This window comes from Aythya marila (genome assembly GCF_965140915.1).
Source record: "Aythya marila genome assembly, chromosome: 5".
Taxonomy (NCBI): Eukaryota; Metazoa; Chordata; class Aves; order Anseriformes; family Anatidae; genus Aythya; species Aythya marila.
Window position 1 is genome coordinate 11,634,337 of NC_139046.1, and position 142,855 is coordinate 11,777,191.

The following is a 142,855-nucleotide window of genomic DNA, read 5'->3' on the forward strand; positions in this document are numbered from 1 at the left end:
AATTTTATTAAGGAAATAAAATGAAATGAAAAGGAAAAGGAAATGTTGTTAAAAAGGTTAAAATTTTGCTTCTGATTGTTAAAGTAGTATTAAATGAAGGTGGAAATGTGTTTTGTAGTTAACTCCCAGAGGGCTCAGTGTCAGAAGAAATGTCACTCTGAATTTTCCTTTTTAGGAAGGCGGCCTCTGCCAGATGTGAGCTCAGAAATGGTAATTGTTCTTCACGTAGGTTTATCATGGCAGTCTCTGGGGCTGTGTTTTGGCAAGAGGCAAAGAGCAGGCCCATAAGAAAAAAAAGTAGTCCTCATGGGAATGGTAAAAATATGTTGGTATTGTTTAATTCTTTCATAACATACTAAATTAATTTATTTGTTTTTGAGCCTTTTAAAGTATAATGCCATCAGAGAATGTGTTTTTCATATAGTTCTCTTACAAATGTATTAAAGTTGTAAGGAGAGTTGTCTGAATAAACATCTACTAGTCATCTACATTGGGTGACTGGGACACAGAAGGCTTGATTTTTTTTGCTTTACATTCTGTGTAATAATCAGCATCTGCACAAGGTGATCTTATCTGAACATTTTGTAGCATTGTTGCACAGATGTAGACAACTGTAGAACATGGAGAACTGAGGGATATCAGACTCACATTCTTTATAAATTCAGATTTATAAACCCATGCTTTTCCCAGATTACTCACCATCTTTCCCTATTACTCTAAGTAGCTTCTTTTCTTTACAATATATCATGGCAGGTATTCTGAAGAGAGAAAAAGAGCAGAACCCAGTGAAAGCTTCTAAAAATGTCCTCCAAATATCCAAATATCTTCTTATCTGTAACACATTTCTGTCACTCTACATACATATCTATACATAGACAAAGACAGGATATCAATTATTTTTATGGATACTGCAAAGATCAGAGTTAATCTATAGGTCAGAAACACTTCATTTATTTGGAAATATAAAAAGAGGATGATGCTTGTACACAGCTTGGCAGGTTTCCCTTAGAATCAGTGAAACTCTGCCAATGTCTGCCATGCTTCTGAGCTGAAAAATCCCCCTTACTGAGTCCACTGACTATTCTTTTCAGGAAACTACCTTTTTGATTTCCTCTAGACATTATATTGAAATGGCCCACTCCTTACGTGCTGCTAAATTTCACTTCTGATTTTTATTCTGATTTTTATTCGCAACTTCTATTATATGGGTTATCTTTAGCACTAGTTTTAGATCATAATTTATATACATATATATATAAATATAAAGGGCTGTGGAAGCACACTGACAAAATCTCTGACAAGAGACCCATCTAAAATCTAGGAAGGAGATAGTGGGGATTTAGTATTTAGTTGATGAGCAGTGTATACTGTAAAAAGAATAAAAGTAAGATTCAGGTCAGGCTACTCTTCAGTGAACCCTAGAAAGCTGTCTGTCTTAAGGATGAGATGGAAGTTTCACTCCATGTTTTCTTATTCTTTGCTGCAGAACAAAATTCCAAGACTTTATAATAGGAATGTTATCTGTAGATGAACTTTCTGTTTTTATAAATAATATATGCTTCCATGCCCAGGTTTAGTGGTTTTGCACCACCCAGTCAAATGATCATGTGGGCTTGAAAAACTCTCTGTAGAGTTGAGAGAAAACTGATTCAGGAGGCTGAAATGCAAAGGCAGTTCTACAAGAAACGTGGAGGTGAAATACTGAGAGCAAAAGGGATGGCCAAAGGATACTGAGACTAAAAACAAACAAAACCAACAAAAGACAGAGGCAGACAACTAGAAGGCTGATGGACTGTGAGTTTTTTTTTTTTTTTTTTTTTTTTTTTTTTTTGAGAGGGAGCAAAACAGGAGCTTTTATACAGATGGTTACAGAAAAATGTAATGTGTGATGATGAGAGAGAGAGAGATGGGAATGAGAGAGAGAGAGATGGGAAGAGTATGATTCTTATTTTTCTCTTCTGGAATATCTATTTATAGCTTTTTAAGGCTGTGATAATGAACTTAAGTTTTGGATAAACTGTGGCAAGTCAGCCCCTCTGAATGTTAGTAAATCCTCATTTCTGTGGGGGAAACTTCATAAGAACATTTTCATACACAATCATAAAATGCATAGACAAGCTATCAAGCAGGAGCTTGACCATACTGGAGATCATAACACATACTGCTTCAGGAACACAAATCTTAAACTCACTGTCTGTAGTTTCCTGTGGTCAGGAAAACAATGGCTTAAAGGGGAATTTGTTTTTGCACATTGTAGAACAGAGAGTATTAAGTTAGAGAGTAAAACAGATTGATTATGTTCAAGAAACTTTAAAAATACTGTAAAATACAGAAGAAAGACACCCTTTCCTCAGGACGCGCAAGGCCTTTGCATCTTTTTCTGGTTTATAACACACTTCTAAAACTTAAGCTCCTTTAATTTAAAGCTCCTTTTATTTATTTTCACTCAGTTTTTATTACAGCAATATTTTTTTCCTGTGCATAAGAAGTAAACAAGCCTTATAACAACTAATTATTTGTAAAATGCTTTTCTGAGATTCCCACCTTGAGTTAGCTAAGAAAAACATGAACAGTCCTCACAATGCAGAAGGAGATTATCAGATTTTGATGTAGTGAATATCAGTTGAATTAGCCTGAATGCCTTCTGTGGTGGAAAGTGTTAGAATTTATTTTAAACTGTAAAGGGTCAAATACTTAGGAAAGAAACCCCAACAAACTGTAAAATGCTTTATTAGTGTTGTCAAAAAATAGTCATTAAAAACCAGCAACAATTCAGATTTTCCCTTGTGGTATTTTGCTTGTGAGAACAGTGCAGACTGTCATGCAAGCCTGAATCACAGATAATCCACACAATGTGGTATGGAATCACATTGTGCTGGTACTGGCCTTTGGGAAGGATGGATGTCTTGGAGGGTCTTAGTACAAAGAGACTGTTGGCAATGAGTCTGGGTAGGTCTCAGGACTGAGGTAGGTATATCTCTAAAGCCTTATTTTCTAGATGTCCCCAGTCTTACCTGCTTTGGATCCACTGAGATGATCAGAAAATAGGAAGGAGTGGTCCCTGCAACTTTGAGGATAGTAGGCATATGAAACTAGGTTTTCTGGCAGTGTGCAGCAAGAAAAATGGCAGAGGGGAACATCTTACTCTCACCTCTGTCCCCCTGCCAATACCCACCACAAAACCAAAGAAATACTGTAAGCAGGCCAGGGACAAACTCACTGTTTATTTCAAGCTACTAGTAAGAAGCTGTTATTTATTTAAAACTTCAAACGAAGTTACAAAATCATAAGCATAAAAATCAGCAAAGGATGTGATCTTCTCCCCCACCATAACATAAACCACAATATGACAAATTAGTAGGGGCCTGCAGCAGTCAGAAAAAACAACAACAACAAAAAACAAAACAAAAGCCAACAAAACAAAACAAAACAAAACAAACAACAACAACAGCAAAAAACAACAAACTTTTGCTCTTTCTTCATAAAGGATTTTAAGAATAAAACTCGTAGATACTGAAACTACCCAGGGTAGTAGATGAAGGAGCTCACGGTATTGCTGTCAGAACCTGGCTTCCCCTTGACTGCCTTTGTAGTAAGACTTTTCAAGTTGGATCCAGAGAAGACTTGCACATGCAAAAATGGCTTTGGTTTGTCTAAGTATCAGCCAATACTGGACAGAATGCTTCTAACAGGACATTGACAATTTACCCATTTCCATTCTACATAATATAGAAGGATCTCTGCACGTGAGACCACAGTCAATACTTATGTCTGGATTCATGTTGGCATGGGTTCCAACGAAGAGTCTATCACTTGGCATATCTAAGAGGTCAGCCTTCAATGTGGCAGCCTGAGAAATATCCTCAGGGTCATCTCCCTTATTTCACAATCCGTATCACCAAAAGGTGTCAGAATTATTCTAAGAAGGCGCTTGTGTTTGACTTGTCTGCTCTTTGTGGGCTCCATGAGATGGACTCGAGGCCTTGCTTTTTCCAGGCGCAGCTCCACTGGAGAGCTATGCATGCTCAATCCTTCACTTCTAGGCAGAGCGTGTCCTACCTACTGGCTTTAACTCCTTCATACTGGGCACAGATGCTATCTCAGCCTGTAGACTATAAAAGAAACTGGTGGAGAAGTTAAGGTACCACAGGTCTTGGGTGTCAGGTTGGGAAGATAGCTAAAAGTTTCTTCTCACTTTAGTAGTCATGTTGCACAGAGCCTATAGACTTTGGTGATGCAGAAGGGAAAAGGCCATTTGGTTTGAACAGGCAGTTTCTCTGCTTGCCCTTTGCTATTAGTTTCGCTTGTTTAGTGTGTGGGTATCATATATGACAATGGGAAGGAGAAGTACTTTAGAAAAACAAACAAACAACTCCTCCCTTTCTCAAAAAAAAAAAAAAAAAGTAAAAAAAAAAAGAAAAAAAAAAGAAGAAGAAACAAAGAAAAAGCAATAAGAAACTGTGGTTGTAAAACCACAAAAATTGGCAATGAGGCTTCAAGGCAAGTGTAAGCCTTGAAATTTCTTTTAGCTCTTAAAAAAAATCCAAACCAAGAAAACCCCAAAGCACAACAACTCTCTTTCCATGGATTCCAGCTTAATGATTCTCCCTCACACACTTTTTTAAAGGAAGATTTGAAATAATTTTTATTAAGCTTTGGCATGAGCCTTTTTTGCTGCTTTATGTTCCCTAAAGAACATTGAATGATACTTTTCCTGTTTTATTTTTGTCTAGAAATTTGAGAAATGCCAAATTTGCTCTGTTATGGCTTTCCTAGTGACTTTCTGGATATCTCAGAGGATAGGTATTGATTTCTCTCTCAGCAGAACAGCAGGAGTGAAAATGTTGATTCTTGAACAAAGAAAATATTAATCAAAGCCTTCGTTAATTGCTGAAAATAAGGAGTAATTTAAAGAAAAAAGAAAAAAAGAAACAAAGGCTTTAGCATAGTCTCACTTTGCAGTTGCTTTTTTCCAGTTGTTTAGTTTTCACTTTCTTGACTTTTGTAATATTGTGTGGTCAATCGTAAGAGAGTCATTGACAGCAGACTTTCTAATACAAAAGGAACAAAGTAAGGGGAAAAGAAAAGCAGACAGGGTGGGCTAATATTTAGAAAGGAGCCAGTCTTTGTGATTCCAGTTCTACATATAACATGCCCTGTAGCCCTTTTGTACCTCACCTCAGTTTCTCGGTAGGTAAATTATGGGTGAGAATAATTGCACTTTTTTTTTTTTTTTAAGTACACTGAGATGCAAAGATGTAAGATGCTCACAAATCATTCTTTCTATGTGTCAGAGAAGTGGTATTTGATCCTGTTTTTATCTGAAAGTAACCCTGTCAAATTAGCCTTCATTGTCACCTGAAGTAAACAAATGATATCAATGATGAAAAGCAAATTTGGCAATTTAAAATGCTGTCCATTAGGTAATCTGTTTTTAGTGATAACAAATAATAATAATAATAAAAAACATGGATAACAGTATCTTGTCCCTGTAAAGCATCTCATGGGTTACCAAAGGGGCAAAGGGGTGGCAAAAAAAGTATTTTCAGTTGCACAGCTGCACCTTTACTTACCAAGGAAGAGGATATAGCTAATCAGTTTTGGAAATCTTGTCCAATAATCAGTCACAGATGATAATGGGCAAGTGAGATCTTGAACTTTTTTCTCTCCTCTGTCCCCAGCTGAAGCTGGAGGTTCCTACAGTTTACAGGCATTGATTTATGAACACAGAAAGATTAAACCAAGCTGTTGAAATGGTAGACCCCTCCAGCTGTCCCCTGTGCTCTCCTTTTCTCATGGAAGTAGCAGTCCATCTGGAAGGAATGGCTGAAATGTGTAGGTAACTTTTGATGGTCATTTGCCAAAGGTCATTGGCAAAGCAAGCAGTCAAAAAATTCTGGTTAGCTGAACGTGCCAGGCTATTGATGATGTTAACAGAGGAGCTGATTCATGGACAATTTGATCATCCCCACCACTATGGGTAGTGGCTAAGAAGGGACCAGTAATAACAGGGGGCTTCTGCCATCTCACTTAAACACACTACGATACGGTGATCAACAGTGACTCACTGTTTTGTCAGTACATTCCCCAGGAGCCTGAGGGTTCACTTTTTTACATGCACCTTAATCTGGGCAAGGCAAAGCAACTCAATATATAAATCACATACTGACCTGAAAGGGATCTAGGAATAGAGATCCCTATGTTTATGCCTCCACATTCTAATATAGAAATATATATATATATATTCAGGATAACATGTATGTACATGAAAACATTATCTTGTAAATGTAAATAGCAAATACATGTTTTGTATAGTCTTGCTGAGACGCTTTTTTGCATTCCAAGTTGAAGCACAGCAAGCTCACTAGTCCAGATTCCTTCCCCTCACCTCCCTCAATGTGCCACTTTGGTATGCTTAACTTTTGAGATGGTTGGGATTAATATAGTTGGGTTTTGTTGACTGGTTCCTTAGGATGAGAAGGATGCTTTGCTAATTTCAAGTCATAAAACCAAGTGTTAAAGTAGCATAATTTAAAATAAAGTAGTGGGTATTTAAGTAATGCCAGAAAACATATAAGAAGATACTTATAGTGGTGGATGATGTATCAGTGTGGTAAAGGATAAAGTTAGCAGGTATGTGAACTTCAGGAGGGACATGTTCACATGCTGAGAGAATCAAACATTTCACAAAATGATGGAGTTGCATCTGCTGATTTATTTCTAAAAGCCACCACAGAGGGTTCCATCCAGCTTGCTCACTGGGGTACTTGAGTAGGAAAAGTGAGGAAAGTTCAATCCCCTCTGTCTAATGGGATGAACTGTTGCATTGTCCACTGGCTGAGTTATACTGAGTTTCTAATCTATGAAGTAATCTGGGTTTGCATGGCAAGGCATTCTTCATTTTACTCCACGAAACGCACATGCTTCTGTGCCGACAGCAGTCACATATTCTCTTTGTCAGAGGAAGAGAGCACAAATAAAGAATAGGGATTCCTTGGACACTCAGATTACACAAAGAGACCAGTGTTTCTTCTCTCTGTTCCCAGGATGTATGGTGCATTTTACATGAAATTGCTGCTTGATACAGTACAGAAGAAGGACCTGTAAAAGGGAAAAAAAAAGATGCCTCCTTATATCCTAGTAAGTCACCTATTGATCTTCTGTGCTTCAGTTTTTGGTGTGTGTTTTGGGACCAGATCTTCTTGATTGTGCTTGAGGCATTGAGCAAACTTCTAAGTAGGACACCTTCTTTGGAGGACTTCGAGGTCTGTTGAGCTGAGTGAAGAACTAAGATCCTTTACTGTCTGGGCAACCACTAGGTGATTATATGAAGACAAGAATCTATCTGTTTTTACAACCTGTTTTTAAGAGAAAAGCATGAGCTATGCTACTTTTTTTTTTTTTTTTTTTTTTTTTTTTTTTTTTTTTTTTTTTTGGGCAGACAGGTATATAACATGAGTAAAGGCTTCTGGACTCCAGATATCCTGTAAATCAAACTGTCTCACTGGATGAGCAAGGTTTAAGGCATTTACCTTTGGCTAGTTCTAGGTAGTTACCCCCTGAATATATTGCTATCATGTGCTTGTGTGGTGTGTTAGATGCTTTGGATTGCACTCTGAGGAACTAACTTACCCTGTGCATTGAATGGCACTCAATATTTTATTTTATTTTATTTTATTTTATTTTATTTTATTTTATTGAAATTTCCTGTAGGAACTGAATGATCGAAGGACAGGTGTTATATTGGCTATCATTGAAGAATCTAAATCTCTTACTGGATCTCATCCAATTTAGCAGTATGCAAATTATCATATTTTAATTATGGAGCAAGCTTAGTTTTTATAGTTTTTATGCATGTTTTAAAAAAGAAAAAGATCTTAAAAATTGATACATTAGTGAGAGGTTCATTGTGTATCAGATTCCTGAAGGATTACACTGCAGGAGAAGCAAGAGAACCCCATTAAACTGTCAAAATGTTCATATCATGAAATATCACCACACAAAAATATAAAAGCAAAAAAACTCAAAGAAAAATCAACAAAGCATAACTGTTACTGGCATTCTTCCTAGGATAGTTTTTTCTTGTCTTCCTCATAAAAACAATTATGAAAGAAGGACAAGTAGCTTACCAGATTCACTGGCATGCTCTGGGAAATCTTTATGGTAAGCATTTGAGTTTCAAGAGCATACAAGTGAATCCTCATCACACTCACATGCATGCTCTACGAGCTGCTGTGTAGCGAACTGTTTTCTCTTGCCTTGCACCTCATATTTCATTTCCTACCACTAGAAAAAGCATGTAAAAATCAGAATATTAGCAATTTATTTACCAATGTAAATGACTGCACAGAAGGGACTAGGGAGTTTTGCAGTTCTGATACCCCTAGTGGAAATAATTATCTCCAGTTTAAACACTATAAATCACAGCTTAAAGAAGTTCATTTTAAAGTCGACTTGCCTGTTTAACAGCAAGTCTGCTTTCTCTCAGGAGTCAGTATCTGAGTGGTAGATTATCCTGCTACTGCTTTCCTTCATTGGTCCTGTACTACTTCTTCCCCAGCTTCCCTCCTGCTGAAATAATTGTGGTGCTAATAACAATGTGTGAGGAAATGACCATATGTGTTGGTTTTCTTAGATAATTATACCAGTTTTTCTAATTTTCCAGACATTTTTTTCATTTCTTTATTAACTCACCGGTGCCAGGAATTGGATTTTTCCAGTACATAAATCCTAATTAGTGAGCCAGAGGATTGAGCACTCCGTCTTATTCCTGATGTATCATTTCCCCTCTCTTCATCTAAATTGAAAAGCAGATCCTTGTGTTTCTAAGTGTAAAAAAAGAAATACAAGAGCGTTTTGGGAGACAAATGCAAAACTTGTAAAGGAAGGAAAAATGTGAAGAAGATGCAGTTGGGCTTAGGGCCACTGGTCATTCTGAGGCTGCATGACACAGAGGCCTACAGGATGGCTGTGCTACTTTAGGCTGAGCTGCCTCCTCCTGGCACCAGGAGGGACTGAACCCCATCCTGCCATCCCCATGTTACCATCTGCTTGCCATGGGCACAGAGGGAATTTATTAAACGGTGTTCCTGTGGAGCATCTTTAGATTAATTCCATAGAGCCAAGGCAGTATTTAGTGCACTGGTGATGTGCGCTGCCCTTACGAGCTTTCCCTCAGTTTCTGCTTATCAAGGCCAGAAACAGAAGGCAGAATGAGGAGGAGCTGGAGGAAGAGGCAGAGGCTTGTCAGCAGTGAAAGTACCCTCAGATTTCATGTTTAAGGACTCTGTCAGCCTCAGTATGTTCTTAGGGGTGCTCTGAGCATGTGGGAAGAGTTGGTGGAGGGTGGCAAAGCAGGAAGAGTGCCACATGTGCGACAATGAGTCCATTAACCATGGCTGGGAAGGGAACTTGCAAAAAAAGGTGTTTTTCTGTATATATATGATTATAGGGAACTGAAGAGATTTGTGAGGTTTTGAGATTCTGCTGGGTGGCAGAAGGAAGGTAAAAAAAGTTTGAGGGTTCCTGTTGGCACTGGTATGTTGCATTCTGAGGCCAAAGAAGTCAATCAAAAGATGAGATGACAAAGTGGAGGCATGTCCTGCCACCTTGTACTGGAAAGTTTGCATCCTGCAAGGGAAAAAAAGAAAGTGTAGGTAGAAGATGGTGTTCTTTTTCAGCTTTTACCCATGTGCTATATAGGATAGGGGCATGGGAAGCAAGCCTGATATGTGCAGCCTCACTACTTACTGTAGGTGCCAGGTGGTAAGAAGGGAAATAAATAGCAAGACTTTCTGTCAGCTAGGAAGGGGTAACACAGTTCAAATCTTACCCCATCTCCACAAAGGTCTGTCCAAAATAAATCTTTTGAGGTTCAGAAGAGGATGATTAATTCCTTTTTCATTTTTTGTGCTAATGCATTAATTGGTTCCAGGCAAACTGGGAACAGCAGAGCCAAGATATTGCAAGGAAGGCTGCAGTCCAGGTAATGTGAGGGTTATAAGAAGGCTGAGAAGCACCAGAAAGTTCATAAAACCTGGAGTTTATCATTCCCCAAAATGTTTTGCAGGTCCAGAAATTCTAAGCAGTGCCATGTTTTGGGGTGCTCAAAGGGAAGGAAAGGAAAGACGGGAAATGTCATAATACTTTGAAGTTACTCCAGCACTTCTGTACTGCCTCAAAGGGAAGATCAGGAATTTATCTCCTAACCCTGGGTACCGTATTTCTGGTTCCTATGACCACCCTCCCAAGTGGGCAATATCAGTCCTTAGCACTACATATTAGCATTCCTTGTCCTGAAACATAAAGCGTTACCTTTTTTTCTTATGACCTAGCTGAGTCCTAGCATTCTTGGCTGTGTGCATGTGGGTGGCCCTCTTCATTAGCCAAAGCCTGAGCCTGTTGTCTCTTTACTACCTGCTTGTGTTGTGGCTGGTTCAAAACCTGTCACTGAATAATTCATGCTTACGAGGTGCTCTCCCCTTGGAGTGATCTGATTTGATGTGTCCTCCCAGTACTCATAGTGGGAGAAAAACAGCATAACAACAATCTTTAAGGGGGTGCATCGCCAAATCCTGCCCTGCCAGTCAGCAACAGCACAGTATCACCAAACCACAAGAGCTTTTATATGAGGCTTTTATTTAAAGGAAGTAAAAAATGCTGGCTTTAGACATATTAATTTCTCCTTTTTATTAGCTTTTAGGGAATGAACAACAGCTCAGTGAGATGTGTTTGTAACAAATACAGGTTATGAAATAAGTGTATTTCATTATTTGTTCATTTTGCAATGAAAGCCTCTCCAAATCTGCCTCCTAAATGGTTTAACTCAACATTAGACTTGATGCTGCCAAATACCAACTGCTTCAATAGACTATGAGTTTCAAATTCCTCTTTTACATGGGGAATGTGATATAGAACAATGACCTCAATTTTCTGCTGTGTCCTCAGATTCACCTCTTTTTTGTCTGTCTCTTTTTCTCTTTCAGTATCTTATAATTTTTTAAGTCCTGAGTGTCTTTTAAGGGCACTACTGTTTAATAGTCAGTATGCCTCTAGTGGGTCTTCTGGTGACCTTTTACAACCGAGTATTTAATAGAATGCAATTAGAAGCTCCGATCCTTAGACCTTGACCTGTCTAGACCTTGTGACCAGACAGCCCTTAACACTCATTAGGAGTTATCAGGACCACACTTTACAAAGCTATGTGAGGAAACTGTTTAGATTTAGCCTCAAGCCACCTGCTTTGTAATCTGTTGCTGTGCACTCAGTTGATCCTGCTGTCCTTATAGTAACTGGAAAGCTACCAATGATTTCATTTTAAAGCAAATATTCTAATTCAGGAAGTATAGAATGGAAAGCTGGTTGCTATATTTGTCAGCATGTGACCTTCAGAAAGCCTGTAATTAGGAAAGATTATGGAAAAACTGGTCACATCATTGTAAAATGGAAGAAAAATATCTAAAGAAGATTAGTGAACTCAGAAAAAAAAAAATGTTTTGATACAGTGTGTTCACCTGGGACTCAGGAACTGTTTTTTATTTTACAGCTCAGGAACTGTTTTTTATTTTACAGATGATATATTTGTCTTCTTCTTATCTCTAAAAGTCTCTTATATCTTTAAAGCCAATTAGTACTTTTTACTGTTAGTTAAAAAAATAATAAAATCTCTATACACATTTCTGAAGAATGGCCTATTGGGCATGCCACTAAGAAACACAGGGAGCAGTTTTCATTCTTCTTTGTTAATTTTTGAGTCTATATGTGCATATATTATCAAATATTGTTAAATTTCATTTTGCCTAGTCCATAGATCTGTTCCTCCTCTTTCTTATTTTTTCCCACTTTATTTTGATCCTAAGGAGATAAACTAGTTTTTGTCTGAGTTTTAACAGCATTTGGAATCCATCCTGAATGTTTTTTTGTTTTTTTTTTTTTTTTTTTTTTTTTTAAACAGAAACGCAGCTAATCACAGCATAATAAAGGAAAGGAAAAATGAAATTCTTAAGATTTCTTTGATAAATTTTCAGTGGCTTAGGAAAAGGACCAAACACATTTGATCTTGATCCTTTCTGGAAAGTATTCTATGGCACCAAATGTATCCATATATAGAAGACAGATTTTTTTTTTTTTTTTAAGAAAGTGTCTGAATGATCTTGTTAATGCTAATACATTTCAGTTATTTGTCTTTTGAAGAGTAGTCTGTTTTGAGATGTTAACTGCAAATAGAGGAAATGAAGTGTTGATGTCGTAAGGAATAATTTACTATGTCTGGAGAGTTCTAAAGCAAAACAGCTGGATCAATTTGTTTACAAAATCCCTGTAGATAAAAAGCACTATCTCTCCAAGGAATCAGTTTGTGCCCTTTCTGAAGAATCATTATTAAAAAAAATATAAGGGAAAGTGGGCTATCGTCATACACAGAAAGCTTCTGGGAATTTGTTTCTTAATGAATCCAAAGAAAGTTTGAAATCCTGTTTTGTGGGAGATCAGATAGTTACTGAAGATGCAGTATGGTTTTGTGATCTTAATTTATCCTGGCCTGCCCTGTTTATCTGCTTCCCTGATACCCCACAATTTAAAAAATAATAGATTTTAGAGGCTGAGATAAAACAGGATATAGGAGACATGCCAGAGCTGGATGTGGAATGGAGATAAAACCTTTGGGGTACTGCAATCCGTATTTTCTATGGACACAAACTTCTTATGGTAATAGAAAAAATTTGTAACGTAAAAAATAAGCTTTTGATTTTGGAAGTCCAGCTCTTGATGATACTGGATTCAGTGGGAAGTGGCCCCTAAGTTAGAGAAAAGCATATTTAAGTTGAACTTATAGTGGTAACATTCTTTAGCAAAAGAGAAAAAAAAAGAACAAAACAAAAACCAACATTTTGTATTCAGGTGCCACAATCTATAAGAGCACAGAACTCCGTTTGCTGATATTGCACCTGCTCTTGAAAGAAATTTTGCATTCCTCCATTAAGAAATCGAGCTACAGCCACTAATATAATCACAGTGATATTTGCCATGACTTTATCACTAGGTTAAATTACAATGGTAATTTCATTTAGAATGCTAGTAGAGTCTCTTAATGGGACTGCAAGTGTTCTGAGACTAAAGGGCTCTTTGAAAAGTCTTCTGCCATAGTTACTACAGGCAATAGTTTAATTGTGTTAGCCAAGGAGTTTTGTTATGGCCATAGTTCCTGAGGTCTGTGTCTGAATGTTTCATATTTTCAAGAGCTGCTTCATGCACTTCCGTAATTCATAGCATTTTTTCATATGGCATTTGCAGGACTTTATCTTGAAAAGCGATCATGAACCATGATAGATGAAGAGTTAATGGATATTTGCCTCCAAGACACATTTTAAGACACTGTATGTGACCTTCATTTTTTCCCATTTCATTTATGTTTCTATGCATACTTTTAATTATAATACTGATGCAAAATACTAACACTGAAATTTACTTTTGTGGTTAGTGATTTGATATGCTCAGATATCTCTGTTACTTTCTTGAAAAGGCCAAAAACACAGGCTGTTACTGCTCTTATAGCTACCCCTCTTGAACTCCAAAGGGAATATCTCAGTATTATATTTTTTTACTTTGTTGAGAGAAGTGAAACCTCCATCTCTCTTGTGGAACATTATCCTTAGAGTGCCTTAAACAACCATGTAGAAGAAGAATGGCTCTGGTTCCGAACATGGGCCTGATTCCATCCTAAATTTGGTCATGAATCTGAAGGTTGTGGTTTAGGCAAACCTCAGATCCATATAAATTCAATTGCAACTCAGCATCAACATCCACAAAACCTAGCTGAGTCCTATTGTTGTTGACAATATACTGAGCTCATAAAGAATCTGGTTGCAACACGAACAAACAGGGTCATTATATAAATTAAAAGAAGATGAAAGTAGAGCCCACATCTTTCAGCTTGAATACTAAAAGTCTGCCAAGAAGAACAAAATTTACCTCCTGTAAGGGTGATGAGTTGCAATTTCTTTTTGACTTCTTTTGTTTTACATAGTAAAGAAAATGAGAGAATGTCCTGATTAAATCATATGGATTCCTTCTTGTTCTAATATGCAGATTTATTTAAAATTAACACAAATCTTAATATTTTTAGTTCATTTTATGACCATTACACCAGTCCTGTGCAACGATACTTTTCTGAACATCCTGAAATTCTGAAAGAAGGAAAAAGAATATTTGTCTTCCCGAAGAAAATACTACAAAATCATTAGACTTGCCTGGATTAGATGTTCTGTTGTTTCTAGAACATGAAATCTTTATTTAATGTGTTCTTTTGCAGAGAAATTTTTCATGCAGATGCTGAATGATTTCCCAGTAGTGTGGAGGACATTGCAAAGATGTGGAGTTTTGTGAAGTGGTTCTGTTTCTTCGTGTGGACAAGAGAGGTGTGTGCATAATAACTGGTTAATGATGTGTATTTACACATTTATTAATAATAATTATGCAATAGTTTTTATGGTCTGCAGCAGTAGGGTCTCGGAAGTCACCACATATTTTATTATAAAGTGGTTTAGTCATACAATTCAATGTTTTAGGTTTACTTTGCAGATGTATTTTCTTTTGTAGTTCATTTAAAAACAGAAAAGCAATCTAATACTTTCTTTATTTTGTAGATTAGTGGAATCATCTCACGGTCTTCTGGTAATTGCTAGAGAAATTAATGGAGTTTTTGGAAAAGGTTCTATGATAAGTAAGTAAGAATTTAGAGTGACATCCAAAAAAGCACTTAGATGCCTAAAGAAAAACTTAGGCAGAATTTAGGTACCTAAATCCAAGGAAGTGATCTGATCCCCCTGTGTGTAGACACAGAGACACTGCACTGTTGAGGCTTCTTAGGCTGCTGAGAAGCCAGTATTCTGTTAATGCATGTGGTCAGCAGTGCTGTTGCTTTTCTGGAGCTAAACACTGAACTGCCTTTTCCCTTTCTAAGAAAATGTGGTAGACATATACTAATTGTCCTGCTATCTACACACCTTTTTGGAGTTTAAATCTAGTTGCTACACATCAAGTAGGTCAACTATGTGCTGTTAGTATGGAATTCACAAAATACGGTCTTCAGTTTCATTCAAAATGGAAGTCTCTCACTTGGTGCTCTAAATTCTGCTATTTGAACTGGTCCAGTCTTGGTTCAGGAATTCTACCTGCTGCAGAGCAAGCTTGCCAAATAACTTCAAATGAGATGCTGATGCATCTCATAACTTCAAATGATGATGAGTGTAACAGGATTGCCAACTTCATTGATTGGAGGTATGTATTGTATCTCTGTAACAAGAATAACCACCACATGTTCTATCCATATGGAGTGAAATAATTTAACCAATTAAAAGCAGTTGTAAGAGATTTTTTTTTTATCATGCTGACTTTCCCTGAGTTTGTCTTGATCCTGCAGGTTATACTCAGGTATTTTTATTGGAAGTGGTTGAATTACTCTTCTTTAATTCTAACCTAAATCGGGTCAGACTGGAACTGGATCCCACCAGATATACCGATTTTGCAGTTGGTAAAAAATTACAAATCCATCACCTCTTCCATTTCCATCTTTCATTATTCTCATTTAATTTACAAGTCTCTTCAAAGAAGTCTCTTTTTATGTCTTCTTTCTGCTGTAGACATGAGATGGTTGAAGAAGAACCTGGTGCACATCATGATCAAATATTTGATGACATATTTTGCTCCACCAGCCAGATGAAGGAACAGACTCCCTGATTAAGGTTTGGAAATCTCCTATCAATGCTCTTACATTAAGGACTGTATTTACCTTGCAGTGTTCAATTGGTTTTAAAACAAACAAACAAACAACAACAACAAAAATCAAAACAAACAAGAACAAAACTAAAAACAAAACAAAACAAAACAAAACACCAAACCACTAAAAAAAGATACATGGTGAATTCCTTCTCTTCAGCCACTTTTCTGGTCTTTTAAAATGGGGTGAAATGATCCATTCTTGAGGGTGCAGTTGTGTGCAATAATATCCGTGTCCAGATTCTTGAATATGTTGTGTTCCCATCTTCTGCTTTTCAAAAGAGAGGGACTCAATGGAACACATAGTGCTTGGCATGCATAATTTTGCAGGGGCGGCTCAAGTAGTTCTGTAGGAGATCATAGAGCTAGAATAAATTGGGAGATATAGGCTGCTGTCAGACTTTAATTTTTAGAACCAGAACTTTATAAATGTGTCTTGTGACAAGATGCCTGCTCAGTCTGCTCTGCAGTATTATGGGCAGCTTCAGCTTATTGTATTTTCACTGCTGTGAATGCTGGTATTTTATAGAAATTGAGCCTATTTTCAGTGGTTTAGGGGAGAAGCTGGCATGAGTATATCTGGGAAATAAATCCTTCATAAAAATATCTGCTTTGGTGCCTGACTTTCTCTCACAGACAGTAGATATACTTGCAGAAAAGTGGGCAGATACCACAAAGCTTAAAAGGTAGCATGCTGGAGTTTCAACCCTATATGCATTTTTTATGTACATAAGAATTTTTTTTTTTCTTTTGCAAGCATTATTTATGCAATCTGAACTTAATGAGGTATTAGTTATTACAAAACCAAAAAAGGCAGTTGTGAAGGAGGCAGGATGCTACTGAGATTTAACCACTAGTACTAGGAATGTAACAGCAGTGCTTACATGTAATAAAATAATGGAACTGTTCTTCAATGAGTGCATAACATCATCAGGCGTGCTGCTGCTGCTCCTAGTATATTGTATCTACCAGATCTAAAAACGGCTGTGACAGTAAACAGCATGAATGTAATCCATCGCAGCTCCTGAAAGAATCCATTGCAGCCCAGACACATCCTTGATAATCAGATTGGTTATGACAACTGTCTGTAGCTATGTAGAAGTGAGAAGAGCTGCTGTACTGCAAAAAAGTGTGTTGTGGCTAGTCCCTCAGCTCAGAGGGCAGGGTGTGGAAATGAATGTTCAGAAGTCTTCTGTTCTTCACACTATGTGTTGGTGCTTGCTTTAAACAGAAAGTTTCACTACAGTTTGAATTTATATAGTCTTCGGTCACACAGACTAGTTTTCCTTTGACAGATTCAATGAGTAACAGTGTATTTAACAGGTGGTTGCCATGATGTACTCAGGCCTCTGTGAGGCTCTTGACCAAGTTCCACATGACATTATGATTTAAAAAACAATATCACCATGAAAAATCAGTGTAGTACATATTGTATGAATTAAAAACTGGTTAGCTCGTAAGTCATAGGTGGAATTCTACCCTGAGGACAGTGTTTTTAGTCCAGTCTGGCTTTCAATTTATTTATTTATTTATTTATTTTAATCGAGGCTCTAGAATGAAATATGTTACAGCTGGTAGAATCTGGAGATGAAATAAAAATGGCAGAGAAGGAAATATGATTTATAATTGCAGTTGTCTTAGATTTCCCTCCAGATTCTGATTTTAAAATGCTGGCTGATCCATTGTGCATGTCTGAGGAGTGTGGATCTGGTCACATCGTGCTGCCATTTGTCTGAAGAAATGTGGTGATGAAAATGGTTTACATATATGCACAACCTGAAGGCTTGATAAATGCAGCCCTCTGAAAAATACAGATTAATATAGGTAAATTAAGGGTCATATGTCTAAACATAAAAGTATAACTATGCTGAGAAAGTGGAACTCTGTATTAAATATCATTGAATAACATTTATAATAAGTAATATAAAACTAATAGAACTTGAGCATCCGCTACAGAGGTGTTACTGAAAGGGCTGATGATGATACTTGGATAGATGTAAAGATGTTTATCAAATAGAATAAGAAGATCATGTTACCTTTGGTGTTGCAGCAGGAAGACCATTACTGGAGTACTGTGTCCAGTCTTATAATCATTATTTTCACAATAAAGTTGGAAAAGGTTGAACTAGCATACGTAAAATGCTCTTGGAGTTTCTAAAATATAGGTCTCTGACAGAATTTTTTTTTTTTTGGTAACATATAAACAGCTGTTAAAGGTGTTATTTCCTCTGTCCATTAGAGAAATTCAGCCTAGAGTGCTAATGTCAATAGTGATTAATAATGCAGGAGCAATTTACCTAGATTTGTGGTGCATTTTCTACCTTTAAATCAAGAGTGAGTTTCTTCCTAAAAGAAGTCTGTAGCACAGATGATATTAGTGTCCAAGTAGTGTCCAGGTATTACAAAATGAACTGGTATTATTGAAGTATAGAAGATCTGATACCTCTAGCTCACAATAATTTTGATCTCAGAGACTTGTGATGCTAGAGAATGTACGCAACTGAATGCAGCTACAGCTTTATATCAAATTGCAGAGGCTTGTGCTTTTGTTGTAAGCTCTATTTCAGCATTAATGAAGAAGAAATAAGGACAGACAGAGAATTTTGAGGAACAATACCACTGACTTCTGTTTATTGCCTTAATGTTTTTACCTTCCCATTGGCAAGACTCAGTTAATGACGTACAAATAAAATCAAATTAAAGATTTCTGAGTGGAAATGGACCTAATAGTAATTGAAGGTGGTTACCTTCAAAATCCTTTTTTGACACTCATAAGATTGGAAGGTGATAGGACTAGGTGATTTATAAAGAAGCTGACCCAAATCAGATATTTCTGATTTCATTTCTCCTATGTACACTTAACCGACTATCAGGTAACCGACTATCTACTGGACTACAGTCCAGTAGAGCTGAGTCCAGTGGAGCTGAGCAACCGTTGTAGGTGGCAGCCTGGTCAGATGTAAAAGAGGACTTCAGCGTACATCCTGACAGTATTTGAGCAATCAGTCTCAGGGATTGTTTAATAGGAAATTATTTCAGAGTGGCTCCTCCTGAGAGATTGTCCCTGATTAATTTCCTGCTCAGATTCTCAGATAAAACTCTGAAAGACAAATGATACCAGAAGCTGCTGTCTCATCAGGGGTTAATTGGGAAGATTAATATTTAAATTAACCCTATATTAACCCAAATTCGTTTCACTTGTATAGGTGAGCTTTTCATGCCTTCCAAGTCTCTTGAATTTCTTTTTCTAGTGTTTTCTTGTGTTCCCTTTGACAAAAAAGGAAAAAAAAAAAGAAAAAAAAAAAAAAAGAAAAAGAAAAACAAAGGCTTTAGTAAACAGTTGTAAGTAGCTGAAGTCTGTCTTTCTTCTCTTGCCCTCATCCAAGGCAATTGAAAATAGTCACTAGAGAGGGCAATTTATGTTTTTAATGCACATTGTATGGTGCCCACAGTTTTGATTATATTACATTGAATGTTAATGTTAAACTAGCTGGCAATAGGAGTTAGTGGCAGCAGATCATGTACAGTCAGGCAGCAAGCATATGGCATTTACATGCGTATGCTGGTCCTGCACTGACATGGAAATTGCTCTGACCCACGTGACCTATGTTAGCTGGGGAAATTCTATACAGAAGCCAATTGCCACACTTTCCAGATGCCAAAGGCAAACCTGCTCTAATCCTATAATCCCATTTCATAATATAGACTTCCATGTAGTTTGGAGCACAAAATGAGAATGTATCTTGCTCAGTTAAAATATTTAGCTTGGTCTTCATTCTGGTGGCTTCACTGCATTCCAGCTGCAGGAGACAGGAATTTGAACATGGATTACTTAAGCCAAATTTTGCAGTCTTTAATAGAGCAAAATATTCAGAGAGCAATATAGTTCACTATCTTCTGTTCTTGCCAGTGAAATTGAAGTGCAGTGATAGGCAGAGGTCTTCCTTTGTGTCATTTTAATCTGGGGAATATTGTAAAGCTCTCACTGTGTGGCTTCATTTTCATAAATTCCCTTCCCAGATATCCAAAGTGTGTATTTTTCCATGGGAATTAGGTGACAGATCCTCCATATGCAAGAGAAGGTTTAAGATTTGTCTCATTGATCTTGTTATGGAACAATATTTCAAAGAAACACTTGAGGACAGCAGAACATACTCATAGATTTCTCCCACCTGCCCTCCCACTCTTTAACAAATACCTAAATCTGTCACACACAGTAAGTTTTACTCCTCATCTGCAAATCTTTGTGGGCAGTAAATCATGGGTGGCTTTTACCAAACCCTGAATATTGGGGCTGAGTTTCTGAGCTCATTTGATGCTCCTTAAAAAAATACAAAGAAAAAAAAAACACAGTCATTTAATCATTGGAATTAATCACTGTTCAGGAAAGAAAAGAAACTAACAGTCTAAAAAAAATATAAAAATATATAAAAATAAGCAGAGGAGACATTGAGATGACACTTATAACAAGCTATTGTTTTGAGAAGAAAATTTCTGAAAATTTTAGTGAGGCTAAAATCTGGTTTACAGTTATTTTGGGCACATTTAAATCTCCCCTCTATTTAAATCCCCCCCCTCTATTATGTATTCTTTTGACAACTTAAGCAACAAGGTGTCTATATTTTGGAGTCATTGTTTTATTGATACAACAATAATATCTTCTTACATGACACCAACTTGTCCCTCACCACAAAGGATCTCAAAGCATTTTATAAACCATATTGTGATTATAAAAATTTCTTTGCTTCCTACAAATACCCACTTCTGAGGCTAATGCAGCCACTTATGGTGGTGAATTTTAGGGGTCTGTTCTGAGGCTCAAGGTGAGTTTCCCGTTAACTTAAGGAGACCGATCTTTTGGCAGAAAGAATTTCTTATGAACTTAGAATTTCTTATGTAACTGAATTTGACATTGAACTTGAGCGTACAGGAGAGGCAGGGGCTCATATCCAGCCTCTTTCTGTCAGATGCCATATAGAATCTCATCAATAATATGTCTTCTGAACTGTGGGTGAAGTTAGCTATGCTAAGTAGTTAATGCAGAAACTTGAAAAAATTGGGTATTGTGCTTTTGCTCACATAAGCTCTCTTAAAAACTCATACATGTACTCTTTACTTTGGCTGAAGGTGTAGGCTTTAAAATGTGAATGAGCTGTTAAGTGTGTACAGCAAATCAAAATGTCAAGAAGAGAGGGTGGTCTTTAGGATTCAGGTAACATCATGCCAACACAATACTGCACTGGGCTTATAAGCCCACCTGAAATGTTTGGATGTTAATCCTGTTGTTTTGTGTTTAACCTTTGCACAGCACTTCAAGTGTGGAGATGCTATTATATGCCCACTGCCCTTTATGGCAATGTGCATAAACAGTGTAGTGAGCTTTTTCCTACTGTTAGAGGATACCTAGTTCTAAGAGGATTTAAGAAGTGGAGCCACTTTGATTTGGACTCTCTGGCAGATAAAGTTCAGCAGTTTTCTTAGCTGACTCTCTAGCACTGAGTAAAATCTTATCTTGATATCCTATCCCCTAGGTATCCATTTTGCCATTGATTTCAATGGACTAGCATTTGACACCTGGTTTATCCATGTTGGAAAGCTTTGGATCCTGTTGTTTTTACAGAATTTACTGAAAACTTGATTTACAGAAAACTTGAGTTCCTCTATGTGATGGGCAGGAAGACTCTGTACTGGAATAGTTTTGCTCTGGTGGAATGAGCTCCATGACTGCTTGCAAGGCATTGGATTCTGTGAATGGGAGGGCTGCAACTTCTCAGGAAGCAATTTGTTTGTATTCAGAAAGAGTGCACATTCTAAGCATGGTTTCTGGTTCAATTTGTATTGATTATGTAACAGCAGGTTGTACCATCTGTTCAGCAGTGGTATATCATCCTGCTTTCTTCTATCATATACTTCTCTTACTGAACTTATGCTTGGGTTTCAGTTTTTGGTAATGGGGGTTGCAAGAGAAAAATGTGCCATGGTCTTCTCCTGGTCTGGTCTTGCTTATATTTTCCTTAAATGTCTTCTTTCTATGTGATGGGTGGACAGCAGCATTTTTAACAGATGTTTTTGACAGGGTATTGCATAATTATTTTTCAAGTGGCTTCTAAAAGCAGATGTTTCCATGTCTTTGTTCTTTCCCCTCTTGACACTTTAACACAAACAGCAGATTCCACTGCTGCTGTCCTTCAGATATAGTGAAGTAAATACCATAGCAGTGATGTTGAATTTTTTTTCAGCCCATTTGGCAATAAAATATATGTACCGGCACAGTCCTCCTCCCTTTCTCCCTTGTCCTTGTTACGAGCACTGCTTACACATACTATCTCAGTCTTTCTCTTATAGAAACATTGTTTCTCTTTATGACCTTAGCCTGTCCTTGAGTATTTGATTTTTACTTTTTTTTTTTTTTTTTTTTTTTTTCCCAGCATTTTGTGTCTAGTAGCTTTCTGAATAACTGTGAATCTTTTACTTCCTGGCACTTCAATGTATGATATTTTCATGCCAAGGTAGATTTAACTGTTACCTGTGGCATCTCATGACTGTTCAGTATGACCTTTTTTTTTTTTTTTTTTTTTTTTTTGTCAAATAGCCACATTTTCTTTTCCTCTCTCACAAATAGAGATTCAGCAATAGGACTTTTCCATTGTTTACAGAAATAGCCTTGCTTTCTTGCAAACCATTTTGTTAGAGGACTTCCTAATCTGACTACTTGTTCCTCAAAGACCAAGGGAATGCAACTAAGAATGAAATAAAGGGCAGGCCCAGACAAGTTTCATCCAGCTATAATTTATCATTACAAAAGATGAATTTCAGCTGTTAGTCTAAAATGATGATAAATGCTTGGATCAAGAAAACAGAAGCTTTCTAGTAAATCTGTTCTGTGTCTTAATTTAACCCTCATGGATTTTACCTCCAGTATGCAGAACCTCATCTGATGATATAACACTACAGCCACATTACAGGTTTTGTCATGTTCTGATTCTGGGTTATTTACTAACTGGTTTGGGTCTAGTAACAAGGGTTCAGATTTTCTGGATTTGTAGGGAAAGCTAAGTATCTTTGAAAAATATAAGATATTTTACATTTCATGACAGCTTTACCTGGTGCACAGTGTCATGGAATGGTTGAGGTTAAAGAGAACCTATGGAAGTCAATCTCCTGCTCACAGCACACTCAACTATAGCAGGTTGTTTAGGGCTATATCCAGCTGGGTTTTGAATATCTCCAAAAGTGAAGACTCCTAACTCTCTAGACAACCTCTTCCAGTGTTTGACCACCGTCACTGTGAGAGGGTTTTTTCTTGTATTTAATTGTATTGTTATGTATTTCAATTTGTGCCTAATAATTCATATATTTTTTCCCATAAGAACTCTTTGGGAGACAGTGTCAAAAACCCCTTTGAAGTCAAGATAAATAATATTCTTTGTTGGTTCACTGAACCAATCACAGAATCACAGGTTGGTTTAGGTTGCAAGGGACCTTTGGAGGTCATTTGGTCCACCTACCTTGTCAAGCAAGGCCGCCTAGAGCAGTTTGGTTTTGAATATCTCCCAGGAGGACCACCCACACAACAAAGAAGCGTTTTCTGGTGTTCAGAGGGATTCTTTTGTGTTTCAGTTTGTGCCTATTGCCTCTTTTCCTGTCCCTGGGCATCACTGAAAAGAGCCTAGGAGGTGCTAGTTCTCCAAATCCTCTTTTCTGCCCTTCTTGAAGACAGTTGTAGCATTTGCTTTCTCATACTCAGGAACCTCCTCTGACCGCCATAACCTTGAAAAGATAATTGAGAATACTCTCACAATGACATTGGCCAGCACTCATGGGTGCATCCTATTTAGTCTTGTGGATTTGTGGGTATTCAGTTTGTTTAAATATTCCCTGACCTGATTCTCTTCCACCAAGGAAAGTCCTCCTTACTTGCTCCAGACTTCCCCACTCGTGTCTGGAGCCTGGGATTCCTGAAGGCAAAAATCACAGAATCATAGAATCATAGAATATCCCAAGTTGGAAGGGACCCATAAGGATCATTGAGTCCAAAAGTCTTTCATAGTAAAGACTGAGGTGAAGAAGGCACTGAATACATTGGCCTTTTGTTTGTACTTTTTCCCCTGTCCTGTTCAGCAACTGGTCCAAATTTTCCTGTCTTCCTTTTGTTGCTGATATACTTATAGAAGCCATTCTTTTTGTAGTTCACATCCCTTGCCCAATTCAACTGCAGGTGGGCTTTATCTTTCCTAAACCCATCTCAGACTGTGTGCTTGTATTCTTCCTGGTTGCACCTTTCACATCTTGTATACATTTTTTTGTGTTTGGACTTTGTCAGGAGCATCTTGATCCATTCAGACATCCTGCTACCTTTGCTTGAGTTCCTGCACATGGAGATGAACTGTTCTTGAGGTGAAATTTGAAAATTGCTTGTGCCCTGCTGTATTTTCCCTCCACAAATACTGTATTGGGTAAGGATAATTTCCAAAGATGAGAAAGACCAAGTCCTCTGAAGAAGACATTATTTACTTCTTTGTATGAGGTGATCATCAGCAGTTAGTGATATTGCCCATGTTGGTTGTTCCAGTTACATTACTTGTTAGCTCATAACTGTATCATTTCTAGTTGCTCACAAGCATCTCTGAAAGGAAGCAGTAAAAACTTAATCATCTGAGAAATTTAAAAATTTACTGGAAAGATGATTAGATCATGTGCCACAGGAAACAAGAATACACTGGAAAGTGAAAGGACCGGATTAAACTTTTTTTTTTTCTTCTTCTTCCCACTTTCTTTTGTCTTTTCTGTTGCAACAGCAATGTTCATCATTGTTACTGCTTCTGCTTGTGGCACCAGATGCCAGGATGACAGCTTAGGTGAACAAGGGGACTTAACTAATACCAACAATCTCTAAACTTTCTTATCTTTTGCTTTTACAATGAAATGTTTGAAACTTTATTTGCTTCATTTATTATTATTATTTTTTTTCCCTTTTACTCCTTCCTGTGTTCTGTCTTGGTGATTATCTTGGTGTTTTAATTTTCTGGCAAGTCTAACAGTTACTTTTCCCCCAATAAAAACAATTTTATATTGGCTTTCTCAAGACAGAAAAGAAGAATGGATTTGCATTTGACTTTTTATGTTTTCCTTTTCCCTGAACTTTCTCTCCTGTATCTGTTTTTCCTGCTGTGTAATAAGTCTTGATGACCACAAAAGGGTCATGACAGAATTTCATTATTATTATTATTATTTTTGTTCTCCAGATATCTATTGAATTATCTAGTAATCTATGTACTTTTTAAGTTGTCTTATTTTATCTCATCTTCCTCATCTGCTTTTTGAGGCTTTAATTTCTTTTTAAAGTGCTGCTAGGCATCCTTATGCCAAAAAAAGATGTGTTTACTTCAGCAACTAAAGATATAAATGCAGCCTTGCAAAGACAGCCCAGTGGTCAGTCTCATATAACCATGGGAAACTTTCTTACAGAATACAGCAAGTGAAAGGAGAAAGTTTGCTAATTTTAGTATATTTGTTAGCTATGTGAAACAGTTTAACCATAATCCTAAACTCCAAAAAAGAAAGAAAAAAGAAAAGGAAAGAAGAAAAAAAAGTAAAAAGTTAGTGGCTGCTGTACCATAGTTATTTCATTCTTTTCCAAAGTGTAATCCAACTTTTTCTTGAATTAATGTACGCAAGTCACTTTAACTGCTGGCTGCATAACTTTTGGCAGCTTGTTTGATATTCCAACCAATCTTTGTATAAAGAACTGTCTGAATTGTTTATAGGTTTGTCGTCCTGCCCAGAGTTTAGTCCACCATCCCTTATTTTGAAAACAACTGCAGTAAGGGGATGTTATTAGGTAGTTTGGGCCTTGCATTGAAAGGCTATGGTTAGTGGGCTGAAGATTCATAGAATTTAGAATCATTAGACATGTGTTTATCAACAGTCAAAAAAGAATAAAGCAAATGAGGCAGTTCCATCTAAATATTCCTGTTCAGTATTTTTTCTGTGACTATGACAGTAATTTATGTTTTCCCAACAAAATTTATTTTTGTTTCTTAAAATTCTTGGAATTGTAAAGCCACAAAAAATTAAGAAGTGATATGGGAAATTATTCTCCTCACATTGAACTTAGTGTAATAAAGGAACTAACTGAGTTCATTTCTACCATTCCTTTCTCAAGTTTATGTGTTTTGTTAACACGGTAGATAGGAATCTTCGACCCTTACAATTGCACAGTTATGGAATTTAGTATTAATCTGATAAGGCAGTGTAAAAAGTATGTAAACAACATTTTTATGTCTTCAAGAATGTACCTAGATGAACTTAGGCTTTACATTATCTTATCTTTATGGGGAAGGGCAGTAGATTGAAGGAATTGCCATTTTTGAATCTGATCTGGCTCTGGCTGAAATTAATGATACATCACTTTTCTTGGAAAGAGAAGAGAAGAGAAGAGAAGAGAAGAGAAGAGAAGAGAAGAGAAGAGAAGAGAAGAGAAGAGAAGAGAAGAGAAGAGAAGAGAAGAGAAGAGAAGAGAAGAGAAGAGAAGAGAAGAGAAGAGAAGAGAAGAGAAGAGAAGAGAAGAGAAGAGAAGAGAAGAGAAGAGAGCTATCTTTGAAGAACTTATTCCCTATTTGAAAGCAATGATGCTTATAACATCGTTTTGTGCCTGGGAAAACTAGCTCTGCAGAACAATAGATTTAATTAGTTTTGGTGCAGTTTCATGATACCACTACACTGTTTCTAGAACTCAGCAGCTATTTATGCACAGTGCTATAGTATTTGGAAAGAGATGATGTGAACTCATCCCTTTTTAGTCATCAGAGAATCCAAATGGGAAATTTATTCCTTGTAGCCCTATGACCAAATATGCATGTGAAGAGACTCATGATCCTAGGTAAAAACACGTTATTGCCAAAACCAACCATTCAGTCCCCCAGTCATTAAAAAGAAAGGAAGAACTTTTATTGAAAGGAAAATTAACATTGCAAAATAAAACACTGCAAGAGCCTGGGAAGTTGCAAAATAAACTTCTGTACTTTCCTATGCAGTTTCATTAAGGTACAGATTTTGACTGTGTGGTATTTAATGTAATTGTTTCAGACTGTCTGGAACTTATCTACCATATTTAGAGATTTTTAAAAGAGAAACAGTCTCAGAATAATTAGTAATTGAGAACTCAGGTAGGTTATGGGGAAAAGGTAGTGTCTACTATTGGAAATGAGGAAAAGAGTAGCTAGAAAGAAGAGACTGATCAATTTAAATACATTCCCCTCCTCCCAACAATTAAGGAACAAATGATAAACAATCTCATTTTGAACACGTAGAAAATAATGAGTTGAATAACCCCCAACTTATGAATAACAGTCAGGAAAAATATATTAATGGTCAAGTTGTGTCAAGCCAACGTATAACAGAACAGCAGACTCTGGTTACAGAAGAATTAGTAAGTCTATCCTGATTTTAGATCTTTGATATTGTTTTATATGACATTCTAATAAGAAATCAAAGCAAATGTTCTCAATGAAACTACCAGAGTGGGTGCAAAATGGTTTACTGATTGTATCTAAGTGGTACTTTTCAGTTGTTCTTTGATATATTGAAAAAGTATCTGTTGAGAATCTAGTATTCAAGATTTTCAGTAGTGTCCTTTTATGGTGGTATAGAACAGGCTTTTAAAATTTGCAGTTGACACCAAATTCAATATACATAGAAGAAAATCAATATAATTCAAAATTATATTTACCCATAAAGTTCAAGGGCTTTTTGACAGGCAAGTGCAAGTTGTTGCATTTAGACAAGAATAATAAGCTGTGTAGATGAGGGATGGAGAACCCAATACTGCAGAAAAAGTATTAAGGTTACAGTGGATCGCAAAATGAATGCTAGCCAACAAGGTGATTTAAAAGGAGATATTTGAATGTGTGGGAGAGTCTAAAGAAAAGTCTGAAGAGAGAACAACTTAGGATAATAAATAATAGTATAAGCTGCTGGAAGAAAGGTTCTGATTAGAAGGAAGGAAAACAGTTCTAATAGGCAAGGGGGGGGTGGGGTTGAAGTGCTGAAAGAGATTGCCTAATGATAGCTGGGAGCATCCATCAACAGATTAGACAAACATCTGTTAGGAATGACATGGTTACAACTGAGCCTGCCATGGTGTGGGAGGAATGGAAATGGGTAACCTCTGGAGTGATTCTGTGTTTTTGTTTATGACGTTTTCCTGCAGAACTGTTATTAAAAACAAGAGTTACAAGAAGAGCACTAGTGATTCCAGCCTTCTGCACACACATTAATATTACTGCAGTGCATGTAGTCTGCATGAGGTAGAAACAGTGCAACAGTTGTTCATTGTATTTAGCAGGTAGGTTTTTTACTTAATTCGCTCAATTCATGTAGTGCAGTGCAGGTTTGGCCCAAAGTCCATCATTAGGCAGCTTGGTTTAATCGGTGGGTCACTGGGTACAGTCAAACAGCCAAAGTCTTACTTGCTCTACCACTGGCTGTTTTGTAACCCAGCTTAAACCCCTTGGGCTCCCTTTGGATTCTTTTCTGTGTTTTGTTTGCAATATCTTTTTGCCCTGCATGCTTCAAGGTCCTGCTTCATGCAAGCTTTGGTAAGAAGGGATTATTACACCCTGGGTGTTTTTGTGGCACCTGGCATTATGGTGCTTGAACTTAATTGAGTCTTCAGTGTGCTACTGTAACACAAGTAACAAGCCACAATAACAGACACTGAAGACCACAAGTCTTTCTGTTGACTCCAGTGGAAGTAATTGAATCAGGCCCCGAATGAATGAAGAAGGGATCTTAAAAGGATATTCTTGGTCAGTAGTCTCTCCAAATGTCTTGGCATCTTTCTGCCATCTTATTCTGCCATTCTTATTTGCTTGTGTAAGCTGTCATCTTACTCTGATTTGATGTGTCCCTGCTGTAACATTCTGAAACAAGGAATGCATGAAATATGTCTTTCATATGAGTGTGCATTGTAATTTTGCTCAGACATGTCTGTGGTCAAAAACTGATATTCTCTGTCTAGTCACAGAGTTCAGAGGCCACACTTTTAACTTATCTAGTAAAGCATATTTTCCTAGAGAATTGGCTTGTACATGAAGTATATAGAGAATGGAACATTTTAAAAATTATGTGTAACTCATACACAAATACTGGGCTAGGAGCATAGAATGTCATATGTGAGAACCTTTTTTTTTTTTTTTTTTTTTCTGTTTTAGTTTTGCTGTCATTTTATAACAGTATTTCTTTAAGTTTTACATAATATATCCTTTTTGTTTGTTTGTTTCTTTTTCTTTTTTTTTTTTTTTTATTTTATTCATTGGGGAAAAAATCAGACTCTAATGGTGAGACAGCTTAAAAATAATTGTAACTAGGAACTGGGCCATGATTAAAATTGTTCAGCTGTTCATTTTATTGTTTGTTCCCAAAACCTTAAATGCACTCTCTGAGAACAATAACAACAGTTAGCATGTAACTCTGTATGGGCCAATTCATGCAGTCCTCTCTTAGCCCTTTCTTACTCCAGAACTCCTGTTTAGAGTGCTTTGTAAGGGAGTCAGGGTTGGAATTATATGTTCTAACTATTTTGTAATGTTAACATGGAAACTACCATGGGGTAAGAAGAAAAATCTGAGAGAAAGCAATTAAATGAAATCTATCCTACTAGTGTATTTGGATTCAGGAACAGTATAGAAGAGAGCAGGACGTGATGTCCCTTTGGACACTACCTGCATCTCAACTTCACAATGTAATTTCACAATGAGGATTATAGTGATAGAAAATTCAAAGAAAAACAAAATGTACAGAAAAAAAATGATGGCCATTTGCTACACTAAACTATAAACTGGCTTCATAAGTAAGAAATCAATTTTAGTGTTGGTTGATTGTAGCTGGTGTGTGGCAGATGTTAGCTTCCTGAGGCATTGATTTGTTGACCTTGGTTACTCTGATTTCCAGATTGGTTTGACCTTCTTTGACCTACAGATGCTTGGCACTTCTATTATTATGAATGGACTTTCTTTCTACACATCTTCCAAAATATTGGTCTGTGTTTCCAATTCCAGAACAAGCTTCTAAGAATGGTGGTGAAATGTAGAGAACTTTAACCTGTTGTGACTGAGTTGTAACAGAAGTGATGAGTTACATTTGGTGTGGGATTTTCAAAACTCCATTGTTTTTCAACAGCTGCCGGAAGTTGAAGTCTTAGAGGCACTTGTGAAAGTTGCTCCCAGAAAGTCTGTTTATAGTTAACCACAGTGCATACTGATATAGACTATATAATTCACAGTGTCTTCCAGGTATAAAACCTCATATCACATCCTTAATACTGAAACTGAATTTCAGTTGGGTTACCAAGTGTACACGGAATACTTAATTTAGGAAGAGCTACTGTAAGCATAATTTGAACCTCTTCTCTTGGGAGAAGTACTGAAACCTCATACATGTTTTAGGATGAGTAAGAATCTGGTGTTACTCACAGTAGGAGCCTCATTTAGAGCCCATTGATGTCAATGGAAACACTTCCCTTTGCCTCAGTGGGCTGTGGACCAAGGAACATGCAAGAGTAACTGAACTAAGGATTCTGCTGACTGTAACATATAGTATATGCTGTACAGTTTTACAAAAATAAACACATTTTCTAAGCCAAAATACTTAACGTTTAATTTAAAAAACATAATATAAAAAGAATGGATTTTGCTTTACTGATGTTTTAAGCTGTAATTTAATGTAGCATAGTGAAAAGGACACCAAATATTCTAGTTTTGTATCATTAGAACCAGATGGCCCATGAAAGACTTTTGGCTAAACTAGAATTGGGAAAGCTTTTAAACTCTGCATAGTCTGAAAATGTGCTCAAAGTTGCTATATCAGATGATATGCCCAGTTTTATAATGTGAAATTCTTTGGCCATTTTTCTGTCATCCTGGTAAGGTGTTATACAATTTAGGCAATTACAAGAAACTTCTTTGGATGCTACTGTCATTATTGTTCTGCTTTGGAACTGGAAAAACAACGAAATTACCCTAATGTAGCTAAGTGGAGTATCCCAGAAAACATCACAGTGAAGAACTAATAAAGAATTGTTATTACTTATTATTGACTTATTGTGTTTATATCATGGATCAAATTTGTTTATGTGGAAAATGCCAGAAAACAACAACAACAAAAACCAAACTGTCATGACCTTTGTCCTAAAAGAATGATACATCTTTTCACCATAACAGCAGTGCTGTTAGTTGAGCTACCCTAACTAACAGTGACCAGTCACTCCAGAACGCAATATTCAAGTAATACTGATCATCACAGAAAGATATGGGCAACTTAGCTGTTAAAATTTCCTTCAGTATTAAGTCCATCACTACAGTCCTGTGGCAGTTCTTCTGCAACCTGGAAGATACCTTGCCTGTAGCCAGCTACTGTTTACCCTATTTACTTGTGTAGTCTGAGAAATGGAGGGAGGAGGCAGCTTCTATGAAGCAGACAGGTAGGAATTGACACTAATTGTTGAGTAATAGAGGTAACATGAAGTGTATTTTCCACTGCTAATATGGACTGTATGAAAGGAAACTGGGCACAACACTTAATGAATTTCGGTTATATTTAATATCAGAGAGAATTTCTATGGCCTTCTTTCCTAATTTGTATAGCAGACTGCCAACGGAATCTGGTAATCAGAATTTGAATTAGATCATATCAAGCGTCTTTCAGTGCTACTTTTAATGGTCCCAATGACATTTTCATACAATATTACCATATCTTGGGCACTAGGAATGGATTTTTTAATCTTATTTATTTATTTATTTATTTATTTTTCCCTCTCTGTGATTTCCTATTAATCACTCACAGGTGAGAACTTCTTGCCTCTGCTGTATTAGTGGTTTCTTTGTTGCTAAGTAAACTGTTTGCATACAAGAGGCAAGCAGGATCAGGTTCTCTTTGCAGGTGCCTGTTAATTTAAATACTGAAGTATGGTTTTGCTCTACATTTTGCAAGTATAGGTCAAGTGGATTTCAGTGGAGCTCCTCACTGAAGGGCTGGAATGGAAAGGCCTTCCAGGAAGTTAAATAACCTTTTAAAGAAAACCACATTTAAAAACATAGTAATAAGTGAGCTACAGTAGGCAGCACAAATGCTCGATTCAGCAGCATTGTGCCTCTGAAGAAGCCAAGGTTCAGTTATAACTTGTGTATGCCACTTGTTTTCTGTCGAACTGTATACCCAAATCCCTGGTAGATCTGCTAGCCTGATTATTTATTTATTTATGTATTGAGCATATATATATATATATATATATGTATAGGTACGTGTGCAAACACTTCTTATCATGTAGTTGTCTGGTAGGGGTTGTGAATTTATATCAGTGATTTGCACAACAAAGTCAGGTGGGCACACATAGCCCTGTAAATATTGACAAGATGATATGTCCTTTGGTCTCCTGTGGTTTCACAGGAGGGTGCTGGATTAGGATTTTCTTTGCTTTTAATCTTTCTGAGTTCAGGACCTTCCTTTTCCTTTGAACATTAAGACCAAGTGGATCAGGGTCCCAGGACTTCATCTGTGACAACTATTTCTGTATATTTAGCTGAAATTACAACTTTTATTGTTTTACCTGCTCAACCAGATCCTTCCAGGATTAAAGATAAAACAAAAAGTGAAATTATCACTGTAAAGTCATGACATCCATAGTTCTATATGCAAAATCATATGCTGCTTTGGTTTTGCTTAATTAGATTTTTGCTTAATTAATTAGAATTTATTTGGGAGATATTTGTATCTTAATGAAGGTTTTGAAAAAAATAGTCTGTTTTAAGTTTGTAAGGGAATTTGAAGCAAGACAAACAATGTGATTTTGGGTTTTGTTGTTAACATTTCTCAACACTGTCCATGTTGTAAAACCCAACACATTCATTTGTACAATTTGGCCCTAGGGAATAGGGAGAGGTGGGGGATGGACAGTGGAGAATGCACTGCAAGAGTAGTAGAGCGTTGGATCAGAGAGACTGTTGCAGAAGCTTGTGAATTTGGAAAAAGCCACGTGTCTGTTTAAAAAAAAAATTGTGGAAAGAATCTTGACTCAGATGGCTATAAACCATTTTTTAAATCCATGAGCTATAAACTTCTCTCTACAACTTCTTGAGGAGGGGAAGTGGAGAGAGATATGCTGATCTTTTTTCCCTGGTAACCAAAGACAGGACACATGGGAATGGCACAAAGGTGCACCATGGAGATTCAGACTGGACATCAGGAAAAATGCATTTACTGTGAGGATGGTCAAACACTGGAACAGGCTTTCTAGAGATGCCCCATATGCTGTCAGTGTTCAAGAGGCATCTGGATAATGCCCTCATTAATATGCTTTGACTTTTGGTTAGCCCTCAAATGGTCATGTGGTAGGACTATATGATCTTTGAAAATCATTTCCAACTGAACAATTCCTGTTCTGTTCTGTTCTGTTCTGTTCTGTTCTGTTCTATTCTATTCTATTCTATTCTGTCCTTTAGGGAAATAACAAGAAATCAGACCTCAGACAAAGAGTTAACTTTGGAACTTGCAATGAGTATGAGTTTGTATTAAGATACCTGAGTGTTGGCCCTACAACTGAATGAATTATCTAGAGAAGGCTCTACAGAAAATACAATGCTTCCCTTTAGAACTCTTGTGTTACTTTTCATTGTGACCCAAGTACTTGGTTACTCTGGTGCCAGAGTATGCATTCATTTGTGATCCTGAGATTTGTACTTTCTTCCCTGTCTTCTGTTCTTGCTCTAGAAGAGAGTGAGATACATGCCAGCCATATGGGCTCTGAGTATGAAGAAAAGTTTTATCATAATTTTAGATTGAGTTGGAAAAATATCCATTAGTCACCCAACCTGTTTGAATTAGCACAAATAGGTGAAAAAAACACACCCAAATCAATTGTAGTGTTTTTAGTCTGGCTTAGATAAGGACTGTTTGACGTGTTTGAGGCCCCACATGAAGCAGTAAGCACAACATTCCTGTGAATGGGCAGTGATACACAACTTTAGGGCCAACAGACGAGCAATTTATCTGAAAGTTAAAACACAGCATGGCCATACTAGCCAGGAATTAGCAGGATAATTTTCAGCAGAAATTCTTTCTCTAGTTTGCACTGGGTGACAAGGTGGCAGCGTCCTGTCATGTTCTGCAAGAGAGTGATCTGAGTGCTACTCAAGTGTTGACTCTCTGCTTTGGGAAAGCTTTTGGAAAAAAAAAAAAACAAACATAAAGAGGAGTTTTTGCAGAGGAGTTGGAAGACAGTTCACATATTCAAGTCATATCTTCTAAGGGCAGAAGGGACCACAGTGAATGCTCTCTGGCCCTAGTGTAGCACAGAATTTTGAAGAATCATTACTGCTTCCCACATCTGTTATGTGATCCTGTAATAGCTCCTATTCCAATGCATATCCACAGACTGGATCGTTTTAACATACATCAAGTCGGCCAGCCAGCCAGATGTTTTGAGGTGCATAATGTAATTATTGATATGAAAATCAAAACAAGGTACCATATAAAGGCAGCCACTGTCAGACCATTATGGATGAGACCATCAGTCTTGTTGCCTTAACAAACCATGTATTCATTATTGTAGCTCAGGGCATTTTTTTCTTTGCCAAAATTGGCTGATCTCTTAATGAATATTGCAAATCATAACCCAAATTATATGCCTTAAGCTGTCTCCATTTTTGATTTGCAGTGAAGAGTTCAGGAGCTTTATTTGTGTCACTGCAAAGCAATCCTCTGATGGAGGAAAGTGAGACAGACATGCAATGAATGGACTGCAGAATTCTGTGTGAACAAGCAGTAATTCAACCCTCTAGTACAGAGCCATCTCCATGCTGAGTTTGGGCTTCGCCTTGGACTCTGTCTCCTGTGAGCTCCCTCACAGGAGGCATAGTGCTGGCTTTGACAGTGTTTTGATGAAGACTCAAGTTGTCATACCAAAGAGATTAAAGCTTGACTGCTAGTGCTGTATGTCAGCTCTATTAGTGTCAAAAATGAGGCCTGGGGGGAAGAAGTGAAAACATACAAATTTTACTCCTGAGCTGATCAAAAATTAGACTTTTTTTTTTTTTTTTTTTCTTTTTTTTTCATCTTCTCATCTTCAGATAATCACAGAATCACAGAATTTCTAGGTTGGAAGAGACCTCAAGATCATCGAGTCCAACCTCTGACCTAATGCTAACAGTCCCCACTAAACCATATCACTAAGCTCTACATCTAAACATCTTTTGAAGACCTCCAGGGACGGTGATTCCACCACTTCCTTGGGCAGCCCATTCCAATGTCTAACAACCCTTTCAGTAAAGAAGTTCTTCCTAACATCCAACCTAAAACTCCCCTGGCACAACTTTAGCCCATTCCCCCTCGTCCTGTCACCAGGCACATGGGAGAACAGACCAACCCCCACCTCGCTACAGCCTCCCTTGAGGTACCTAAAAAGAGCGATAAGGTCACCCCTGAGCCTCCTCTTCTCCAGGCTGAACAAGCCCAGCTCCCTCAGCCGCTCCTCATACGACTTGTTCTCCAGGCCCCTCACCAGCTTTGTCGCCCTTCTCTGCACCCGCTCAAGCACCTCCATGTCCTTCTTGTAGTGAGGGGCCCAAAACTGAACACAGTACTTGAGGTGCGGCCTCACCAGAGCTGAGTACAGGGGGACTAACACCTCCCTAGCCCTGCTGGTCACACTGTTCCTGATACAAGCCAGGATGCCGTTGGCCTTCTTGGCCACCTGAGCACACTGCTGGCTCATATTCAGCTGACTATCCACCATCGCTCCCAGGTCCTTCTCTGCCTGGCAGCTCCCCAACCATTCCTCTCCCAGCCTGTAGCTCTGCTTGGGGTTATTGCACCCCAGGTGCAGGACCCGGCACTTGGCCTTGTTGAACTTCATGCAGTTGACCTCAGCCCATCGGTGCAGCCTATCCAGATCCTCCTGCAGAGCTTTCCTACCCTCAAGCAGATCGACACACACACCTTACTTGGTGTCATCTGCGAACTTACTGAGGGTGCACTCGATGCCCTCGTCCAGATCATCAATGAAGATATTAAAGAGGACCGGCCCCAGCACCGAACAAAGAATACCGTTCTTTCTCTTTTGAAAGACCTTGGACTAACTTTGTGTTAAAAACATAAGCAGAACAGAAGAAAAACCACACAATAAAACTGTCAAATATATATATTTTTAAAGGTATTGAGATTTTTTTTTTTTTTGTCTCAATTAAGTGATTTTAATTTTTCAATTGAAGTAGATGTTTTATGCATATTTGACCTTTTTACAAAAAAAGCCTCAATGTAATATTGACTATCTCCAGTTTCAATAAAAAATAAAAATCCAACAGAACAACTTTGAAAAGGAATTGTTAAAGGCAAATTAATCTGGCCAGAGTACAACTTTATCTGCACCATAACGTGCAGTAAGTCCAGTGGCAATTAGGAGTAGTATACGGGCACCTGTTAACATCTGTTTTCTGTGTATCATTTAATATCCAAGCATGACAACCTCCTTGTCATATTGACCTTAAACTAAAGTTATTCAAGAAATAAGATAAGAACAATGAGTCACAGTAATTGCTTGGATCAAGCAGAGGACCAAGAACTCTTGGAGTTATTCACCTTCAGGGCATGTTTTACAGCCCAGCTTCTTGAACAGATAATGAGGGAAAGTTGGGAAGTGTTGGCCTCCATGAGATGGGGAGATGTTGTGCAATGGGATGTTCTTCCGGTTCTTACATGTGGGTGGGGTTTTGTTGTTCTTTTTTTTTTATTATTATGGACTGAGAGATGGGGAATTGTTTTTCCACTAGAAAAAGCAAAACAACTGCTTTCTGTGTAGAATGACCTTTTAGATTATGTGCATGAACCACAAACAAAAAGAACACAATGAAATGCTCCATGGGCAAGCATAGTGAGCTTGACTCACCACTATATTGCTCCAGTTCTGCACCAAATCAGTTCAACTGAACAAAGATGGAGCTTTGCTACCCATACTATTTGAAGAGAAGAGGTCTCATACTGCTCTTCTGCAGAATCCTTCCAATTATACCAGAGGATTCTGGTTTGCAGAGAATAAGCACTGCTGATTCATTGTGGAAAGAGAATTATTGTCCGTGGGAATCCTTTTTTAATGGCTATATTGGCTGGATGTCACAAAGAATCAAGACAGTACAGAAAATCTTGGCCCAGTGTAGTGAGATAGAGGATGTATATGACATGAGATGTGTATTGTGTATATGACGTGATGTGTCCTGACATGACTTGACATGTTTCAGGAAGAATGTTCTGAAAAATTAGACTAAACAAAAAGATCTGTGGAAGTTGCATTTCCTAGTTCACAATGACCTTCATAATATCAGAGAAGGTTTCAGCACTTTGACTGTTTTACAGAAAATACTTGCATCTATGTCAGTTCTAGGAAATAGGCCTTCTAATGGGTAGTGGCTGACATAACACATATGTCACACTTATCCTTGTTCGGATGTTTTGAGGCTTTCCTTTGAGTTAGCTCTCTACCACAGAAATAAATCATCTCCTCATAGAGAGCAGACGAACAACAACATGTGAAAAGAGGATTTATGGCTGTGGCTGCTTTTCCAAATGCCTTAGGTGCCCTAGACTGTAGTTCGATAGTGCCTCCTAGAGGAATAGACTATAGGTACGAATGCAGGAAGCTGTAGTATAGCTGATAGGTTGAGGCAGTATGCATTGCCAATTGTGTGTTTACTAGTGTGTTGGCTGATTTCCTGTGCATATGTTGTGACTTGTGAGTGTTTGATTCATTTAATGCAATGGAAATGCTCAGTACTTGGTCTCCGAACCAGTGTAGACTGTCTGTTGATATAAGATAGTGCTTTATTGTTTCTGGCTTGACTTTATTCTCCCATTGTAGATGATACATTAATAGGTGTAGGCCTTGCAGGTGAAACAGGAATCCTTGCTTTCCAGGAGATGGTGAATCTAGGTGATAATTATGCAATTCCCTGAAGGTATATCACAGAGAATATTGACTGGCAGACTTGAATACATTGTAAACACTTTAATCTTCAGTAAAGATAATGGCTTGCAAAACCCAGACTAATTTGTTTCTGGTGACTGACTCCAATAGGCTGTATTCCTGAAAGCAAACCAAAATGTACACAGACTTTGTAAGCCATGGCTCATCTTGCAGTCTGTAGATAGGTGGTTTTTCCAAAGCTTTTCACCTATATTGACACTGAGTTGACTTCAAGTTGGCTAGTGGGTAGTATAGAAAAGAATGTTGCATATTGATTTAATATAGGACAGAAAAGAATGAGTTTGGACACTCACCCAGACATTTGTTTTGGCACTTGGCATTCAGAGGGTATATTTCTGGCACCTGCATCAGACAGGCTGCTTTCTGTAATTTGCCTCATTCAAAGTGAATAGGACTGAGATTGTATGACCTGCCATAGCCCCAGGAAGTCCACTGGTTTGTGTAGACCATTAGACATTCCTGGGATGGGTTAAATCATTTCAGTGTGCTGCAAGGTTTTCAAACACTTTCTGAGAAAGACCCATTTCTGGATAAAAAAGCTTCCTTTTGGACACATCCCTTCTGTTTACAGCTGCTTCCTTCTTTGCTTCCCATCTGTGGTCATGTTGTCTGTTTGAAGTCATGTTTTTTCACTCTTCCTATTCTATGGTGAATGCTAGGTAGGACTATCAGGAAAGCAAATATTTCAGGCATCTTCCATCAATCTTTACTGTGACAAGTATTTATTTATTCTTTCTGAAAAGAAACTAGTCATTCTGGATAATGCTACAATTCATTTGGCCATCCTCTAATTTCATCATGCTCTTCCTGTTCATGCTTCTCTGTGCCTTGTTTCCTCTGTGTTTGTCTGGGTTCCTTGCTCCTACTTATGACTCCAGTTCCTGTGGCAGCTCCTGGCTCTTTCACTGTCATTACAGTTATTCCCCCCTGGTATTAGGGGAAGGTGTTGTTTTCCTGTCTGGCCAGATTCAGAACAGGCATCTGGACCTTTATCAGGCAATAAGCAAAAGCAGAAGTGCAAAGCAGAAACAGATTCATTGTAACCACACAGGTGGGTGTGTAATAGGAATTCTGCCAGTACAGGACCATCAGAACCTGATCAGTGATGCATGGTTGTTGTAGTAGTAATGAAGACTACCCTTTTAGGATACACAATCAGAAAATATGTGTTGAAGGGGTTTATCCCTTATGTCTTGTTGGTCATCCCCTTGGATTGGGATGAGAGGTGCAGCTACAAGCCACTATTATATGGTCTTCAGGTATTATAGCTGATTTTATAGGCTTCTCTTCAAAAACAACATAAACAAAAAGAACACCACAACACATTTAAATAAAAATAGAAGTTTCACCAGGAGTAGGAGGAAACAGACTACATAGGAAAAAAGTACAGGAGCTTATGCACACATCTCTGTGCCAAGATGATATCTGATGGCAAAATTTTGAACCTGATGGAGATTTTGTATTTTTCAGTGAACTAGTTCAGCCTACATTCATGTGAAATTACGATTATGTGGGTTTTTATTTATTTATTTATTTAATTATTTTTTAACCAAGTTATTAGTTATTACTGAAGCTGAAGGGAAGACTAGACTGATCTTTACATTGACTGAGAAAAAAAAAAAAAAAACACGAACAAACAAACAAATAAAAAACCACAAACTTTTCTGTTGGTTATATCTGGTTAACAACCAGTTCTTTACAAGGTTTTGTGCAGGCAGAGAGTACTGTATCGGAGATGAGAAACAAAATTATAAACAAGATGGTATATGGCAAAAAGTAGAGCCCAAATGCATGTTCTACTTTATATGTATGAGCAAAACCCAACCAATATTGAGATTCCGTAGTGCATAAAACTTCCTGTGTGTGAAACCAGATGGGTTTGTAGCAGAAAGAGTTCTACTTCAGAGGATGTTGAAAATCTGCTTTCACTGGATATGGCAAAGTCCCAAGGGGTACTCCTCAAGCACTTCTAGGTCTTGGGGCAATCTCAGGATTCCACTGGAGCATCTTGTTACCCAATTTCATTTTGGGAAAAAATACAACCAACTAAACACCAATTAAACAATGAATTTTTTTTTTTTAATTATTATTATTTTTATTTTTTTTATTTGAGTGTGTTGGAATTTCCTTCTTCCAGGAAAATTTGAGATGTCTTGTTTAGAATGAAGACTAACTTGGAACCGTAGGAATTTCCTCCATACAGAACAGAATGTTTGAGTTTTTATCAGCCTTTGGAGAACTGTGGTACTCTCTGACAATGGAAACTTTATGCCAGATCAATACATCAAAGACAAAAGAAACACATCACAAAGTTACTCAGAGCCTCTCCTGTACGCTTGGTATTCTTTGACAATTTGTGAAATTTTTGTACTATTTGTAATTTTTTTTTCCTTTCCTAAAGCAAGTTAGTGAGTATACAATAGTTACCTTGTTATGGTATTTAAGCAGAAATGAGGTAGCTGAAATATATGCAAGTAAATAGGTGGTCAGAATTATGCTCTAGTATTGAGTTGACCTCCTCTATGTGCTTCTAAGTGTTCAGGAATAGATTAACTGATGCAAGTAGTTTATTCTATAATAGAAATATGCTTCTTATTGTCAGTGAAAGTGGTTTTAAGAACAATTATGTGTACCTCTCCTTAAGCTCAGATAAGGCTTTAGGTAGTGACCTGAATATTTTCAGCAATATTTTTTTTTTATTATTATTCTCTGCAATTGGATTGAGGATGGCATTTGACTGTGATTTTTGTATGCTGAAGTGTGTCTTAAGTCTGGATGGGAAGGTATAAGCTATACCTGTAAATCTGTAGCAACAGGACTGGCAGACTATATTCCTTGAGTCTGTGCTGAAGACTTTGCTATGAGACTGGAAGTGACCTACTTACCCATCTTAGTCCTCTAACCATAGAATTTTCTATCACTGTTTTGAACGTAAGGAGCTAGTACTTTGAGTTCTACAAACTTTGCAGCACTGATTTTGAGGAACTGTCAATTGACCTACCTGCAGCCAGCTGAATGACTCATTTTGTTTTTATTAGATCACTTTCAATAATCTTTATGAAAAAATTCCATTGAAAATTTCCCCATTAAGAGGTGTTATAATTTCCTCAGACAGTATAACCATTGTCTTTATATATCTAATTGCAAATTTATCATTAAAAGTCATGTTACCAGCTTCCATACAGTATCAATCATGTTTGATATTCCACTACTGAGACTGCTGGCATTTTTAAAAAGCTGGAGACTTAAAAAGGGATGAAGGAGGCTCGAATAACATACCACAACTTTTACGTTATTTATGATTGCTGTCATGCACCTTTAGAAAGAATTGTGAGGTCTATTCATCTGTCTCTGTGATTAAGCGATGAAGTGTGTCTGTGATCTGCTTGTACAGACTTGTATTTGTTACCAGAATTTATGCAGATAAAGTTTTGTGTTTTGAAGGTAAAGCTTTGTGTTTATGACTGATTTTTCTGGGAACAGGTACTTTCTCATATTGAAATAACTGGCTGAGAATAATACAGTTTTCCCAGCATTAAACAAGATCATCAGTATCCAGGAAGATTTCCCTGGAAGTTTTTCAGCACTGCAGGGATGGAGAGGTCCCTTGGAAGCTCTTCCTGCTGATACATAAGTGAGACTGCTGAGAGCTTTTTGCCATGTGTTTCTGTAACTTCCATAATCTCTAAATCACACTTGTGTGGTCAAAATATAGCTGACATGGAGGGGAGTGTTTGTGAGCTTGTGACTGGACTACTTGCAGTTTCACAGAAGAAAACCAGCTTTGTCTCCCTAATCCTTCTGCTGGCAGGCAGGACATGAAAAATGAAGTTAAGACACTGTACCTATTTATTGCTTAATTTTTTCCCATAAATTCTAACCTTGTGGTTAAAAAAAAAATAAAAAATCCAGTAATTCTCAAATGTAAACAAGTAGAAAAATAATACTCCAGAAAGCAAGAGCTTGTAAGTATCCAAACCCTAAATATGTTAACACAGCTGCATGTCATGTGACCCACCACAGTTCTGACACAAAAATATGTGAAATGTTTGAAAATGTCCATAATATTGCAATTTTCTGACGATCTCCTAATTGAACAAGAGCAATACAACTGTTAAAAATCCAAACAGAATGAATGAAGAGTTGTGCTCAAATTATATAAACTACCCTTTTCCTTAGATAATATTTAAAAGTTCCTACCAATACCCTCCCACAGTGCAAGCTAGAGCTCTTGTAATGCTCACTGAATGTATTACTCTGGCTCTGAGTGATCCAGCTGCCTTTTAAGACATTTTAATGTACTTTTTTTTTTTTTTAGGAGGTCGGTGTGCCATAGTTCAGTGAGAAGCACAGTGTCTTCAGGTGGTGCTGAACAAGGTAGCCCTGATCAAGAAATATTATTGCATGGTATTGTAACTAGCCTAATTGCTGTTGCTGATTACAAGAGCTTGTTTATCTTTATTTGGTGTAGCTCAATGAGTGAAGCTGTTTGTGACACATGGCCAATGGCTGAAATTCTGTGCATTCCTGTTCTTATATTGCCTACTGTAAACTATGACCCTAGCCATAGCTGAGTTTCTGTGGTAGGCAAAGCAGCGGTGAGAATACCAGTTGCACATGAGCAATTTGGAAATTGAAATTCATCATCAGTCAAGAAGCTAACTAATAAGTCTTGAATACTTAAAGTGAAGTGGAAGGTATGTTGAAAGTCACAAAAACATGGAAAAAGAAAAGAAAAACAATGACTTAGAGAAATATGAGAAATATTAGTGGAATTTACTCAGTCATAAATGTTATCTGTATGCCAGGTCTTCTTTCGAAGCCATAGCTTTTTTTTTTTTTTTTTTTTTTTTTTTTCATTTAGTTGCTGTTTAATAATAAACCTAACAAGCTTCTGCAAATATCTACTTGACCTACAGCAATAGATATTATAAAGGCTTCAACACTACAATGATAACTGCAGGACATTATCAGTCAATCCAAGACTCCTAGACGAAAGGGAAAAAAAAAAAAGTATAAGAGAAATTAAAATTTCTTCAGTATTTTAAAAAATAACACTATTTTCATTTTTTCTTTATTTTCTACTGCTTGATAGCATTGCTTAAAAAAGCAACAAGGGGAAGGAAAGCATGCTTCAAGCCAAACCAAAAAGAAAGTAAGTAGAAAGTTTATTTCTTAGTTAATCCAGTTCCCCATTTTTTAAAAGGTATTTTGTGAAGAAAACTTTTTTAATTCATAAAATTCCTAGCAGTTGTACTTCCAACCTGTGATGTTGAAAGTAGGCTGTTACCTCCTTGTTATTTGTTACATTCAAAGATGATGTTGTCAGAATACGTTTGGGCTGTTTGTGCTGGCTTTAGGCTGGTTCCTCTTTTCCTAAAACTTGCAGATATTTTGGAATCATGACCCTAATCCCAATTTACCAAATATTTTTGAATTTTGTGTTCCTCATTCAGGAAGAAGAAAAATAGGAAAAATTGGGCAAGTATTTTGCATATGATCAGTTTTCATAGAATCACAGAATGGCTTAGATTGGAAGGTACTTTAAAGATCATCTAATTCCAACACCTCTGCCATAGGCAGGGATACCACCCACTAGATCAGGTAGCTCAAAGCCCCATCCAGCCTGGCCTTAAGCACTTTCAGGGATGCAGCATCCATGACTTCTCTGGGCAACCTGTTCCAATGCCTCACCACCCTTTGAGCGATATATTTCCTCCTAACATCTAATCTAAATCTATCTGCTTTTAATTTAAAACCCTTACCCCTTGTCCTATCACTGTGGTCCCTGACAAAGAGTTTCTCCCCAGCTTTCCTGTAGGCATACTTTGTGTAACGAAGACTGCTGTAAGGTCTTCTTGCAGCCTTCTCTTCTCCAGGCTTGCCCTTATTCTCTTCTGACACTCACAATATGTAAAGCATGATTTGGAATTAAAACTTCAACCAACTCAGGTATATACCTATATTTATTAAATTAGAATGTATGTCTTTTGGGGCAGGGACTGCTCTGATTCATCCAGTTACTTAGCAAGTATGAGTGATTACTATTACCTGGCAACATTAGGCAATGCTTTTATGTCACATTAGAAATCATTGCTTCTGCTAAATATATTAACAATATATTTCCCTACTGCTCTCACTGTCATTATGACACCTCGGTAGATGTATAATGGTTGCTAAACAAAAGGGCCATTCCTTCACAAACCATTGTGAATTCAGACACTAGAAATCACATTTTGGTTTGTCTTGCAACAACCTTGTGCTACTAGCAGCAACACTCAGAAAAAGGCATATATTGTGGAAATGAAGAGGAATGGCCTGAAGTCTGCTGTATACTAAGATTTTCTCCAGGGCTTTTTTGTTAATCAGACAGCTGGTCTCCCAAGCTGAGATGCCTTGAAGCTTCACATATATAAGCATTTTCAAGTGTGTACATTACCATGGGTATATATGTGATAGTATCCAATAATTTGTATATCTACATGAGTATATATATGATAGCATCTAAGAATTTTTATTTAGAAAAGTGTGGCATTACATTTACCAGACTTATTTATTTATTTATTTTGCATTGCTTGATGTCAGGATATTGATGGTTTTCTGTCTTATAGGTGAGTGCAAATCTTGTAGTGCCTAGACAATGAGAGAAAAATCTGTAGTGTCCAAAAAGAAAAAAAAAAGTCATTTCTGGCATCATGAAATTCATTTGGCACAACTTGATCCTTATATAATAGAAAATTTCTCTGCTCCAGAGATTTAGATCTCTCAGAACAGTACATGAACAATTAGCAGTAGTGAGGTCTACCACAATGTGATTTCAGTTGTTCCTCTTCACACTTTTCACCTCCAAGGAACTGTCTGTGGGACTCGTAACCTCTCTGCTAGCTCAGTGTGATAATTTCTAGGCTTTAAAGATCACAGAATCACAGAATTGTCTAGGTTGGAAGAGACCTCAAGATCACTGAGTCCAACCTCTGACCTAACACTAACAAGTCCTCCACTAAACCATATCACTAAGCTTTACATCTAAATGTCTTTCAAAGACCTCCAGGGATGGTGACTTCACCACTTCCCTGGGTAGCCCATTCCAATGCCTAACAACCCTCTCGGTAAAGAAGTTCTTCCTAATATCCAACCTATTATCTTCCTAATATCCAAGATATATTAGTCTTGGTGCTGAACCCTTAAGCAGTGCATTTGAAGGGAACTGGTTCCAATGCAAGAGGTGGAAACCTACCTCAAATCCTCCAGTACCTAAACAAAGTTGAATCAGAGTTCGAGTCAATGCTCTGTCTGATCAAGGCAGGAGTTTGAGACCTTAACTCCACATATGAATGTACAAGCAATTATTCTTCAGATCACTCCAAAATGGAACCAAGTCCATTAAGCCACTTTATGCAAACTACTTCAATAATAGTTGAGAGTCAATGAACAGTAGAGGAAGAATGACTCTCCAACCTGATGTTAATGGCACTCACTTGGGAAGCTGGGACAAACCCTGTTATAGTAAACATCGTGTGGAATACACTTCTTCGGTATAAAAAAGGAGTGAAATGTATATTAAGTCACAGAGAAAAACCCTTTTGCAACAACTTCGTAAATGTTGCCCTATATTTGCTTGCCTTTTATGCTTGCATTTGCCAAATATTTACATTTGCCAAAAATGTTTCCTCTTGAGACATATGGAACATTTCATGTTAAAGGAAGTACAGTGGGCTGGGTGGGGATGGTAGTGGTTTTGGTGTGGAAACCTGGAAAAATTGTGAATTCGGTTCAGTTTGAACCAACATTCTTTTTCAACTGTTTGCCTTGGCAGCCGAACTGAAAAACTAGTTATTTGCACAGCCCTAAGCCCTCCTTTGCAGTTGGACCCCTGCGTTTTACTAGGAAAATTGTAGCATAGTCCCTGGAGCTGTTCATCTATGGCACAGAGTCATGAAATGGAAGTCCCACTAAAAGTTAGGAGTGTCTGAAGCTTTCGGAAATGCAGGAGCTCTAAAGTGGGATTAAAAGATGGTATCCACAGTATGTATACTACTGGACTTTCCAAAGACACTATTGTTTTCATAGATTCCATCTGTCACTTGCTTGACTAAAAGATATCTCTGATGAACATCTTTATGGGAAATATTAGAAAGAGAAGAGTTCTTGACTTGTGTGCATTGTTAGCTGGGAACAGAGACATTCCTTTCTCTAACTTTTTCATTCCATGATGTAATGAGAACATTTTAAACCAGGACAAACAAATTACAAGTGCCAAGCTTTTCCTAAATGCTGCTTATGATCAAACACACCCATCCTTGCTTTTAAATACCTCATAATTAAACATGCATAAATGGAGACTTAATTTGAACATGTAAATTAATCACATGTTGTAACAATTGAAATTCATAACCGAACATCCATTAGCAGACAACGCTGTTCCTCATTCTTTTGTTTGCATGTTTATAGTAATCACGCAATAGGATTTATGGTGCATGTCACCCTTTGAAAATTAATTCTGAATCAACATAAGAGATGTGTTCCCATTTCTATTGTATAGCTTTGCTTTATGAATGCAAATAACTGCAAATTAAGCCCCAGATGTCTAAAGAGCAGCAGGAGTGACCATTTATTTGATGTATGATGCACATCATGTCATTTCTGTGTCACTCCTCAAGGGGTTAAATGAGTTTCATGGCTTGGGCATTTTAAGAAAATAATTAACAGTGCAGCTCATCCAAAAAACAGCTGCTGCTGTTTTTTTTTTTTTTTTTTTTTTTAAAAAAAAAGAAGACAAAGATATTTAAAACATCTTTTCAATTGCCTGCTAAGAAAATAAGTTTACATAAGAGAAACCTCTTTTCCTCCTGAAAAATCATGATTTTACCTTCTGCAGCAATTTAGGAAAAGCCAACATTTATCCATGTACTTAGCAACTAAAGAAATGAATTGCTGCGGTGGGCTACATTAAACATAGATGGATCAGAATTAGGTCACTGGAGAAAACACAGACTGTACCCTTCAGAGCTAGACATGCATGCACATTACCTTAAAGATGTTTATGTAAGGAATGTCTGTGTTTGCCTGCATATTTCAGTGCATGTACACGATAGACCATGAAACTTTTTGTAACAAGCATTTGTGTAAGAAACATCCCCCGCATGTTTTAATTTTCATTGAACAACACCACTTCTATTGATAGGGATAGAGTTTACTTGACTCTCTTGGTGTCAGATTTCACTGCAGGGCTCACTATTCATCCTCTAAATGTGGAGCCTGGTCAGTATAGGCACTCCCTTAACTTTACAGGGTGTTAGATCAGGCCTTGGAATTCCTCTCCATCAGCTAGTGCTTACTCAGTCGACCAAACTACATTTAGCTTTCTCACCTATGCAGCTGAAGTTCTTCACAACCAAACCTCTTCACAACCAAACCTCTGCCTGGGTTTTTATAAACACATCTTGGTGCTCAATGTCCTGCTTTCTAATGTGCTACACAGCTGTCTCGTGCTCTTGGCTTCATGCCATCTTCATGTTACACCGCCCAGTAGGTCAACCGCTTCCACTCTGTTTTGTTAAAGCCTTTTATAGAACAACTTTTTTATAGTGTTACTTACAGGAAATGCCTTTCCTGTAACACCTCTGAATCATTTACAGCCTAAAATGTTGCTATATGCATCTCAGGCTTAAAGGATCCTGTCTTGCCCTATTCTGTGTAGTAACATCACAGGATATGTAGACCATGCATTGACTTGCGACAAAATTAAAAAGGATTTTTTAAAAGAAAATCCTTTCATCTTCTGGCACGTGACTACTAACTTTGATGGGAAACACCTAGACAGATCAGAACTTGTACTGATTAGTTATCAACCTTGAGCCTAGATAATGAGGGGAACTATATGGGTGCAGTGTACGAAGTGTGAAGATAGGAAAGTGTAAAAATTCAGCAAAATTGCTATGTGATAATTAGTGGAAAGGAGGTCACAGTGTGTCTTTCTGTCCTACGCAAGCCTCTTATTTATTATTGTGGCATAACAGCATATGGCTCTGAGTTTTTAGTGGACTAATACCATTTCTCAGTTGTTTTTGCTTTCTCTTTTCTCACAGTAAGATGCAACTTAAATTCCTAAACTCAAAACCCCCAAAAATTCAACCCACAAGCCCCAGTGGTATTTGGAGTTTATGTATTCTTTAACCAAAGGCCTTTGCATAACCAGATACTGGTACATTCTTTAGTGAAATTCTTGAAACTTTGGGCTTAACCACTACTTCTTACACTGAGGTGCTTGAAAACATGTCAACTATGTAGCTGTACTGGAGGGCTGTGCAGATGAGGTATGTCCTTTTTCTCAAAGTGACCGACGGGTGTCAAGGTCCAGACCAAGTCAAGGTCCTGGCTCCAGCTTGAACAGTCTCAGTGATGTCAGAATTTTGGAATTTATATTTAAATATTTTTGTTATTATCATTATTACAGAGAAAAGCTGAATATTTGGCATGAATGAATCTAGTACAGAGATATCTGCTGGAATAAGCAAAGAACTTTAAAGCTTAGTGAGTTGGAAATTGCCTCATTCATTTTTTTTCATAGGTTATTAATTCTGAAGTCTTTGTGCTGCCTGCAGCAGTGGACTTGGGTGTGGACAGGAGAAGTTCACCAAATTGTGGGCAAAGAGGCTTGATTTCTGAAAGAACAAAAAGGAGCAATACAGCAAAATCCTTGTTGGAAGGAGAGAGATAAAAGTGCTTACATAGACTTGAGAGAGACAGAAACACACAAAAGGTTTACAAAGCTGTAGTTAAAATGAAGTAGGATTTAGAAATGTATTTAGGAAAAATAATCCTGAAAAGGAAAAGAACAATCTCCCCTTCCACCCAAAATCAAAAAAGAACACTATTAAAATGTTCTTAAAGTATTTGGTTTCTTTTAATAACACTCATGATACATTGGGCAGTCCAACATGATTCTGTGTGTATTGGCAAAGCATAGTAGCCTTTTGGATACTTAATCTTCATCTAAGTGTATTTCAGAACTATGTGTGATAAACCTCATTTGTTAAATACGGGAGATTGATCTACTCTATAACATGACAGCTGTGTTTCACATAATTAACCCAAATAACGTAACAGTAGCAGGTTTCCTGTCTCTTAGTTGACTTGCTCCATTTTTATCTAAAGTGTGATGTTAATGAGAAATTCTGGTATCAGGACCCTTTTACTGAAATATTTCTAAAACACTGTAATTGCTTTTCCTTTAAAATCCTCTATATAATCCGCATTACCGTTCAGTTTACTGTGGGACACTAGTGAGAGCACACAGAAATAAAATCCAAGGTTAGGCCTTTCTTGCCCATATTTGACAATGTTGTTGTTCAGATATCTTGAATGGGGAACATGATCAAGAAGCACAGAGCTCAACTGCCAGAGTCTAGAGCAAGCTAATCTGGCACTGCTGTTCGGGGCAGTGGATCCTTTGTGGTGTTAGGCATAGCACATGATCTCAGTCTCCCTTTCTGTAACATAGGGAGATGAGAATAATTTCATTCCTATTTGACACAATATGTGTATTTTCTACAGGCAGATGAAATGTTATGGAAATAGCCTTACTAAGGACTGTTCAAAATCAGAACGTATCCATCATTCATTATTTACTTATTTATTAACTTATTTATTTATTTTTGTCTTTATCTTTATTTTTACTTTTACTGTTAGTTTTTTATTTTATTTTATTTTATTTTATTTTATTTTATTTTATTTTATTTTATTTTATTTATTTTTATTTTTATTTTTATTTTTATTTTTATTTTTATTTATTTTAGTGAAGGAACTCAGTTCATAATTGAAGACACCAAAACATTTAAAGGTTGGATTTGTCTTCTGGAGAGTATTCTGAATTTCAAGAAAACTGCCCCCCCACTGTTTCATTATGAGAAATATTCTAAAGGCTTTCCAAAAGTTTTGTCTTTATGCAGAACCACAGTCTGTTTATTTCTTCATGCCAAAGATGAGGTTTGGCAGAAGATTGTCCTATACCCTTGCCAAAAGCTCTCCTAAGAGCATACTCAGTTAGTTTATATTACTACTTTTGAAAAAGGAAACATTAAAGAAACCATATTTTTAATAAAGTATAAAGGTCTTCTGAAGGCTGAAAATGCCTCCCTCTTGCCCCACCTCACTGCAAAGGGGTAGGGGAAGTGAGAGGAAAAAGGAGTCCTACAGTCAAAAGAGCTGCCTCTGTGTGAGGCCTGAGAGCTAGGACAGCTTCACTTTAACCCTCGTTTCCCTGCAAGCTCTCATTTTCAAAAATTGTTTCTAAGTCTGGTTGTCTAAGTCAAGACAACCATGGCTTCATTTTCAGCAAGTCTGGGCACTCTCAACACCTGTTTTTGCTGTGACAGTTCAAGGGAAGAAGGACTTAGGATACCTCTTGCCAGCTTTCCATCCTAGTGCAAGTGCACTTGGAGGACAGGGAGGGGAGCACCCAGTGCCTTGGCCTTTCCCTCTATCAACTTTGTGACCATATAAACACAACTGCATCTGCTCTGCAGCCTCACAGAAAGGTCACAAAGCCAGAGGAAAGCCACAGCTGTCGTATGACTAACTTGCATTTTCTTGCTCTTAAAGTAGTATAACCTCTAGCTGGTGTCTAGGACCTTTCTCACGCCAGTCATATTCTTTAACTCTTAACTTAATAATGGACATTATTCTACATATTGGGGAAAGAGAGACTTCAGATGTCTTTCTAACCATGCAGTAGAAAGAACTGCCACTTACCAAAGTGTTTCATTTTAGTGCATGGTTTTATTTTTTTTTTTATTTTACTTCTAAATGTTCAAGTCTGAGATAATATGCAGTTAAAATATGGAAGACTATTGTCATGGAAATGCCTGATTCTGTAGCTATATTATGTGCAGTGAGAGAGCATTTCAGGTGAATGTAAAACACTTGTGTATTGTAAATTGAGAAAAAAGTGGATGTGTTTATCTATCCATCCATCTCTCTGAACTCAGACTGTATTTTTAGAAACAGATGTTACAGCCTTCATCCAGCTCAACATCTCTCTGCTCCAGCAGTTGTCCTTTCAGTCCATTCATTGTCCATGGTCATGGGTCATTATGCATGTGCCAGTGTTGGTCAGCTATCAAAAAGAGCTCAGCTAAAACATGGAAGACACTATTTTCCATTTGAGTTCCCAACACTAAAATGGTATCATTTACTTTTGAAAGATTTCTTTTTAAAAAAAAAATTAAACTACCACATCCAGAATTTCTTGTTCAACCACAAAGCCTTTTCCTCCTAGAGATCAGTACAGTTCAGCAGCTGAATACCTCAATGTCAGGGATGCATATGCAAAATCTCCAGAATCTGGAACATACTGATATGTTGGAATAAAATTTCAGTCCCCAGTCTTGAATGGATGGGATCCTTTTTTCTGTAAGCATTATGTGGCTTGGAGATTTGTCAGAGTTGCACCAATGTGGGTCAAACTGCATGGTCAGGGCCTTTAAGACTTTGTCAGGAAAGTTACAATCTGAGGTTCAAAGCATTTCTACTATAATATGAAAATTAAACCATGCTGCACATTCTTAAAGTATTCAAAAAGGGGGTTAGTTTATTATCTGCAATTATCTTCTATACTGGTGTTTCTGGAGAGAATAAACATGGAAAACTCCGTGTGTAGATCCTCCTGTCACAACTTTGCACTGATAACTCAGATGGCAATTTTAACTGTATGAAGTTCAACAAGGCCAAGTGCCGGGTCCTGCACCTGGGGCGCAACAACCCCAAGCAGAGCTACAGACTAGGAGAGGAATGGTTGGAAAGCTGCCTGGTGGAGAAGGACCTGGGAGTATTGGTTGATAGTTGGCTGAATATGAGCCAGCAGTGTGCTCAGGTGGCCAAGAAGGCCAACAGCATCCTGGCTTGTATAAGAAGCAGTGTGGCCAGCAGGGCTAGGGAAGTGATTGTCCCCCTGTACTTGGCTCTGGTGAGGCCGCACCTCGAGTACTGTGTTCAGTTTTGGGCACCTCGCTACAAGAAGGACATTGAGGTGCTTGAGCGAGTCCAGAGAAGGGCGACGAAGCTGGTGAGGGGCCTGAAGAACAAGTCGTATGAGGAGCAGCTGAGGGAGCTGGGCTTGTTCAGCCTGGAAAAGAGGAGGCTCAGGAGTGACCTTATTGCTCTCTACAGGTACCTTAAAGGAGGCTGTAGCGAGTTGGGGGTTGGTCTGTTCTCCCACGTGCCTGGTGACAGGACGAGGGGGAATGGGCTAAAGTAGTGCCAGGGGAGTTTTAGGTTGGATGTTAGGAAGAACTTCTTTACTGAAAGGGTTGTTAGACATTGGAATGAGCTGCCCAGGGAAGTGGTGGAATCACCGTCCCTGGAGGTCTTTAAAAGATGTTTAGATGTAGAGCTTAGTGATATGGTTTAGTGGAGGACTTGTTAGCGTTAGGTCAGAGGTTGGACTTGATGATCTTGAGGTCTCTTCCAACCTAGAAATTTTGTGATTCTGTTATTCTGTAATATTTGAAGATCTTCATCCTTTTTTATGCCGCAAATGGATATTTTGTTTTGTTAACCTGATGAAGGATTCAATGCAATCTGCTGAGGGAATAAACGTATTCTGTAGACTCAAAGAGAAGGGACTGTTTATTCATGCATTCTGACCTCCTGAATATTACAGCCAAAAATACTGCTCTTTCACATTTGCATTGAGCCCAATTCCTTGTATGTTTGATTAAAGTGTTACCTGCAAATGCAAACTTGTGAGCACAATTTAATCTCCAGCCTTCATTTTGAAAAACTGTGATTCCCTGAGCCCAGAATGACTAAAGTTTTGTTTGCTATGGCTTTGGATTGTCTGGTTTTCTAACAAGGCACGAGCTCCAACTGGAGCTTTTCCAGTAGCTGGGAAATTCATAACTGCTCACTATTAGTGGATTCTCTGAAGGCCTAGTAGGGTATGTTCATGCTGAAGCCTTTCATTTATTGGAAACAGTATTAAGGTCAGCCTATTTACCCATCCAACTATTTTCCTACATCTTGGTAGGAATGCAATTATATTTGAGGTGTCTGCTTTTATCAGATATGGTGGGAATTGGTGATTGTGTCCAAAAATTATTTAAGAGGTAATATGCATGTGATCAGTCATGTAAGCAACACTTGACTATGTAAGTGTTGTTTCCCTAGGAAATCTGGCACCTGTACTGCCAGAGATATCTGAACCCCTGTGGATTTTTTATTGTTCTATTCCTACTGTTCAGTAGAGAAGGAGAGATAGGAGAGGTTCATCTGACATAAAACAGCATTCCTAGAGGATATTAGCAATTACCAATGGACTAATTTCCTTCTGACATTCTGCCAGTTTCTGGGATTGCTTTTCATCATGGTGGTCTTTAAAAAAAAAAAAAGTGCATACATACAACTGCCCTGCCAGATGAGAAATGAGAGTTAGTAAATTGTTTCATTTTTGTCATTTTTTCAAAGTCCTTTGTCATGTCATCAGCCAATAGGCAGGATGCAAGTGAGATATTGAGTCTCTGTTTATCTTCACTTCTGTTTCCATTTGCTATATATGAAGATGATCCTAGATTTTGTTACAATAATACTTTTCATTCAGAAATTTGGACCTCCTCTGATGTGAGCCCCAAACATTTCCATTTCTATGTGCAATAAGTTAATGCCTATGTAATTATAAAGTGGTGCCAGCTTCTAACCACACTGTCTTACCTAGCCTAGTCCTTTGGAAATGTTTTGCTTGCAACAACTTCATATACTAAACATGTTTGTTTAATAAAAATGTTGTTATGATAACTATAAACAACATATTTGTGACATGACTAATGTTTTCATGAAGTTGCTTTCATTTTCACAGGTCACTGCTTCCTTTTCCAGCTTCACAAACAGTTTTCTCAATCATCTGGGCACCAAGTTGGTGCCTCAGCACTTGGATCTGTGTCCTATGATTTGATCTTCTTTTCAGAGTGTTCTCTCATTTGTCCCTGTCCATGTGCTGTTTTTCTGACACTTCTTTCTTCTTGTGCCACTTTATGACAGCTTTTCCCCATGACGTGCTGTTAAAAGAGGTGAGATATCCAGAAAAAAATGGAAAAAAGAAGCAGCTGACCAATAAGCTACCTAGAAAGTAAGTAATTCTTTTTCTTATTTAGTACGGGTGTATGTTTAGCTATGTTACAATCTACATTCATGACTTTCTGTACAACATAGGGCACATTTTGTAAATGAGCTTAAACACTATAAAATTGTAATTATTCATAAATTGTCTTTTATTGCTAATGACATACTAGCAGAGTTTGATATACCAATAATAAGAATAAAGTTCATCTGAGGTAACAGAGTTTTTTCCTTTCTCAGGCATCCAGCCTGGATCTCAGCTATGAAGTAAGTACCTCTACCACATCTCATTACCAAAATAGCAACCTTCTTAATCCTTTGCTGTGAAGAACAAAGGTTTGATTCAGTCTCTGGAGCAGAAATAGGATCTTATTAATGCACTGGCAACTAAAGTGTTGTTATTTTTGTTAGAAAAGAGAGAAACAGGAATTTGCTGATATATGTTAGATTAAGGGTTTTTATTATTTTGAGATTAATCGGATTGTTAGTTAGGCCTTTTGAACAGCAGTTGAAAATCTACAAAACATCTTTTAATTTAGCATTCTGGATGAGTTCAGGAGCTGCTTCTTCAGCTTCTATTCTTTGTATCTGTTCTGAAAGAGTCACTTAGGATGCCAATTAAATGGTGTATTGCTTACTCTGCAAGTGGTGGAACTAGGAGGAAAGTTCTGACACTCTTGACAGGAGTACTGGTCTTTCTGGGCTCCATCCACTTGCCATCCATTGGATCAGAGCTTAGACCCAAGGCACCAGTGAGATACCTGGTGCTTGGCTTTTGAGGATCAGAAGAGAACTGTGCATCAGCTGAGTGTCCATGCATGAAATCTTGCTTGAAATGTTAGACCTCTGATGGTGTTTATGGAGCCTCTTTTGAAAGATTTGCTGCCATGTAGTGTTGAGCTGCACTGGACTGTGGAATTTGGGATCCCTGTGGAGTAGGCTCTCTATGCCTCTGGCAGCTCTTCAGGATAAAGTTGAAATCAGGATTGCAGAGGAGCCAGAGGAATTCCACTTGGTGAATTAAATATTCTTGAATTTGAGGACCTGGAAAAGGGTGAAGAAAGGATCTGGGTAAGCTCCCAAATTGGTATGAATGACTGGCATAGAAGGTATTGCTTAGAGCAAAAATAAATGCAGTGTAACTGATCCGCTGAGACCAGCAAACCATTTCTGGAAATGACTGGTGCTTGATAATTCTTAGTGATAGGCAAATGCCACACTCCAAAATACGTGTGGTCCATTGTGCAATTCTGTGTGGGTGTGGATCTTTGCAGGTTATTGGCCTATGCCCTTTGGCATAAAATGTGTTTGTCTAAGTCTTAGTATGTAGAACTTTGGGTGTTTATCTTCATGTGTATGTGAAAGGTTCAGGGTTAAGCGAGGAACTATCGCAGAAGCTGAGGTCAGCAGAAGTGTTCTGGCTAACTATTCCCAGGGCTGAGTAGTAGACCAGTAAGATGGCATTTTCAGTGAACCTCAGTTTGCTGCTTCTGTTCCTTATGGTTAGGATAAATCTCATGTTTGGTCTCCAGGAGATATGACAAAGATATGTGATGGAATCTGTAGGCTGAGACTTGTGGCTGTACTGTGTGCACTTTTATTTGTGTGCTGGATGAGATTTCTAGGCAATTGTGTGTTGTATTAATTGCTATTTTATCCTGATTATTTATATCCCCAGAATGTTTTAAGTATCAAATTTTGATAAAACAGGAATGCTTCAAGTGCCAGTAGGATACAGGCCAAGCCTCTTCTCTGTTATACCACTGTAAAGCTGGAATAATTCTATTGACTTCTGAGTGGCAGTGGTAGTACAGAAAGCATAACTGGACCTGAGAGATGAAGCAGAGGGTGTGCGTGTGTGTGCGCCTTGGGCAGTGAAACAGCTGACTGAAAAAAACAGCTCATGCACTGCTCCCATTTTCCCTTGATGGTTTCCAGCTGTCCTCTTATCCCTGGCATACGAAATGACACTAATTAAGTTCAGCTTATAAAAATAAGTGGGAAGCAGTGTGCTTTACCCACCTTATAGTGCTGTACATAAACAATGTGCTACATACAATAAACTGCAATTGCAGATGCTGAGCAACACTGCGGTTATTAAGCCGGGAGATGAGTAAAGAGAAAGTTCCTTTGGCAAAGCAGTCATAGGCAGGATGGCTTCTCAGACTGTACAATGGAAGAAGGTATGATCGCATGAAGGAAATCAATGTGTGTTGCACCTGAAACACAACTGAGAGTATTACAGACGTCATTCTTTGTTCATGTTGGGTCTTTTAGTATTAAATGAAGCAGAAGAAAGGAAGGAGCTAAAGAAGAGAGTAAAAGAAGGGACCATTCTTATTTTGCCCAACCAGTAAACATGTATTTGTAGGATAATAACATCTTGTTTGTTGTTGCTGTTTTACATTTTTGCACATTTTTTCATTAGGGATTGTAGATGACTACCTCAGAGAATTTGGAAAATAAGTAAAATGTATTTGAAGAGTATGTAAACCTAGATTTTCCTCTGAGTGTGCTGTCACGATGTGAAATTGAATGAGTTATATTTTATGCTGCTGCAGCAAGACATGGACAGGTTGCTAGGAAAGTATTATCAGAAACTGGTTGAAATCAAGAGATGCAGAAGGAAACACATTATTCAAGGCATGGAAATCACTGTCTTAACTTCATTGCCAGTCCCAAAGGTTAGTAAGAGTTTGCTGAATTGGATGTATTGCTGCAGGCTCTGTCTAAAGTAAAGTGGAAACTGAAAATTCAAATTTAAGTGACTATTAGAGACTTAGTGAAAAAAGTTATGCAAAAGTTGGGTGCAGTTATGATGGAAGGTGCAAAGGAGAGGATGTTGCAAGGTTGGTGTTGCCTGACTAGAAGTGTTGTATAAACCTGGAGAAATTATCCATATGACTTTTAGAAAAAGTATATACAGCAGTTACAAATAAGGGCTCTTACAAATATGGACAACTATAATACTGGAAAACCAATGTTTGCTTACTAAGACTTGATATTATTTGGTAAATGAATGGCCTTTCTGGGTCCAAGTTAGGTGAATTACAACAACAATAAAGTTACATAATGACTGGAAACTCTTTTTTCCTGGATGTGTGTAGACGGTGGAGGAGAAAACAGAAAAAAGTAAAAAAATTATTTGGAAAGGGGAGTAGGGGTGGGAACTCTTGTGTTGTACGAGTTTACTGTTTTACCATTATGTTTGGGTGCAAACAGATCAGAAGTGCTGCAGTTTTTCAAGTGGGTAGTTTCCACTTAATCTAGTGCATTAACGTCACTAGCCACTGGGTGGAGGTGGCAGACAAACTTCCTATTAGGTGTTTTACTATAAAAAGAATGGGTGAGAAAGTAGCCCAAGATCTAGAAAAGTAACTAAGAGACATGGTGGAACTGCACGTCAGGCTGAGGCTGGCAGTTGAAGTGGACAAGCTTCATAAGTAAAACGGTTTTTAGTTCTCATTTGGCTTTGTACTTTAGAAAGATAAAACAAAAGATTTGTGGGCATTGTAGAAAAAACATTTCTATCAAAGTACCTGATGTTTAGCTCTAGGAAATCTGATGCTGCAGCTGTAGGAAATGTCATGCATCAGCTGATGGCCATGACCTTAACCTTTCAGGTTCAATACTGAATTTAAATCTATCTCACCAGCTCAGAAATATCTTGTGAGATCCTGGATTTCCTTGACAATCTAGATAAACTCTGTCATCTTACAGAGTCTGGGAAATTAAATTAGTAAGAGGAGTTTGGCCTGTCATATTTCATTTTAATTTTTCATGTGGAGGCAAATCCTGAAGGAACATGTCCCTTAGCAGGAGGGCACTTAACCTTTTTAGTGGAGCTGGACTTAGTGTGAAGTCTCTCTGAGGAAGAAGGAGTAATCATATCAAGAAAGCAAAGCAAACTGCCATGCTCTGACTTGCTCTTCAAACTAGTGAACAAGGCCAGCCTTTTACTGAACTGTAAGAATATTACACAAGACTTATCCTGCATTTCTACTACTAAGTACTTGAGTCACCGAAGGTATGTCTACTCAGGGTTTGGCAGCCAGATATGAACTCGCTCTGTCCACGCTCCAAACTGGCTGGGTGAAAGTTGGCTCTAAATACGAAGCTGTGTAGCCATGATTAGCATGTGGCTGAGCCTGAACTAACAAGTCCTGCTGGGAAGCAGAATATACTAACTTGGGATCAGCATTACAGGGTTGCAATTACATGACTTTGGGATTAGATTTAGCTTCTATCTGGGTATCTTGGAGCACTTACAGAGGGAACTGGCATCTGCTTGCAATCTCCCATGGAAGTGTACCCTGCATATGTTAGAAGAGTTAGCCAAACATGGTGACCTGGAAAAATAGTTCCCAAAACACTGCCCATTTTATTAAAAAAAAACAACAAACAACAACAAACACAAAAAACCTTCAGTAAAAATCTAGTGCCAAACTCCAGCTTTAACAAACTATCTGTTTTCAGGTGCCTTCTGTTGGGTCTGAAGCTTGAAGTATGTTAATGTTAGAGGGAAAGACTTACAACTGTACTTGCTACTCAAACTGTATCTGAATGGAAACCCAGCTGGTCAGTGGGAAGGACTGTGCAACCATGACAAGTGAACACCTTGAAGTAATAGCTGCCTGAATGGTATGTCACTCCAGTACAGACCATCACACAAGCAACTTGCTTCCTTCCTTAGAATGAATAGAAAGTGCTAATGGATGGCAGCTTATTTAACTGGTGTCCTAGACTCTTGGGTCACTTAGGTACTTCTGCAAGATGTGTCTCTTTCAAATTACTTTCTGTATTTCATTTCCATGTCTGTTATTTTCAGAAAAAGAAACTTTGGCTATTTAAAAAGAGCTATGGCTATTTAAACAATTATTTTGTCCTTAGTCCCAGGAGTTCATTAATTGACATGTTCTTGAACCAAATTAAAACAATGTATTCTGTGTGATATAAAACTATTCTTAACTAAGGCAATGGCTCACTATACAGTCATTAGATTAATACCAACTATTATCATACAGGATGCTCATCTGTTTTTACTGAGTTTTCTTAACAAAATGGAAATGTATGATTAAAGTCATCCTGTCTGTCCCTCTAAAGTTGTGCCTGTGAATGAGTCACTGCTTTACAAATGGGTGTTGCCAGACGTTGATATTGAATGCGGCTCCAGCTCTCAGAGCTCTGGGTCCAAAACTGCATTCTTGGAGTCCATACTGGAACACAGAAGTTCCCATTGAAATCTGTGGGAATTCTGCATGGCCAAAGCCCAGCTACCTTTATGGCTGGCTGTGGCAGCTCAGAGAGGGATGTAACTCTATGCAGTAGGCACTTAACAGCTTGGGGACTTGATACAAGTTTTATGCATCTCTTCACTTAGTCACTTGAAACCCATGATGGAATTAAGGTTACCAAATTCCACTTAAACTTTGTTTATTTGAGGTCATTTTTGTGCTCTCTGCTGTCTCTGGACGTGACGCTTTCTGCTCCACTGGTGAAACTGCAGCTGTGGTTTCCATGCTCACTGGGCACAAGAACTATTTGTACAAGCCCCGGTGTGTCAGTCAGCTTGCCTGCTGTGCCTGCTGCAGTGGCCTTGGATAGCTGCACGAATGGTGGAATGTGCTTCAGCATTTTGGCAGATATACAGCTGTTTGCATACCTCAGAGTAAATAGTTCCCAAAGATGTTTGGGTGGAGTTGCTCTCAGAAAGCTGTGTCTTATGGGCAAGGTTGACCCAACAGTTAATTTGCTTCACATACTAGATAGGGTTTGAATAGCCCTGGCCTTGGGGAATTTCACATCTGGATTCAAACTCTTTATGGCTACTGTCCCCTAATCTGTGCCATGGGCTGTTCCCAAGTCATAGCTCTGTACTTTTCCAAGCTTTGTTTTTCATGTAGTCCCCTCAGGGCCATTTGTAAAAGTAGGAGGGCCAGACTGGTAGTTGTAATAAAGAGAAGCATCATCGCTGACGTCAATGAGGCTCTGCCACTTCACATTTGCAGGGATCAGGCCCGTCTAGCAGTGGGACAGTCTGCTGGGGGGGGGGGGGGGGGGGAAGGGGAGGCAGCCTGAGAAGTGTTGGGTTTGCACTTTGCAAAGTGACAAACAGTCTGAGTGCGGTAGCCAGATGCATTTATAAAACAGGCTGTTGGAGAGACAGCTCTGTGTGGAGACTTGAGTCTTGACAATCAGGTCATTGTCCTGATATTCCATGTCTTTAAGACATTTTTTTAAAAAAAAAACTTAATATATGGACTTCTGTGAAGATAATTGGCTGAGACCCTTTCCATGTTTCTGGGTGGTCTCATGTGTCATGGGAGGCTGCTTGTGACATAGCTGCTTTTGTGCAGTTGGGTAAGGCAGTAGTGGAGAATCCAAGGCTGGTTGCTCTCTGATACCAAATGTATGGCTGCACATACATTTGAAGGAGAAGGACCTCACCGAGACAGTTAATGCTTCCAAATACTTTACCTATCTGAAGATATTTAAAATATTTTTGAAAATTTAAGGGAATAAACCTGAATTAAAAGAAAGGGTAATCAAAACCTCTGAGTAAAGCAGAAGAAAGCCAGGGTTTTCTCATGGGTAAAGTGGAGAAGGGGGAAAAGGCCACAGTAGTAACACACCCATTCTGAGATCCACTAGTACTGTTCTCAGAGCTTTGCTTGTCTGGTGCATTTCTCCTGTGTTCATCTTAATCGCCTCTCCAGAAATCAGCAATTGGGAACACATAAGAAGTAATACTCTTTGCCAGGTAAATGGGAACAATAGTGGAATGGGAAAGAATGAATCACTGCCATTAAAAAGAAAACTAGTGTTGCTCTCATCATCGACACAATGCAGTGTCTATTCTCAAATGTCAGGGCTAATAACTCACCATTTACAAATTAGATTTAACCCCCTCCCACACAAACCCACATAGTCCTTGCTAGCCTTCAAGCTTAGGTCATAGCTGCCTTTCTCAGAAGGCCACCAATAAAACCTTCAAAATATATCTTCACCAGACAGTCTGGCTGCTTTCAAGATTGAATACTCCTCCTCTTTTGCCTTTGGATGCTGTTTTGGTTACAGCTACATCACTGAAAAATGTGGAAATATCTTTGAAAGCCCATGTAAGGTCCTAATTATCTATTTAATTATCTATTATCTATTTATCCTATTTATCTATTATTGAGTGCACCCTCAGTAAGTTTGCAGATGACACCAAGTTAGGTGCGTGTGTCGATCTGCTTGAGGGTAGGAAAGCTCTGCAGGAGGATCTGGATGGGCTGCACCTATGGGCTGAGGTCAACTGCATGAAGTTCAACAAGGCCAAGTGCCGGGTCCTGCACCTGGGGCGCAATAACCCCAAGCAGAGCTACAGGCTGGGAGAGGAATGGTTGGGGAGCTGCCAGGCAGAGAAGGACCTGGGAGCGATGGTGGATAGTCAGCTGAATATGAGCCAGCAGTGTGCTCAGGTGGCCAAGAAGGCCAACGGCATCCTGGCTTGTATCAGGAACAGTGTGACCAGCAGGGCTAGGGAGGTGTTAGTCCCCCTGTACTCAGCTCTGGTGAGGCCGCACCTCAAGTACTGTGTTCAGTTTTGGGCCCCTCACTACAAGAAGGACATGGAGGTGCTTGAGCGGGTGCAGAGAAGGGCGACAAAGCTGGTGAGGGGCCTGGAGAACAAGTCGTATGAGGAGCAGCTGAGGGAGCTGGGCTTGTTCAGCCTGGAGAAGAGGAGGCTCAGGGGCGACCTTATCGCTCTTTTTAGGTACCTCAAGGGAGGCTGTAGCGAGTTGGGGGTTGGTCTGTTCTCCCACGTGCCTGGTGACAGGACGAGGGGGAATGGGCTTAAGTTGAGCCAGGGGAGTTTTAGGTTAGATGTTAGGAAGAACTTCTTCACTAAAAGGTTTGTTAGACATTGGAACAGGCTGCCCAGGGAAGTGGTGGAGTCACCATCCCTGGAAGTCTTCAAAAGACGTTTAGATGTAGAGCTTAGGGATATGGTTTAAGTGGGGACTGCTAGCGTTAGGTCAGAGGTTGGACTTGATGATCTTGAGATCTCTTCCAACCTAGAAATTCTGTGATTCTGTGATTCTGAGAACCATTATCTACAGATGAAATAAATAATACAAGTAAGAAAAATTCCAAAGTTTTGGTTACCTTAATAAATTCCTAAACGTGAAGGAACTCATAGAGCTCTATCCAACGCAACCAGAAATTATTAATGCAGGTGGGAATATCAAAAGCTTGAGTGTTTCAGCTGGAACCTTAGAACATCTTCTACTGAGATGAGGTTTTTCATCCTGTGTTCTGATAGACTGTAACTGTAGCTGCCCAGAAAAGATGTAAAAAGGATGCCAGTTTCCTAGATAAGCATCATGTAGGTGTACAACCTGAGATGTTGTTAATTTCAGATGCTCATAGGGTTATTAATAGACTCCTGACTTTGGAAGTAATGAGCTTGTTTGAATTCCTGGTCCTGACATATAAGAAACACTCAGGATACGTTTTTCAATCAGAATAGCTTTTGAAGTGAAGCTGAGACAGATAACTGGAAAAAAAGAAAACAGAAACAAATTTGAGACTGAATAGTAAAGTCCATTTAACAGATTCTGCTTGCCCAGTCCAACGCATGCAGTTTTTTTATTAATTAATCAATCATTCTCTCTTTCCATGCAGATTGAAAATTCTTCAAAGTGGGGTACATGCAGTTCTTAGCACAGCTGCTTGCTGGGGGTGTGTGCTCTGTGTGGGGGATCTATCAGCAGCCTGACTACCTCTGTGTGATCTTGGGTAAAGTCTGGATAAAAATCAAAGGCCAGCTTGTTCTGTTTTACCAAATGTGTTGCCTGGGGCCTGCTAATTAATAGAATGTCTAGGAATGTCATACATCTATTGAAAAAAAAGTGTCACTTGAAAATTGCTATTGTTTTAATTGAATGTTGTCATTTTCACATAGTGACTGATATCTCAGCGTACCAGCCTTTTTGAAAGAGCAAACTGGAACATGGGAAAACAGGCCACTCATAGGGAAACACTGTCTGTTTTTAAGTTATTTTTTAACGTAGGTCTCACAGAGCATAAATGCTCCCACATGTTGACTGGGGGGCCTTATCCTGAAATCCAAACGAGTGTTCCATTCTTTTGAGTTATTCCATCAAATGTTAGTGCCTGAGGCCTACTGTAAACAGGGGTTGCAGAATTGGCCTGATTTTGACCTAGCAATAGAGCATAACTCTGTGAACATTTGTTGGAGATACGGCACTTAGTAACATGGGCAGAGCAGCTGAAACTCAGAGGTTGTGCATGGTGGTAGGCATGCAGGGTTGTCTACCAGTAAGTGTTTGCAGGATTGGACAGTAGGTGGTCCTACTTTATTTGCTGTTTTAACAGAAGTCTGGTACTTGTTATTGAGTGAGTTAGTTCCTCTGGGAAAGGTGGGTGTAACTTGTCAGGACATGAAGGATAACTAACCTCAGACATTTGGGAAGTTGTGTGTGTGTGTGTTTTGATGCATATGATTGTGTTATGTAAAATAGTGAGGCTCACCCCCTTCTCTGCCTGATCGTGCCCTCTTGTGGGTTTCTGTGCAGTTCCTTTGAAGGAGAAGGGTAGCTCATATGATGAGGTGAGAAAGAAGATGAATGGAAATAGAAACCAGGAGGAATCAGATCTTCAGCTGAATAGCTTTAAGGGCTTCTAGCATTCACATATGTTTTGGCCTGTGTCACTGGGACCATAGAGGAAAAAGGAACATTATTTAAAGGCTAGACCTTGATTTTTAGGGAATGCTTTGGCCAGGATTTAATTGTGCATAATAAGAGATATTTTATATTATATCTCACTGTAAGAATTCTTCAAATGCAACTCCTTGCTGTTAGAAGAAACTAAAATACTTTTTTTCCTTCTCTCTGTAGTTCTTGGATTGGCAGACAGTTCTCCTACATTTTGTTTCTATCAGTGTATTATAGCAAAGGTGCATGTTTTGGGTCGTGGGTATCATTTGAAGGTTTCTTGAAAACTGTTTACTCAGTCAGCAAACAGGTCATTTGATGCTAGGTTTTCTGGGAACCCAGCAAACATGATGGCATTTTGGAGGTGGAAGGAAACAATGGATAATGAGGGAGAATATTTTTTCATCTGTCAAATACAGCCATAGTATCTCTGCAACACTGTACTTTAAGTGCAGTATGCTGGTTTTGGCTTTTGGGAGAGTTCTGAAAGAGTTTTGTGCACTACAGTCTGATTGACAAAGAGTTTTTCTGTCCTCACATGACCTTCTTTTAATTTAAAAAAAATTCAATAAAAGTTCAGCCACACAGCAAGGGATGAATTTAAAGACTGCACACCATGTGACAATGGTAGAACTTTCATAATAGCTGTCATATTTGTTGGTTTAAAAATCAACTTCATTGTCATAGTTAATAGTTTGCAGCTGCTGCAGAACACAGGCAAATTGCTATGTATGTGTCAGTCTTAAATGCAAGTAAGATCCACTGACTAGGACAACTGGGTTAGTTTTTCCTATCTATTGGTAGTATTGCTGATCATCATCTCTACGCGATGAGAGGAATTCATTGCCACATTTCAGCACTGCTGAGCTGGCTATGTGATCTTGCAAGTAAAATAAACTTGTTTTCAGTGGTCTGCCAAAGTATACTCCATGACATCCCATTAAAAAGGCTTCCAGGGTTATGTATAAGTAGGTGAAGTCCCTCTGCAAATCTGTAGGATATCATCAGCATTGATTTAATCAATGAAAGTAAGTTACATGAAAGGTGTTAAAGAAACAGAATTTATCACCTAATATGATGCTCAGGAGTAAAAGAAGCCATTCTGGAAGATCACCAGGTAAACTCTCTGCCAACAGATAGCTTGTGAAAAGTATTTGCAATTTGCACCAAGTCCATATCAAATGGAAATGGGAAGTTAGATGGAACAAATCCTCTCCAACATGCTTATGAAGGCGATTAAGCTCAGAAAGGCCCAGTGGTCAAAGTGTAGCAGCGGGCTGAGAGCAAGCAGAGGAGTATGTGAAGGGCCTGCTAATTATCCTGAACTGGAGGGCAATTCAAAGCATCCCTGAGGTATTTTAAATTGTGACAACTGCAAGGAATTGTGTCTGAAGTGGTATGTTGTGCTGTTAGTCTGGCTAATTATAGTCTTAGATTTAGGGAGATTCTACTTTTTTTTTTTTTTTTTTCTTCTTTTTTTTCCCCTCTCCTTTTACTGTATCTGCTGTTAGAGCAAAAGTGAGCTTAAACTGTGGGCCTAAGTTGTAGACTGAAATTTGAGGGGCATTCTTTTTGAGCTATCTCAGAAAGGCTGCAGTTATTAAAAGTAGGGCATCCAGAGCATTAGGAACCTGTCACTGTGTGGAGAAGTCAGGGAGTTCAACAAGTGCAAGTCAGGAAATCTAAGATGATGTGTTCTGTTGGCTGAAGCTCAAGTTTTTCTACCAGGAAGCAAATAGTAGAGGAGTGAGAAGGTTTAATGAGTAAGTATACAAGATGACGGTGCTTTTAATCCTGAAGTCAAAGACTCAGAACCCAAAGGGAGGGAGGGAGTCCCCAGGGAAGGGTAGATGCATGTATGTACACATGCATGCACACACACAAACACTCCTGCACTGGATTACTGGTCACCGCTACTTCACTTAGGTGAAGTTTTTGATGTGTTTTCTGGGACAGAACTTGACCCTCAGGTCTCATTTACAATTCAGAGTAATTCAGCTTGGCATTTCTGTGAACATTGTACAATTACAATATTTTCATCTCTTGTTATCCTTTCAAGCTTGGTTAATTTGTCATTCTGCTAGTTTGCTTTATTCACATAGAGACCATGACTAGCACTTAAGTCTGAAGTGAATGTATGAGATCTCTAGTTAATTTGTGCTTTCTTTCTCCCCGTCTTCTGTCTTTCCTTCTTTTTGGATGTTGTTTTGATTTAGAAATGAATGGAAGCGTATACCAGAAGATGAATGCAACCTTCAAAACACCTCGTTCAGCTTTGTAGAGGGTTCTGGGAGAGTAGTTCTGTGGAGTCTGGAAATGCTTAAAAATAGGTACCTCCCCCATTCCTTAACTGTGTTCTTCTTCCTCTTGATGGAGTTTCCTAGCCCCAGGGAGGGCCATCTGGACTGAGCCCAGGTAATTCAGGAGCTATTTCACAATTGGATCAAATGTCCTTTCCTCAGCAAGAGAGAGAGAAGGAAGAGAGAGATACTCCTCCTATTAGAATAGTTGGGACAGATATCTGGATGATAACATTTGTTTATATGTTGGAACTAACCCTTTAGTCATAGAGCTGTCCATATTTTCGTGCCTCTTGGGATAGGGTATCTTACAGGTGTTTGACCAATAGTTCTCTACATCTGACATCCATGATTGTTTCCTGAAGAATGCTGACAATGAAACATGTTGTTTTCCTCTTTTGGAAGACATTCTTTTCTAAAGGAGATTTTGCTATCTGAGCCTACAATAGCAGTAGAACTATGTGATTAGAGATGGGGTGGAATTTGTCTAACTACATATAAGTGCATATGAAATGTGAAAGTCTACAGTTATGGAAGTTACTGAGCAACCTTCTATGATAAGAGGGTATGTATTCCATATGGTCAATGGATTGCAGGTACCAACTTATCCTAAAGCAGATGTCTAAAATGTCAAATAGACTCTGCCATAACAGTGCTGGTATAGCTTTATTGACTAGACAGGAGGTGAAAAAAGATGAGAGCCCCAACATTCTTTGCCTTGTTATCTCACAGTGGTGGGGCATTTTACAGAGGTGCTCTTTTGTATTTCATCTTCCTTCTCAGGTTGCCTTTCTCCTCTCCAGTAAATATTGACAGGACTTTTCAGAACAGACATGAATTATATCTGTTTGTTGAATATAATTTCTGATGTTTCTCATTGGAGCTTTGCTTGGGACACCACACAATCTGCTGACATTTTGGAACTCCAGGAGAAAAACAGAACATTTCCAACAGCAAAGGTCTCTTGAAGTTGTTGAAAGAAGAGTAGAACAGTGGCTCTTCTTGTACTTTCTTTTCTTAAGGTATTTTTCTTCCCATCTGATTTCCAAAGAGGAGTCAGATTTTCATTTCATGTTGTCCCACCCCTGTGGCATTTTTGATATTGGACAGAAAAGAGAAGCCTTGCGTTGAAAAGGTGTCATCAAAACAATGACTAGATATACTTGGAAGAAAGGTTTATTATTTGGCTTGCTGCACCGAGAGCTGCTAATTGTCAAGCAATTATGACCAGACATAATTTTTTTCAGTGTTTAAAGCTGCCTCTTGGGTTTAATATCTGACTGAAAACAAAAGGTGGAAAAATTTGAAGAATTTGGAAAAGGCCAAGAGATGTATAAATATTTCCTCAGGGCATCTTTTGCTACCTTGAATTTAAGGCCAAAAGTTTGGCTACCACTGCCTCCTTAGAAAGCATTCTTGGCTCCAATGGTCTGATACATCTTTTCTCTCCTTGCTTCTCAAATAATCAAATCATAAAAGTAGTTTGGGAAATCCATTTTGCATCTGTATCCCCTGTGATCTTTGAATGCTTCAGGAGTCAAAACTCCACATGGATTTGTCACAGCTGAGGGCTGTGTGTTTGACTCAAAAAACCCTTTGCACGCAAATTAGAGGGCAACCAGTGCAAAACAATGTGGTTATAATGCATTAACTGAGCAGGAAGCATGGCGATCAGCCTATGCTGTGTCAGGAAACAATTTGTCTGTGGAAATGGCATGGCACGGTGCTGGGGAAGACAATGCTGCAAGCAATGTTCAGTAGGCTGGCTGCTCAAGAAGGTCCTACAGGGGCACTGTCAGTAAATCAATAGGCTTGATTTATCACTGTATTATATTAATTCTACTCCAGGGTGACTTCATTCAAGTCAGTGAATTTGTCCTAGGGTAAAACTGGAGAAAAACAGTGCCTCATCTCTCTTGCTTTTTGCATGTATTGCTTCCATAGAGCCACAATGACACTTTCAGTTCTGTCCTCTTCAGGACCTGGCTGTGACAAGGTGGGAGCTGGAGGCCTTTTAGGGTCGCTTGGAGGAGATGGGGTATAATCTTGGTACTGGAAGAAGTTTCTGAACCCTAGATTTGCCAGCTCGTCTTTAAAAATAATTCCTGATGAAGTTACATGAATCTTACATTGTGGTTATTGGGAAACAAGGCACTTGGAAAATAGGATTTACTGTTGCGATGGAACACCAGAGGCTGTCACACCACTAAACTGAGAATAAACAGAGAAGAAAGCCTGCATGAGAATGCCATGAAAGTGGCTATAAATGAGGGAGGGAGTAAACTCTTGCCTCAAAACAAAGAGTTTGGCATTTGCCTGTAACAACATGCAGGTGCTTTGCCAGCATGAATAGGATTGAGAACTGGAAATCTACATCTCCATGTTCGTCTTTCAGCAGGCTTCCAAGCATACTCATTTTCATTCAAAATCACTACCAAGCTGTTTATGATAGATCTGTGCCAACTGCACTGTTTTATGTAGCCATCTAAGCCAAATCATTGTGACCTGATGTGACTCAGTTTTTTAAAAGGGTGCGCCTTCAGAATTCTCATTTTCTTCAGTTCAAAGTGAAACACTGGGAAAAGTATTGGAATGGATTTGAAAACAGTGCAGCATTTTTATGCAGAGGCAAAAGTGCTATTCAGGCAGACACTAGAAGAAAATATGTCTCGGGTGTGTTTTTCAAAATGGGTCTGAAATATTCACTGGAAAAATATCAGGAATCTTTGACTTAAATAAACTAGTTCATGTGCTCTGATTTAGCCTATATATATGGTCTTGGGAACTGAAAAAAAGAGGTTGTAGGGGCTCTGTTCCTGAAATGTCAGTTTGTTTTTTGTTATCTGTATATACCTTTATTGAAAGGGTATGTGGACTTTGCTTTTTTCCTCTTTTTCTTTTTTTTTTTTTTTTTTACTCTCCACCTTTCTCTTTCTTCTTCATATTTCTCTGAATATGAATCTTATATCTTTATGTGAATTTAAAGCCTATTAAAGCTATGCAGAATCATTAAGTGGAAAACACTCCTTTTTTTTTTTTTTTTTTTAAGTTGAATATACCATTTTAGAATATCCCTTATTTATGTATTTAGTGGTTTAGATATGTTCTCATGCATAGGTAATGGGTGACTATGCATTTCATTCTTTCTTCCTCAAATACTGCTAAACAGATCAACATGAAATTTTAATCAGGTTCTTCAAATTGAAGTCACATGATTTCAGGCTCATAAATCCTTTTGACCAGTGTAAGATGTTTTGATACTTAGTTGAAGTTTGTTGCTGTCTTTCTCTTCAGCACCTCTACCTACATTTAGCTTCTTCTGTGATTGAGCTGAATATTTTGGCATTGTCTGAACCTGTAATCAACTTGTAATCAGGAGCTGGTCTTATGTACAACAAAACTTACCAGTGGTACTGTGTTGATTGTTTTTCAAAGATTTGTACTACAACAGCTACCAATAAAAATGGATGTATTTATTTCCCCCCCAAAAATAATCCAGTCTAGGATTATTTTTTTAATATAGTAGTTGATAAGATTCTTCCTCCCGATGAAACTAGAGTCAATGGCATAATTGATGAAATAAGGAGGAGAAGATTACCCAAAATAACCTTTTAGCATGAATCTTTATTTGAATGGGAAAAGATTTTTTTGAATGTACTTGTTCCAGATAGTATCTACATTTCTTAGAAATTTGCAGGGCTTTTTGTGGGAAACCCCCAAACTATTTTTGTGTGGCTTTGGCCAAAAATATTTGGTTTTCTCTTACCAAATTTCAAAAAGGTTGAATAGTTGGCTTTTCTGAAGGAAAGGCAATACTTTCCATACAGAAAAGTTCCCATTTTCTTTCTAGCTCTGCTTTTTCGCATTTCTGACAAGGAAAAGAGTAGAAATGTACCTGGAAGTATAATTATTGTATTACAAAGTTTGAAAGTAAAAATAAGACTTACAATTTTAAAGTTTTTGCTTGTTGTAGCACCAATCAGTGCCAATGTATTAGGCTCACACTTTGTCTTAAATGCAAGCATATATTAGTATTTCTGCCTCTGCATCATAGCAAATGCCTTTATGGCTTATTTCCAAATGATAACTGTTACTGAAGTATAGAAGCTGTGGTTGCCTAAAAAAATCTGTACTGTTGCCAAAAGGGAGCAGTTGCCCTTATGATAATGTTTCCTACATCATTCTCCTGGAGAACCTGTCTGCTCCTGGCTTGGATGGATGTATTCTTCATTGGGTAAAAAGCCTGGATGGATACCTGGGCCCAAAGGGCCATTGTGAATGGAGTTAAATCCAATTGGCAGCTGGTTCCAAGCGGTATTCCCCAGGACTCAGTAATGGAAACAAGTTTGCTTAATATTTTTTAATCAATGATCTTAATGAGGGAATCATGTGCACCCCCAGTTAGTTTGCAAATGACATGAAGTTGGGTGGGAGTGTTGATCTCTTCAAGGGTAGGGTCACTATGCAGAGTGATCTGGATAGCCTAGATAGGCTGCATCCCATTGTGTGGCATTCAACAAGGTTAAATAGCAGGTGCTACACTGGAGCCCTAACAACCCCATTCAGTGATATAGGTTGGAGGAAGGATGTCAGGAAAGTTGCCTAGCAGAAAAGGACCTGGGAGTGTTGGTTGACAGCTGTTTGAACATCAGCCAGCAGTGTGTTCAGGTGGCCAAGAAGGCCAATGGCATCCTGGTTTTTATCAGAAATAGTGTGGCCAGCAGGACTAAGGAAGTGATTGTCCCTGTGTACTCAGATCTGGTGAGGCTGCACCTTGAGTCCTATGTTCATTTTTGGGTCCCTCAGTACAAAAAAAGACAATGAATTGTTGGAACACATTCAGAGAAGAGCAGCAAAGCTGGTGAAGTGACTAGAAAACAAGACATGAGGGTTGGCTGAGAGAAATGGTATTGTTTAGTCTGGAGAAAAGGAGGCTGAGGGAAACCTCAATGCTCTGTACTGCTTCCTGAAGCTAGTCAGGGACTGGTCTCTTTTCTCAGGTGACAGGTACTAGGATATGTGGAAGTTGCACCAGAGGATGGTTAGATTAGATATCAGGAAGTATTTCTTCATGGAAAGCGTGGTTGGGACAGGCTCCTGAGTAGTGGAGTGCAGTGCAGTAGTGGAGTTACCTTCCCTGGAGACATTTAAGAGACATATGGATGAGGCTCTTAGGGACATGGTTTAGTGGTGGACCTGGTAGTGTTAGGTGATGGCTGGACTTGATGATCTTAAGGGTAATTTCCAAATTAAACAATTCTATGATTCTACCGTAAGCAGAGACCTGTAGTGTGGTGGAGACAGGACAAGGGAACACTGGTCTGATTCCCTTCCAAGACCTCAAAACCAAGGTTCAGGTTCATTTAACCTATAGAAACTTAAGATTTTCAAGATTGAAACAAACCTAAACAGCAGCCTATACCAACTACGGATAAGCAAGGAAGGGCCTTTATGTGTTTACATCCATATTTATTTTCAGGTGCATAAAATGCTTACATCACAATTCTCTGAAAATTTTGCTAAACAGATCAAACCACAGTAAGCAGCTGTCAGAAAATGACAAGCCCAGTTAAAGGAACCAGCTGTAAATCAACCTAAAAAAACACTCAGTAGATTATTTTGCTGGAAAATGCAGTTGGGGTGATGGCAGAGAGGGATGTAAGAGACTTGAAAATGTTAAAATGTTTTTGTCTGAATATTTTCTTGAACAAAATGTTCTTTATTCCATTGAAAAGAATGTTTTTTTTTTTTTTTACAGATGTATCTACATTTAATAACTCAGTCTTAAAGAGGATTAAAAATTATATGAAATAATATTTTGATATTTTGATGCATAAAATGTCCAAGTAGTAACAGTATTTTATTTGCATTACATTTTTTTTTTCATTACAGTAGGATAAACAAACAAAAAAATCACTTTGATTCAATTTGGAATATTTCTTTAATTTTTTTTTTAGTCCAGTAAATAAAGTGAAAAACTAATTATTCCCTCAGGCCTAACAGCAAAGTTTTCACAGGGAAAAAAAGGCTGGAACTTTCTACCAAGTACAAACAAATTCTTGTTCATTTAAATTAGAATAAAAGTTGATACATAGAAAAAAAGAACTGAGACTGCCTTCTGACTTTCTCCTGACTGATATATATGTCTTAGGAAGTGTGACTCTCCCTTCACACATATATTCCAGTTGACGTAGTATGAACCTTAGATCCTGAACCTGTCAGGATCACATCACACAAGAACAAAAGTTTTAATAATGTAATGAATTTAATATTAAATTTTATTACTGAAAGATCTGCCAGAAAGTATGTCGTGCATTCCACCCCATATAAATGTCTGTCAAAAGGCTAGAAGTAGCCACTAGAAAATGCTCCCATGCATTAAACTTCATCTTCAAGGACACTATGCAGTCCTGCGTAGTGCTAAATGCTTGTCAAAAATGCAATGAGGCTGAAATATTATCACAGAATCACAGAATTTCTAGGTTGGAAGAGACCTCAAGATCATCGAGTCCAACCTCTGACCTAACGCTAACAGTCCCCACTAAACCATATCCCTAAGCTCTACATCTAAACGTCTTTTAAAGACTTCCAGGGATGGTGACTCCACTACTTCCCTGGACAGCCTGTTCCAATGTCTAACAAACCTTTCGGTAAAGAAGTTCTTCCTGACATCTAACCTAAAACTCCCCTGGCTCAACTTTAGCCCATTCCCCCTCGTCCTGTCACCAGGCACGTGGGAGAACAGGCCAACCCCCACCTCACTACAGCCTCCTTTAAGGTATCTGTAAAGAGTGATAAGGTCGCCCCTGAGCCTCCTCTTCTCCAGGCTGAACAAGCCCAGCTCCCTCAGCTGCTCCTCATACGACTTGTTCTCCAGGCCCCTCACCAGCTTTGTCGCCCTTCTCTGCACCCGCTCAAGCACCTCCATGTCCTTCTTGTAGTGAGGGGCCCAAAACTAAACACAGTACTTGAGGTGCGGCCTCACCAGAGCTGAGTACAGGGGGACGATCACCTCCCTAGCCCTGCTGGTCACACTGCTTCTGATACAAGCCAGGATGCCGTTGGCCTTCTTGGCCACCTGAGCACACTTCTGGTTCATATTCAGCTGACTATCCACCGTCACTCCCAGGTCCTTCTCTGCCTGGCAGCTCCCCAACCATTCCTCTCCCAGCCTGTAGCTCTGCTTGGGGTTATTGCGCCCCAGGTGCAAGACCCGGCACTTGGCCTTGTTGAACTTCATGCAGTTGACCTCAGCCCATAGGTGCAGCCTATCCAGATCCTCCTGTAGAGCTTACCTACCCTCGAGCAGATTGATACACGCGCATAGCTTGGTGTCATCTGCAAACTTACTGAGGGTGCACTCAATGCCCTTGTCCAGATCACTGATGAAGATATTAAAGAGGACCGGCCCCAGCACCGAGCCCTGGGGGACGCCACTAGTGACTGGCCTCCAACTGGACTTGACTCCATTTACCACGACTCTTTGGGCCCGGCTATCCAGCCAGTTTCTAACCCAACGAAGCGTGCGCCAGTCCAAGCCAAGAGCAGCCAGTTTCTTGAGGAGAATGCTGTGGGAGATGGTGTCAAAAGCCTTGCTGAAGTCAAGGTAGACCACATCCACAGTCTTTCCTTCATCCACCCAGTGTGTCACTTTGTCATAGAAGGAGATCAGGTTCGTCAAGCAGGATCTGCCTTTCATAAACCCATGCTGACTGGGCCTGATCGCCTGCTTGCCCTGCAAGTGCTGCATGATGACTCTCAAGAGGAGAGTCATCTCCTCCATCTGCTCCATGAGCTTCCCTGGCACTGAGGTCAAACTGACAGGCCTGTAGTTTCCCGGGTCTGCCCTCCAGCCCTTCTTGTAGATGGGCGTCACATTTGCTAGCCGCCAGTCAACTGGGACCTCCCCCGATAGCCAGGACTGCTGATAAATGATGGATAGTGGCTTGGCCAGCTTCTCTGCCAGTTCTCTCAGTACCCTTGGGTGGATCCCATCCGGCCCCATCGATTTGTGCACATCCAAGTGCCGTAGCAGGTCACCAACCAGTTCTTCGTGGATAGTGAGGGCCACATCCTGCTCCCCATCCCCTTCCACCAGCTCAGGGTACTGGGTATCCAGAGAACAACCGGTATTGCCGCTGAAGACTGAGGCAAAGAAGGCATAGGGCACCTCCGCCTTTTCCTCATCTCTTGTAACTAAGTTTCCCCCCGCATCCAGTAAAGGATGGAGATTCTCCCTAGTCCTCCTTTTTGTGTTGATGTATTTATAAAAACATTTTTTGTTATCTTTAACGGCGGTATCTATTAAAGACATAGATATTTTTTTAACACATAGGAAATAAGGGATACTGTCTTTTATACAAAAGAAGGGATAAGAATGTTTTTATCTTCTGAAGCCATTAATTTTTGTCTTAGCCACTGTCAAAAGGGTTCTTAGAACAACTGCTGAAATACTTTATTTCTATCAGTAACAGGCAAATCCATATTTCTGGGTAAAGTTTTTCTAATTTCTTGGTAAAACAGTTCTAAGCGCTAAGGTACCAAAATTTGCAACATTGTAAATGTCACCTGCAGCGCAGCAGTCCATCTCATATTTGATTTTTCATATGTTTTTTTCACAAGCCAGTCATTTTACTGCAGATGAAGAGCTGCCCTTCCAAGACACCCTGGCAGCTCCACACAGATCTGGCAAGTCCAGGCAGCCATGGACTCGACCTAAAAAATCCTCTGAGAATGTCCCCTATGCAGGGAAATATCAGCAAGTTGCAGAACTTCTTTTGTGACTAATGCTCCATCTAACATGATGGCTAAGGGATGGCATGCCTCACGTGCTCAGCCAAGTAGAAATTAGACATATTTCATGTTGTTTTATATTACATTGACACTCACCGACACCAACTTTCTTCCTTTTCTTAGTCTGTGGGCTTGTGCCTTTTTTTTTTTTTTTTTTTTTCACTGTAGCCTTAAAATAGGCAGAAATTACAAAACATAACAGAATAATCTCTTTCCTGTCCAATGATTGGCACGAAAAGGAACTTTTAAGTTCTGGAAGCTCTTAAGGTCTTCTTCATAAAGCAGATGAGTTTCTCAACATTCTACAGGCATTTTTGTAAAATTACCTAGGCAAGAGCAATCCTAGCCAAAACCAAGATTTATTAAAAACAGAGAAAATGGAATCCAAAGAAACAATTTCCTGAATAGCAGTGAGCTTAACACTTCAGTAAACCAGGCTTTCTATGATGGCACATGGCAGTGGGGGTTCAGATATAAAATTTCAGGTAGTTCACAAAACAAGGACAGCTAATGCATATGTCACACTTTTCACACACTTAATTCTCACCAGAGAATCACATTGTTATATACATTGCTATTAAAATACCACTATACCAAAATTTTTGGTGTTCATTACAAGTACTTTTTAAGTTAGACACACAAAGTGAAACACAACATCAGAAGCGCATATCCCTCATGATAGCCTCATATGGCAACTTCCATGTAAGTCAAATAGTTAGATTATGTTATGTTCTGTCTGGAGTGAACATACACTTTAAACTTAAGAAGTCATTATTATTAACAATGACAACAACAACAACAAAATGAATTTACTTTGCCACAGAAACCAGAGCAACTGACATAAAATTTGGAAAAAAGTGAGAAGCTTTCATCAGCATGAGAGCTTCTGTTTCTTTTCCAGTTCGACAATTTATCTTAGTAAAAAGGCGTTACCTCTCTATAAAAGTTTTTCCCCTACCTTTGTTCAGAGCACTCCATTTACCTAAGTACCTCAAAGACATCAAAAGTTCAAAATTATCTTCCATATATATATATGCTTATATATATATGCTTATATATGTATATACACTCATTATCCTTCCTTACTGCTAGTGCGATGCCTAGATAAAAGAGAAGGGAAGTGTAAAGATTAAATTATCCCTAACGTTGCTAACCAACCCAAAGATTCTATGGAATGGAAATGTCCAAATAAAGATCTTGAGTTCAGTATGGAATGGTAAGATCTTCAAGGCTATACCTTGTAGGGTCATTGTTGCTGTGCTACAACAATTCTGTGTCATCTTTTTGATTTTTCCTTAACTGAATGATGTCTGCCCACAGCAGGAAAGAGTTCAGTACCCCCTCCTGGCAGATGCACCTGAAAATGGAAATATTTTGAATAAAGATGTGGCATATTGAGTCTTCAATAGGAAGTTAGAGAACAAGTTGCTTCTGGCCCCAACAATTCTTAGACTATGAGAAAGAGGAAGGAAATCTATAGAATAATATACATTTTCATGGTAAATTATGAAAAAAATTATGCAGCTTAAAATATTGCTTTCAAGTATTCCTCAGATAATCATTGACTCCATGTGTTTAAATACACATACTTATTGAATTGTAGATATCTTGCTGTACATGCTTTCATCAAAATGACTCAACCATAACTATTTTCACTGGAGTTAAGGCACATGCTGCAGAGTTTCCAGTCCAGTCTTATTCTTTGTCATCTTTCTTATTCTTAGCTCTGAAATTAAGGCCTTATGTTTTAATAAGTGAAGAAGATACAAGATACACTACTTCCACAACCCAAGAAAGTTTTTTTTAGGTATAGTCACACTAGGCTGAGTCTTTGTTTACAGAACAGTTAAGGTTTCTACTTATTAAAAGAGATCAAATATATACTGAACTCCACTTTATCCATTGCAGAAATCAGCTTCAGAATTTTGTTATGAAGCTGTAAAACAGAGCACCAAGTGGGACTACAGATTCCAAAACTCTGTCAGAGAATCCCTTGGGCACTTCAACAGTGATTAAATCTACAGATTATTCAGGACAAAATAACTTGGCTTGCTTTTTGGCACCAGAAAAAAAAATACCACCATTTCTAAGACCTCAGTTTCAGTTTGCTCCTGATTTCCCAAACATCTCAAATTTTCACTGCTGGAATTCCTCACTGCTGAATTCCTTCCAGTTTTTTTGTTGAAGAGCCTTCTTTACAGAAATATCACAAAATTATCTGATGGCAAATATGGGTATTTTCTAAACCCACAGCTTAACTATCTAATCCCTGCATTTAAGCCTTGATCTTCATTTCAGTCATAGATGAAGCTTCCAACTCTGATTTAGGGAAGTTAGGAGATTCAATCCTTTCACTTAAAATAAGGAATAGGCAGAATAGCAGCAATATTGTACTCTAACCATCAGAAAAGCAGTTTCAGGGTCTGTAAAAGTATTCCCACAATCTACTTAGAAAAAACTAGGGGGGAAAAAACACCTGAGCATCACCTCTCTCTGTCTAGGAAGTGTAATACAGACTGGCAAAAATAAGACCAGGCAGTGTCTTAAGAAATGGAGGACATTAGAAGGCAGAAATCTATATGGGCTGCACATGTATACCTTCAATTTCACATCACAGAAGAGTAAGATTCAGGATCAGGGTGGCCATTTTAGGCTGACCTGCTAAAACATCCCACAAAGCAGACTATCCAGCAGTGCTAGTGCAAGTCATGTTTTCATACAGAACTGCCCCATACAACCAAAAATCTGTAATTCACTGTGGCACCAAGACTGCATAATATCATGCACATAACACCACTGCATTGCAATTTCAAAATAATATAAATTCATACTTCAACCAAAATATGTAGTCCTTGTTGCCTGTTCCTGCCACTCCTAAAGGCTTTCTTCTTAGCACACTCCTCCAGCTAGGGCAAGTTCAATTCTACTAACTTTTCCACTGTCATACCAAAATATGCTTCTTTTCAAATATTTGCTTTGATCATTTTACAGTGAGGCTGGTTTACTGACATGCCTTATGTGATGAGTACCCATGAAGTGGCTTCAACAGTTGCTCCTTCCATTTTTGGATATGGTAGAAAGATTACTATAATTATATACTTATAATACCATCCAAAATGCAACTCTCTGTGCTATAGGACCAGCAGTCTGCAGAGTGCTGCCTTTCTTATTGATGAGTATTGGAACAGTAACTAAAATCTGGTCCAATAGCCAGAAAACTGTAACTTATGGAGTAACACACACACAAAGGCTTGTTTTGATTTCAGTATAACTCATTTGACAAGTGTTTACCTAGACAGCATGTAGTCAAAATGCACATTGTCATTTTCTGTAACCCCAAGTATGTGATGTGTCAAAATTCCTGTGAAAATAGATAAACAAAATCTGAAATTTCCAGATGGATGGCTCTATTGCAGGCAATTTACCCATGATTCTAGTTTAAAAATGCTTTAAATCACTTGTTAAAATACAAACACCTGACTCAAAATATTATTACTTGAATCACAGTATACTTGCTGTAATCATGAAACAAAACTCTAAGTTTCTAGTGTCTAGTCAGATCAGCTAGGTACTTTGATTTTGGTGGATCTCGTTTGATATAGTACTTAGGTGTCCTATTAGATGGAAAAAGAACAAAATGTTTCCTGAGAAGCCCAACACAGGCAGATAGACCAAAATGACTCAAACTGTCCACAGCAGTCTGATGTATTCAAGCTCTGGCAAAATGGAGAAAAAAGCTGTTGAGTCCATTTTCTGTAGCTTGTCTTCTGAGCACTTTTATACTTTTCTGTAGTACATTAAACATTCAGCCTGAATGCCAAAAGCTTGGTTTTTCAGGAAAAGTTATATGTGCTCTCTAGATGTCCTCTTTGTGATTTTATGTACTTAAAAGTTAAGTATGACAGCTGTAGCTCTGTATGTGGTTTGAGAGATGTGGTTTGCAGTTATATAAAGTCTCTAGAGTGGATCTTAAAAGTGTAGATACCTAGAAGTGTAAAGTGTAATCGGTTTATGCATTTTCTTCTCTTTCATTCCTATCTAATATAGTACAAATGCAGAAATGCACATGTAATGTGAAAGTTCTTTATTGACTCTTGATGAGTCAATACACAATTACACATGCTTTGTAACTCCCCTCAGTACCTAGAATGGTTGTGGAGGCTGGAAGGAAGCTCATAGCAAAGTGACAATTCTAAGTTTAATGATATCAGAAAAGTATACAGGCAACCACTGAAATTCTGACACTGGCCATAACAATTCTTTAGCTTACATAATTTTGTATATTGATGATAAAATACTGTACAAATAGTTGCTTGCATTTTAGAGAATACCTCTTTTTTTTTTTTTTTTTTTTTTTTTTTTTTTTTTATCAAACTTAAGCCTGAATTTTCTCATGATTACATCAGTTTTACTGATTTTAGTCCTCATATATGGAGTATAAAGGAAGAATATTCAATGAAGGGATATAGAACTCTATTGTACTGGAGTTTTAATCACTGTCTCATCTCTTGTCCTGATACAGCGACAGCTACAACCCCTACAGTCAGGGAGAGATGAAATATCCCCAAGTCCATCTGCCAAAATGAATAGCTGAAATTGAGAATAAATTCCTTTCTTACCCCATACTCCCAAACAATTTCCTGAAAAAAATAAATATGCAATTTTAATGCTGAACTCATTGTTCTATCTTGCATAGCTACAGAAAATATTAGTGGTCATAAAATGATTCATTCATTTTAAATGTCCACTGACTCAGTGACAACTAACAGCAGCAGTACATTCCACAGGTCCACCATAGATAACACATAGAAATCTTTGTTTTTTTAAACTGTAACATTTTGTCACAACAAAATCCAAAAGAAAACTTTACCTGCAGGCAGAGTTGAATACAGCATTGGACTTGGCTTTGAGATAGAGGAAGCACATATTGTGTAGTATTCTATTACCTCTTAAACACAGCTTAAACTATTTATGTTAAATCAAACACCTGTTTTCATTTCTGTTTTCTAGATGTGACCCTTTTGTTTTATTATATGGTCATGTTTTAAACTGAGGTTAATAGGGAGGAAGGAAGGATTGAAAAGTCTTTTTCATTGTGAAAAGCCAGTGCTAATCATTAGTATTTGGTGCTACTACATTTGGTTCATATTTTTCCCACATTTTCCATAGCATAAGTCTTGTGAATCTTATTACAGTGCAGCCCCTCAACCCAATTTATTAAACAATGCCTTACACTGATATAAATTAGTAAAGTTTTATACAGAGTACAACAAACTAAGCACTAAGTAAATGCTAAATTTTACTTAGAATAATTGTTCTCTGTGAGTAGTTCTCTACCTGTTCATGAAAAGCTGCATCTCAGATATGTGTAATGATAATGGGTGACCCCGAACAAGAGATCATCCCTAATTTCTTAATCCTGTAATGAATTAAATTTTGCTCCTCCTCTTCTTTTGTTAAGCTGTTTCAAGACTTTACTCAGTGGATTGTAAGGAAGCCTTTTTTTTTTCTTCTTTCCTAAATTAATTCAGGTGTCTTTGCCTCCCAGAATTATCATTCCAGTTTTTACTTTGAGCTAACATAATTCACAGAACAACCATATTTTGTCTGTGCTCTTATTTTTTTTTTTTTCTCTCTCATATCAAAGAAGATTATCAGTTCCCTGTGAGGATGACTGGTCCTTCTTTCTACCTCTTCTGATCTGAATTCATCTTTGCACACAACTTAAGATAGAGAGGCTGCTGTTTATTGTCACCTTGCATCACCATTTTAATAAGACCCTATATTTGTTGGAAATATTTTGCTTTTTCTGTGGTCTAGTATCACATTACATTTTATCATCATGCTAGTGATTCATAGTAATCTTGTGATTAAGTTCTATGCCCAGCTCTTTTGCTTGATCTGTCATTTCTAGCTGACCAGAACCTCCTCCCCGCCCATCCCCCCTTCCCCCCCCCCCCCCCCCCCCCCTTTTTTTTTTTAAATAATGGGACTTATTAGTCACAGTACACTTGGTGAAAAAATATGTTGGCTAGTACATTCAGGAATAAATGGGTCCTACCATACTTGGTAGCATGTTTTTTTCCAGTTTGTGTGTGGGAAATTAATGTGTCTATATAATGATACAGCAAAATATTGATGAGGTCTTCATCCAGGTTTAAATTTGACCCAAGTTAGGGAATGACCAAATTCAGATCCTAATTCAAATTACTTCTTTCAATTTAATTTTGACCTTAAAATTCCAGTTTTATCCATGTTATTGAAAATATTTACTTGCAGAAGTTCTTTTTATTAAACTGTGGCAGTACTCTTAATTTTATTTCTAGCTGTTAGAAGGGTATGTATTTCAATACCAACATTCCAATGGTGACAGCCCTTCCACCATGTGTTGGTACATCTCTACTATCTGATTTCAGGTCCTTCTCTATTGGTTCCACTTCCTGTGGTTTGTAACCTTGCCACCTTTCACACATTCCTGGTAACTAAGTTGCCTTTCATTTATTTTATTATTATTTTTTTTTACTGTGTGATAAATCAGGTTTGGAGAGTTGGACAAAACTCTTCTGAACTTTTTCCTTTAAATCTCTTCCGAATTCAAGTTTGAATCTTACAAATTGGTCTCAGGTAGAGACCATATTAAGTGGCCATTTTCTCTGAATGCTTGCTTGTAAATTTATTTATTTTTGTTTTCTTAAGTTTATTTATCAGATCTGAATCAATTTAGTAATATAGAAAAATAGCAATTTATTTTTATTATTTTAATATTTTTAATATTTTTATAGTTTGGGGTGGGCAAGAGATCAATTTATTTGTAGAAATACTACTACCACTTACCATAAAAGTATATATATAGAAGTAAACAACTGATTTCCTCCAGTTCAAGAAACATAGGCTGTGTAGAAATTGTTCAGAGTTAAGAATCTTGATTTGGCAGCAGAAATATTCAGTGTAAATCAAGCCACATGCAAGCCACAAAGCCATTTTGACTTCCACTTCTCAGAAAGCTGTTTGTGGATATAGAGTTTATGCTGACAAATCTCCTTCCCATCACCTCAATCCAAAGAAATGTCCCTAAGGAAATGCTTTCAGAGAGAGATACAATCGTCAGCTAGCAATCCTTTCATGTTCGATACCTGTCTTTTTGCCAGGAAAGGCCATTTTTGATTCATGTGTGAGCAATATATATTTGTTGTGTTTCTGATTTCTTCAGACACTTCTACTCCCTCCAGCTGATTGAACAGCTGACTTATTCTGAACAGAGCTAGACAATTCTTCTTGGTGGAGCAGATGTCACTGAACAGCATGTTTGCATTTATTTATGTCTGTATTCTGACTTACATTCCATTTCACTTAAGGGGCTTGGGAAAGTATACGGGTTCCATCAAAGGATAAACTGATCTGAAATAAAAGATTAAAGTCACATTTAGTTTCAGCCCCTAAACCTATAGAAGTCTTCAGAGACTTCTACCATCCCATCTATCTGGCATATTTGGATATCAACCCCCAAATTAAGTTATTGAAATAGGGGTTGCTGGCTTCAGTAGATGTTACTTCTCTCCCAGTGATAGCAGTGGGGTTCATCAACTCCTAGGATAATTAAGCTATAGAAGATTCTGGGGCTTCTATTTTGTATGTTTTTCTTTAATGATTGGTTTGTTCATACAAAAACTTGCACCAACGTATGCAAGCATAACTAATAGCACTGAACACAGAGACTAGATTTCTTTATGTTCAAAGTTCCAGTGCAGAGCCAAGCTGAGAGCCAATATCACTAATGACATTTAGGTTTATACACATACACAGGTTTTTACTTGTATATTTTGAACTTTGTATCCCCAGAACACTGAAGAACCTGAAATTCCTCTTGTACTTCTCTCTGTGAAAAAAAAAAAAGAAAAAAAAAAAAGTGGGGACCGGACATTTTCCATTTTTTTTTTCCCACTTGCCCTTGGACATTTGCATATGGCATTTTGGCAAATACAGGTGTATAATTCATGCTGATCCTTTTGTCTGCTTGAAAAAGGTTTCTGCCTTTGGAAAATGTAGCTCTATATATTCTTGAGCACTTTTGACAACACTGCATAATTTTTGTTGTTGTTTCCATAGCCCACTTTGTTGGCCAAAGTGACTCTGTGTTGACACTACGTTGGCCAAAAGAACTCCTGCAGTTTCAATTGGCAGGGTTATTTTCCAGTTCCTTCCCTAGATTACTGGGACATTTAGCTAACTTTATACAGCTTCCTTGTTCCATCCAAAAGATGGGAATGTTTTGTTGAGAGCAAAGTGTGTCGTCTTTACATACTGTTTATTTTACGTTTAAGGAGTTCTTGAGTCAGGATGTCCTATGTCACTTTATGGTTTTAATAAGGAAGCTGTCATTTTTATTTATTTATTTTTAACTGAAAATTATTAACTGAGAAGATACAGATATTTCAATCCAAAGGTCTTTATACATATTTTGCCATAACTTACTTTACCTCATCAATTGTTCAGAATCTGCAAATGTAACACACTTTACTTGCACAAAATGTGATGGAATGAAAAGCTTGTTAGTCATCAGCACTAGTCAATAAAAGAAAACAACTAAAAAAACTTGAATATAATTTGTGTATTTTACTCTTATGTTTTTCTGTGCATACCTTAACATCTGTTATATGTTCTTCCTCTTTTACCTCCTCTTATTTCTTTTCTGTGGTGCTTTTCCTGATGTATCTTGGGAACTTGAAAACAAATAGGTGATCAGGTAAAAAAGCTTTCTTATCTTGTAGTGTTTTCTGTGAAAGAGGGAGACTGGCCCCTTTCTGGTAAGTTCTTTTCATTTATTTTTTAATCCTTTTTTTTTTTTTTTTTTTTCCTAGTCATTTTTCTTAAAAATGGATTCCCTCCAACTGAAACACTGAAGGCAAACTTCCATGACCAGAGAAATCGCTTATCAAAGAGACAAGACCAATTACTTGTTAAAACAAAAACAGGTAAATCCTACCGGGGCAGATCCATTTCCATAATGAGGAATTTTGCCAGGTTATAATTGTTGTGTGTGTGTGTGTGTGTTTATTTTTCTAATGATACTCTACATCAGAATATCACAGGATCAAAGAATGGCTGAGGTTGTAAGGGATCTCTGAAGATCGCTTTGTCCAACCCTCTTACTGAGGAGGATCACCTAGAGCATGTTGTGCAGGATGGCATCTGGGCGAGTTTTGAATATCTCCAGAGGAGACTTCACAAACTGTCTGGGGAACCTGTCCCAGTGCTCTGTCACCTTCACAGTAAAGAAATGCCCTCTCATACGCAGCAGGAACCTCCTGTGCTTCAGTTTATGCCTGTTACCTCTTGTTCTCTTCCTGGGGACAACTGAAAAGAGACTGGCTCCATCCTCTTAACACTCTCCTCTCAGATATTTATACATATTGATGTGGTCTCCCCTCAATCTTCTCTTTTTCTTGGCTAAACAGGCCCAGTTCTCTCATCCTGTCCTTCTACAACAGGTGCTTCAGTCCTCTAATCATCTTTGTAGCCCTCCTCTGGGTTCTCTCCAGTAGTTCTATGTTCCCCTTGCACCAGGAAGCCCAGAACTGGACACAATACTCCAGGTGTGGCCTTACCAGGGCTGAGCAAAGGGTGAGGATCACCTCCCTTGACCTGCTGGCAACACTCTTCCGAATGCACCCCATTTAATTAATTGCTCAACTTTGCTGTCCTTGCCTTTTCTAGAATATCTCCTAAAATCTTTCCTTCCTTCACATTCTGGTGTCTTAATATTGTAAAAATTGCCTCGTAATGACATAAATCTCACACATAAACTGTTCCAGTTAATGCTCAAAGAATTAAATGCAGCTAAACAAGATGAAGGTGATTATCTAACTGTCTGCAGAATAATAAACAAACTGCAGTACTTTGATATAAGAAGATTATTTTACCTTAAAAAAGGTGAGTATGAAGGTTGACTAAATTCTAAGATTAAGGAAGACCACTCATTCTCGTTCATAAACATATACTTAATCCATGCAATACCAAGCAGTATAATAATATCAATATTATTGAGAGTAGGTTCTTTTTAAGGTCAAAACGATGTATCTTTCTTCTCTTCTACTTTTTAATGATTTTCTGGAATTTCAAAAGAACCTATAAGATTTAGCAATAATTTCCCTTTCAAAGGTATTTGGATTTGGGAGTTTACTTCCTCTAAATTCTTTCAAAAATACAACCTGTTATTAATAAATTATAATCCAATGCTTGTAATGTTACATCAGGGTTCAAGTTTTTTAAGTCCAGAAGACCATATGGGTACTGTGGTACTGTGTACTCAATCACTTCTAGTGATTTCTAGTTTTTTTTGTTTGTTTTGTTTTGTTTTGTTTTGTTTTTTTAGGCATGAAGGTTCACTGATGCTGGCCATTCATTCTAGAAACTCAAAAAGAGGGAGCACTCATTAATGATTGAACTACTTTATTAAATGACTATAGCGATAATCCGATTTACATGTAAGTGTAAAAATACTTATAAAGAGAGATTTCATTGATTTCATTATATCTAGTTCTTCAGATCTAAAGGATTAGGAAGAACAAACTACACTGCAAATAAATAAGAAACATATCACCTCATTATAAAATATTTTCCATAAGTAATTAAGAAATCATGATAGTTTGGAGACATTCAAATGCCTTAATAATTAAGTCTGTGCTAATATGAAACCCATATGAAGCCCTGTTTTAAGCCCCTTGCATCACTTTTCTAAAGGAAACTGCTTTCACCAGGAAGTGGCTAGATTTATTGTGGAGACAAAGCAAAAAAATATTTCAGGAATATCTGTTAAATGCTTTAGCAGTTAAAACATGCTCAACAGAGTTTAAAGAGTAATCCCTCAGGTGTGTGCTTTATGCTTTAGTTCCTTGAAGCAATACGCAATCAATTAAAACAAACAAAGAAACACAATACCTTTCATTAGGTTTCTCAGGTTAGCTTTCATGGACAACAGTTGTGAATTCAGTGTCGCATTCTACATGATATTTCTGTGATGCAGGTAATTATTTTGTTGAGACAGGTCCTGCAAATATTTCCTCACTATGATTGTTACCAAATTCTAGATGCCTGCTGCCTTCTAGAATAAGCATATGGCAAGAAAGCTGGTGGAAATTTTGTTTTATATTCAGTGTAACAGGGTAACAATGGTAACAGTTGCCACTGTTCAAAGGGAAATGACTGATTCAAAACAAAACCTTAACCTGGCAACCTGTCAGAGTGAGACAAGCAGTGATGCCAGTCAAAACAGCAAAGGCTGTACTGTTCCTCCTCCCTCAGTCTTTCTCCTACTATGAAAGGCTGTATTATGTTTACAGTGTTTATTTTAACTCCGAGCATTTTGCTGATGCATTGCTTCAGTGCTTTTTTCATAGTCATTTCCTGCTTTTAGGTAAAATGCTTTAAAAAATTATCTATTTTGTCTGTTGCTGCTGTGCCTGCATTGCACTTTGATACCCAAAGTTTCACTGTCTGTTTCTTAAAGCTTCCTTTTTGGCTGGAACTGGAGAAGCTGCTCTGAGAGAGGGGTGGGATGTAATTGCATCATGTTGGGAACAGGTTAAAGAAAGAGCTGTGACAGCTGCAGGGTAAACTCTGGCTAGGCATCTGACATCTGGCAGCATCTGGTGAGGCATCTGACAAACCTTCTCATCCTCTAATGTTCTAGGTCAAATGGGGACAGAGAGAGGTTTTGTGTAGGGTGGGACTGCAAGCTGAGCAGCTGAGTTTTTTAGTAAGGTATTTCAAGTCCAGCAGTTTGGCCACACAGATCTGGTAATACTTCAGGACAACTAGTGAGCTACCACCTTGGGGTACCTCAGGTCTGAGACCAAGGAACAAATGGCCAAAACCATACTCTTAAACTGTCTAAGAGCAGAATAACAACATTAAAATCAATCTTATCAACAGATCTTCTGTAGAATGTGAGCCATCCCATGATGACATTATTTAGACTGGACTAGACTGGATAATACCTTTAGTCCTTCTGACTAGATCCTGGACTAGAGGAGACATCTGCTGTCACCTAAAGAGCATCCTGCACTGCAGTCTACTCATTATAGCACACTCAAGCAGTGACTATAGCCCAGAATAAGATATTAAAGAGGTGAGTATTGGACAGGTTGTCAAGCATTATCTCTTAAAAGCATTATCTCTTAAAAGATAAGGCTTTCCACATTTGTAAGAGCACCAATCAAACTGATTAACCAAAGAGAAACATAGATAAAACATTTGTTCATTGAAGCCAATAATTCCCAAATAACCTTCTCAAGTCAGGAAGAATCATAGCCAAACTGTGTATAAATCCAAAGGCCTGCCCTTTCCCTCCCCGCCTCCCCCCACCACCTCCCACACCTTGGTGAGTGACTTTGGCTGAGCATGAAGCAGAGAAACATTGACATTTCCTCTGTCAAAATATTATTCTGCCCCCACACATGTAGACAATCTTTTCAAAATGTATTTGATTTTTATCTGCAAAACAACAAGAAAATTTCCTCACAAGAGGAAACTTTAAAATCAACTACTAAGAAAAACAGTTCATTTTAACCAGACTATTTACAAATCCAAATGGATCTGCCTGGCCAGAATACCAAGATGGAGGCAAATAAATATTTCTAATGCAGCTGTAGGGTTACAGATTTACTGTGCTTATGCCTCATTTGGTGAATGTTGGTGTGTCTTTTGCAGCTACTGGTATCTTCCTGTCCAATGCATTTGCATGTCAGACCATAAACCTGAATAGTCTGTAAAAGGGAAAGATAAGAGGGTGACTGCCAGATGTCATCATAGTTGCAGCTGAGAGGAAAAGATATTTGGAAAACTAACAGGGTACTTCCCTGATGTAGAAGCACTCTCTTTCATGATACTTTGTTAAGATGAAGGAAAACTAACAGGGTACTTCCCTGATGTAGAAGCACTCTCTTTCATGATACTTTGTTAAGATGAAGGAGATCAGCCACTGGTACAAGGCTATCACCCAAGGTTGTCCAGAGACATCTCTTTTTAAAGGCATTTCCCACTTTTCATTTTATAGACAAAGGACAAGGTCTGGCACCAACCGAGAAAACATTTAAGCCTTTCAAGCTGTACTGATTTTATCCAGTAAAGGTACTGGCCACAAGTACTTGAAGGTTGTAAATTCAGAGTGTGAGTGAAAGAAGCTATTTGATGGAGAGCCAGTGTCTCTGTCTTCCTATCCCCATTTTAGTTACCTCATTTTCAGCTGCAAAAGTTTTGCTTCATGACACAGCAATGGAGTGGTTACTTCTCCTACCAGCCTTCCTGAACCTATCTTAAGGGTACTTGTTGGAGCTGCCTTTCTCCCTCTGTAGGCTTTATTGTAACAGCTAAGAAGGTTTTTTCTAACAACTAATCTAAGTCTTCTGTCACACATGAAGCTGATTACTTCTTGCCATCCTTTGATGGAAACAGGATAAGTGATGACTTCAAAATTTGTAAAGTAAACATTGGTTGATGTTTATCATCCTGTCTTCAATCTTCTGTTTTTCCTGATAGACCATATTTTATAAATTTTCCCATTGTTCTTTGTTCTCCTCAGGACTCTTTCCAGTTTACCACATCTTTTTAAAGCTGAGAGACAAAAATAGATGTAGCTAAGGTTTTACCAGTCATTAGTAGAGTGGAATAATTTCTTTCCATGCTTTATGTAGAGCTTTCTTTTTAATAAACACAGAATTATATTCTTCTGTTTTGAAACCTTCATCAGCAGTTGACTCATATTCAGTCCAGAATCCAACATACCCAGTCCTTTTTTTTTTTCCAGCCTTCCCTGTTTGATATTGTATATCTGAGTTTCTCTTCTAATACAGAACTTTGTAGTTTATAAAATTTAATTTAAATGATTTTGTCTGTCTCCTTCCCCAGTTTATCACTTTTACTCTAAATCTTATTTTACAAATTGCTTGCAGTCTTCTGTGCTCTGCCCAGGTTTTAAGAGTGTTTCCCTTTCCACTGAGATATTAATGACTTTTACTCTTCTGAGATCTTTTCAAGCATATTCTTCCAGTTTGAAAATGAGCCATTGGGACTCACTTTTTTCATGCAGTTCTACACTGATCTTATAACAATAATATCTAGATTATATTCCACCAGTTATCTTAGTGAATGAATTGCTTTTGATAGAATATTTGTAATTTTTGTAAGTTTATCCTTATTCATTTATTTATTTTTCCATTAAGTACAAGTATTCTAAAATAATTCTTTTCATTTTACTCATCCAGTTTCCAAGCATCTTCAGCTTCCTGGATAAAATTCTTCAATTGTTGGTTAATCCAGTTCAACACATTTCCTTATGTGGTGAATAAGCCATTTCAAACTCCTGGTTGGTATTTGTTCTTTACTCGTTGACAAGCTGAAGGAACACTTTGTACAAAACGAAGTGTGTTGCTTCTAATTGTACATGCCTGTCTGTCACAGTATCTTGCTTATTCAATTAGGGGTATATAATTTTGGCTGGTTTACATATTTTTTAATTGCATTTCCTTCATCTGATGTTTTTCATTGTTTACTTTATTTTCAAGCCTAGCACTTGAACTACTTATTTTTAAAATGGCCACTGAAGAATAAAACATTTCAACTTACATGTTTAAGGGAATAGCCTTTTTATTTATTTTCCTGATATTTACAGCTTCAATTATTTCAATATGTATGTATATATATATGGATGGATTTATTTTTCTATCTACTTAATTAATTTAGTCACAGCAGATTAGATGGAGCTGATATTGTATTTCTTCCTTAGCAACAGCAAACTTTCAGATTTTAGAAAGTTACACAAAAAAAGCACGGTATTAAGATATGCTTAAGACAGAAGGATCTACCTATTACTGATTTCTGCAAGTCTTACTTTTCTTAGTTCCATTTAAGCTATGGGATAAACAGCTGTTGACTTCAGTAGTGCTAGAATATTTTACATTTTTGTACCTATGTCAACTAATTTTTTTTTTTTTTTTTGACTTGAACAACGCATTACTATGCAGAATTTTGAATAACTGGATAGGGCCATTAATATAAATAAAATCATGCACAGATGGTCTAATACAGAGTATTTTTTTCAGCTCCTAATTTTAGTGAAGGTTATCTGATATATAGAAAAATACTTCCATGGTGGCTGAATTAATAACTCACTGCAAACACACTTGGACAAGAGAGAGTACTGTCTACTGGGTATTTTTGTCCTATATCATGTCTTTCTCAAGTAAGAAGATATAATCAGAAAAACCTTCATACTGTAGTGAAACCAATACCACTGACTAATATGTTTTCTACTTTTAGTTAAACTACGGCTTTCAAGAAATGTATTTATGATATAATATGTGAGTTGAAATTGAAATCTACCTGCTTAACAGACATTAAAAATCATGAATCAAATTAGTCTCAATACAAATATGAGGGCGTTTCTCTTAATAATATATTATTGTTTTATTTTTCTTGCTTTCTAATTTTTAATTTTTTAAAACATTTTCTTCATATTACTAAGACTTTCACAGCTGCAAATACTATTTAATTATTATTTTATTTGAAATGAATTTTATGTACTTTAATAATCACAGGATTCTAAGAGATAGAGGTTGAAGGAAAACATGATTTGTTGTGTGAATCATTCCATAGCCATAACAGTTTCTTTAATTATTATCTTATTGTCAAGTATTCTTGTAGGGAATTTTTACATTTTCTGAAATTAATACATGTTTTGTCTTTGTGCTTTACTTTTGTGCTTGCAAATCAGTCTTCATTTGATTTTGAATAGTTTTTGTATTCCCTGAATTTAAAAATCTAGGCAAAATAATATGAACCACAGTTGTGAGTTGTCAGGCACTAAATAAGAGCCCTCTCCTGTTTAAAATATCATTTTAATGATGTCTTATGGTTTAAAAATTATTATTTTTTTTCATATTCAATATTTATTGAATTGAGCTGTTTTCCAACAAAACAGTGTTATATCAGCTCTGTTACAGGTAATGAATCAGATTCACTAGATATACCTGAGTAAGACAAAGGAGTTGAAAGAGCCAGTATTTCAAGATTCTTTTTGTCCTAGTTTTTAAAGTACATCTGTCTCAGAGTGTAATCAAAATTAGAGACTCCTACATTCTTGCAACGTCTCATATCAGTTTTCAAAAATGTTGTGCCTACAGTATTTATACTCTGCAATAAATATCTCCTTCTTCAATAATTTATAATACCCTTTTCTGTCCAGAACAGGCTATTATTTCAATAATTGTATATCACTTGTTTTTTTTATGATGCCCTAATTGTTTATAATTTAAGTTGTATTGTTAGGTAAAGTGTTTTGCTTGTTTGTTTGTTTGTTTGTTTGTTTTCAGAATACATTTATTTTCTTTGATATCTGACATTATCCTAATGATAACCTCAAGGTCCTGTGTTTGACTAAGTGATTGTGCTGAAACTGGAGGCTAAGATCAGAAGAGGCTTCCTAAGCCATAATTCTAGTAATTGAGTCTGTGTATGTAATAGGTATTGGCAAAACAGAATGAGTAATTTTGAAATGAATAATTTATCTGATAAATGTAGATTCTCACTTCAATATATTATATAAACAAAGCAGTTTGAATTATTCATTATTCTGATTTAACCAATTTTTGTAATCAGAAAATTACTCTAAATTTGATTGATAACGATAATTTCCCTGGGAACACTGACTCAGTAAGATCTGAAAGTGAAGTGGTGATGTTTAACTAATTAGTAAATTTCTGGTAGACAGTAAACAGTTTCTGCTACCAAATTGGATAAATTTTTGAGCACCTGGTACTGTTGTTCATCATGTAGTTTTAAAATATGGTTCCTATGAATATTTGTGCATTGATTCAAAAGCTCACGTATTTGTACCATATGATTAATGGAAAGCACATATAAATAATATCTGACCAGTCAAAGTAAATTTGTTTAAAAGTACCTGTGAAGAGAAAATCAAGTTTACATTATTTGACTGAGTTTATAAATTGTGTGATTTATGGCTTAATCCTATTCCGATTCATGTTTACTCACCTCAGTGGATGAAGGCTTTGTACCATGTACAGAGCTGTTTGGGCATATGGAAGATACTGACACAGCTTTCTGTTCTCCAAGCAGATGCAATACTGGTTGAACCCTGGCCTTGGCTCTTCTCCAGCAGCTTTGAGTTGCATCAGTAGAAAACTGGCTGTCTGAGAGTTATCCCAGGTGAGGTATCCCTGTAGCATGTTCATGCTTTTCCTTCCGTGGTATGTAGCTTAAGATGGTAAATCAAAAATCTTGCTGTCCTCAGAAATGAGCAGCAATTTATTGTGACTGCTAGGAATTTTCTCCCATGATTATAGATAGGAATGACACCTGTGGTTCTGTCTTTTGCCTGTACCAGAAGAAGGCGTGAAAGTTTCAGATCATGATAACATTTGCATGACCTTCAAGGAAGAAAAAAGGGGGGGTGAATTTCAAGCCCCCAGAATTTGTTTGCAGTAATTAGATTGCTGAGAGGGATTTTTACTCCTCTGGTGTTAGCTTTCCTAAGTGAACACTGTATATAGCAGATAAAAACAAAAGTTCTAAAAATTGGAATTGCTATCTGGAAAAGTTATAAGTGCAATACAGTCTTTAGCTTTTCAGACATAGGTCAAATAAGAAGCTCTTCAGAACTTAGTGAATAGAAAAGAATAAGTGCAAGATTGCTAAAACATTATGCTGGAAATCATATTCATGAGGAAAAATAGAATAGATTTCCATCCAACCACATAATTTCATACTTCACCTTCTCTTAGTATTAATGGGAACATTAGGACTGCTTCCAAGAAAAAGGTAAACTTTGGGGTCATTGAAAGTTTATTTAGGGTGAGACAGACATACTAAAGCCCAGTGAAAATTTTAACATTAATAAGGGAAGAAAGTCAAACTCAGTTTTTGGTGACTATTTTAAGAATTTCACCTGAGGTCTTCAGACCTCACTGCCCCTCTCAGTATTGTTAGTATCTGATGAAAATGTGTTTTCAATCTCTGGCATTCCAAGACTGAAAGTAAATAATTCTGTCCTTGAACCATAGTGCAGATTAATTACTAGCTGGAAATTGTTCCTCTTGAACAGAGAAAATGAAAGTTTTTAACAAAGAGAATATTAATTAATCTTGTGAGATGTTTTTTTTGGAAGACTTCTGAGGGGAAAAGCACTAACAAGCTTTAGATATAAGGCCAAATTTTCTGTATACTTGTATATCACATGTGTCCCAAACAAGATGTTATAATAGCTGTGTGTCCTTGTAATGTCGAGTGAGATCTTTGGCTACAATGAAGACAGAATATTTGCTTGGAGAATTTAAAGCACTAAATAAGTATTTTTGGACTGACCCAAACAGCTTTGTTTTAACAAGACACTTAAAATCAGATACTAGCAGTTTGAAGAAAATCATTTAAAGAAAGACAATGGAAATATGCAATAAAGTACACAGACATACATAACTTTAAGGTTGTATAATTAAAATATACGTTCTTTATCAGGAAGTTTAATCCATATAGGAGGCAGATGGGCAAAAATAGATGTGTATATGGGTACCTTTATTACAATTTCTTAGATTTTGTACTCAGTGTAATTTAATTGTGTTACTTCAGCATTAGGTGTGATGGGAATGATTGCAGCACTGGCTTACTTGGAGCACAAGGTGTGCTGCTCCAGCTTACCAGCTTGGATGGTATACTCTGGGTCATCTATTTGACATGGTCTGCTTCTTGGGCAGAGTCAACTCTTGCCACTGCCTGTAGCCACACATCACTTCTGTAGCCAAGCAGCCCCAGGCTGGTTTGTCATGCCTCTGCTCAGAGGCTAAAATGTGGGTGATTCTGTCCAAGGGACTAAGGAAACGTCTTTTCTGTTCCTCACTTTGTTTCATGACTTCCATGTATAGCACAAGCTTGCTTGTGAGAGCTTGTCTGCACAATAATTTTGAGATAGTCTTCAAAACTTTAGCTTGCTTTATCCTTTAAATTCAAATGTGGTCTATGTATTATATGTGCTCTCTTTTGATCCATAGAGTATGTGTTTCTGTCATAGGTTGTACGTGGCAAGCTTGGTTCTTTAGTTACAGAGCAATGTCTTATGGGACCTTGGAGCAGTTTCTCTTATCAGCAAAAATTGTGAATATCCCACAAATACAGATGAACTGTGGAGAAGTAGGCTAAAGATCTTATTTTTTCATGTGTTCACTTAACAGTAGAATAAAATTAGATAATGTTTCTCTGTAATTGTGAAAACCACTTTTGACATAAAGGAAAGAAACTCCTTCTGACAAAGAAACTCCGGAACTTGAAAAGTCTTCCTTTCTTGAATAACTCTAAGCTTGGTACTTTGGATCAGACAAATACTAGAATATTGTAGGTTGGGGAAATGAAGATTAGAAATAAGTTCTCCAGGGCTGCTACATCAAGTAAGACTTGATGAATGATTTCTGTCCTGTTTTATGGCCACTAGGACAGGGACTATGCTTGGCACTCCTTAAACATCTGCATTTTCCATAGGTATATTTTGTGTGTGGCTGCACACCCCATGCAATAGGTACTTGGTCATTATGACCAGACTTAACAGCAGAATTCAGGGTCACAGGTGAATCAAGAACAGTGTGAGGGTGTAAATGTTTGTGGAGACTTCCATCAAATAGTCATAATAACCAAACCCACATTCTTAACATTAACTGCCAGGTAACACTTGAGTTAAAGGAAGCATATGCTTGAAATGAATTTCTTGCTGCCATCTTGTGTCTAAAGGCAAAATGACAAGGAATTTTCTAGAGTTCCAAGTACTGATTTTACATTCAACATCAGGATATTCCTCATATTCCTCTTAATGTCTCAAGTGTAGACAAAGACTAGTCCTAATAGAAAAGTTTTTAAGGTTTACCCTTAAGAAGCATGGGGAAGTGTAATTAAGCTTGTGCAAGAGAATTTTGTGAATTTCCCCATGCCTATTCCCAGCAGAATCATTTAATGAGGTACAAGAAGAAATGCAGGGTGGTCTAACTGAGATAGAGATGACATAATCTATCACATGAATTTTTAGGTTAATTTCCCTCATTGTACTTTTCTTCATTCTACCTGTTTTTGCTCATGAGCCTTTGCTTTCCTGTGCTCCTGTTTTTATATCTAGAAAGTACAAAACAATCTTTAACTCTTGCTCTTCTCAGCTGAACTATAACCTTTGGCTGATGGAAGAGGCTGTTACTCCGGGCTTCTTTGCAAGAAAGTGTTGTAACTTCCACTTGCCTTCTGAAGGCCAGCTGTCTTAAGACAAACAGGAGTTGAATGCAACTGTAACACTTCTTGTGGCAGGAGGTGTTTGCAGTAGGCTAGCTCTGACTTTTTGCTAAATTCTTACCGATGATTGTGATTATGAGGAACCCACCCCATACATCCTTGCACTTACACAGATGTTTATTGGAAACATCTGAAGAAACTCTGACACCCATATTTACAATATAATGAATGAAGACAGTGGTAATAGGAAAATATTGAAGAAAGACAATGCAAAATCACTCAAAAAGTGAGTAGATATTAAGAGATTTGCAAAGCAGGGAGAAAGGATGATTTTGCACTGAGAACAAGCATCCACTGTGTTCTCTGTTCCATGCTAACCTCCACAGCTAGGTCATCTAGTTCTTTAACAAATGTTTGACTTTCTTTCCAAGCTGTACCAGACCCATCATGCGTTTTCTTGCCAATGAAGTACAGCCATGTCTTTTTGGGTCATTTTTTGAAGAGCCTCGCTTACTATGCTGATTGAAAACCCAAATCTTTTTAGTTCTTATCTACTGAAGCCAGTGCTCTGTGAGAAATTGGTACACATCTTCCTCTTCCCTGTCAAACAAGTAAATATCTTGGGGGGTGGGTTCTTGGCTTGAAAAAAATGTACTGTAATGTCAGTCAATGGAACTTAAAATGTTTAGCTTAATTCAGTGATGACTTAGGTCTGTTGGCTTTAATGAAATTATGTCTGCATAGATGAGGGTTTGAATTATATAAGTGCAAAAATCATCTCTTCATTCTGTAGGCTTTGGAAATGTTGTTGGCTTAAACCACTGGAACAAACTACCCAGGAGAGAAGTGAATTCTCTCTCTCTTGACATTTCTAAATAAGACTAAATGCCTTTATGGTAGACATATTTTATTCAAACAGAAATGATATGGCTCAGTGCAAAACTACCTGGATGAAACTCCAGCCAGTATTATACAGTCAGATGTCTTTTTAGACTTCAAAATCTAGGGGTCTTCGATGTTTTCTGCCTTCTTTAATGCAGTTTCCTGTTGGTTATATTCATTGCTTCTTAACTAAGACTGTAAACTTTTGGGGAGCCAAAACCTTTCTGTAAATTTGCCTGCAAAAGGACTGTAGAGAATCTAGTAAGTGGTTGAGGGGTACCTTCCTGCAGACAGTAATGCTGAATAGCTGTTGACATATTAAGGCACTAAAATCAGAAAATCATTCTCGAAAGAATGTTGAAAACTTTGTAATATGCTTAAGACATATTTACTTGTCTTAAGTCATAAGTCATGGACCATCATTTGGGTTTGGTGCTGACATAGCTTGAGGTGACTTCGAGGTGACTTTCAAGTTCTACTTCTTAAAAGGTATTATTTTAACCTTTTTTTTTTTTTTTTTTTTAATTTTTTTTTTTTTTTCCAGTTTGAGCCACACATTTCAGTATCAGATAATATTTGCTTCTGTATTTAGAACTTATCCTCGCAACACTAAACTCTGGACATTCACATATTTTTTTGAGATGAAAGCCTAGCTGCTGGCACAGAAGAAAACAGTCTCTTCAAAGAAATGTCTGGACTTAACATCCATCCTTAAACCGGATCAGTTTAGCGTTGGCAAGAGCCCATTTGCAATCAATCTGCTAACAGAAGAGTGATAGAGAGGCTACTTTCCTTGAGTTAAATAACTGAAAGCAAGCCTTGAGGTCACTCTTTGGTGCATAGTTATCACATCTGTAAATAGAATTGACCAAATTTCTACAAGGAGTTTTTCTATAATATACGGTTAGCTGTGCAGATCTAAATACAGTCTGAAGGGAAGGGAAGGAAAGGAAAGGAGGGACTTTAAATTTCAGCTGACCTTTCAGAAAGAGGTTATATCACATTGAATAGTGATAATTTAAATGCTCCAGAAATGCACTAGCTATGAATGTGCTTTCTGTTGAAAGATTGAAATTGAGTACAAATAGAGACAGCTAGATGCCACAGAGTATGTATTTTCACCAACATAATTTCAGAACGGTGAGGTAAAAGCTTTGCTGATGTAATGCTTAGAAGTGCTCTCTTTCATGAGAGAAAGCAAAGCCCTAAATGTTTGTGCTGAACTATGGCAGCTGTTATTACTAGATGTTAATGTATCTCAGAAAAAACCAGTGACCTAGAAGGAACTGGAATATGCTAAACAACAGTTTTAAAACCAGTACTTAATAAAAGCTGTTTCCATAGGAACTCAGATCCATGAGAACTGACAAGGTTTTTTAGGGACATTGTGACTGGCATATAATGACAATAATAATAGTTCTTCTATTACATACATAGCTTATACATGCTATGTGTGTTTTGATTTTCTGATTTTATTTTTCAGAATAAAACATGGACTGTATTTTTTTTTTATTTCAAACGTGCTTCTTTTTACCTACCCCTTAAGTTTCTGTGAATTCATTCATATTATTTACTGCAGGAAATTTACTTAAAAACAAGTATGGACTGAAAAGTTTGTGCTTTGCTTGTACCACCACCAAGTATTCTTGTGGATTCCAGCCTGAACCCATGCCAGGCAAGTAGAGGAAGCTCCTTAGAGCTGGTGAGAAAATGTCATATCTGCTGTTAAGAAATTGGATGGAACTCTATTATCCCTCTAGTACGTTTTCTAATCACCTGTTACTGATCAGAGCCAGGGCCACATGACATCATCTCACGATCTGGTTCCTACTCATAATGAATTGCTCCTGACTATGTTATACTCAATAAGCTGGCAATCACATTCCCTTCTGCCAGCATCTGCATGATATCACAACCTGAAGCCTTCTTAGCAGTTTCACTTCTTATAGTCCCTGTACAAGAGGGACCTCATTCACTTTCTTCTGTATTTCGATTCACTTGGACTCATTTCATTTGTTTCATTATTTCTCTACTCATTCTTGGATAAGACATAGTATCCTGTAATTTGTAATGGGGCTGATTCCTTTGACAGGTTTGAGGCAGACCTGAATGGAAAAGCTGTTATAGGGTGACCAGCCTACTAGGAGATGGACTGATCCACCTTCAGTATTGAAAATTGCTCTGGAATTCAGCTACTGAGACTTTGTAGTCCAGCCAAGTACATGGCAAGGATAAATTACCCCATCTTGCCTCCCTGCACCTTCTCTTCTCTACTCCCTTACCTGTGTAGATGGCTCTATCTGGGGTGTGTATGTGTGTTAGTGTCACATTCACTGATTAGCAGGTGGTGTGCTTTTCCTTAGTGATATATTTAAGGAGTGCATGGGGATCATTTGTATTTCTGCTCTTCCACAGTAATACAAAAAGTACTATGTTATTCTCGAGATAATGAAGCTGTATTTGCTAATGCAACTTGCAAAACAGTTCTTTAACAGAAATGATTCTCAAAAATATGTCCAAAGTCCTTTTCTCCTAATGGTGTAGATTTCCTCAGAGACCACCCCTAAAAGAGAAATCATTTGGTTTGTCAGTGAGACAGATCTATTAAATAATAAAAGCCACTGGAAATAAACATAATCTATTTTATTGGCATTTCTACACATTGAACTGTAGGGGGAGGTAAGGTCAGATGTTGAATATACAAGGCAAAAATTGACAAAATAATGTACAGCATTTGTTTGGTGTCCACCCAAGGATTTGCAGTGCTGTTAAAATGGTAAAGTACATAGCAAATATTTGATGTGCCAAACCACAGAAGACGGTTGATGATGGTTATAGAGTGGAAGAGACTCAGTAAGTAGTCCCTGTAGTGTATTTATTATACTGTACATTTTGCACATGCTATTTATTATACTGCTAGTAATATGTTTGTAGTTCTTTTTTTTTTTTTTTTTTTTTTTTTTTTTCCCCATAATATATTATCATGAACAAAGACACAGCAGGAGAGTTTTACTTATTGTGAAATAAGAGTTATGCTTCTTGCAGTCTCCTTCCTTGCATAGGAATCAAGTTAAAGTTTTGAGGAAGGAACAATTCAGAAGTATTTTATTTCTATATAGAAAATTGTTCTGGAAATAAAGTTAGATGCAAGAACAATTAAAAAAAAAAAAACAACACACAAAAACACAACAACAAAAATATACACACAAAAACAAACAAAACCAACAATGAGACCCTAAAAGCAAAGAGAATTGAGCTAATTAGGAAGATGGAGAAAGCTGATGTTTTGAACTTCTCCTATTCTCCATTCATTTGCTTCCTTATTTTTCTATTAACTTTCCCACCACCACCATTCATTTATCTATTTATTTTTTGTTTTGCTTTTTCTCCTCCTGACATGTCTGCAGTTCAGTCCTTTGCTTTAACAAAAACTTGCTGTTGCAGCTAGCCAACTCACTTGCCATGAGCAATGCAGCTGTGCCAAATCAGAGCTCAGCATATGCCGGACACCTCTGGATGTGGGAATATGACATCCATGTGGATGTCTAAGCTACATGCAACATCTCTGTGGTGTGAGAACATCTGAGAAAGAGGTTTCCTGGTGGTCTGCCAGTGTGTTTTGCTGTCCAGCTCTGTCAGGTTCTCAGGACCGGAGGTGACATTGCATTTATTTTGTGTGTGATAAAGCAACCTGGAGCAGGGCTCATTGCTTACTGTATAATGCTGACCCTCCATTTTGAAACTGAGAAATCATGAATGTTATATAAGTTTTTCTCCTGTAACCTAGCCTGGATGATTCCTTAGGATCTATTCTGTTTTCACTTGCACTACTAGACCTCAGCAATTTAGCTGATTTCAGTTGTAGAAGAATGTAATTTGTTTTTAATGTTACACTTACAAACAATTTTAAAACAAAAACACACAAAACAAAACAAAACAAATAAACAAAAAAACAGAAAAAAGGAAGAAAGTGCCCAATTTGAATTGCTACAAAGCTATCTATGGTCTAAATGTGGACCACTTTTCAGAACAGAAATTGCCTGCAAGACAGACTTCTGTCCTTCAAATACTTGGGCTGATACTTTAAGCTTGTGAATGTCCTGCTTGAAGGTGGGACTCTCAATTGCTTAATGTTAAACATGTGCTTAAGTGTTTGTCAGACTAAGTGTACAACTTTCTTCTCAAGGCATCTACGATTTACTGTGTGCATTTGCTAGGCGACTTTAAACAATGCACCTTTATTCTGTTTACGGCAGCTATGGATTTATTTCTCTGTGTTTGTGGAAATCCACATTTGGCATTTTCAGGGATGCCTGAGCCAAGCTCAAACCTCAGTGTTTGGATATGGGGTGATGGTAGACACATGTCTTGTCAGTTCCATGGTTTTGTTATTTTTTAAATGTATTTGATTATACGCTGGGCTTATATAATGAAAACAAAGCTTTCATTAGTCTGGTTTGGGAAGGGCTGTGGTTGAAGCCGAGGGGAGAGGAATGACAGAAAAGGATCATGGGGTAGGCAGGGTAGAATGAAGGAAGAAAAACAACCAATGGTGCTACAGCAACTGAGGGGAAAACTGAAGAGAGCATTTGAGAGATGAGTGGTTAAGAGCTGGCTCTCTCCCAGCTCCTTTGGAGAAGTCAAGAAGTGGACTAGTGATCCTGATGTGTTCCTGATTGTGAGCTGCAGGTACCTTTCTGCCTTTTGTGTGAGGCTAGTTAGTGTGAGCAAGGGGCTCTAGGAGCCTGGGAGTTCTGGGGTTTACCACTGTAAAAGTTCCTTGCCTCTCACGCTTGCTGTTACCCAGGTGGTAGAAAGAGGGTACCAGGTGCCTTCCATAGGTGGGCTCCTCTGGATTTTGGGGAGATAAATAAATGGGCACCAGAAGGATCAAACTCAGTGGAAAATAGTGGTCCCCTCAAGACTGTGTTTTAAATTAAATTAAAGTTCATTAGTTCTGATGTAGGGTTTTTATAAGTTGTATAGAATTCAGCATTGTGAGATCTGGTCAACTGAGAAGCAGGGGTGAACAAAGTCTATACATATGTCTCTTTGCTAAGGACATATTTCACCAATCAGAAATAGAAATGCTGTGTAATTAAGATGTCTGTATCTCAGCCAGTCTGAGACAGAATGGTTGTCCAGTCACATCTGTCCTGTGCTCTCCTTACAGGGTCTCTTCACAGGTTAGGAGCAGTAATGAACTTAACGAAAGTGAAGATAATTTATGGTGATACGTGGAGCATGGAAAGTGGGCTGGAGTTTTTGCGAGTCTGAAAAAGCAGAGAACCTAAACTGTGGGGAAAATATCTCTCTCCTAAAGATGAAGGGCTAGATTCTCAATTGATGTACATCTCTGTAACTTGGCATCAGTGAAGCTATGCTGATTTACACCAGCTGAAAAATCTGGAAGGGAACAATGCACTTTTTGTTTAATTTTTATGTGCTCCTTAGACCATCCGTCACATTCAGTTGGAGAGGAATAACATTTGGTAGATGTTTAGTCTTGACTTCTTTTTTTTTTTTCCTGAAATGGGAAGTGAATTAAATGAAGTGAAGACAGAATAAGGCAGTTTTATTATTAAAGCTAACTGAACAGTCTGAAAAAAATTAAAATAAAATTAAAAAAGAATTTGTCAAATAATTTATTTGACATCATGGCAAAATATGGGCAAATGCATTATTTTTTGTAAGAACTAATAAATAAAAATGTAGAGAAGTAGACTGTGGTGGATATGACTAGATTTACAAAGAGCTGGCTGTATAAAACAGTCTGGCTAATCTATCTCTTTCATAGTATATAAGGTCTCTAACTGTTGCACCTTTATCATCTACTGGTGTCAATGAGTGCTGAATATCATCAGAAGAGCTAAGATCAGGGGGTTATCAGTTCTGTTTTAGGTACCAAAGTGGAATTTGAACTGATATCTGTCTTTACCTGCTGAGTTCATTTTTCTGCAGTGGTAGAAATCACATGCTAGTGCTGTTGTGTACCCTTTACAAATGGCTCCTTCTGAATAGAGGGTGGTAGAGTGGTGGCTTGTTCAGAGACAGGAGCACTGTGCCAAAGCATTAGAAATGATTCATGGAATGAGATCTATGCTCACCCAGAAGGAACAAGTGATTGTAAGGGGCTCCTTTCTGTTTTTGCTGAAGATTATTGTCAAAGTTGGAGGGGAAGAACAGGCAACGCCAAACTGCTGGCTCCCTTGTGTGTAGACAAGTGTTAGACTGTAAACAGGGCTGAGGATCTGGCAGACTTTTTATCCATCTCTCCAAAATGTTGGCCCATACATCATCATTGGCACTGAGCAGGAAATGAGTGGTGCCAGCAAAAGCATTGGAGCAGGTCATTTCCCCAGTGGACCAAGGGATTGGATTGAGACTTCGGGAGTTCCCATTTAGGACATGTTCTGCTGCTGGGCAATACACATAACATTACCATTATTACAACTGGACGGTAGGTCACAGTCCAGCCTGTGCAGATTAAAATAAAACAAAACAAAACAACAACAACAAAAAACAGTTTGACAAGGGTGTTGTAGTTCAATGTGGGAAAAATATACCTAAAATATTGTCAAGCCTACTGACCAAGCTGTACAAACTACCCTTGCAGTCATTGGGAAATAGCTATTTGGGAAATGTACTTCTTTCAAAGAAGATCTTGAAATTTCTAAATTATTAAATTTTGCATTTGAAATCAGAAAAGACAGGTGTGTGATATTTTAAACAAGACATGAATTAGAAAACAAAAATGAAACAAAACAAAAAACATTTTGGGATAGACTCAGTGAATTTGCAAACACTCAAGAAGCTAGGTTTACCTCCCAGGCAGCATGGCTAGGACAAATAGCTGGGGAGTGCAAGGAGAAGACCACCTTGCTACACAACAAGGCAGGTGGGGCTGGACTGTGGTGAACCAGCCACCAAGCTGGTGACATCAGGGAAAGCTGATGTTTTGAACTCGTTTGAACTAGTTCAAGTTAACTAACCCAGTGTGAACTGCAGCAGGAGAGGAAATGCACTGGGCACAAACTTAACTCCCTTTTCTTCCGGCATGGAAAAAACAAGGAGATGTGCTGGCAAATCATCTTGTGAAGAAGCTAGGAGAGAAATGATCAGCTCTGGCTTCTGATGGTGGGTGAGCAAGACTTCATTGTGCACTTTTTCTGACCTACAACCCGCATGTGGAATGTGCATAATCTTGTGCAAGTGTGTGGGCAATTTGAAGTTATGCGCTTTACCAGGAGAGGCCATGAGGCTCAGCAGAGAGTGGAGAGTTTCATCACATTACATAGCAGCCCAAGTGAGTAAATATTATGTGGGTTGTGCTGGTACACAGTAGTACACCAAGTGTTGCTTACATGGCTTTAGAGGTGTTCAGTCTGATTCAGTGGCTTTCCAATACATTTAGTGCCAAAGACCTATATAGCAGTATGCTTCTCTTGGACAGATAGGTTTTGAAAACATAAATCCCTGTGTGTGGTTACTGCACAACCAGGATCTGACTCATTGCTTCACAAAGCACTTTTAGTTGCTTTGGAAACATGTTGATATGCACTATACAAACCCAGTAACTATGCTACTCCAGTAACAGTCTACTACCTCAGAGTTGTCAAGAAAGTTTTGCTCTCTGCTATCCACACCATAGACACTAGGAACCTCATGTGACGAATCAAACTGGATCCCATACCTCCAATGACTCTGAATCCACCCACTCAATGTCTCAACTGATAGGGAGCTCTTAAGGGGTGCTAGTAGCATATAGTCCACTACAAAGTATTGCACATTTTAATTTCCATACAGTAGAGGGTAGTAAAATACTCAGAGACTGTTTGCAAGGAAAGAGAACCAAATAGTAGAGCAATTGAGTGGAAAATAAACAAAAATGTCTATTTTTAAACCAAGCTAAATCCATATAATTTTAAGTGGGGAATCTTTTGAGTCCTTGTAAAACAAGTTCCTTAAGTGTTTGACTGATGCTATTTAAATGTGTAATGACTTGGGCTACAAAAAAAAAACCAAATGTATTCTTTGCTTCTCTTTCAGGATGAAAGTATCAAATATTTTAATTGTGTTCTGCATGTTTAGGATGCAAACAAAAGTGTTCATTGTGAACCTGCCAATTAAAGGAGCTTCCAGTAGGAAAAGGAGACGTGCCTGTGGCTTTCTTAGGGTTAGCTAAGGTCAAGTCTACAACTAATGCACAGGTTCTTAAAGAATTTTGGCATCTGAATGCATGAAAATCCCAAGTAATACTTGACTCTTTCTATCAAAAGTTTTGTAGCTGTTTTTCTCTGAAAGCAATGTCTGCAGAACAACAATGAGGCTTTATTTTTTTATTTATTTGTTTTGTTTTGTTTTTACTTAAAAATACATATAATGCTTAAAGAAGCAAAGCACTGTCCGAGATGTTAGTACTAAGAACCTCGTTAAAGGACTGCCCTTGATCTTCAGAGTATGGTACATAACTGATCTAGTCTAACAGTTAGCTTATAAACCATGTAGGAAACCAAAGGAAGCTGATGGAAGCTGAATCATGTGCTTCTAGTTAAGGAATGGTTTAGAACTGTACTGTTTGCAGAGCTTAGAGTTTTGAAGTAACAACTTCATTTCTATGAAGTCATTGTCTGCATATTTCTATAGTACCATTTAACTACACGCAAAATAGTTCAGTAACATCATATTTGCCGGTCCTCTTTAATATCTTCATCAATGATCTGGACGAGGGCATCGAGTGCACCCTCAGTAAGTTCGCCAAGTAAGATGACACCAAGTTAGATGACACCAAGTTAGGTGCATGTGTTGATCTGCTTGAGGGTAGGAAAGCTCTGCAGGAGGATCTGGATAGGCTGCACCTATGGGCTGAGGTCAACTGCATGAAGTTCAACAAGGCCAAGTGCCGGGTCCTGCACCTGGGGCGCAATAACCCCAAGCAGAGCTACAGGCTGGGAGAGGAATGGTTGGAGAGCTGCCAGGCAGAGAAGGACCTGGGAGCGATGGTGGATAGTCAGCTGAATATGAGCCAGCAGTGTGCTCAGGTGGCCAAGAAGGCCAACGGCATCCTGGCTTGTATCAGGAACAGGGTGACCAGCAGGGCTAGGGAGGTGTTAGTCCCCCTGTACTCAGCTCTGGTGAGGCCGCACCTCAAGTACTGTGTTCAGTTTTGGGCCCCTCAGTACAAGAAGGACATGGAGGTGCTTGAGCGGGTGCAGAGAAGGGCGACGAAGCTGGTGAGGGGCCTGGAGAACAAGTCCTACGAGGAGCGGCTGAGGGAGCTGGGCTTGTTCAGCCTGGAGAAGAGGAGGCTCAGGGGCGACCTTATCGCTCTTTATAGGTACCTCAAGGGAGGCTGTAGTGAGGTGGGGGTTGGCCTGTTCTCCCACGTGCCTTGTGACAGGACGAGGGGGAATGGGCTTAAGTTGAGCCAGGGGAGTTTTAGGTTGGATGTTAGGAAGAACTTCTTTACTGAAAGGGTTGTGAGGCATTGGAACAGGCTGCCCAGGGAAGTGGTGGAGTCACCATCCCTGGAAGTCTTCAAAAGACGTTTAGGTGTAGAGCTTAGTGATATGGTTTAGTGGGGACTGTTAGCGTTAGGTCAGAGGTTGGACTTGATGATCTTGGGGTCTCTTCCAACCTAGAAATTCTGTGATTCTGTGATTCTGTGATATTTCTCTTCCAAGCACTATTTATTTATTTATTTATTTATTTATTTATTTATTTATTTATTTTAGGATTTCACAGAAGTCTATAACCTGTGGAATTGATTTCCAGTCATGTTCTTCTACCAGCTGAGCCTGATAAGACCTAAATCCCAGCTCACTTATACCAGAATCGGAATTACGAACAGACAAGGCATGCTGGCACAATGATCTGTGAAGAGCTGAGAATCTGAACCAGTGTTACCTACTGCAGAAGAAAAGCTTTATTTAAATTCATATATGAAATGGAAGATATTTAATTTACATTTATGTAAAGGTTCTAAATTGGTTTATCTAAATTGCATATTTCTATCTCAGGTGATGGCACTTCATAGGAAATTCACCTTTGGGTGTGTATATACTGAGTTTGTGCTACTTAATTCTTTGCATTTTATTGGTAACTATTACTAAAGATTCAGAAGAAAATTTTTAAAAAAGATAAAACAAACAACAAAACAACAACAACCTGTAAGCCAAATCTAATTTATTTTCAAGAATCTCCAGTTATCACTCACATATCCTTGCCAAACATGTCATTTCTCTTAGCAACAGTACACATGTTTTTAACAAGTATTTTAACCTGTGAAAGTCACAGAGCACATTTCTGAATTGCAAAGTTATGTTCAGATATCACAGGGTTGATAATGATAAATTGCTTCCCCTTCTTACAAGGTCATGGAAGCTATTCTTGCAGGGTACACTCAGTGTTTCAGCGCAGGTGGTTTGAATGAATTTTTGTCTTTCCAGTGGAATCTGGCTTTACTTTATTGTAGTGTTATGTCATTGTGTGTGTGGAACAGTGCACACACAGTTGGTGAAAAATGTTATTTCTACAGAGAAAGATTCTTTTGCAAAGATAAGAGTAGTGTAATACATTTTTTTTTTTTTTGGTAATTCATCTGCATTTTAAAGTTAAATTGTCATCTGACGTAGGTTGGAGTAATTGTTAGATGGCAACTTGGTAGAGATACAACTAGATGTTTCCAAAATTCTCCTTTCAGTTTTGCTTGCACATAATGGGTAATGCAGTTTTTAGTGCTGTTTAAAACCCCTTTTAAAACAGGTCTTTCTGGGTTGCCAAATGTTAGCAGTGGAGATACAGACAAAGTAAAAGACTGACCAGTATTTTACAGCCACATTGGCGGTTGTTTCTGTCATCACTTTGGGATGTGTAAGGCTGAATGATGTGGCAACATAGCTGACTTTGATTGTATGTCTGCCAGAACCACAAATCTGTTGCTGTATGGAATGTACCTTTTTTCTATTTAATAAGTGAAGGCAGAAACAATACATGGAGGTTCTCACATCTCTTCTATCTCTCATTCCCATCTTTGGATTGCCTGCTAAGTGCTCCAAGTTCAAACTAACCTCTGAATTTGATATACAGGATCCTGCTATCTCATTCATGTCTTTGTAAGGCACATTAATACTTAGCAATATCATTAAAAAATCCTCTTTACTCCCAACATGTAGTTAACCAAGTAGGTCAGACAGACCTGCAATGAAATCACATTGCCAGTGTCCTCTTTTAAGCTTTCTACAGCATCTTGTTTCCTCCAAGGCTATCTTTTATACAGTGAGTTTCATAGGGCAAACCTTATTTATGGCTTGTTTAGTGCTAAACGCTATTTTGGTGTTTAAAAGATTCATCATAAACATAGTCCAATGTACTTATAAAAACAGCTTTGCCTGACCCAGTGCCTTAATAGTGTTGTTTAACTTCCCTTTAATCTTTCGGAAGAAACATTTTAATAGCCACTGCAGTGTAATTCACCAGTTCTTGAACTTTATTCTGGAGTACTGATTTCCAAATAGTGGGTTTGGATTAGAATTTGCAAACAAGGTTTGAAAAGCTCATCTAAAATTGAGATTCTTGCCCAGTCATCAGGAACGGAAGACGGAATGCACAGTTTGCTTTCTGGTAGAGCTTTTGGGTATAGGTAACCTTATGGTTAGATCTGGATTTAAAAAAAAAAAAAAAAAGCCTTGAGAACCTCTTCTGTTAGAACCTCAGATCCACATAACTGGCAAGAATAAGAATGCTGATATAATTGGGGAATAATATCTTTTATTTTCCTGTAGGGATTGGTAGAAGATAGGGTTAGGCTTTTGGAAAGGAGGGCTGTATCAAGTCTGATTTACTGCTGGATTTGTAAGGGTTTGGGAGAAGGCTGGCAAAGTCATAAGCAAATATTTTATTTTCAGTATTCCTGGACAAATTTTCCATTTAAGGAAGGTTTGGGATAAGGCTAGGGAACTGGAAAAAAACATATCTATAATAGCTTTTTGTGGGGTCTTCAGAGGTAGAAGTATTATGGTGTAGGCAGGAGCATATGCTTCATATTAGGTATTCCAATACAGTTTCATCCTCTGTCTACAGTACATGTTAATTTTAGGGCTAGGGATAGAATCATGCTTTCAGAAAAGAAGGTAGAAAGCCTTTTTATTCTTGCATTCTGCCAGACTGGCAGAGATAGGATTTAAGTTTGCATAATCAGGAACAAATACTTTATATTAAGATTTACCATGAAGATTGGTCACTTTGAATTAATAAATTTTAGGCTTAGGTTTAGGCTGGCATTATGGCCCAAAAGAGGGAGGCTGTATCCGTCAAACTCACAGTTTGATTGTTTAGGACCAACAGAGCTAAGAAATAAGGTTGGTTGTTAATGACTCAATCAGTTTTTCTTCATGAATCAGTCCCTTGGCTGCATTTCAGTTTTTGCTTAAAAACGGGAGCAGAGTTAAGAAGAAAAGGCTTCCTGAGCCCAGCTTGTCACTGAATCTGGAATGGCTTCAGGGATAGGAAGCAGGTTAGTGTCATAAAAGGTAAAGGACGTTATTCTGATTTCTTATGAAAACAAACTGTGTGGATTTGGGAGGGGCAGAGATTGAGAAAGACTATTGGTGATGATACAACTAGTGCCTTTAATGTGTTTTAGCTGCAAGAATTAGTTCACTGCCCATTTATTAAGTAGCAAGATGGCTGGAGTTTATCTCAAGTTTGAGGTAGGAAAAGGCTTGACCTGAAATCTTAGGACAAGGGATGATGTCAGTGACTGATGTTTCAAGTTCACATTTTCCTGTAGGGATTAGTCCTACAATTACATTTCAGGCTAGATTAGAATTGACTTTTGAGTGCAGAAAATAAGGCTTGAAGAAGCCTGTGTCCTGTTGGATTCCACGTGATCATTAAGGATAAGAAAAGCCTATTTCACCAAATCCCATTAATTTGTCTTAGGTTTTGCTCTAGCTATTGGTTACCCAGCTATAATCATAACTTTGTAATTGTGTAAGGACTCAGGAATGCAAAGCTTGTTGTTTCCAGGATGCTATTAGATTCCATATAGCTAGTTTTGGTAGAAACACTTACAGAATAAATTGACAGTAAAGAACAGCAGTATATGGTGTTCACCCAAGGATTCTAGAGAAAGGAGATAAATTACTGTTTTATGTAAAATCATTAGAAACTTTTTGGAACAATCAGTGGAAACAGGGATGAATATTGCATGTTGGCAGTGAATCAACATGGATTTGTAAAGTGAGATCATGCCTCACAAATCTAGTACCATCCTTCAGAGAAGCCAGAAAACTTGTGGATAAGGAAATTATGGTTGATATAACCTACTTGGTTTGTGATTTACTGAAAGCTTTTTAAGAAAACTAAGATTTAGCAAAAATTTGCTAAATATCAGGCTGCAATCAAACATAGATACTCAGGACATAGGCTAGTCATTCAATATTTATTGGAAATTTTGTGTTGCAAGAATATTGCTCATCAGAATTAATCTGGAGACAAAGGGGAGAGTATTCAATGTGTCAGCACCAGAAATATCTATCTGTATCATAAACAAAATCCTGCTGGCTATTCTTGGTAATCTACCTCCAGTAAAATACCCAGTAAGACTCTTAACTCTGTTTTTCCTCTTCCATGAAAGGTATAGCTGTAGGGGTACCACTTCATACAGGTAAGAAAATGTTCAGTGCATCATGGTTCCCGTCTTCATTATACCATGGCCAATTTAACTTGATCCAGACCTCTACCTCTACTTGTGGAAGACAGCTTCATCTGTGGTCCAGAAATAATCAGAGTCTGAATCTTGGAAAGCCACAAGACTGAGGTCAAAAGTAGAAAAAAGAATCTGAGCATCTTATTGGTCCACTGAATCCCAAACTGTATTCACTGTCACCTTTTTGCTTCTGATAACTTTGATATTTCTTTAGTGTCTGTGGCCACTGGCAAAATACAAAGACATTGTATCTTCTACCACATGCTCTTTCAAGCAAATAAAAATTATCTTTGCACTAGTATTTCTTTCTTGAAAATGAGACCTTCAAATTATAATGTCTGTTGGCTTTTCTAATATCAGAAGTTTGCGGGAGAAAATACTTTGGAGACATGATGATTATTACTTGCTTTGAGGGAACTGTTGTAGGTGTGGAAGACAGGAGAGCACAAAACTCGTGTTAAAAATGGCTCCTTTTACTTATCAGATTCAGCTTCTTAATTCATATTCCTGACAATGAGTTGCCTGGGTCTCCATTCTCTCACAGGCAATTTCTGTAGTCTGGATACATGTAGCTCTGTAGCAGTATTTTGCAAAAGGAGTAGAAATTGGTGATAGTGTTAGATGTCCTTGGATACCCTGTGATTTGCAGCAGCATCAGGAGAGATTGTTATTTGGTATCAAACAGTAACTCACTATAGAATTTTCTAAACTTGAGTTGGCTTTTCACCATGTCCCAGAACCAACCTGACATTTCACAATAGAGGAATCAAATGTCTTTTGGCAGCTGCTGATGTCATAGTTGCTTAGAGCCTGATCTCAGAATTTGGCAACCAAGAGCCACTTTATCTGTACGCAGCTGTGTAAAACAGAGAACAGAAAATCTGGGTGTCAGCAGTGCTGTGAGCTTCATATGGTGTTCAACAGAAGGCAGAATTGTTATTACTAGTTTTAAATTGTGAATACATATTTTTGGTTTTGTCAATACATGAAGCTAATGACAGCCTGTCTTGAGAAGTGTACAGCATATCACTCAAAATAGATTTTATTTCAATGAAAGAACCTGGACAGAAGTGTTGCACTTTGCTTTACACTGTTCTGCCATGGCTGATGTGTTTGCCATCCTGAGGAGAGGGCAACTCTTGTCTTCTTTTAGGATATTAGCCAGAGTTGCACTGAGAAGCAAAACAATTGATCTCTGCAGAGTGGAAACACCACATCTAATGTTTAATCTGTTCTGAGGAACTGTGGAAATTCTTTAGAAGAAAATATTCTGCATAACATGCAAGATTTCTAATCTGCCAAACCTCTGAGGCTATTGGGCTAAAACTGGGGTTTCTTTTAACGGTTTATGATCTGGCCAATCTGGTCTGCTTGTAATACGCAATAGTTATCACTTGTGGGCCTTGGCCAGTATCATAAATCAATTGAATGATAGTTAAGTAATATTTGAACATCAGTTAAGCCGTGAGTGAATTAGGGGTTTCTATTCACATGATGGTCTTCTGTCACAGATGGTTATGTGGGGAAAACAGCACAGTTCATTTTCATGTCTTTTCCTATATTCTTGTACCTCTAGAAAAGTAAAGTTAATTGACTTCTGCTTCCTATCTGTAGTATCACTTCCTATGAGTAGTGTCTTAAAACATGAAGAGATGAGTCAAGAATAAAGTAAAAAGTCAGGAATAATTATTATTTTTTTTTTTATAAACAGTATATTAATAAACAGGAATTGATGCAAGATTAAAACATCAAATCAAGAAAGAAGCAGAGGAAGTTTAAGATTTTTGAGATGCAACTCTTATTATCTTTAGTCTGAACTGTGTGATATGTGTTGTTGTCTTTAAAATCCTGTCTTTTGGGATTTTATAGGATAATATAAGGACCACAATAATATAAGGACCATACTTTTAGAATCATCTTTCTGACTACAACAGCTGCATAACAACATTTGAAAACATGATCTTTAAAGGGTAGAGTATGAAAAAAAATAAATAAAGAAAATAATAGTTTGAGCACAGTCTGCTAGTTTTGCCAAACTTTCAGTTTCCAAATTAGACTTCTTGTCTGTGTCCTTCAAATGATATTTCTCCCAGAAATTGGAGTGGTATGGTTGGACCATGGAGTTTGCATCAATAAAAGTGAAGCTCTGTTCCAACCAGTTCCTAGTTGAAACTGGAACTGAGTGAAGCTGCAAAGCCTTCTTCTATTGCAAGGATTACTGTAACTTTTGCACATCTCACACAGCATTATCTACATTCAGAACTGGAGCTTGTCTCTGGCAAGAGTTGTGCTTCCCTAATTATTTCTGACATGCCCGTTCTCAGCTGTGAAGCATTTCTTGGTATCAGCTACTGAAAGGACTGTGGTCCCTTTTAAGTAAAATTTTATTGTCTCTGCTACCAAATCTGACAGGTATTATCACTTATTTCATGGGCTTATTATCCACAGTTTACTTTGGCCTATTGGTCTTCAAACAGGGTTTTTTTTGTACCTCATCAGCACCTGGTCTTGCTACTCCATTGATGTAGCTGGCATGAAAATGCATCTGGCTCTGCCATCTGGCTTGATTTGAACTGATTACTGATTTAATAGAGTAACAGTAAATATGTCAGATGAGTTTCTGTCTGCCTTTTTCTGTAATAAATATACAGAAAGTTTCTATGCATCTGCTATTTCACACTGCAGATTGCTTTCCCTTCAGTAGAGGTCTTTACAGATAGTCTCAGAAACAGCAAGAGTTGTTGCCTGTGTTTTTCCTTGCATATCAGTGGTATATGAAGATACTCTTTCCTCTGTTACTGTCACTGCTGTGTATAGGCTGGCACTTAATTTTTCTGTCAAATTGCTGTCTGTAGCACATGCATTAGATGGCAACTACAATACATGACATCTGCATTCTTCATACTATTTGCATAGGCTGGAGTTTATGCACTTGTTCTGCACCAATCCATTATTCTTATGTTCCTTTCAATGCTCACTATAGCTGTTTTTTTTCAGTGAGTGACATTTCTCTAAGGTTAGGTTTTACAAATGTAAAAAAGATTTTGTTTTTGCCTTTTCTAAGATTACATGTGGGTGTCAGTAGTGTGAGCTGTGCAACATAAACATTTTTTTGCCCTGCTATTAAATACAAATATTTACTCAGGTAAAGGCAAAACATAACATTTTTGTTTCTACTGTTCTTTCTGGGCTCATTAAATATTTTCATGATGGGCTCCAATATTTAAGGCATTGTTCCAAGAATAGTGCCATGATGATCTGATGATCTTCCCCCTCTTCCCCCTCCCCCAAGAGTAGTGCCCTGCTAATCTTCCCCCCCCCAAAAAAAAACAAACAACAAACAACCAAACAAAAAAACCCACACCAACAAACAAAACAAAAACATGTTATAACAATGATTTTTGTCATCTTCCAATATAAATTCTGTATGGAGCCTCCATTCTTGCTTCCACAATTTTAATGCCTGCCCAAGGATTTTATCTGAAAATTCACCATTCCTGATGGCTGGCATCACTCCATGCTGATGATTTCCTTTGTTTCTTGCCCATGTTTCTTTGTTTCTTTGTAAATCATATTCTCTTTGTTATTGTGGGTCTCACAAGATTAACCTCTGTAGGCATCTTCCATATGTCACATGCTGAGTAGAAACATAAGAAAACACCAGATTTCTTAATTAAAATAGTTCTAGATTTATAAAACTGGAACAGAACTTCTGCCTTGACAATTCAGTGTCTGCAGATGGTAAAGACTACGTTTCAGGGCCTTTGATGCTATTAACCTTTTGCTGCCCCAGACTACGCCTTCAAGTGCAGCTTTCGTAGCTGTGGGAGCCGCTGCCAAGATGGCTCTTCACAAAAGCCAGAGCAAGCATCAGTGGAGGTGGATGAACTCTTCTGAGGAGCTGCATCTGCTCCAGGAAGGTACCCTTTGAATATATAGACTGCACTGGGTGGTGGAGTTTCAACTGTGAGGAGCTGTGAGGCTGTGAGGATTGGGGAATGTGGGGGTGAATCCCACTGACAAGAACGGAGAGGGTGTCTTCCACTTTGTAAGTCAAGGCTTAATTTTGAAGTAGACTCTCAACAACAAGTTAGGGAAGAACTTTCCTTGGGAATAGATTTGCCTATAAATGCTTTTAAACTACTTTGCTGAGACCAAACTGGCAGTAATTTGTTGCTCAGCAGGTGAAGGGAAATGCTGTTACAAAAGTCTTTGCTCTGGGAGAAGACGGACTCAGGTGCTAGACTGCTGCATTATTTTGATTTATTATTATTATTATTATTATTTTCATTCTTTCTAACTTTAGGTGATTAGTTGGTATCTGGGGGAAGTGCTTTTGCAAAAGGATGAGGAAATATAATTGTTCTTTGTTGCAATTCTGTCTATGTACAAGGAATATTTACGGACTGCCATTTCCCTTGAATACTATAAGAAGTAAACATGGGAGACTCATTGTTTTAGTACTCTCCTTGGACAATGATCTACTATAACCACCTCTTTTTTTTTGCTTAATTTCTTTCTTAAAATCACCTTACCTGCTCTCTAGTTGTCTCTGGGATTTTTCTGCCACCTGATCTATGTGTGCGTGTGTTTTTTCCTGTTCTCCACTGAACAGTGATCATTGCCTTGAATTTGCTCTTAATCCCCAAGGAAAATTGCAATGGTTAGTTCTTTTTCTAGGCATCTGTTTTGGGTGCTGACTTTTAGTGTTTCATCTGTTCCATGGAAGTGTTGTAATCAGTTTTACATTTAGCCTACTACTTTATATTTGACAAAATGTGACTCCTAAGTTCAACATTACTATCAGATAGCTTTGCTGTCCCTATTTGTAGATGCTAGTGTTTACTGTATGTTATCAATCTGAAGTTCTCCTTTTCCCCACATAATGTTTTGTGTGTTTTGTACACAGACTCCACGTTTCAGAATAGAAAAGAATTCACACAAGCTCACGCAAAGAAGATATTTAGTTTTCCCAGGTTTCTGGGTGGGTTGCTTAAGCAAATCATATCTATTAGTTTTAAGAAGACCCCTCAGATATTTGAACCTGACCATTTTTCCTGCCAGCAACACCTGGCAAGAGAATTAACTAAGTTAAATTGCAGAAATATTTAAGATCTATTTTAGCTAAAGCCTTTTCGTAAGATGTTTGTGTGCCAAATTATATCTGGAGTAAACTTCTACAGGCAAATGCTAAATCCAGAGCAAGGGGTACAGAAAGAAGTGTAAAGGGAAATAAAATAGAAAGACAGACCCTTAGCAATAATGAAAATTGTTACAAAGAACTTTATGGTATTAACTTAGATAATTGCCAGAGTTGTAAAATCCAGATTTTTCAGTCTGCAACGCTCCTGGGAGGCGGTGGAGTTGAAGAAAATCAAAAGTAATGGTTCATATATAATTCAGAATTTTATTTCTTTTCACCATTCTCAAAAGAGTAAACGTGACCTACTTTCTATATGGTGTAGTTTAGTGGGAAATTCCCCCAACTCCCCGTGTTAGCTTGCTTGTTCCTTTCTTAAGCAGGTGCTAACTCCCATCTCTGCTTTACTGCTGCTGGCATACTATGTGCTAAATGTATTGTGACATTCTTTCCTCTCAGTTTACAGAGAAGATGGTTGTGCTCTTTCCCAGATTCCAGTTTTGTTAAGCTTCTGGGATTAATGTAGGATCAAAATTAATTTTCTGCATGTTAGCTGTCAACCACAGTGAAGTAATTAAATAACAAGCTTTCCTCTAAGAGTTGTGCTTTTATTATTGCAATCATTACTTGTAATGATGGTTTAGAAATGGAAAAATATATGCAAAAGCACCTGTATAAAAGCTCACCACTTCTTGTTTATTTGTCAAAATGCATGTTTGGAATAAAATAGGAAAATTACATTAGAAATCATAGAATCATAAATGGTTTGGGTTTGAAGTGACATTAAGGATAATCTAATTCCAACCCCCCTGTCATGGGCAGAGACACCTCCTATTAGACCAAGTCGCTCTGGCCTTAACCTGGCCTTAAACACCTCCAGGGATGGGGCATCCCCAGCTTCTCTGGGCAATCTGTTCCAGTGCCTCACCACCTCATAGATTAGATATATGAAAGCAATTCTTTACTAAATCTACCCTCTTTTAGATTAAGGCCAATATCCCTTATCCTGCCTCTACATCTGTGACTAATTTTTAATCCCTGTCTTTTCTGTAGCCCCTCTTCATATATGTTAAGGGCACCATAAGGTCTCCCCAGAGCCTTCTCTTCTCTGGGCTAAACAGTCTCAACTCTCTCAGCTTTTCTTCATAGGATAGGTGCTCCAGCTAGAGAGCTGGATCATGGCCCTCCTCTGGACATGTTCTAGCAGGAGCTGGGTGCAGGACCTTGCATTTGGTCTTGTTGAATTTCATGAGGTTCACATGGACCCACCTCTCAAGACCTTGAAGGTCCCTCTCAATGACATCCCTTTCCTCCACTGTGTTGACTTCATTACCCTGTTTGGTGTCATCTGCAAACTTGCTGAGGGTCAATGAACCTGAAACTCTAAGATGAGCCAGTACCAGCTCCATTGTAAGGCTGATTTTGAGCTGGAAGGATTTCAGTCCTGAAGACTTGTTCCAACCCATCTTTACCACAAACAGGGAACAATCTAAAAAATCTGAGAGAGGAAAATAAGGAAATTGGACCTAAGGTTTCAAGTCAAGCTTGTTTCCTTATACTTTACGTTGCTACAGAAGTATGTTAGAGAGAGGATGGAATGAAACATGGCTTTGTTTCTGCCCCCTCAGAAGAGCCAATATTTAGTATGGTGGATCTAGACTTATAGAGAGGAGAAGGGAAGAAATTAAATGAGTTCTGCTGTCAGTGTATTAAGCTCATTCACACCTGTGGAGATTCTTCAAATTTTTCAATTATTTTCCCAGTATATTATTCCATCATAAATGGAGAGAGAATAGGAACATGTTAGCCCTCTTTTTCTCAAATACATATTGAGTGGACCTAAAGGAGATGATGGAATATATGGTTGAGAGTGTTCTACTTACTTTTCCTAAGAAGAGTCAGGACACAATTTGATTGTCAGATGTATGCAACAAGCAAAATGAAATCATATTTCTCCAGTAAATGAAATGTATCCTTTTAGAACTGTTTGCATGGAATGATTTGAAAAATAAGCATGGTTCTCTTTAGCCATAGTTTATTGTTCATTTATTTGAAGTAAGCAGTTTCTTTCAGCTGCAGACATTAGACCAGTGAGCAAGAAGGCTTGTTCATATATTTTTGTTTTACTTTTATGATCCAAGTGTTAGGAGCTGGGAATTTGGATCCAAAAGGGATGAATTTACGTATGCAGGACACGTTGTTCAAGGAGCTAATACTTACAGTAAACAGAGGTTGCTTAACTGTTGAGTAATGCTACAATAGTTATTTCCAATATTTTGCAAGAAACAATGTTCATGCAATGTTTTACCACTAGCAATTTGCTGGTGGTTTTAATTCCATGCCAAACAAATCTCTAAGGGCTGCAATTTCAAAAACATGGAGTATCACACGTTGGGAACTACACTCTCTTTCTACTTTTGTAAGGTAAGCCATATATGGAAGAGATACAGCTTCTTTTCTTCTCTTAAAGTTACTTTAATATCTAAATGGTGTAAAAATATCCTTGTGACATCACGTATAATCAATTCCATGCATTGAAAGGAGATAAGGGTGCATTCAACTTATATTACAGGTAATTCTGCTTTAAAAAAGTCTTTCTATCAAGAATATAACAGATCACTTCAAGACAGATATAGTCTGAAGGGGCCATATTTACCTTCTGTTTTATCAATGTTCAGGTGTTTACATTATAATGAGTTCAAATCTAGCGGTACAAAAAATCTATACCATATTAGGAAGTACTTTTTGTCTGAATTCTTTGTACAATATATTTCATTTATTGTGATGAAGATAAGAGTGGAAACAAGTTTAAAGTGCTTGCAAACAAATTATTTTTAAAGCACCCATGGATCTCTCTCTCTCCAGATCCTATTAAAATTCATAATGTTCCCCTATTTAGTGTACTTCACTGTAGCTATACATTATTGCTAGAAGTTTTCTTTTGTCTGGTAATAGGTTGCCATAGTCTAGTGGAGCTCAGATTTAGTAACCACTCTTACTAAATAAATTTCTTCCCTTTGAGATAAACACATGTTCTTATTTTACAGATGAAGGACTAAGGGATAAAGAGGACAGATGATCTTTAAAACATCTTCTTGTGATCATCTAAGTGGCAGAAGGAAGCTGGAGATTTTAACTCTTATGCTTTTCCTTTCTCTACTCTTGTGCCATTTATAAAGGTATGCACACCTATATATAAATACACACAGATTTAGATGTCTGTATTGAAGGGAGATACAAACTTGAAACAGATTTAATTAAACTCTACTGTTCATTAATCAGAGTTTTGAGTCCAGAATACTGGAGACTAAGCATGAATATTTTGAGGAGAAAATAGTTTTCCAGTTTTTCTGCCACCAGTTTCATATGTTTCTTTACTGTTGCAATCCTATCATTGCCACTTTCTTTAAAAATCATGTAAGATCATTTTGGCCTGAAGTAAGAAAATTCATGTGTATTTATTTATGTGGTGTAATGCTGTGCATATTGAAATACATACATAATTATTTTCCTAAACACATCTACACTACATTGTATTAACTGTCAGCAGTTTTTATGCAGTTCTAAACAGATTGGTCTTTGGTTACTTCACTTTGTTAAGGCAGTCTGATGAAAACTTTAGGTGGCCCTTGGGAAGGGTTGCTTCCAATTTGAACTTGTAGTTTAAGGTATGAGGTACATCAATTTGGTTATTATTTTTTATAATATAATTTATATTTATAATTAATTTTTTATCAAGCTCACCTCAAATTAGCATTCACTTGTGAAAGTAATTATATTAGTAGGTCTTTTCCTCATTTCCTTTCTCTATTATTTAGTCTTAAATTCCTTGATAAGTAGTAGCAGAGCTGGTATCAAAAAGTGTGGCTACATCCGTGCATTTAAGCACACAAAAATCCCACCAACCAACCAACTAACCAACCAACCCAAAACAACTATTTAGGTATTTCTCCCCCTAGAGTCTGCTTTGCAGACAATATCTGTCTTCAAAATACAATATGTCTAATGTTCCTTGGTGAAACATACACAGGAGAAGACTGGCTTTTCATTGAGATATCAAGGTACATGGCGGGGTACATGAAAAAAATACTGAGAACAGTTTGCCAGGCTCCTTTTCCATAGGATGCTGGTTAGCATAAAGGTAAGTATACAGTGCTCACAGTAGAGTGGACTATCCGTTCTTAGTTGTGAAAAATGGTCTGACATCTTGTCTTTGGTATGAGGCTAAATAGGAAGAAAAGGAAAATACAAAATAAAAGAGCAGAAATTAGTGTTAGAAGGAAGAGGGTTAGAGGCACGAAGAGGAGCCAGGTTGAGAGGAGGAGGTGGTGGTGCAGAAGTGAAAATAATACTTCACTAAAGATAGTATATGAAGATGAATGGAGTGAATTGAGCAAACTGGACAGAACACTGATAAAACTGGAAACTAATTCCACTACTGTGGAATTAAATAACATGCTAAGAATGAGGAAATCCACAGGAGAAAGCAGATAAAAGAAAGGTTGCAACAGGGGTGCATGTCCCTGAGGAAATGCTTTTCATGCTGATTTATGCACATTTTCTCTGGTGTGTTTCACTGTTTATTGCTCTTCAGAACTAATAACTTTTTGATGGTTGGAAGTCATAATATTTTGTTCCATGAAGAAAAATTTGCTTACGGGATTTCATGGACCTATTCTGTGTAACATTATTTATCTTTAACCAGTTCTTCTTACGGCCCTTAAGACCTGAGTATCGCTGGTTTATACAGCACCTCCTAAAGGAACACTCAGCATGAACAAGCTATAAAACTGTACTACAGAGTTTGCCAACCCCTCAACTTAGTTTTGAACACTTTGGTTTTAGGATGAGAAGAGTATACTCCATTATTTAGGACTAACTGGAACATCCGTCTTCACAGTTTTGTTTGTTTGTTTGTTTGTTTTTGTAGAAAGGAACATTTGTTTCAGATATGAAATGAAAGGATAATCATTGAGAGTCATCTATGGGCTCCTTTAATATACAGGAGCATGAGTTAACTCAAGGAGCACTCACAGAGCATTGCATTGAAACTTCATGTCAGGGAAATTTCCAAAGCAATGCTTGTAGATTATTTGGAAGTGAGAAAGCAGAAACCATTCCAACTAAAAATCATTGTCTTCTCTCCAGCAAATATTATGAATAGTTCTGGTGATACTGCATTCCTAGACACCATGAAGAGTAACAAGTGTCCATATTTGCATTTCTAAACATTTAAGGACACTTAACACTTCTCATTCTAGAAGAAGGGAGGTGCATGCAATGAAGCCGTTTCAATATCCACTTTGGAGCTACACCCATATTCACCAGTAAACTGGGCTTCGACCAGGACAGCTGTGACTATGTAAATAGAAAAGCTGGACAGGAAAGAGAAAAAAAATACAGAGCAGAAATATAAATGACAGGTGAAAATTTGCAAAGATGTTTATCTCCAATAGGAGTTGCTAGGAAGTGATGTGTTAGATTTAATTGCCTATAAGTTGGTTAAAATTCAATTCTGGATAGAGAGGATACATCTAAATACACTGATGTATGATGACAAAACAAATTTACTTGGCATATATACAATGATTAGTGGTAAAATTACTCTTAAAACAGCTGGTCATCTGGTTTTCCTGGGTTGTATGTAAAGTTTTTAAAAAAAGTCTAAAATTTCACCATTTTGCTCTTGAAAATGGATGACCTTCTCTTTTCATTTTCTGAAGGTGAGTGTATGTGAATGAGATAAGCTGGAATATCATCTTGCAATATGTCATCTACGGCATGGTGATTTCCCATATGCAGTCTGTTTCCCAGCAGTAAATGCAAACTGAATGGAAAGAAACTTCTCCTTGATGGAAAGTACCTTGCATTTACAGCAGGAGTATTCGATATGCTATAAGATCTCTGCTGTGTTTTACTCCTTACTCTCTGGAATACTGTAAGAGGGGAGAAAATATGAACAGTCTTGAAATTTAGAGACAATTATCCTTCCCAAGTTTTGCATGGTTCTCAGGATGGTGAGTAATGGGTTGCTTTTCTGCACAGCAGCACAGCTGTACAGCTACTGGATTTGCTTCAACAAAACATCAACTTCTCAGAGAAAATTGGCTTCAGGGAGATAACAGATGTACAAAAGAAAATTGGGAAAGGATAATTCTTAACATCTTTGTATTTTGTTTACTAGACACTTTTAAAGGGAGAAAAAGCCTAAATGTTATGGCAAGTTGCTATTTTTGCCCTTATAAACTAATTTTATAACCATTTGCTCATATTATTGCAGCACCACAGATAAGAGTGCTGTTGTTGCAGCTTTGCTAGATCACATACAACCTTTCTCTTCCAAGCACTTGTGTCTTTGGTACTATTTAAATGGCAAGAAAAGCTGGCAAGCATCTATGGCTTCACTGCTTGTTCTTCTGAAGAATGAGAAAAACTCTGGTTAACTCTTCTCTTTGGTCTATTGTTTTTATTTGTTTGTTTGTTTTGTTTTGTTTTGTTTTGTTTTTCAGTGACAATTGCAGACATTTTGCTAGAGAGAATTATGCTTCAGTCTCTCTCTGAATTTTATTTCTGTTTGATAACAAAACACTCCTTTTGTGTTTTGTGTTTGTTGCATTATGCTAGCATTCATGGACACTAATTCCCAAACACGGGCTTGTTATTCCTGCTTGGGGATGCAATCACAGAAATATAAAAGACAGAGGAGTTATGAGTTTTGACACAATTCCAGAAATGTTAGAAAATGAGAGGTCATGATGCCCCTTCAAGTGAGGTGGTGAGTGGAAATGTTTGGGACCTACTGTTCCAGGAAACCTGTTGTTCTCATCAGACGAGCTGTTTGTGGGCACCATATAAACACATAACAAAAAGCTGACTCCTGTCCTGGAAAGCTTGTTGTCTAATTTGCAACTTCTTTTAGCAGCAACTGTCCACAATAAATCTCAAAAGGTTGCTTTCTGTCAACAATTCATCTGGGCTTTCACTGAGGCAAACGTGGAACACCAGCAACACTGAAGTCTGCCTCTGACCTAAACATACTATTGCATGCTTGCTGCAGAAATAGCTACAATAGCCCTACATACTGTCTCTGACAGTGTCGTTAAAGTCTATGCCTACAGAGGTATGTGAAGGTGGGGAAGGAGGCAGTTATACTTCCCAAGAATATTCTCCTGGTCAACAATTTGCAGGTAGGAGGTTTCCTAACCCAGGGGTAAAGATGTGGTATTGAGGTGACTTTGTCTCAGTGGATTTATCTTCCATAAACTTGTCTAGTTTTCCTCTGAACCCGTGTGAACTAATAGTATTGAGTATCTGGTATACAGTGTCCCACTGCATAATTATGTATTATGGGAAAATTTTCCCCTCTTGCTTTTTTTTGAGGCTGGCACCTGCTAGTTTCAAGAGTAAGTCCATTTTTTATGACAAGCTGTAGTCTTTTGGGATGACCTCAAGTAAAAGATACAATCAAACACCCACTATTTTATTACAAAAGTGTTGAAGTCAGGAAAAGTCACTAGTAATGGCAAAAAAAAAAAAAAAAAAAGAAGACAGGAACAAAAAGCACTATTGTTCTGCCTAGAAGCCCCCATGTACATAGGGAGATAGTCTCTTTGCTGACAACTCTTAGAACACAAGACAGTCTGGGAGCAGTGAAATTTGCCTGTTTATAGGAAACTGATTTTTGCACATTATTATTTATATGGTTATAGGAAACAAATTTTTGACATCCAGTGGTTCAAGAATTATGTCAGACCACGTTTTTGCTCTGTTTTTTTTTTTTTTTTTTTTTTTTTTTTTAGATAGGGTATGTCTACAACATGTTTACAGGAGTGATTTTAATTAATTTACACAGAATTCTATGCTGCTGCTTACATGCTGTACAGTTTAGCTGTACAAATGACCTGCTTATAGCAAGCAGCAGTCTTTCTTCTCCTCTGAGGTTTGCCAGGTAAACACACACATTAACTTGCACAGTAGTCTTCATTTGCTTCATTTTTTGCTGTTGTTTGCCAGTTTGAATGAACAATCAAACAGAAACAGAACAAATGCTTAGACATTCATATATCTTGGAAATAAATCTTTACATAGTTTACAAACAAATAATTTCAAATGAATGCTTAAAATAACTATTAAATAAGTCTTCGTTTTCATGCTGGGCTGAGGTTTTCTTCCACATCTGTAGTAAATTGTCCCAAGGAACATTGACTCAAAGAACTGGATTGTCTTAGTAGTATGGTTAGGGTCAATGAATGAGTCATGAAAAAGGAGTACTGTAATTTTACAGTTGATCACAGGAAAAAAATGGTCTTATATGTTTCAGAAAATAAAATGCATAAAAATTACTTTCTTTAGCAGGATCTGTAGTTTCACTAAGTCTTCTGCCACCCTTTAAGCAGACTATCTTCTATGTCTGAAGGGATCCTATAAATGGACAGAAAGTTATGAAATAGAAAAATGGTAGAAGTATATGACACTCCAGAGAGTGTCAGCTGGACAATTTTTCAGGAAGTGATTGATGGTTAAAGTTTCTGTATTATGCATATTAACTCCAGTTGACTTTTGTAGCCTAGATTCAACTTTCATATTACCCAGTGTAGCTTAATGTGCAAATTGTCCCTTAGCTACATAAGGGATCATGCAGTACCAATTCCTGCCGCCTTTCCTCTCTGAGTTGCATAAATAATTGTTCTTTATGAATTTTTCCTTTGCTATTATTTTATTTATTTTTTAAGGGGTAGAGACTACTGCTGTCTTCCTGGGTGTTGTGGGAAGAGCTCAATTACTCTGATAGAAATCAAGAAAACCTACATTATAGAAGAATGCTTTCCATGGAATTATCTTACAAAGTATGTATGCATCTCATGTGAGTGCTTCTTCACCTCAAGGCAGATTGTGTATAAAAGAAAAATCCAGTGAAAGCACAATTTCAATAGCCTGATTATAGACTAAGATTTGCATGAAATAGGACATGTTAAAATAACTGAGAAGAGTAAACCAATATGAACCAACCTTCTTAAAAAGGGAGAAAAATATATAGTCATCTGGGATAATAGTTGTATAGGGAGAGAGAAATGAACCAAATTAAAAACTATATTAGTCTTGCAACTATTCCAAAGAATAGTGATGATTATAGAAAATAGCTAAACAGCTATGGGAGTTAGGTTCTGCTCTGGTATTTGTGTCCATCTGTGGTATTTCTGCACATGGCCGCATATAACTATGGCCAGTGAAGTCAGCTCTTTGGAAACATCTCTAGAAAAAGGCATTCCGGTGCTGTGTGTACTAATGCTGTTTCATGATTTCTGTCTTGCATTGTAAAAAGGCAGTGACCAAAGAAATAGAAGAATAGAATAAACCTGATTTTCAGTGTTAAGATAGACAGATAAAGAAGAAGTACCTGACCTACAATATATTTTGAAAAAACAAGCTATACTTATTCAAGAACTAAATATTGTATGCATCTCTGTTAATAGAAAGCAAATCAATCTTTATCTGTTGTGGCCATTGTTTTTGTTCTAAACTGCTCACTTTTCTTCAAGCATTTCTCTCTGTGTTGTTTTACCATCTGTTTATGAATATAAGTAAATATTGTTATTGTAAAGATACTCTCTAGTCTGGTCGGTAACGTGTGATCCAAATTAAATCCTAGCTCTCTAGGGAGCTGCTGATTTTTAGTGGTTCTGAGTATGTGAGACTGAGAGTGTGTATAAAAACCACAAACCACCAAGGTATTTTTTATTTTTTATTTTTGCTTTAGAGAACCTGCCCCTACATGAGGAGGGGGTGCTAGAAATCTGGGTGCATGAGGTAAGTGTATGGAAGTTCTGCTTACATATGGAGTGAATTAGGAAAGGCTGAGAGAAAAATACTACATTTTCCAGTGTCCATCATTATGAAAGTGGAGTAAGTGTTAAGCAGCTGCCAACTTCACATACAGAGCAGAATACTGACAGTAAGCTTGTCATCTTTAAGTTGCTTATTTTACCAATATGTTTCTCTTTGTTCTTGATGGGGGGAAAATTTTAGGCAATCTCAAATGTATTAAGTATTGAAGTTTGAATGGTTTAGATGGAAAATTTAGCCACGTTAATAGTGTATCATCTTTTTTCTATTAAGGAAAAAATAATGGCAAAGGTTACAGGACAAAATTTAAATATAACCAAGTTAAATAAGGACAGAGTGGCCCCATGATAGGAAAAGAATTAGCCCAAGACAGCTTGAGAGGAAACAAAGCCATGGCCGATCTATTTTCTGCATCTGTAAATAAATACAAAATGAACCACTCAAAATTGACCTGAGAGACACTCCTTGGTTTTGGAGGAGATAATTCACTGGAAATGTCAGCATAACAACAGGAATATGTCAGGTGTGAGTGAAAAAATAAATGAGTTCTTAAATTGGAATCACAAAAAAATAATTAAAATAGGATCAGCAGTATATGTAATGATGTCCTTTATGACTATAATCACTTACATGATATAATCCTGTCAGTAAAGGAAAACAGGGAAAGATTTTCTTACTTTTCTACATTATTTTACAATCAGAAATTAGACCAATTTTCCAGATGTCTCTGTTATGTATCCAGTTGGGCAAGCCAAAAGGGTATTCTGCTGTTTCATTGAATAGAGTTCTTTGTAATTTAAACACAAAACTTTTATTAAGCATTTGGCACAGCAGCTACCTGAACTGATGTAGACAAAGCAGATGAAAAATATCCAAAATTAATGTCATGTGTTTTGTGTTCAGAAATATTTTCTTCATTGAAGTATGAAGTGTTACTGTGAACTGAAATAAAATCTTAAGATAGCAATATCTAGGACTTAATTTCCAAAGTTTTAGAATGCAAAATGTGTGCAAAACATATTTTGTGAACAATCAGATAATTCCAATATAAATAATGAAACATATTTCAATGAAATTACTGGAGATCAAGTGAAGCTGTTCCCAAATGATTAAAATGCAATTGCACAATTTGAAGCAACACTGAGAGTGGAATCAGACTGTAAACCTTGTGAAAAGAGAAATATTCAGAAGTTTTAAACAAATAAACACAGTCTTGAATCAATGCAGTTTGGACTCTTATCCAAAGGTACCCCAAACTTTGGAGCTATATGATGATAGTATACCGTCCGGATAACTTCCCTGATTCAAACTGCTGTATAATTAATATCCATATTATGAACGTTATGTCCTCTCCTCTGGGCAGCGGAAACAATTTCAACTGTATACCCTGTGTACTGGCTAAAAAGAAATCATTTCATTTACTCTCTTAGCTCCAAAGTAAAACTCAAAGTGCTAAAATAAAAAAGTGTTTTCACTAAATATAAACCAGCCTTTCCACTAGCTCTTTTATGTTTTTGCTTTCTCAGTATTTCTCAGTATTTCTCTTGATTTGGCAGGTAAGCCTGTTTATACAGGCGCTGACCATGGTTACCTTCCATTGGTTTTACTTCTGCAGGAGCTAATCAGAACTTTGTAGAATCAGGCTTTTCACTTACCAGAGTTATTTTAACTAAAAGAGAAATGAAGAGAAAGAGAAGGAGAAAGAAAACATGAAGTTTTTTGTTTGCTTGTTTTGCTTTGTTTTTAAACAAATGTATTCTAAAGTATATTTGCATAATGACAGCATTCTTATTTAAGGCTTTTTAGGAAACAAACAAACAAAAAAAAAAAGAAAGAAAAAACAAACAAAAAAAAAAGAAAAAAACAAGCTTGTATTAATCTGCAAAACTCCTGCTATAAAAACAGCACTCCAAGATCTGGTAGTTTAAACATGCTAATATAGAATAGCTGTAGTTTAGAAATGGAAACCTGTGAGATTCAGCCTCCTGTTGCTTCCTGAATCACTGCTCTGATCTACAAAATCTAGCATTTAAAGTTTCTAGTTTCAGCTTTATCTGAGGCACTTCAGTGTACAATTTATATGGGAAAAGTACATATCATCTAATAACACAAAAACTGACAGAACTGATTTTGTTAAAAAGTAAGCAAAAATTACTCTGGACTGAACTGGAATATGGAAAATATTAGCACAAGCACAGTTTGTTTTAGTACTACAATTATAACAAGTCTGCAGCCTTCATATACTCAAACTGACATCCATCTGGAATGACTTTTCCAGAAAGTATAGTATGGCACGGAAAAGACTAACATGTGTAGGTATCCTCACCAGTGGCATGCTGAACAATGAAACGTGGTTTAGTTGTTTGGTAGTTTAAAAAAGAAAATGCTACAGACATGAGTCTGCTTCTCTTTGCTACATTCATCCAGGAGGTTGGACACTACATCACAATGTCTAGTTTAAATGTGTGTCTGGTGTCCATCATTAACGTGGTTCTATCTTACATCATGGTATAAAGCGATCTTGTGATTTGTAAATACTTTCCCCAGATTAAACGTAATCATGAAAGTTACCAAGAATATTTTAAATCATCATGATTATATAGATTCTAGTCTTTGTGTGTATACATGATATACATAATTAGAGCAATACACTACCTTCAAACCAATTGCAATCATGAAATTACTCTTGCCCATTAAACTGTACAAGGGGGATCTGATTACATCCTTTTTATTTTTAATATGAGTTCCTTGTAATTCCCAAATGCTTCAAACCAGCTGTAGCAGTAGGACTTTTAATTATACTGTTTACTGAGTGACATATAGCTTCTTAGTCTGAATTAGTCCTGGGCAAACAGATAAGAGTAAAGTGAACTAAAAAACTAAATGCAAAAAAGCTGTGGACAGAACAGAATGCCTTGATTTAAAACACTCTCCTAGCAGTTTTCCTGTATGTTGCTATGGTAAATATATATATATATTTATTACAGACTTTCTAAAGTGACAGATGTCCTTTCAAGTAGCTTTCCTGTGCTTTCACCTTTAATTTTGAAAAATAAGTTTTTGATTTCTAATTTATTTCTGTACACTGAAAAAGGCAATTCATTATCTTCCTGTAGTGATTGCAATCCATTCCGAATAAAAATACAGCTGGACAGAACCTTTTCTAGGGAAGGGTCTAGCCTGCATTTATTATAATTTGTCATTAAGCAGCTTCCTGTTGTTGAAAAAATAAACATGAAATTCTTGAACTAGCTGAGAAATTAATGAAAAGTGTATTTGATGAATTGTATTTTTATTTTCTTTTGAATTTAAATTTGGAAAATATGCACACCTTTAATTTTGAAATAAACTGTGCCATTAAAAATATGCCAGTTCCCTTAATTACACAGGAAATACTTGATGTACTTTTACTTATGGTAGAGAATGTTATTGGTTATTAGTATCTTACAGTGGGATGATCTGAACCTTATTTCCATCACAGTGTCAGTTCTGTGCCATAGATGTTTTTAGAAAGTGAACAATAGAAGTATACCAAAAGTGTCAAAGCAAGACTGTCTTAAATTTTGCTCTTTGCAAACGGCATTCTAACTGCACAGGCTAATTTGTTTGTTAACTGCATATTATCAATAGCTAAAAATTCAACAGACCCTAATCTTGGTGCTTCTCAGGTCAGTAGCACTTTACATAACCATACAGCTTTGAAACAAGGAGCAACTTGGGGCAAGAATCCAGGACAGTTGCAAAAGCATGGATTGTTTTGTCTTGAAGTAGTTGAGTAGTTGCTGAATATGATTTTTCATAATCATCTGTGTTTCTAAGTTCACATATCTGCTAACTTTCTCTTTCTTTCATACTCAGGATTAAATTAATTGTTCAAAGAGACCTCACAAATCTCTGGTGACCTCCTTAATAAACCCCTGAGTGTGAGAAGAAATTTGAAGATTTATTTTTAATATCAACATTTTGCAGGAAATAATCTTTATATAATTTAGTCCATGCTCCTATATAGCAGAAGTTACATAATTTAAACTAGTTACTCATGGACTGAGACAAATTACCTTTGATTAGAAGTTGTAGTTCAGAAAGGCATCTAGTCTTGATTTAAGAATGCAAAGAGGTGAAGAATCCATGCCAGGCTAGTTTGCTCTAGCAGTCATTGTCCTCTGTATCTCTACAGACACTGCCTGAACAATCACTTTCTGCTCATGCAAAGTATTCCAACACTTGCTCTATGATTCAAGATATCTGTGTAGAGTCAGTTGACAGAAACTGTGGCACCATTACATGGAAAACCTCAGCTCCTTTGAATGGAAATATTGTGGATGAAATAGATCATTTACTTCAACAAAAACCCTCTTAAAGACACTTTGCTTCAAAAGAGGACTGAGAAGATGTATCAAACTCTCCCTGAATAAGGAATGCAAGCAGTTCCTTCTAGGGCAGTTCAGTACAAATATCTAGCCTAGATGCATTGCGTCTCTGCTGCTGCAGAAACCTGTCTGTCTGAACCACTTATAATATGTGTCACAAGTAGCTAATTTAGGTAGCTAACTCAAATCCTTGTGTTGGGATTGTTTGTAAAAATACTCACAGCAGTGGATCAAACACATTCCTCTGATAGAGATTGGTAAGTTTTTGTTGTTGTTGTTTTGTTGGTTTAGCATTGCAAGATAAATTTCATGAGCCTGATCTAGGGAAAGAAGGAAGGAAAATGCAGACTTTGCAATTGCAGTAGAGAAGGAACAGAAATGATTTAGTTTACTTACCAGTACTATTCTAGCCTCCTTAAAATTATAAATTAAAAGTTAGATTAAAAGTTAGCTTGTACAATTAAAAAGCCAAATTTATTATTCTTTGATTTTATTACTGTAATAAAAATGATACAGTTTTCTCAAAAACCAGGTGTTCAACCTGATGTTCATCATTTCAAAGGAATGAACAATGGCCAATCTCAGCACCAAAATTTGAACTTTATGTAATACTCATGACCAGACACCTGGCCATCAAAGTGTGAGAGGGGCACCTTTACAAACTCATAAATCTAGGCTACATGAATGCTTATATGCTGGGTCCCACTGAAAAACCCGATTCCTGCTTAGTGTCTATGTTCTCTATGTGTCCTCTTTCGCTTCCTTGGATGCTAGCGCCTGCTAGCTGGCTGAACTTATCCCCTCTCTTGGATCTGCCCTCAGAAATAAACATGCCCCGGCTCTTATTTCTGGCAGAACTCTAAGGAAACCTGGACACAGTATGCAGTGATCAGAAATCTGCTCAGATGGCAGAAAAACAAAAACAAGACAATTTGGGATAAAGAGTCCACGTAGAGCCCTGTTTTAACTGTTGTTCTTCAGTTCTTGATTTATTTTACTCCTGGTACACTTTGCTCTTGGTTCTGTCAAGAACTCAGGGGCAAGAAGGCCAACTCCTGAAGGCCCACTTAATTCAGCATCTGTGGTCTAACTGATCAGAGTTACGTAAGATGAACTTCAGCATAACATAACCAGTCCCAACTGAAAGGTACGTTGCTGCACAACATATGCAAAATACATGATCATAGGAAGGATTAACAAATTGCTTGGCTTCATTCTCCAATTCTATAATCTCTTCCATGTGGGAACATCTCCACACCCAGGCAGTACCCCAGTGGCCTCCATGAAGTTCTGTGCTCTCTTGTTGTGGCTCTGTGCATCAAGTGGCAGCATTAGGGATTGTCCTTGTCAGGACTTTTTTCTAAAACATTTGTTTCCACAGGCAATTTTGTGGGTCTTTAGTGAGATGGAGGGAGAAGTCTGAAGAAGAAGAGAATGAACTTGGGTTTGTGCCAGAACATGTGGTAGATAGTAGTAGTCTGATTTCTACAATGGAGGTGTTGCAGCCAATGAACTCAGTATTTTTCCTATTAATGAATTTTAAGGTTGGCAAGAAGCTGAGTAGACAAACACAACAGGCGTAGCTAGGAAGGCTGAGAAATACTCTGTTAATATTGTTGTATTTCTCCTCTCCATGTCCCAGTATGTATACAAAAAACACTCTGTTTCTTTTCAACTCTATGCAGATTAAACAAAGAGATGATAAACAACTATAAGTGACCAGTTTGGCAACACCAGAAATGCTATATCCGGAGATAATTTTATTCTTAAACTGAGTTATGTGTGGCACACTGCAAATTAATGATTTAGGCCATGAAAGAAAAAATAAGATAAAAAAGTATTTCGTGTTGTCATTCAGCCACATGTGTTTCAGAACACATTGTGTTTTAGAATCACTGGATGCAATTTTTCTTATTGACACCTGCTGGGAAGACAGAAAGTGGCAGGGGAAAAAAAAAAAGTAGTTTAAAAAAATGTAATTCTCTCGATATTTTCCAGAGTGGCATGTAACTAATCTCAATTAATTAAGTAATTAACTAATTTTTGCAAGGTACCGATTTCAAATAAAAAAAAAAAATCAACATCCATGTTGATTTTACTCAGGGACAAGAAACTCCCTTCACCTCCCGTGCCCTCCCCTCCCTTGCTCTCCCCTCCCCTCACCTCCCCTCCCCCTTTTTTTCAAGCTCTTCAACTTTGCAAAGTCTGCTGAATGAAGGCAGTACTTGTTTGTAGTAGTCTTTTTCAAGTTCATGAAGGCTTCCATTAGAACTACTGAAGAAAGATAAAATGTTTTGCACATTTACCATTGTGTATTGTTATAGTTCTAATTTCAGCCCCAATATATTTGCTTTGCATTTGTGCTTTGAGTTGGTTTCACTGATGAAGACATAATAAATTATACATAAAAGAGTGATTTGCTAAGATGATGTTCATTAGGCAGTTCTTCTAACTTGTGAGGCATCAGAAACCATACGCTTTGTGCGTTGGTTTACAGCTGTAAAACAGACATTAAATTACCAAATGAAGGCTTGGTGCCAGTTTCCAGTGAAGCCAGTGGCAGAACTCCATTTATTTTAGTGGTTCAGTGTGAATCATGTAATAATCACAACTATCCAGAAATTAAGAGATTCTGTCTTCAAGCCAAAACCTCAGGTTTGCAATGCAGAAAATAGAGATTACAAAACAAAACAAAGCAAAAACAAAAACCAAACCAAAACAAAAAAAACTTTAAATTTTCTTTTTCTTTTTTTCTTTTTTATTTTTTTTTTTAATGACAATATCAAAAGATGTCATCTGTTTTTCAGTCATTTTTGTCCATTCTGTATCATTGTATTACAAACCAAAGTTTAACAACCCTGACCTGTCATGTCATAAGGAAAAAGGAGGCTGTAATGTCCAATGTTTCTGGTGGTCCCACTGATCTATAAGGTAGCATGGCTATGCAAATGCCTTATATCCACTTACTGGGTTGGACGGAGAGGGTGCTCGTGAAGTTTCGATAGATAATGCCCTCCTTCTGATTCTGTTTAGAAGGTAGTGCTGAGCTCAGGTATCAAGAATAGACCATTTTTATTTTATCACAAAAAAACCTGCCTGAGCTGGAAAGGAAGAATTTGGAGAAAAGTGCCCACGCTTTGCTAAAATTCTAATATTACTTTTGAACAAATTGGTGCTGTAAGTCCTGTATGCAAGAACAAAATTTTTAATATGCCTTCAAATTAATGATGGAAGATTTCCAAACTGTTGAAGAGATTTCAGAATGTACATACCCATCCCTGTGAAAGAAAGATGGTTGAGTGGGGCCCCATCATACTTTTCTTGTTTGTTTCCTGAAAGAGGGAGCAAATAAGAGAAAAATGTGGAAGTACTTATCCACCTTTTAAAAGATTTCTGCCCCTTTTATATTGGCTGAAGAAAAAGAAACTAGACTGGTGGCTTATAGACTGAAAGCATTCACTGTCTAAGTAAGCATGAGCCTCTGAGCAGGGAGTCCATAGTGGACTTAAAGCAAAAACCTATCCCTAATCCTGGAACCATCATGAAGCAGAGAATGTTAGTCATTTACAGCTGCCTGGCATTGTTGATGGGGTACAAATTGAAATCTCTGGTCTGCCAGGCTTGTCAACACCTTTGAAATCTGCTGCCCAGTCTGGATCCCCAAAGGACTGTGAGAGAGTGAAAGAGCCAAACCAACAGCCAAAGACAGAATCCACCTACTTGTCCTGTTTTCTTCCTTTGTCTGTTTCTTTTCCACTTTTATAATTGCCTTTCTTTTTGCTTGTTCTTATCCCAACACTAATGTTGTAATATTGGTAAGTGGTTTAATTAGAAGATTTATTAACTTGTGTTTTCAATCTTTTACTGAGAAAAAGTACCAAAAACCTAACATCAAAATAAAAGCTATTACACAATCCGCTAGTTGGGTGCAGTCCGTCCCCTTTGAATTCTATGACTAAATTCCCATTGGCTTTCATGGGAGCCTATTAAGGAACAAGCTCTTGTTATTTTGTAATATGCATGCCACATGGGGTCTCAATTTAGTCACTTAACTAAAGGCACCTAAACAAGTGGCCTTTTTTTAGTGATGTGAATAACTCAAGTGGCTAAATGGGAATACATGTGCCTAATTTTAGTACATCCACAGTTGAGTATGGTAACCACAGTCTGGTTTCAAAACTTCATTTATACAGGTTGGCATTTATCAGTAACTGAGGATGGCTTGATGCACAATCTGTGTGTGTATCAAAAACACTTCTATTGAAAAATAAACTTCCCATAAATCTAAAATAAAAGCAAATATAAGGGAGAGAAGTAAATACGAAACATAAATCTGGGATTAGCTTGACAATAGTAATTATGATAGTAATTAATTGCCTCTTTTCAGTGTATTTCTAATATTGCAGATTATTAATGCTGTAAAAGTATAAAGTAATTTAAGCTGTCATCAAAACTTGGATAGTGTTTTCCTGGAGCAGCAAACTGCAGAGAATTTGGTAAATATCCAAGAACTGGTAAATTTAGAGCACAAAATGTTTAATGCACTTGGTTATTAAACACCAAACTATAAACAAGTGCTTCAATATTTGGAAAATCATGACCTCCAATATAATATCATTTACAAAAATAGTTTCCAAGTCACAGTAATATAAACTAAGAATTTACAAAACCATTGTTTGCTTTTTTCATAAGGTCAATACTGAAATTTGTCTTGTCAATTTAAGGATTAGTCAGATTTTATTTTTTTTTTATTTTTTTTTGTTACACCATTGCAAAGAATTGCTTCAAGTTCCACCAGTGAAGTTTTTATTTTGAAATATATTCAGAAGGTATGGGTTATGTAAGACTAGATGTATAAGATTACTTGTGATTCTATGATTCAGTGATCTTAAGGCCTTTAATAATATCAACATATACATTCGCACAGAGGGTATACATACACCTTGCCATTGAGAACAAATATTTTATTCTTTCAGCAACCTTAACTCTAACTTAGGAGTTGTGTATACCTTCTACAAGTTCATCTCAGTTCTTCAGAAACCTCTCCTCCAGTGCTTTGACCTTTTTCTTTTAATTAGTTAATTGGTTAATTAATTAATTTATTTAAATCAGAAATCACATGCACTAGGTCAGATTGTGCTTTTCTACTTTGACAACAATGAAGATTTCATGCACCAGATTTTGCAAGTTCTTTAGAGGATGTACCTACGCTCTGAAAACCTTTCTTACACTCTTCCTCGTTTTTAAGGCCATTTAACCCAGATTCCATGTGCCCAGTAAATCTGTCAGGAGAAGAATCCATCTTTTATGGTTTTATTGCAGCAGATCTCTGGGGTTCACAGAGGTTAGCTGTGTCACTTGTAGTAGCAAATCCTCTGCAACTAACATGGTCTTTATCCATAGGGCCAAGTGGTTGGAAGCAGTCTGTTGACTATCTAATCCATGACTATTCATCTGGGAATCTCTTGGATGTCATGATCACTGGGACATGACACTAACCCAGGGACTTCATCTCTAACACTGTGAACGTCCCCAACCCTTCTGGCAACTATTTCCAGCACCAGCTGTATGAAGTTGAAGTGTTAGGAGCTCATTTCCTTCATTAGCCTAGAGCTCAAACACAAGATTTCAGTACCAGCAGAAGTTTCTTTATTTCTTTTCTTTGAATAAAAAGCTCATTTTATGAGAGTCAATAAATGCAAATTACCATGGGTGGGCAGAAAGTTTGTTGGAAGCTTGAGAGAGAGCTCATTCTTCAATGCTTTTCTCAGCTGTTTCAGGATCATAGAATAGCTTGGGTTGGAAGGGACTTTGAAGATCACCTAATTCCACCCACCCTGTCATGGGAAGGGACACCTTCCATTAGATCAAGCCCCATCCAGTCTGGCCTTAAACACCTCCAGGAATAGTTATCTTTTGATAGACTTCAGAGAGAGAGTTAGAGCACAAGAAAAGAAGTCCTCAGTCTTTAGTGATGTCTGCCTAGTATTCATTCCTAGAATTGTGTGGACAGTTTCAGAATGAATACTTCTACTTCTTCGAGACATAAGTGTTGGCTTGTACTCTTTCTATGGCTGTTTCTTTTCTCATTTTCCAGGGTCAAGGCAAACCCTGGATGTTACTGAAAAGGCTAGTTTACTTTTTTAGATTGGATTGATTGAGTTATTATTATTATTATTTTAATCTGTTGAGCTATGGTTAGATGGTTAGGAAGAGTCTACTTACAAAATGTGCAGCATCCTCCATTTCCTGTGGATGCATTATTTCTGGATCCTGGTCCTCAATATTCTAAAATTTTTAATCAAACTGTTTCCATTTTTTTTTAATGGAATTTTCTCCTCTGTAAGACTTGGAACTTGTGTTAAGAACCCTTCTCACATCCTTCCCATGAACCTGTAGCAACATGCTCACTGATATATTTGCCATATGTAAAAATGTTTATTGTTAGTTTGCTTTCTCCTGGAGGATAGGAGGGTCTTCTCCTGTGTGTTGTATCCATTCCTTATGGGATGTTTCTTTTGAGACCCATCCTTATTACTGGCTTGGAATTCTATCTCAGAAATTTGAATTTTGTCTGCTTTTCATACGTGTTTTATACACACTGAATGCCTGTAAGGTTCTACCTTATTTCTGATTTCTGACAAGATCACAAATTCCTGGTGATCTCTGGTGATTTCAGCCACCAGCTGAAGGATGTGGGGATATTGTCATCTCTGCATGCAGACCATTCATGTAGATAAGAGCTGGCATGGAGAATTTTGATACAACAGTCAAGGCTGCATCTGTGATTGGAGAACATGCCACTTCAGCTAAGTGCATGGTAATACTGAGAAATTTCATTTTTCCTATCATCTGCTGAGATTTACCTGGAGCTCTCTGTTGCGTCCTCTGTGTGAATGTTGTGTCAATAGGTATTTGGGGGATCACTGTTAAATAGAAGAACAACTTATTTAAAATTTAGAAAGCTTTTTTTCAGAATGTGAATATATATTCACATTCACCTTTTCTCCTGACAGTGGACATCAAGAAAGACAGAATCAGTTTGTCCTCTACAGAAAGGAACAAGAGAGAAACTATTTTAGAAGGAAAGCTTACATGGTCAAAAAACAGGTATTTCTCTTGCCTACTTCCATGGCATGAATGTATTTATGCATTAAATATATGATTATGTAAAAAATAAAATTTCCAGTAAGGAATCTCTCTTTCCAAAATCTGCACATGAAAAGCATGACTAGAACTGAGTATTAGCACATTGAATGGTCTATCATATTGTTCTTGGGAAAGCTTTAGCTGGGGATACTAAACCCAACTTTTTGCTTTGAAAATCTACCACATGAATAAATATCACCAGTCATCACTGTTTGTCATTAACAAGTAACCAATTGCAACTACTGTGATTTAGGGGAGTGGTTTTTTTTTTTGTTATTGTTGTTTTTTTTTTTTTTTTTTTTTTTCCTCTGAACATGTCTTTCATGCTAACATTTGCTTAATTAGTGGCAATAAGGCAGCTATGCTTACCACTGGGCTGAGAAAAATCTGGCACCTGCTCTATCTTCAATATACATATTCCATAAAGATCCTTATCTACTCAAGTGGTGACCAGGAGATCAGGATTTGACTCGTAGTGTGAGGAGGTTATTGTGGCCTGCTCATGTTAATTGTTCTGTTGCTGCCTTCTTCTACTGCCCTTGGGAGGCTTGCTTCACTTTACCCCAGTTGTGTGGTTGGCTCCCTTTTTGCAGTATGGATTAGAAAGATTGTGGGCTTAAGTTTAGGACTTGGAATGTCTCAGCTAAATTTAAAGTTACTGAGGACCTCTAAGGATCTGTCCCCCAATAAGAATAGGAAAAGGAAGACATTGAATATGTTGGAGGGCTGAGTTACACAAAAGGTTACTAAACATTATTACTTATGCCTGATGACTTCCAACTGCCCTGCCACCCACCTTCTTGCCGAGCCAGAAGCAAATTTGAAAAAGAAACCGCTGTGCATCACTTCCCTAGCAGAACATGTTGCAGACAAAAGGAATCGAAACCACAAGTAGAGAATTGGATTTCCCCGTCTTTCTCCAAAATAAATATTTGTTTGTGAGAAAAGCAGCCGGAAGAATGAGACGTACCCCTGACACTAAAGGCTTGTATGTTTGTGCCTGCTGCAATAGAGGTATGCTAGTCCACTGAGTGCTACCTAAGGTCAAGCTGAGCTCTATCACCCCAACTTTTTAACTGATGTCTTCATGCATTTGCATAAAGCAGAGAGAGAAGAAAGGTCCAGGGAGCCCAGCAAGGATCAGTAAGAAGTGAAATGCAAAATGAGCAGAGGGGCTACTCCTTGGAGTTGTGCCCTGTGCTGCTCCTTCCAGACAGCAGCATCATTTCTCTCAAAACCATTGTGGAGAAGGGGACAACATATCACACACCTCTGGCTGGCATCATGTGCTCTTTGAGTGCTGGAATGAATTCCAAAGGGATAACTTCAGCATAAAGATATCCATACCTAAAACTCAGGTGCCCAGTCTCACAGCCAGTGTCTGGGTGGGGAGATAAGCACCTCCAGGAGGTGGTTTGCATAAAGGGCAGGGAAAGAATGGAAACTCTCATTGCTTCCTGGAGAGCAGGAACTGTCCATGTTGACTTTCTGGATGCTGGGCACTTTCAAAGATTCAGAGTGAGTAAACATGGCAGGCAGGTGAGCACCCTCATAGTGAGGCTATGGTTGTGGCAGATATGCTTGCTATTTGAAAATCAGGTGTACCATCACTTGATTTTCGCTCTTTCTTCCATAATGTGTGTTAACCATATTCACTCTTCATGCAGAGGGACAACAAAGAACAAGATAATCTGTGCTAGGCCATCAGGCATAGGATTTCTACTAAAGAGTCAACTTTTATAAGCTGTTACTGCATGAAATTATCTGGAGCACCACAATTATGGCCTTTCGCAAGCTTAGGGAAATGTTGTGGTGTCTCATATGGCATCATTTGGTAACACTTAACCAGCAGAGATTTTTAAGATCAGTGTGCACTCTAAATTCATAGCTTTTAGCTTCACTTTTTAAAACTTTTTTTCCACTGTTCCTGTCCTCATCTTCAGCTGTTACCTGGCACAAACTTGTGCAGAACAATCTCCCTTGTTATCAGAAAGCCAGAAAAATCCTTTCAGATTAGGAGACAGAAGGTGATTTAGACGGAGAGGCTCTTGCCTGTGCCTTCACAAAAGCCATATTTTTATTATGCCCTTATATAACCTGTCCCCTGTTTCAAATACAGCTTGAAAAAAAACAAAACAAAAAAACCCAACACCCTCCTTCATACAAGAACATGACCAGCTGAGTAAATAGAAAAAAACTGTTGAACTTGTGGATAGTACTCACTGAGGCCCTAATTATTTTGATACATGTGCCTGCATAGCAATACATTTTGGATAGGAATAGTGAGATTGAGATACATAAAAACAGTTGGTAAAAGCTGGAAGTTAACCTGAAAACATATTCCTAGTAACACAGCTAAAGGGGAGGCAGACAAGCTCAAAGGTAAATTCAGGTCAGTTTGTGCCTTCAGAAACAGAGGACTTCTAAAACAAGGTCATAAGCAGAGACGGTACAAGTCACAGAAACACCAAATTTGCCACAGCGTCATGAGAGGGGAACAGTGGGGAAAAAAATGACAAAAAGAAACCAGCAGTAAAATGAATATATTCATGCAGTGTCAGTCTCTCCAGACAAGAAATAGTGCCAACCAGAACCGCATCAGCGTGTGGCTGTTTCTTGCACTGACACTAAAAACATCTGTTGAGGTACAGTGTTTATACCATCTGCCAAATAAGCATTTTTTAATTTTAAAACATATGCTGGAAATAGGAAAATTTGGACAACAACAAAAAGAAAAAAAAGAGGGGTGGGTGGCCAATAAGTTAAGAGTGAGAAATGGGGAAGGCTGGATTGGAGAGAATGTTTTCCACACAGTGCAACATAGCTAATTTGGGTCATCTCAGGTCACCAGGGGAAGGGAAAGTCATGGAGGAAATCACAAATAGCTCTGAGAAGATAAAAGAAACCAAAGGATGCTGTCCATATCAGAGATTCTTTCATTTAACACTGGGTTTTGCAAAGTTAATCATAAAACTCGTGATTCAGCAAGAGTTTGGGGATACAGCTAATTTAAGACATGGGAACTGCTGCTGATTCTGATGGAAATACTCCTATTGTTGCAGGCAGGCATAGCTTGCTTTTTTACAGGAAAGCATATAGTTAAACGCCTAGGTGAGCCAGGGGTTAATACTTGTTCTGCAAATTCAAACAATTTTTTGGTACATACAAGAACATTATTGGGTGAAATTACCTAAGTGACTGTGATTCTGTGATTCTATGAATATCGTAAAAATGTATAAATGAAAGATTTGGGCTTACATTACTGATTCTTTGATGTCAAGAGAGTCTCTCTTTCAAATTAGCATCTCTTTGCTACCATATCAGGTCTACAATATGTGTAGTATTTGGTTCATAAGGAGTTTCTAAAAAGAGTAACAGACATCAAACCTACTGTAATGTAATATGTCTATTCAATTCCATATTAATTGTGTTTTTAGAACAACAACAACAACAAAAAGTGCCTACAGTAAAATCCAGGCCCCTGGAAATCAAAGAAAAAACTTGCACTCCCTTCATCAGAGTGGGGATTTTACCTCTATAATACTTGACTTCCAAGTACAAATGATTTATGCCTTGTAAATCACTTGCTGGGATATGGTCAATTGCAGATATTTTATCAAAGTCTGCATCACATTAAATGTGTTGTATATCCTTCAAGATTCACTTCAGTTTATTTCTGTTTTGTTTATTACAGATTGTGTTTTTGAAAATCACAGTAGAAATAAGCAAAAGGATGGATTATACTTGCTATAGCTTACAGGAGTTTTTGGTACTTCTGTTGTGTCCAATGGAGCAACTTTACACATTGGATTCTGGCAAACTACCCCATCTGGAGACAAGTTATTCTTGGTATATATAAACATGTTAAACAATATGAAACCTAAATTCTGGAATGAGGTGATGTTTCCCAAAGGCAGCAATCAGAACTTCATAATTTTCTGCCTCCTGTGATGTTTAATGAAATTGACGGATTTTTGTAGATTAGGTAAATATGTAGCTGAGGTTTATTGGACATTTAAGTTCTTGTAAAAGAAACAAACAAACAAACAAACAAACAAAACACCCCACAACACAATGCACCAACCAACCAACCAACAAAAAACAAACACAGAGACTGTACGTGCCCACATAACAGTTTTTCCAAATGTTTTTGTTTCGTTCTGGATCCTAAGAAAACATTCAAAAAGCAAAAGCCAATCATCAAAATTTACGATGATCATCAAAAAGCACGATGATTGTCAAAAAGCAAAAGCCAATCTAAATCTTTGATACAGGTCCTTTTGTCTGCAATACACCACAGCTGGAAGAGATGGAATTAACACTTGCATCAGGGAGAAGTCTTATTGGATCTTTTAAAATGCTGGCAAAAAAAAAAAAAATGCCATTAATTCTACATTACTGGCAGACAACAAAATTTTAAATGATCACCAATATATATATATATATATATATATCTTGTCTGAATTTTCAAATCAGATAATTTCTGCTAAAGTTCAAGATACTTCAAAATGCAGCTTTTTCATTAATACCCATTGGAGATTCTCCATTGATCTGCAAGACAGGCAATGTAGATTGTGTAGAAACAAATCTTATGATATCTTTCTCCCAGTGAATGTCAAGCTTCATATGACACCTAAGTTTTGGATGAATTTTTGGTGATTTTAAACAAGATCTCACTTTCAGGACTGTGAAATAATATTTTCAGATTGATTCCACTTTAACTTGATTTTTTTTTTCAAAAAAACCCTGACAAACCTTCCTTCCCTGTTCAACAGATGTTGTCTCTTTCAGTGAGAATCTACACACTATTCATAGCAATAAGGAAACGAGCTGTAAGAGAAATTCTGGTGAGTAATAATCCATTTGTTCACCTGCATGTTCAGAACAACTTCACTCACAATGAATAAAAAAAGATATTTATTAACTTGATAGTGTGATTAGGAACTTCACCCACTGTTACTTCTCTGGATTTAGTTGACTGTAATCCATGACTGATTTAGGTCTTTTATCCTTTAAAGAAATATTAAAAAGCTGGTAGCATTTAGTGTTTTTAAAATCTTTAGACAACATGAAGAAAAACAGTTTAAGTTTTCACAAAACTGTTGAGTTTTGCAAAACATTTTTCCCCTTAATTTGAACCATCACTTTCTCAAAGAAAACTAAATTAAAAAAACAACAAACATGTTTTTGCAATTAAACAGAATACTGAACTATGCAAACAATAAAGATCCTTGTTTGAAATTAATTCTTGTTCTGCTTCTGGGATTACCAGGGGAATAAAATTATAGCAAAACAAAACAAAAAAACCTGCTACAGCCTAGAATTTGTATTTTACCAGAAGCAAAAGAAAATTTAGGCTCAATAGTTTTGAGTTCTATTCTGTCTCCAAAAAACATGATTATAGAGTTTGTTCTAAATTTGACAAAATGAAATATCTCATCACTCCTGTCATCAGAAGCCAAAGTGGTACCTCAGACTTTTTTTCTTTATGGCTCAATACTTTACATTTTCATTCTCTGTACCTGAGGGACATTTAGAGGTGGTTATCAGGAATGTGACAACAATAATGACAGACCATTTGGGTCAATGTTCATTGGTTGAAATTCAGAGGAAAAGATCAAAAAACCTAGGACAGACAGCCTGCTTGGAGGTGGGAAGGTCTCATAGAAGGTGATGAATGCTTTTAGGATGATTGTCTGCACCTTTTAGATTTATTTGAACATTAAAACAAAACAAAACAAAACAGAAAAACGAATTTTAGCAACATCTACCTGAAGACCCTTAAAAGAAACTGTTTCTAAAGAGTTTGAGGAAACACTACTTGTCCATTTGAACACTGAAACACTCATATTGGCTTTAGAAATTTAAGTTTCTGAGAATATCACAGTAGTAAGTGTATCACTTTTGGGGTCTCAGTCTTCTGAGTATTCCTGCCTGCCTGTGCCTGCTGGCTTTAGCTACCCATCAGTCCCTTGCTCAGTTGAATTCTTACCATCTGTTTTGTGTTGAGCCACTTGAATAAACTATTGCTCCCCTTATTCTTTGTGTACAGAGCTGTCTTTTGGAACACAATGTTTAGTCAAGCTCCTTGGCCCACAAAATTTCTTCTGCTTATCCTGTTCTCCTGCCCCAAGTGCCCCAGTTGTTCTTGGGTTCTCAAGAGTCCAAAGTCAACATTGTAGAGGCACGGGCATGCTGAGTTTGTGGTTGAGGGCACATCCAAATATTGCTACATCCCAGATTTGGTTCAAATACTTAGCGTAGCCCATTTATTCTAATTAAATAAATGACATTTCTGCATAGGAGAGAAGAATGGGCAGAGAAAAGGAGCAAGGATCAACTGCTGAAGTCTTCCCTGTGTTCAAAAAAAAAAAAAAACAGCATTCCTGTAACATTACACTGACTCTATCACCAGGAACTCAGAGGCCCAGTTTCAAGTTTTTGCACAGTTCTCCAGGAGTCCCAAGCCACAGAGCTATGCCCGTGGCTTAACTTTGCCAGCATTAAGCAGATTTTCCGGGGAAATTTTTTCAAGTGCTTCCTTTATTTATTTATACTTGTTTTCTTCAAGTTGGACAGTTCTATGGCTCCCTGAGGGCCACAGACTAACACGTGGAATAGTTATCAATGAATTGTTTTCATCCTAAGAGCTAATGGCCATATTAAAATTTCTTCAGTGTCTTCATTCTCTATATGGGACTTTTAAAAATATCACTTTATTTGCTCTCTAACTTATTAGCTAAATATGTTG

At 37.6% G+C, this 142,855-nt stretch overlaps 2 long non-coding RNA genes across 3 annotated transcripts; both read left to right on the forward strand.

Moving 5' to 3' along the window:
• The first annotated feature begins 53,837 nt into the window (after positions 1-53,837).
• On the forward strand, positions 53,838-85,219 carry LOC309879009. 2 transcript variants are annotated; one of them, XR_014317640.1, is made up of 4 exons: positions 53,838-53,927; positions 54,158-54,184; positions 83,594-83,707; positions 85,108-85,219. It is a non-coding gene; the product is annotated as an uncharacterized lncRNA (long non-coding RNA). The 2 variants fall into 2 exon arrangements; XR_014317641.1 differs by lacking the exon at positions 85,108-85,219 and adding an exon at positions 83,815-83,914.
• Positions 85,220-89,001: 3,782 nt separating this feature from the next.
• Positions 89,002-117,915, forward strand: LOC309879010. Its single transcript, XR_014317642.1, has 3 exons — positions 89,002-89,097; positions 91,869-91,958; positions 117,790-117,915. It is a non-coding gene; the product is annotated as an uncharacterized lncRNA (long non-coding RNA).
• The last annotated feature ends 24,940 nt before the right edge of the window (positions 117,916-142,855 follow it).